Source organism: Cavia porcellus, unplaced genomic scaffold, assembly GCF_034190915.1.
Source record: "Cavia porcellus strain 051 isolate PalLab524CR breed Dunkin Hartley unplaced genomic scaffold, mCavPor4.1 scaffold_7, whole genome shotgun sequence".
Classification (NCBI taxonomy): Eukaryota; Metazoa; Chordata; class Mammalia; order Rodentia; family Caviidae; genus Cavia; species Cavia porcellus.
Window position 1 is genome coordinate 93,043,993 of NW_026947490.1, and position 121,896 is coordinate 93,165,888.

At 38.5% G+C, this 121,896-nt stretch overlaps 1 protein-coding gene and 1 pseudogene across 7 annotated transcripts; both read right to left on the reverse strand.

Moving 5' to 3' along the window:
- Window positions 1-10,811: 10,811 nt before the first annotated feature.
- Window positions 10,812-20,229, reverse strand: LOC100725898 (heterogeneous nuclear ribonucleoprotein A3-like; annotated as a pseudogene).
- Window positions 20,230-31,195: 10,966 nt separating this feature from the next.
- Hace1 (HECT domain and ankyrin repeat containing E3 ubiquitin protein ligase 1) lies at window positions 31,196-121,276 on the reverse strand. 7 transcript variants are annotated; one of them, XM_063253936.1, is made up of 24 exons: window positions 120,937-121,276; window positions 115,354-115,408; window positions 114,129-114,218; window positions 113,111-113,215; window positions 109,107-109,182; window positions 102,683-102,814; window positions 89,564-89,646; window positions 82,240-82,336; window positions 81,971-82,072; window positions 80,710-80,816; window positions 69,463-69,709; window positions 63,235-63,569; window positions 62,720-62,788; window positions 62,412-62,499; window positions 56,569-56,680; window positions 56,383-56,480; window positions 56,129-56,216; window positions 53,822-53,971; window positions 53,126-53,322; window positions 46,008-46,139; window positions 40,669-40,767; window positions 40,319-40,389; window positions 32,653-32,766; window positions 31,196-32,112 (listed from the first exon to the last, which is right to left on the reverse strand). In XM_063253936.1, the coding sequence occupies exons 1-24, from the start codon at window positions 121,010-121,012 to the stop codon at window positions 32,010-32,012; spliced, it is 2,826 nt and encodes a 941-aa protein (XP_063110006.1). In that variant the 5' UTR covers window positions 121,013-121,276; the 3' UTR covers window positions 31,196-32,009. The 7 variants fall into 7 exon arrangements, with proteins under 7 accessions (XP_063110006.1, XP_063110008.1, XP_063110009.1 ...); XM_063253938.1 differs by having other exon boundaries at window positions 69,559-69,709; window positions 120,937-121,275; XM_063253939.1 differs by lacking the exon at window positions 102,683-102,814.
- Window positions 121,277-121,896: the final 620 nt, after the last annotated feature.

Here is a 121,896-nt window from a genome sequence, read left to right on the forward strand (position 1 = left end):
GAATTTGACTCACAGCCTGCCACCAGACGCAGCTGTACAACTGAAATGCATCAACTCACTTGTCACTCTGGAACCCAATGCGACATGCAGCTTGTCACTTGTAACTCATTTCCAGGGTCTTTATGTGAGTCTGAACAAGTGATTTAGTTTGGTCTCTGCGAAGTCAAACCTCTCTGCTAATGTCAGTCGGTATTTGCAGCTGCTCACCAGAACGTGAATCAGCACCTTAGCTACATATCAGGTCAGGCATTAGATTCTCATAAATAAGGCAGGCAAAACCTAGATCCTTGGCATGCACCGTTCCCCGTAGGATTTGTGCTTCTCTGAGAATTTAATGCCACCAGTGATCTGACAAGAGGTAGATGGAGCTCAGACAACAGCGCAGTCACTCAGAGTGGGTGTAAACACAAATGAAGCGCTGCCTGCTTTCCTGATGATCATTGTTGTAGTCAGGGGTTGTACACAGAGAACAATTCAGATCAGGACATGGAATTTTTATAATGGTCACCGGGAGTTAACACAGGAGAATGTAGGAAATCTATCCACAACACCAATGACATAGATTATTTAGTCAAGAGTCTAAACCCCACGGCAATGTCCCACATGAGTCCAGATAAAAACCCAGAGCTCAGGACAACGCCTCCATGAGTCCAACTGGAGGTCCAGAGCCCACAAGGACTCACGCCAGTCTCTTTTACAGATTTGTGCCGGGAAGACTCAAGGGTCAGCGTGAAAGCCAGAAAGTCCATGCCAGCAGGATGAAGGAGCTGTGCTAGTGGGAAGAGGGTTCTACACTGGAGCTGAGAAGTCACACTCACAACAAAGAGCGGGGCTTTCCTGAAAGGAACCACAGCTGTCCTCAGCAACACGGAGGCCCCAAGCTCCTCCGATGACAAGCACAGTCGGGTACATGCCAGGAAGCAGCATGACGAGTTCATCCTGGAGACCAGGCAGCACATGTCTTCCCCTCTGGAGCCAGGAAGCCATGCTCAATGTGAAGACCAAAGCTTCTCCAGGAGAAAACCAACAGCTCAGACAGCAACTTGTAGGAGAACTAACAATGCCTCCATAACGCCTCAATCCCTCTCCACACCTCATTTCTTCTCCACCTATTTATCCTGGCAACCCTCCTCAGGTGGAGGATCTTCTCTCAATGCCATTCTGATGTAATCCAGCTGGGGTTAAGTTGACCACCAATTTTCAAACCATAACAATCATTTACTACTCTATGGCCTCATTCCTAACAAGTCATAGACTACTGCCAGTCTGTGGCCGTCAAGCTGAGGACCCCTGGCCAGGAAGCATGTGAAAAAAATGCTAAACTTCATTATCTGTTAGATAAATGCAAATAAAAACTCTAATCAGATTCTACCACACACTCAATTATAGTATCAGTGACGATACAGAGCTACTGGAACTCTCATGTGTAACTGATGAAAATGTAAAATGACAGAGTCACTTTGGAAAACCTCACGGCAATTTATTACAGACTTGAAACAGACATTTACTCTGTGCTTTAGCAAGTCTACTTCCAGGAACCTGCTGAAGAGAAATTAAAACATCTGTGCACACAAAGGCCTGTATTCAACCCAAAAGCCCATCACAAGTAAGTGGCAAAGAAATGTTACAGTCATATAATAGAATATAATCCAGCCATAAAAAGATATGGGCAGCATAAAGAATCTTCTAAGCAGAGCACAAAAGATGACATACTACAAGACTTTCTAGAACAGGAAGAATTATTGGAACAGAAATCTAATCAGTCATTGTCAGAGTTTTAGGGTAAAAAGATTCTTTTAACTGCAAAAGGAGATTTTGTTGTGTAGTGAAAATGTTCTATATCTTGATGGGTCACACGACAGGGGACTTTTGTTAAAAAAAAAAACCTCAAACTATAAAAAGGTAAAGTCTTTTTATATAGCTGTATTTCAAGAACAAAAGAGAGAAATAGAAAAATCTTCTCAGTTCACAAAAAAAGGCTGGAAGCTCAAGAAATAAACACCTAATTATTAAATAGTAGCTCGTTTTAAGAAATGGAATAGTTACCTTCTTGCCTGGCTTTCAAGGATGCAAAGTGTCTACTGCACCTTTGCTTTGGTTGTAAAACACTGTCTAAAGCACACTTACCCTCAGATTTACGAGTTCCAAAATATCACATTACATTCAACAGTTCATGGAATATGTTAATGTAATAAAAAGATTACTCAGGAAGATTATGCTAGAGACAAAATATTTATTTATTAGTATTTATATCTCTTACTATATACAACTGATTGTTGTATATACTATACTAGTATACTTGTATATAGTATATACAACTGATTGTTGTATATACTATATACAACAATCAGGTTACTGATATTTTAAAAGGCAACCTAGTTGTCATGGTTTATGTCTATGTCCCCCAGGCCTCATGAGTTTGCATTGTTCATTTGTGATGGTTCATTGTCTAGTGCTTGGATTGATGGTGTCAGTGTTCCACCCACATAGGGGTGGAGCCAGGATGTGATGTAATGGCAGGAAGAAGGTGTGTCTTGCTCTTTGCTGGTTTGAGCTTGCTGTTTGCAGCTGCCATGAATGGCGGTCCAGCCATGCCCGCCTGTCTTAGAGCCAACTGAGTGTGGACTGAAACCTCCAAAAAATTGTAAGAAATAAACCTTTCCTTTCCCAACTTGGGCATCAGGTATTTTGTCTCAGCGACAATCATAAAGTAACTAAGACACTAGTATAGCAATTTATTGAGGACTCTAAAGCAAGCTCTTTGCATTCAAAGTCCAGCTCTGCCCTTAATGTGTGACTTTAATTGATTTAACCTCTCTGGGCCTCAATGTCTCATCTATATAATAGGTACTAAGATCAATAAATCAGTATGATATCAATGTTTTTGGATCATTGAACACAGCTGTTTGCAGTCTCCCTGTTTGAATGTCCACCTTGTATTCTTTGATACTGTGATTTGAGCAACTATTTTCAAGATGATAATATGTAATCTACTAACAAGTGATTTCTTACTGTTATGTTTTTTTTTGTAGTTCTGTATTACGTGTACCCTTACACCGCTTTGTTTTTTGTGTTTTTCTCTTTTTCCTCTTAAATAAAAAATAAATAAATAAATAAATCAGTATGGATATTCCTCAAAAAATCAAAACCAGAGGTTTCATTAGAATCAGCCACTCCCCTTCTGAGTATCTTTCCAAAAGAGTTAAAGACATCACAATGATGTGTGCATGCTCACGTTTCCAGAAGTACGATTCATAACAGCTACGTCTTGGAAGCACCATATGTGTCCATCAACAGATGAATGGATAAAGAAAATATGGTACTTACACACAGTGGAGGAGTACTCTGCTAAGAAGGATAGACTCAGCTTACTTACGGGAAAATAGGTGCATCTTGAGTACATAATGTGAAGCAAAGCAAAACCACATTGTTCCTCTTTTATGAAAAGCCCAATATATAAATAAAACATAAAATAAAAGACAGACAATAGGAAAAAGTGAGAAAAATTATAATCCAGTATGCACAATGTACTTACAAGTATACTTTGATTTGGTATAATTGTCTTACATTTTTTTATGTTTGTGGGCCTGTTAGTCCGGCTGTAAATCTGTATTTGTCATAATTAACTTGATAAGGATTTATAAAACAAGTCAATAAACAAATCTGATGCTGGCAAAATTTTTTAAATATACATGTACCCATTTCCCATAGTGAATGCAATCATATGCTGCAAAAATGTACTAATAAAAATAAGTTTACAAGTTAATTTTAATAAAAAATACATTTAAGAAGGATGAAGAGGCTTACAATGTTCTTTTAAGATACTTTTAAAATGCTACTTTTCATAATAAAGCAAACTGTAAATTAAAATTAAACAAACAGAAAAACTTCAATCCTAAATGTATTTCCAGGTCACGGTGTGTTGAATTATGTGTGTGCACACGTAAACACACACACTCTAATGCTGGGCATCTGTGAATATGTTACATTACAAAGAGGAATTTTAAGTGGAGCTAGATTAAGGTGGCTAACAGTGAATTTGAGATGAGGAAATTATCCTGAATTATCTGGGCAAACCAAACATAATCACAAGATCACAGGAGACTCAGAATCAGGGTAGTGTGATGTGAGACTCAGATTGTCGTTTTTGGCTTTAGCGATGTAAGGGGGCCAGGAGCCAAGCCTCCAGAAGCTAGAAAAGGCAAAGAACAGATTCCCCTTCCAGGAAGGAAAATGCTCTGTTGACACCCTGGCGTTAGCCCAGGGACATGCATTTCTTATGTATGACCTCCGGAGCCGGTCACATCTGGGTTGTAAACTCCCTGGCCAGTTTGGTCTTAGGCAAGCTTTGCAGTTGCATTCCAACAGTGGGTGCCTTCAGTCTTAGGTGTCTTTAGCTGAGGCCTTGAGCAGAGGTTTCCTTCAGATGCCTCTGCTAAAGCCATTTTATGGATGATAAAAAAAAGAAAGTTTGAGTGCACTTTCATGCACTTTGCATTCCCAGTACTGATCCAATCCTAGCAGGTCCAGGATCCCTCGATAAAGAGACCACTGCCAAGCCTGCTGATCTCCCTGACCTCAATCTGCACATCCCAAGGGAAAAGCGGACTAGGGAAAGTCGGTGCCTTCTCCAGCCTTAGCCTCTCGCTGTGTCACTGCAGTGAGTGACTAAAGCCTTACCTTTTACTCGTGGCCGCTTCTTTTTTATTGCTGTTGTTTTGTCTAAAATGAGTAAATTTTAAATTTTGGTAGGTTTCCCCATTATGGTTCGACTATTATCTTCTTTTGAAGTCTTGCAAGGTCTCCAGTGTAGGTTTTATTGGTCTTGTTCTGTACTGTTTTGATCAATTCTATTATACCTGATGATATAGGCAATTCTTTTTAAAAATAGCAAGAGGCACAATGGTAACCACTTTTGATAACCTGGTATTCTATTTTTGCATCATGTACTATGTCCATCCTTCTGTTCTGATTCTGTTTTGTTTAGTCACGTTTGGTTTTATTCTCTTCAAAAAAAAGTAATAAGAACTGTGGGAGTAATAAAACCCAAAAAGTGTAATTGTTATTGTAAAAAAAAGAGGAAAGGAAGGTGGTCTAAGGGATATAACCGCAGGTATGTTTGAGTGTGTGGGATGGAAAACCATATTACGGAGCTTTAGTTGGATCATTGAACGGAACTGTCTGCAATCTCACTGTATGAAGGTCCACTTTATATGCTTTAATTTTGTAATTTGGACAACTGTTTCTAAGATGACAATATGTAACCTATTAGCTAGTGATTTCTTACTGTATATTTTTTTCTTGAAATTCTGTATTACTTGTACCCTTTTACTGCTTTGTTTTTTTATTTCCTTTGTTTTTTCTCTTTAAATAAAAAAATTTTGGTAGGTTTCTTTTCTTTTTTTTATTGGTACATTTTGGATATGCCACTCTAGATATAATGATAGCATTTGTCATAAGGAGTTTGTGCTCTACATGATGTATCTTGATTCTTCTTTTTTTCCATTCACCTTTTCTCCTCCAACTCCATATTTACGAAAGCTTTGTTCCCATTTTCTTTCTTGTATTCACTCTTTTTCTTTCTTTTTTCCTTGTTCTGGTTGTGGCTTCTTGTTTTAATCAGATATTCCAACACCAGGGAGCTCTGAGCTTCCGGTATGTAAACGCTGGAGTTGAAATCCGTACAGGCTAGCGCCTGCAGCTGTATTCAGAGACATGATAGTCTACTGCCCTCTTTTGTGTTAGATTATTGTAGTCCCACTGACAGTGACAGTTTAGACACCAAAGAAGTTGACCAATTTAAACACACGTTGGATGAATAAAATCAGTGAGAGCCTGTGATGACATGAATGTATTAGATGAGAAAAAAGTAAGAGAAAGCAATGTCTTCTCAATTTGGGGGTACAGCAACTAGATGGTGCCCCTTCGCCGTGACTTTCAGGGATGATTAGAAGGGTGATAGATGACAAATGATGCTGGGGAAACAGAGTTCGATTTTGGACACATTTAAGATTTGAGACTCCTAATACAATAAATGCCAAGTGAAGGTGTCAAGTAGGCCATTGTACACGGAATTTAGGAATTTCATTGAGGACACCTATCTATCTTTTTACCATTACTAGATACTAGGAAAAAAATCCTACATAAAGAGTTTTACTGGAGAGAAGAGATTTAACACAATTGATCACTACAGAATACTCTACAGATATTATTTAAGCAGTGACTCCTAATAAGCTTCTTTCAAAAAGAAATCAGATATTTCTATTATTCTGAGAAAAATGGAGAGTCATCCTCATTATGGTTGCTATCATGGAACATAACAGTCTCCAAGTTGTAAGAATCAGAATTCTCAAGGAACAACCAGAACTCAGAACTAAGGAAGCTAATAAATTACTCATTTAAAAAGTTGGAAAACTTAGTAGCTGACATACAGTAGGCTTATTTTGCCATAAGTTTATCATTTTTATTCTTCCAGTTATTTGTATAATCAAGCTGATCAATTTATTTATCTGCAAGTCTGGAGATCAACTTGAAAATTCAGCTGGACTGAAATTCAGCGTTGCCCTAGACGATGAGTTTACATTAAAGCCTTCTTCTCCAGCACCAGTCCATTTCAGTAGCTGGTTTTTACACTTTAATCATATGCCATCCTGCATACTTTTAAACCCTGTTTCAAAGATGCTTTTCATCTATAATACTGTACGTCATGGTTTATGTCAGTGGCCTCCAAGCCTCATGCAATTATGTGTTTGTGATTGGTTCATTGTCTAGTGCCCAGATTGGTGTCCTGAGTGCTACACCCACCTAGGAACGCAGCCAGGATATGATGTAATGGTGGGAAGAAGGTGTCTCTCTCTCTTGCTAGCTTGCACCTTGCTGTTTGCAGCTGCCATGAACTGCAGCTCCGCCATGACACCCTGCCTTGGAGCCAATTGAGTGTGGACTGAAACCTCCAAGAACTGTAAGAAATAAACCTTTCCTTCCCTAACTTTGGGCATCAAGTATTTTGTCTCAGTGATGAGTAAAAAGTAACTGAGACACTGTGTTTCCTTGGAGCATAGATTGAGTCACAATCCCTAAAATAGTGTTGAGTAGTGTTGTACTCCACTCAGAAAACAAGGTCCCATGATGAAAAACGGGGCAAGACCCCAAGATGACAAACAGGGCAAGACATCTTTTTAAAAGAAGCGCTTTTATTTTAGCTGGCCCAGCGACACAGTGCAGATGGAATTTGCAAAGCTGTGCAACAGAGTTAGAGTTTTGACTGATTTTTATAGTTCATTTATGATTAGCTCATTGATCATTAAGTACATAGTGACGAGAAACAGAAATAAGGTGGGCCTTTGTTCGAGGCAAGAGGCATTTCACAGTGGGTGGTTAGCCAATTCATAGCCCTTGGTCTGCCAATTCCAGGAACATTTGTCTCTCATAAAGGGAACAATGGTTGATACAGCATCATTTGTCTCTTACAAGGGGAACAAAAGTTGACATAGCACACAGGTCACTAAGGTGTGGGGGGTGATGCATTACACAACAGCAGAACAACGCGGTCAGTTAATTTATAACTATGTGGTTGGTGCTTGGTTATTAGGGTAACGAGCTCAGTACAGAATGACAATATTGCTAATAACTATCTTTTTAAATAACTATTTTTGTTAATTATCTTTTAATCAATTATTTTAATTTTTCAGCATCTTAGTATATCAAGTACATAGGAGGTATCAAATGGAATTTGCTAAACTGATTTAAAAAGTAGCCATTTACTGTGTCTACCTGGGAACACTTTCCCATTTCAGTCAACTGGGTCAGAACCTCTCACACAAGTATATATATATGAGCTGCCACTGGGTTCTCCATTGATAGTTATGTGATTTTGTTACATGTGATGTACAACATATTCGGAAGCACCAAGTATGCTTGAAATTGAACATTTTTATAAAGATAATAAAAGTTAATGACTATTCATGATCTATCATCTGACAATGCATCTGTTCTTTCCCATTTGAGATGACAAAATGCCTACTCTAGGTCATGGCACAGTGAGAAAAAAATATATAGTCCTATTAATCACCCTTAACTATCAGCTTTTTAAGTTAGAGTTTCTCAACATGTTTGTCATACATCACCGTTAATCGGCTGCAGCTGTTTTTGTAAAAATCCTTTTATCACGCAGTTATGTTACAAAGAGACAGCAAGGAGACATAGAAACGCGATGGACTGAGCATTAGCAATTTTAGGTTTCGAATTCCAGTTTGGTTGACAAGTAGCCCTACAGTCTGAACAAGTCACTACCCACTATGGTCCCCAATTTTCTCAGCTATAAATCAAAGGGGCTAACTAAAAATTAAAGTTTTGCTAGTTTGCACTAGACCAGTAGGAAGGTAGACATGATTTAGAACCTAAGCAAGTTACAAAAGATGCTAACAGAAATCTGCCTCCCTATATGAAAATAGCTTAAACCAAAGCATAATATTGAGATTTATGTCATTGTTATTAATCTTAGAAGGGAATTTTTGGGGCTGGGGATTTAGCTCAGTGGCATAAGCACGTGCCTTGCTAGCAGGCGGTCCTGAGTTCGATCCCCGGTATCGATAAAAAATGAAAAAAACAAAAAAAAAGGGATTTTTTATTGCCTAACAGCTGTGAAAATACAGACATACAGAAGCACGTTTCACATAAAGAATAACTTGACTATTCAACAAATTAATATGCTTCCAATTGTGCTCAAAATAACCGAAATTAATATTGGCTGAAATCCCATTGATAAAGTCTACTGCATACATATACTCCACAACTGACAAAAGGCTTCACTCCAAAAGCTTGTAGGTTCAATTTTTGGAAAGTAAATGGCAGGTAAGTTCCTAATGTAACCCACAAAAGCCTAAGTGATCCTTGATCAGTGAACTATACAAGAGCGAAGCTCACGTTCTGCGCTCTGTGAGTAAGGCTTATGTCATATAGATGAGATTCCTCACTTGGGAAGAAGACTGGAGCTTATTATAACAGCTTACTTTCTTCACTCTCTTTCTGGCCCAAGTACATCCTAGTAATGCTCCAGCCCTACCTGCACTGCTGTGGCAATCCTGCTCTGTCCTGTGTACCGAAAGGCTCTACACCCCAGAAACCCTTTATAAGCCTCTACAGTCCATGACCAAGGAGCAACTGAGCATTTTTAACAAAGAATTCAGATAGCACACCACTCCTAGACTCTAAGCAGATTTTAAAGAGACTATGTGTTTTTACAAAAGCAAAAATATCAGAAATCTGAATGTTAATTTTAGAGACACGGTCAAGTCAATTAATGATGTATCCATAAAACAGAGTGCTATGCTGCCTTCCATGACATTATGCTACAAAAATTATTATAAGTAAGTTTTGCTAGCATGAGAGATATTTAAAATAAAATACTAAGAAAATAAAGATAATAAAATCCTTTGTTCTTTATGAACTCAGTGATGCAAAAAATACATGAAAGGTTCTGGAGTGTAGCCCAGTAACAGAACTACAATTTTGCAGTACCCAATACTGAAAAAGAAAAAGAAAAGAAAAAGGGAAAGTGCTCATTAAAATAAATATTCAAGCTGGGTGTGGTGGTGTATACCTCGGAGGCAGGAAAATCACTACAAGTTCAAGGCTATCCTGGGCTACAGAGTGAGTTCAAGGCTTGAGCTGCAGAATGAAACCCTGCCTCAAAAAAATTAATTTAAAAAATAAATAAATATTTAATTGATATAATTTTAGATGACTAAAAACAGTGCTAATTATCAGGCAATGGAGCTTTATGGGCAAAGAGGCACTTCTTTTATTAATGCTTACAAAAGATTTTAATTAGGAAACTTATTTTAAATCAGCCACATTAATTTAATTAAGTAAACTTTTGCAGTTATGTTATATGACCATGAAAGTACTACTTATCTCTACTATTATGATATTTTAGAGATTCCATAAAACCATCTACTGACAGCTCTTTTCTGGATTAAAGACACTAGATGGTGGTGTGTATTTTCTATAAGACAGATGGCTGTCACTGGAACAAAATACCCAACACCCACAACTCAAAGGAGAAGAGGTTTATTCTGACGCATTATTAGCCTCCTGTAGACAGCCACTGAGATCATCCCTGCTTTTTCCCCTAGCACAGTGGTCATTCTGCAAATGTGACACTGTCTAATTTCCTCCCAAAGAACTTGTACCAATGTAGACTGCAGGGGGAAATTTCTGATCAGCATAGGTTCTGCAAAGCAAACTAAGCTTTCAATGGCTAGGAGGGTAGTATCAATCAGTGAAGCTGGCTAGGGCAAAAAAATGGCAAACTCAAACTCGAGAGAACAATCATTTGAAGCAGCAGATTCCAGACAGTTCCAGGGCACCAATACTTACTGCTTTATAGGGACATCCGTTCAATGTTGTCAGATGACTTATCCATCAAAAGATGCCAAAATCCTGGGTATCTGTATGAATTCTCTATATTTTGTTTTTGAAAAGGTAAAAATTCCTTAGTTTTTATTCCAGGTACCACTACCACAATCTACAGGGTCATATACCTGATGTAACGAAAAGAAAGAAAGAGGCAAAGCTACGGCAGATGACAGACCTCAGGGACGTGCATCTAACTGACACACTGCGCTAATGCACAGCTGCACTTCTGCAAACTGTGGCTGTGACCGTCCTGAGCCAGAAGGGCTTCCTGTTTAAGCTGCAGTATTTTTCTGAGTGTGGATTCCTTCTGTGGCCGATTTTTGCAGTTCCTCGAATGCATTTGGGACGACTGTTTCCAGGTAACCTGTAGCTATCCTGACAACTGCAGCCCGTCAGCTACCATATCCACCACTTCCACCACTAGATCCATAACCACCACCATAGGGACTGCCAGACCTCTGCCACCGAAACTGCCCCCTTCATGGGTACATAATTTGACTGCCGTTGTCCACTGTAATTTCCAAAATCATTACAGTTCCCACTATCACCAGAGTTACCACCACCAAAATTCCCTCCTTTGTTGTAACCATATCCCGCCCCCCACCACCACCACATCTACCACCTTGGTCTCCATATCCTGGTCCACCACCACCATGTCCTCCTCCACTACTGTAACCAGGTCCACCACTATAATTTCCACCATGATCTCCAAATCCATTATTTCCACCATCACCTCCTCCATAACCACCTCTACTGCGACCGCCACCAGCCCAGCTTCCTCTTCCACCAAAGTTTCCCACCAAAATTCCTGTCACCACTTCCAAAGTTTCCTCCACCACCCATAAAGTTGCCAGACCCACCTCTACGACCTCTCTGTGATCCAGCAGACTGCATCTCTGGTTCAGAAAGGGCCTTTTCCCCTTCACAATCATGTCCATTAGTGGTGTGGTATTTCTGAACAATTTTATCAACTGTATCGTGATCATTGAAAGTCACAAAAGAAACTCCTCTATTTCCCACTCTGCCTGTTGTTATGGTTTGAGAACTGGTGGGCAACTTAACGCCAGCTGGATTATATCAGCATGAATTGAGTGAAGATGCTCCACCTGAGGAAAGTTGCCAGGATAAATAGATGGAGAAGAAGGGAGGTGTTGAGAGGGATTGAGACGTTATGGAGGCATTGTGGGTTCTCCTATGAGTTGCTGTCTGAGCTGTTGGTTCTCCTGGAGAAGCTCTGGTCCTCACATCAAGCATTGCTTCCTGGCTCCGGAGGGGAAGACATGTGCTGCCTGGTCTCCAGGATGAACTTGTCATGCTGCTTCCTGGCAGGTTGTCTGCTTGTCCTGACTGCTTGTCATTGGAGGAGCTCGGTGCCTCCATGTCGCTGAGGATGGCTGTGGTGCCTTTCAGGATAGCCCTGGTCTTTGTTGTGAGTGTGACTTCTCGGCTCCAGAGAAGCTCAGCTTCATTTATGTTGAGATTAAATAAACCCTCATCCCACCAGCACAGCTCCTTCATCCTGCTGGCATGGACTTTCTGGCTTCCACCGCTGACCCTTAGGCCTTCCCAGCATGGATCCGCAAAAGAGACTGGCGTGAGTCCTTCTTAGGGGTTCTGGACCTTCAGTTGAACTCGTGGAGGCATTGTCCTGAGCTCTGGGTTTTTATCTGGACTCATGTGGGACATTGCCGTGGGGTTTAGGCTCTTGACTAAATAATCTATGTTTTTGGTGTTGCGGATAGATTTCCTGCATTTTCCTGTGTTGACTCACAGTGACCATTATAAAAATATTATAAACTCCATGTCCTGATCTGAATTATTCTCTGTGTACAACCCCTGACTACAACACCTGTCTTCTATAACTTCTATGGTTTCAATCTTGCCATTCTGTTCAGAGTAGTTTCCCAAATTATATTATTCTGTATCTTATTTAATAGCAACAACAAAAATTTTCTTCAGTGTTAGATGGACCCAGGCTTTACTGAATCCTCTCTGGGGACAGCTCCCGTTGGTCCCAGTCCAGCCCCTCAACTCTGTGTGGTCGAGCACACAATCCTGCACCTCTTCAGAGCCCCTGGAGCGTTTTGTTTGGGGATCTCTCGTTACCACACAATCTGTGAGTGCGCCCCCCCTCTCAGAATGTTCTCTTAAACTATCACCTGTAGTTTCAAAGCTCAGCCCACCAGTGAACAGCTTCCTCAGCTGCTCTGGATCCTCCGGGTCATGGCCCTGGGTCAGACCAGGCTTTCCTCTTCCTACTTGAGTTCAGTGTCTCCTCTAGATTCTTTAATGCTAATAACTCCTTCGAAATTTTAGACTTAGCATGACAGCACACACACAGGTGTGTCTCTTGGGTCTTCATTCTGTGACTTATGCTTTAAATTCTGTTTTCTTTTCCCCCCGCTAACAGTCGTAAGCAGGGCTGTGATCAGCCAGCTGTCGCACAGTTGCAGTTTCCTTCTACATTTTGGCTTGGATTAGCTTATCTCAATGCTGGATCGATTTTATAAAGTACCTGGTCATTATTTCCTCGTACATCTTGATAATTAACTCTTGCCCAGATATTTTAATTAGATTCCTATAATATGCTCCCTTATCTTGTATTTTAATCCCTTTAGTGTCCTGTGTTTTCTTCCTTGTACGCAACTACTGTTTTAAGAGTTGAATCACCTTCCTATTACCTATTACTCAAAGAGGCAGAAAATATTTCTATCCATTTTTCTGTGCATTCAACATATCCATCTACTTGTAGAAAAAACCATGAGAATGTAATAAATTTGAAAAAACTTGCTAGCTCCAGTTTAAACAATTTTTTGTTTTGTTTTTGTCTTTTTGAGACAGGGTCTCACTATGCAGTTCAGGCTGACCTTGAGCTCACTTTGTAGCCCAGACTGGTCTTGAACTTGCAACAATCCTCCTGCCTCAGCCTCCCAAGTGCTGGGATTACAGGCCTGTGCCACTGCCCAGCTAGTACTTTTTAATATATGTAAAAATCTTTTCATATTAACTAACTCTTACTGGTTTAAAAAATATGAAAGACTAAATTCTAAAGTTCTCAATCTATATTTTAAAGTATTCAAGTCTGTAGTTAACATATTATGGGATATTGAATATTTTATTATGGCTTCCATTAAAATGCTTGTAAAAGGATCATTCTAACAGAGGTAAAGTATTATAGGATTATCAACAGATGCCTGTAATCATTACAACTATGAGTAAGAGAACATTAAAAAAAACTGGCTACCTATTTGAAAACGCTGAATCTGTTGATTTAAATTTGTCCCAAAGAAGCCTCTGTACTGGAATCCTAAGTAACAAACTACAGCCCCCTTAGGAGTGTACTCTGTGACAAACGCGAAGCCTCAGCAAACATGGCAGATGAGCGTCTGTCATCTGCAGGTAATCATATGTTTAAGCATTTCAACAAAGGCTGGTGCTTAGCTGTAACCAGTCAGGTTGTCTCAGTGTCGCATTTCTGGTTTCCATCCACAAATGTTTCCTAACTGTGTGGCAGACTGGACCTCTCTAACTGTGCTGGTGCTGAGGGTACCCAACTGTGGAATTACAAATAAAAGCCTACAAAGATCTATAAAGTTAATCTGTTGCAGTCTTGAATTTTAACAGTTCTGGCCATTAACAGGTCCCCACCAGCATGCTGGTAACTTCCAAGGCTCTTTGCAGACTCAGGAAAGGAGCCAGTGACCCCTTTTGAGATCTCAATTTTCTCAGAACTCCAGGGTTATGAGAAAGTTCATAACCAAACGGTTATGAACTTGGGCTGGCTTCTGCTCTTTTCTCACTGAGACCCCTGAATTGCCTGGCTTTTGAATCCAACTTTAGTTTGTGCTTGGAGAGAATGAATGACCTTGAGGTCTGCATCAAGGGTTAGTCTGTGTGGTGGAAAAGCATGTGGACTTCGGGGATTCCAAAGTGGTGGACAAATACTGTAAACCCAGCACTTGGAGAGGCTAAGGGAGGAGAATCAAAAGTTTGAACTCACTATGGGCAACCACTTAGCAAAACCCTGACTTATGCGCTGGGTTCTATCCCCAATAACACACACACACACACACACACACACTCTCTCTCTTAATTTTTTTAATGAGCAGGCCATGGTTTGAAGGTGTCTCCTCCCAGAAATTCATGTGTTAGAAACTTAATCTCTAAATTCATATGCCAATACTATCTAGAGGTGGAACCATTTCGATATTACAATTAGATGAGGTCATAAGTATGTGGCCCCATGAGGGCACTCATGGCTTTATGAGAATTACAGAAACCAAGCATAATTCTGTTTTGCTGCACGTACTCTCCACAAGGTTGTGAGGCAAGGAGTCCTCACCAGATGCCTAACACATCCTAGAGCCATGCTCTTGGATATCACAGCCTGCAGAAGCAAACAAACCTAATTTTCTTCTTGATAAATTATCCAGTCTCAGGTATTTTATTATAGCAATGGAAAATGGACTAAGAGAAAGGGATTCCAAATTTATCCTGATACAAAGGAAAGAAACCCCCAACCCCACTATATGTCCAAAATGCTGAGCTCATGTCTTATTTTTCTCTCACTGCTGGGACAAACTATTCAACACCCAAAATCAAGGAAGGAAAGGCTTTTTAGCTCACAGTTTGTGGAAGTTTCAGTGCATAATCAGCTGACTCCAAAGCAAGATGACAGCAAAAGAAGCAGGAGCAAAAAGATGGGAGCAAGCAGGCCTCTTAGTCCACTTTATAGTGTGTGCAGGCTACCGGCCCCCTTCACCCAGGGCTGGTATAGTGCTCACAGCATCGCTCTGCCCTCCTTTTGCATAGGTTAAGGAGGTTTACGAAGTGATGATGCCGCCCCATGCTGAGTCTTTTAGTTCAAACTTAGACTTCTTACACTGACAGACACAATGAATCAACCATTCCAACATCCTAGAGAGTAAATGGCTGCACTCAAATACAAAACTGCTTAGTTAAGATCCTAAACTTCTCAAACTGACACAAGGTATCAACCATACCAGTTTGTGTTTTCAAAAATCAAGGAATGGATTCTAGGAAAAATGGAGGCTAAGAGCAGGAAGAATTTATTGAGAGAAAGAAAGCTTCTGTCTAAGAGGGTCAGAAGGCTGTCTGGAAAGTGGTTTGCCCGCCAGCCCCGCTTTTCAAGTGTCTTACTGAGGAAAGCCACAAGGTGAGGCAGGTTTAAGGTGGGACAAAACTAACCAACCAATAAGATCACTAGTCAGGTAGTTAATACTGAGCCAATGGAAAAATCACAAGATGGGTGTGGGATTTTCTGGGAAGGTAAGGAGGTTTTGGCCCTCCACCCAAGGTGATTGATAACTATATAGAGTATTAATCATTGCTGTTCATTCCCAGGGTAAGTATGTGGTTGTAGTTGGTCTTTTTTTTTTTCTTGAAGCCTGCTCTAAAGTGAATGTGCGTCTGGCCACAATTGTCTTCTGTGCTGAGGGTCCAGCCCTAACTACCTGTAATATTTATAACTAATTTAGCTGTTTACAATAATATCAGCACTCTGAAGGCTGAGGCAGGAGGACCATTGTGAGTTCAAGGTCAGTCTGAGCTGCATAATGAGTTCAAGGCCAGCTTGAATTGTCCAACAAAGCCCTCTCAAAAGAAAGAAACTGAAATTTCTTATTTTAGCCGAGGGCACTCTCATGCTCAGCCTGTGACAATCCTACCCAGGGACACCTACTGATATCCAGAAACTTAAAAATGTTATACCTTTATTCCCCCTTTTACAAGACTTTATAAAGGGCAACTGGAACGATTAATAGGTTATAAAAATTAAATCTGATTAACTTATTAGTTATTAAGACAAAAGAAAGACAAGATGCTTTTGGTCCTCTGGTCAACTAGATTTGCCTCTTTTTATAAGAGGGAAAGAAAGAAAATGCTTTCATTGCCCTATTTAATGAACTCTGCCCTGAACTCAGTAATCTAGCTAGAAACCAGAAGCTGAGTTGCAGAAACCAGCTATGGAAGTATTCACATTCCAAAATGCAATGGCTGGTCAACTATTTTGAATTACTTTGTAAAGAACATCTAAAAGGAAATCTCACTCTTTGGGAAAGTGTCTTCCTCTTCGTATCAGGAAGACAGGGTGGATTAAGTCATTAGAAACTCTTACAAGGGAAAAGCTATCGGCTTAAACTTACGTAACAAGCCTTACTTACCTTTAAGACACAATGTGTTGTGGCTGTGTCTAGATGTCCTCCCAAAGCCTCATGTGCTCACAGGTGGGGCTTTCCAGAGGTGGCTGGATCCAGGGTGTGTGATGCTGGGGTTGTGTGATTGACACTAAGTTCATCCAGCAATTGTTTTGGCGTAGTTCTCGGTTTGATAAGGGGAAGGGCCACTCTGGGTCTGGGTAGTGCTGCCCACAGGGCAGGGAGCCTGAAGAGATCTAAAGGAACACAAAGCACCACTGCTGTTTCTACCTCTTGCGATTCTGCTGCCTTCTACCCATCATAAACCGCTTCCCTTCTGCAGGGCCCCCTGCCACGCCACCCTGCCTTGAAGCCCCAACTATGGACTGAAACCTTAACTAACTGTAAGCCAAAATAAACTTTTCTGTCTTAAACTAGGTGTTGAGCATTCTGCCTCAGCAGCATAAAAAAGAAACCAAGGTACAGAGGTACCTCAGTTCACAAACACTTCTGACCGTGAACAATTCAGTTCATAAACAGAAGCATTAGGCAAAATTTTGCTTTTTCATTCACAGACTCTTCATTGCCTAGGGTAATGGAACAAGACGTTAAAAGATGGTCTAAAAGTGGTGACAAACTATTTGGAAACTGATAAATGAAAACCCTTAATACAAGCTGTAAGATCTCCTTCTAATATATATAACACTATTATCTTGGTTCACGAAGTTTTTTTTTGTTTTTTTTTTTTTTGTTTTTTTTTGTTTTTTTTTTGGCCAACAATTTGATTCACAAACAGAAGCATTTGGCAAAATTTTGCTTTTGTTTGGAAACTCTGCATTAGAACATAACCATGGCCATCTTTTTTCAAACACAATTGTGTTCAATTTTTCAAGTGAATTCAGTTCAGGAATCAAGGTACCATTGTATATCAAATATATATGTGACACTTTTCTCTTGGATACTGTCAAATTTTACAGAGCTCTATTAAACTGGCTTTTAAAAAACCAGTGTTTATGTTAAGTATGGTAGTCTCTCCCTCTCATGTGGGAGATACAGTCCAAGACCCTCAGTAGATGCCTAAATCCCTATATATTTCTGAATACAAGCACCGCAATATTGCAACACTGCATCTGATACTAGAAACGCCAAATGACTACAGGATGGTTACATACACCATATGGATACACTGGACAAAGGATGATTACTTCCAGGAAAGACAGCAGAATGGCACAAAATTTTATCATAGTACTCCAAACAGTACATAATTTAAAACTCATTAATTGTATATTTCTAGAATTTTCCATTTAACATTTTTGTACCAGGGTTGACCAGAGGATAACTCAAACTGTAGAAAACAAAACCATCCATAAGGAGGATTACTGTATTCTCTCCAAAAAATGGAAATCCAAGTACTTTTTAGGTTTGTGTGACTTCAGTGAAGCTTTGGTAAGATTAGCTTAATATTGTTGGCTTAATGGAAATAGCCATGTCTTCTAAGTTATGAGAAAGAAAAAAAAAAGATATACTTAGTAATAGAGTTATTGCTTGTGATGAACTGTGTCACAGTAAGAGACCACCATACAGACAGAAGACAAAGAAACCCTTGGCTTCTTAATCTATTACTTGAGACAGGAGATTAGGGCAGAGCAAAAACTGTCTGGGGCAGTAGGTGTGAGTTGATTACAAAATCCCGGACACATGCACAGAATTGTTCCCCAAACCCTGCATTGGACTTCTCACAAGAACCTCAAGCAAATTTATAACAGAATGGCCTAGACCTTGGGTCAGCCGAGGAAGTGAGTAATAACAAAAAATGACACTTGTGGTGGGTTGATAACATAGTCAACTTTTAATGCCAGCCGAACTGAATTAGTGGGTGATGGGTACCGATGGTCCACCTGAAGACTTGCCAAGATAAAAAAAAGAGAACTGGACAGGAAAAGTAGTGTTGCTATTTGGAGCTGGTGGTTCTTTTGGGGGTGTAGGTTCTCCTGGAGGAACCTTCCCTGATAAGAATTCGGCAGTTATCATTGGAGGAGCTTGGGGCCTTGTCTCTGAGAATGGCTGTGGTTCACTTTGGAGGAGCTCTGGCCCTCACTCTGAACATTTCTTCCTGGCTCCCGAGAGGAAGATGTGTGCTGCTCAATCTCCAGAAGCTTGTCACACTGGCTTCCTGATATGAACTCGGCTGTTCTTATGGTTGGAGGGGCTCCGGGCCTTGTCACTGAGGATGGCTGTGGTACTTCTTAGGGGAGCCATGGTCTTTATTTTGAGTGTTGCTTCTTGGCTCCAGCGCAGAACCTTCAACCTACTGGCACAGATTCTGCTCACCTTTGGGCCTTCCCATGCAGATCCATGCAACAGACTTGCATGAGTCACTGCTGTGGGCTCTGTACCTCCAGTGGACTCATGGCAGCCCTGTCATGGGCTTGAGGTCTTCAGCTGGACTCAAGCAGGAAATCCAGGCCCTCAGCAGAATTCCTGCACTTTCTTTGTATTTGACTCTTGGAGTGACTATCGTAAACAACACTACATACAAATCATGTGTTCCATATGGAATTGTTTTCCTTGAAAACCCCGAGTACAGCACTATACTTTTTAAAAACTAATGTAGCACAGTTGTAACTCTACAGTTTACAATCTATAGCGGAGGAGTTTCATATACATATTACAGATTTTTTTTGTCCTCTTCCCTGTCAATTCCCCTTCCTCCTCTGGTTCCCCATCACCTTTTACATGCTTGTTATTATTTTCCTTAGCACATTTATAGCATGTAATGTTTATACTGATTGCAGTTATTAGGGTCCTGTGCCTGGCACACCTTTATGCCTCTCATTTCTGCTTGGCCACACCCCTCTCCTTGTTCCCTTGGACACTGCCCTGTTGGACAGGATCCGTCCTCTTGCTTCTATCCACCCATTTCTTTTGCTTTGTTTGCACTTTTCCTCATTCAAATGACAGACCATACAGCACTGAAGCTGTTATGCCTGATTTATTTCATTCAACATCATATTTCCCAAGTGTACCCATTTGCCTATAAACGCCTCCAATTTGTCATTCTTTATGGCTGAGCAGTATGCCATTATATAGACAGATTTTGTTTATCTAATCATGTTGATGAGTGTACAGGCCACTTCCAGGATCTAGCTATGAATTGAGCTGCATAAACTTTACTGTGCAACTACCGCTGTAATGTGACTCAGCCATTGCATCGAGGCTCAGCTTCATGCTATGGGCTGTACTTCTTTCCTACTTTTCTGTGGCCCGAACTCTCTCTACAGAGCCTATTCTCTTCTTACCTTCTATAAAACCGCTGTAATCTTGGCCAATTCCTTGTTCAGGACAGAAAGAACCTAGAAACTGCCTCCAGAAAAGACTTGAACACCCCCAAACGCAGTAACAGAAGAGCAGGTAAGGTTCTTGGGGCACGTTTGGCTTTTCTTTAACATGCCACACAGCTTCTTCTGTTTTCTCTCTCCTCCCTAGGCCGGGGGACGGACGGTACTTACCTTAAGGCCCCAGGCACCAGGAACGTTTCCCACACCGTGAGGGTGTGACACAACACAAGGCCTGGGGTCTCCTCTAGACCTAGGACGCCTACAGGCCCCTGAGGTTTAGCTCCCTTTTCCTCTCTTTCACATTTTTGGTCATGCATTGTGGGTACAATCAGGAAAGGACAGTCAAGAGAGCTGTTAAAAATAGATTGCTATGAATTCTGTACAATTTTTGAGGATTATTAATAACATAAATGTAGCTGTGCTCATTGTTGGACAATGCTTCCCAGATAATTTGTCATATCAGAGAAGCATAGTTTATTATTTCTATTTTACAGAGTGAGACACACATCCTTTGTGGCTTTCCAGGATCCAAACTAGAAAATCCCAGTATTAATCTAAGGGGGGGAAGGGGGTCTTATTTAGAATTTGCTTTGGGGAAGTTTGTAAAGAATATTAAAGGTTTTAAATGTTTGACCAAAACATAATCACAAATCATTGTGAGCAATAGTAATTCAAATGATAAAGTCTTCAAAGGTAAACACAGACATTACATTAAAACAAAAGACTTAGCTTTTTAACTGACAAGACTGTATTACGTAAAGGCTTATCCAAGACACACAGAGTTCAGGGAATCATCCTGATGAAACAAGTATTGATGTTTCCCAGGCCAGTTTTCTAGAAGATACAGAAAATCTTTCCCTATTTTCTGTAAAGAGCAGATCAGTATTCCAAGAAAACTTTGTTTTTAATACAGGACTAAAGTTCAATTTTAGCCCTGTGCTGTTGATAAATAATGCGCAATTTTTAGAAAAACTTCACTAACTTTAGCCAGTGTGGTCACACATACAGTCTGTTGCACAAATTCATGTTTCACCAATGTTTTACGACCTTTTAAAACTCCTTTCAGTTTCTTGTTTTATACTTTTTCCTCTTTGTCATTTTGGAACCGTCAGTCACTCTACATTAAGTCAAAAGTTACTCTTCCCCTCATAACAAAAGCACATCTTTCATTTCAGCTACACTTACCAAAAAGGGGTCATACTTTATCACATGTGGGATTGTTTTTACTCCCATGTTAATTAGAATTCTACTCCTGGAAATCATAACTTGTAATGAAAAACCTCAGGAGTGACTTTTAACTTGCCCAACACCAGTTTTATTAATAGGACTTCATAATTTCCAGAAATGCGGAGGTTTTCTCCATGTAGAAACTCTCTTTTTATCCCGGCCTTTTTGGTGACAGATGTTAAACTCCTTTGATCCCCCAGAAGTTCAAATATGCTAACCCTGTACCTTTTTCACTAAGTCCTAGTTTTTTTGTGAACAGAATACCTTCATTAACAAATATACTGAATCAGCCCAAAAAAAATGTATACACCCTTCAGCAAAAGAGAAATAATATTATATTTTTTCAACAGTTGGGGTTACCCTTGAATGGTAGACCTCACAGGATGTAATATATTGCAGAAAGTCTACTACACTGCCAGCCCTTAGGGAAGAAACTGAAAACATATACAGTCATCTCAGTGACCGAGATTACCCAGCAGCAGTTCCCCACACAAATAATCACCTGGAAGGCAATGGCCACCATTTTGGGCACGTCTTGTAATTGTAGAGGCCAAAAGTAAACTGAGGTAATCTCATGACTTCTCAGTAAGTTTACTATTGAAGTATTTATAAAAGTTTTTTTTTTCCTGAAGTGTACGTACTTTTTTTGGTGGACTCTGCATTTTTGTTTTTCAATTAACAGGAAAGCCAAAAGCAAAAATCAACTGAGGTTCAGCAGTTAATGTTGTTATATTTTATTTTATTTGGAAGTGACCTATTTGGTAAATATAATTCGATTTAACAGCCATTGGGATTTGCAGGATTTGCTCCCACAGAGGAAATAAGGACCTGCATTTGCCCCACAGAGTGGGTTCTTGACTCACCCTCACAGAGAAGTAATTTCAGGCCACACAACTGAGAGTGTACCCAGATTTAGGAGGCAGAGGTAGAAAGTTGGGGGAAATAAGGGAGAGGTTTCAGTGTGAGGAGCTGAAAGGGCAGAACTCTGATGACAGGTCCCGCTGATCCACTTTCCAAAGGGTGAAATAGCCCTTATGGACTGCGATCAGCCAGCGTGCAGTTGGTTATCTCAGTCAGGGTTTGGCAGGATCGTTCTGGGCAATTTGGTTTTCCTGAGGTGATTATTTCTGCTCGCGGGCAATTTCAGTATTGGGGAGGCGCCACTAGAATCCAAGATTATCACAGGTTTAGGCTTTCACTAATAGTGGTGTCTTACTTTTTACTCGTTGCTGAGATGAAATACCTGATGCCCAAGTTGGGAAAGGTTTATTTCTTACAGTTTTGGGAGGTTCCAGTCCAGACTCAGTTGGCTCCAAGGCAGGCAGGCATGGCTGGACCGCCGTTCATGGTGGCCGCAAACAGCAAACAGGAACCAGCAAAGAGCAAGACACACCTTCTTCCTGCCATTACATCACATCCTGGCTCCACCCCTTTGTGGGTGGAGCACTGACACCACCAATCCAAGCACTAGACAATGAACCATCACAAATGCACAATGCGAACTCATGAGGCCTGGGGGACACAGACATAAACCATGACAAGTGGATTCTCTCTAAATCCTTTACACCGGTGTTCAGTCTTGAAAGAGGAGTAAGACTGGTAATATAAACTTAGTACTCATTGATTTCTTATGCCAGCTTTTTGATCCTGCCTTAAGGTGATGGAGACTGATACAAAATGCAGGTCAAGCTTTCCAGTTATCTGTTGGGATCTCTAGGTTCAAGCAAAGACCAGTTTTTTGGCAAAAGTCACTTGTAAGTATTATACCTCACTGCTTCAGAAAAAAAAAATGCAAATCATGTTTTCAGCGAACGTTACTGGGTTATGCTGGTGCTGGAGTACCCTAGAGATGAGATTCTAGGTTCTTTCTGCTTTGAGCAAAGAATTGGCCAAGACAAATACAAATGGTAGCATTTTATTGAAGGTAAAAAACAGGCTGTCCAATGCCAAAGTAAGAGCAGGAAAAGAAGCATACCCTACAGTGTGAAGTTGAGTCTCTATGCAAGAGGGACACACTGACAAAAGCTCAATGTGCACTGCCCTTTGGCATCCCCACCCTGTAGGCTGATGTTACTGAAAACCTGTTCATGAGGACCCATTCACTGCATGTGTCCCAGGACTTTGTAATTATCATGTCACGCGTACTATCTTAGGTTTGCCCCACCCTGGTGTGTGTCATTCACTCTGAGGAACAATTCTGTAACCCTTTATGGGGTCCCCTGAGGGACGGGGGTTCTGCCTTCTGTGGCTTCTTCTGTTTGGAGGGGCTGCAGACTCGGCCTCCTGGGAAGTATGTATTCTCTAACTGCCTTTGGGTAACGCGGCTCATTGGCTGGGTTGCAGAAAACCTGTCAGAAGGCAACAAGAATGATTAACTTGTCTGATTAGGTCTTGACCACAAGAAGATCAGTGTTATTGAGCTTTCTGTTTAATGGGAGAAAGAAACTTACTTTACTATCTATAACCCAGTATGAGGAACAGGTCAGACGTCCACACTTGTGGAGGACAAAGTGCAGGAAAGGAGATTAGGTAGATTATTGAGAGAATGAGAGCCACGCGCTGAGCAAGGTCAGCCACATCGTGTGTCTAGTTAAAACAGGAGCCTCAATGTCGCGCCCATTAAGCTGTGCAGTAGTTATTAATGATTGCGCTTTTGCGTATTCAGAGCAATCCTGCAGTCTTGCTTTTGAAAATGAGCCTCAGGTCTTGCGTGGTTTTCAGAAATGGCTTTATAATTAGTCTTGTGAAAATTCTAAGTGACCACTTTCCATGTAGGCTTTTTATAGCTCACTACATCCAGCGGGAACGGCTCTTCCCTAGGAGGAATGAAGTCTAGGGTCTGGAGGGACTCTGAGGCTGCCCCTTCTTTTTCCTCCCTATCAGTCTTTTGATTTCCCAAAGAGACTTTAGACATGTCTCTGTGGGAAGACAGACTTACTACCTCTAAGAGTTGTAGAGTGTCCTGCTTGTGTTTTATAGATGATTGCTTATTAGAAAGCTTTCTTACGAGATTGCTGCCTGGGTATATAGCACCAGAAAGGCGTATTTGGAGTTTGTGTAGATATATACCTTTTTTTCTTTTCCCCGTATCAATGCCCAAGTAGAGCTGTGAGCACCGGTTTTTAAGCAGAGGCCCCAGTAGGAAGTTGGCTTCAATAACCTGTTGTACTGCATAACCTGCCTTGTGTTGTCCTGGAACAAAGCTACTAACATCAGCGAACCACACTGAGATTTAATTTTTCCTTAAGTTGGAAGCTTATGTATGATATTTTATGGTTCTAAATGTTGTACTTAACTTCCCTTTGATTTTGCTATTACAGAAAGCTGAATTCAAAAAGTACCTAATGCCAGATGTGGTGGCACACAACTGTAATCCCAGCACTCAGAAGGCTGAGGCAGGAGGATGATGTTAGCCTGGGCTGCAGAGTGAGCTCAAGGCCAGGCTGAGCTACAATCAAGACCCTGACTCAAAAAATAAGTAAATAAATAAGTGACCGATGTAATTTCCTGAAACAAACATTGACAAACTAAAGACATTTCTCAAGAGAACAGAGCACATGATGTGCTTACAGAGGCAGCTAACAACTGCTTTACTGGCAGCTCACAAGCAGTGAATCACAGCAAGCCTGGTTTTACCAAGGATTTCCAACTGTCACATTTTTCTAGTAAGTTTGAAGGTTATTATAAACTGTGCTGACAGGCTAATGACACAACTGGATACCTTCAGATCAAACAGTTCTACAGTAAACTATGTACTAGACCACCACCACAATCTGAAGCTAGTCTATGACCAACTGGACTTCAATCGTGTTAAACTCTCTCACCTGCCTTAAATTTAATTTGTGTGATTTTGATCTGTGCAGTTTATAGGAGCTCTCACTTCAAGCTTTTGGGATCATTCTGCTGACAGTTACCACAATAGTATCTTCTCAAGTCTTCAATGTTTGCATGTAGTCATTCATTGAGCTTTAAAGTTTCACTTCAACTATATTAACAGGAACCTAAAGAATTAAACAAGTGATGTGATATTGTAACTTGTGAATTTCATACTAAGACCAAGTAAGTCCATTTACAATGATGACAAAGAATGGTGTAAATACCCAAGCTTTTACAATCTCTCAAATTGAGAGGCTGACCAAAAGGGAAAAAGTGTTGAATCAAACTAAATTTGGCCTTAGTAGGCGTCTGTAGCCAGACTCTTCGGTTAAAAAAAAAAAAAAAAAAAAAACTGCACCCCCGTAGGTCTTGAGGCTGCCTGCACCAACTTCCCGGCTTCCTGCCCATTCGGTGGACTCTGGGATTTGGGCCTGCCTGTGCCCTCAATTCTAGAAACTGGGCGGCCTGAGGTGAGTGTCTCTGCACTATCCCAAACCCAGGAGTATGAGATCATTGCTCCCACCAGCCAAGAAACTTCACAGGTGCCTGCCACACTCAACCTGCCCTGCAGCGCTTGGGCCTGCCTGCCCCACCCCCAGTGACCTTCTCTCAATCCGGGGAACTGGGCGGCCAGAGTCCCAGGAGCTGAGGGCATAAAAGAGGATTTTCAACAGGCCCTGAAGAAACTTTGGAATAACACTTGAAACACAGAAATATAGGAAAATGACAAAAACGAAAGACCAAAATACAATCTTAAAACTCCAGCCCATCCCAAGAAACCTTAGGAGCTATGTACATAGAAGAAAATATATACTATACACCTGAAATACCACAAATAATAGCAACTGAAATAAAGAAGCAACTATAGGAAATTTTAAAGGAATTCAAACTAGAAATAATCCTGATATCAGGATCACATAGAACTCCAAATAGCCATAATCAAAATAAAACTACACCCAGACATATAATAATCACCATCCCAGAAATCCAACATAGGAAATAGAATATTAAAAGCTGTCAGAGAGAAAAAGATAGATCACTTATAAAGGAAAACCTATCAGAATCACAGCAGACTTCTCAGCACAAACAATAAAGTCAAGAAGAGCATGGAGTGAAGTATTTCAGATCCTAAAGGAAAATGATTTCCAACCTAGACTGATATACCCTGAAAAACTGTCCTTCAAAATCAATGGAGAAATAAGATACTGCCATGACAAAGAACAGCTAATGAACTTCATGATCACCAAGCCAACCCTGTAAAGAATACTGAAACACAGTTTAGACATACTTAGGAAAAAATCACTAAGCAAAGCAGACAAACAGAACAGAAAGATAAAGATGCAACAGCAGAAAGATAACATGTCAACAATAAACCAATATATAACAGTTATAACCATTAATGTAAATGGTCTCAATGCACCAATTAAAAGAAACAGACTGGCAGAATGGATCAAGAAATAACATCCAACCATATGCTGTCTACAAGAAACCCATCTAACCCAAAAGGATACTCACAGACTAAACGTCAAAGGATGGAAAACAATACTTCATGCAACAGGAACCCAAAAAAAACAGGGGTAGCTATTCTGTTTGCAGACAATGTGAACTTCAAACCAAGAATGATCAGAAGAGATAAAGAAGGTCATTACATACTGGTTAGGGGAAAACTTCAAGAGGAAGAGATGATAATCTTAAATATATATGCACCAAATTCCAGAGCACCCAGTTATATAAAACAAGTATTAACAGAAATGAAAAACCAAATTAGCAGTAACACAATTATAACAGGAGACCTTAACACACCACTGACATCAAGGGACAGATCAACCAGACAGAAAATCAGCAAAGAAATAACAGAACTGAAACACACCTGTGAACAAATGGACTTGATAGACATATACAGAGTGTTCCATCCAACAACATCAGAATACATATTTATCTCAGCAGAGTTGAAATTATCCCATGCATGCTATCAGATCATAGCACCATGAAATTAGAAATTAATGATAAGATATACAGCAAAAAATTCCACAAAAACATAGAAACTGAATAGCACACTCGTGAGTAATCAGTGGGTCACAGAGGAAATTAAAGAATACCTACAAGCAAACAAAAATACAAATACAACTTACCGGAATCTGTGGGATGCAATGAAGGCTGTCCTCAGAGGAAAATTTATTGTACTGAGTTCCCACATCAGGAAAACAGAACAAACACAAATAAATAACCTGATGCTACACCTCAAACATCTAGTAAAAGAAGAGCAAGTCAAGCCCAAAGCCAAAAGGGAGGAAATTATAAGTCAGAGCAGAAATTAATGCAATAGAGACTAAGAAAACAATCCAAAGAATTAAAGAATCAAAAATTTAGTTCTTTGAAAGAATAAATAAAATTGACAAGCCCCTAGCCAACCTTATTTTAAAAAGGGAAAAGCTCAAGTTCATGCAGTAAGAAATGAAATAGGTGAAATCACTACAGACTCTGTAGAAATACAGAAGATCATCAACACCTATTTCCAAAACCTCTACTCTCAAAGGTTGATAACACAGAAGAAATAGACAGATTCCTAGAAATACATGAAGTATCAAAGCTAGGTCAAGAAGAGGCAAAACTGCTGAATAACTCAATTTCTATTGATGAAACTGAAAATGTAATTAAGTCCCTACCTACAAAAAAGAGCCCAGGCCCAGATGGATTCACTGCAGAATTCTACAAGAAATACAAAGAAGACTTAATGCTGACACTCCTCAAACTCTTCAATGAAATTGAAAGGGAAGCAAGTGTTCTTAAGTCATTCCTGGAAGCAAGTATCACTCTAGTACCAAAACCTGAGAAAGACCCAACTAAAAAAGAGAACTACAGGCCAATCTCCCTAATGAACACAGATGCAAAAATCCTCAAAAAACCATTGGCAAATAGGATGCAGCAAATCTTCAAGAATATTATACACCATGACCAAGTGGGATTCACACTAAAAGGCCAAAAACTGAAGGCCTTTACTTTAAAATCAGGCACAAGACAAGGATGTCTCTTATCACTGCTCCTATTTAATATAATACTAGAAATACTACCCAGAGCAATTAGACAAGAGAGAGAAATAAAAAGGGTAAAGATAGGAAAAGAACAAGTTAAATTATCACTGTTTACAGATGACATGATACTCTACATAGAAGACCCCCTAAATTCCATTGAAAGATTCTTAGATATAATAAATAAATTCAGCAGTGTAGCTAGATACAAAAATCAATGCTCAAAAATCAATAGTATTCTTAAACACTAATAACAAAATCACAGACAGAGAAATAAGAAAAGCCACACCGCTCACACTAACAACTAAAAAAATGAAATATTTAGGAATTATACTCACGAAAGAAGTAAAAGATCTACATAGGGAAAATTATAATACACTGAAAAAAGAAATTGAAGAGGATCTCAGAAAATGAAAAGATATCCCTTGTTCATGGATAGGAAGAACAAATATTGTGAAAATGGCCATTCTCCCAAAACTGTTGTACAAATTCGAAGCAATCCCAATAAAAATACCATCAACATACCTCATGGATCTCGAGAAATCACTCCTAAAATTCATCTGAAGAGAGAGAAGAGACCTAGAATAGCAAAGACAGTTCTAAGCAGCAAAGGCAAGGCAGGAGGCATCACAATCCCTGACCTGAAGTTATACTACAAAGCAACTGTAGCAAAATTAACATGGTACTGGAACCTAAACAGAGTCAAAGATCAATGGAATAGATTAGAAGATACAACCACAACTACAAACATACTCAACCACCTTATCTTTGATAAAGCGGTCAAACCGGTTTACTGGAAGAGCGACAGTCTCTTTAATAAATGGTGCTGGAAAAACAGGCTCTCCATATGCCGAAAACTAAAACTAGACCCATGCCTATCACCAGGTACTAAATTAAAATCTAAATGGATCAAAGATATGAATATTAAAACAGAAACACTAAATCTACTGGAAGACAAATTGGGTAGAAACCTTGAAGACATAGGGGTAGGTAGAGAATTCATGAACAGGAATCAAACCGCATGGGAAATACTTCCCAGAATCAATAACTGGGATCACCTCTTATTAAAAAGTTTCTGCATGTCAAAAGAAATCTCCAGCATAGTGAAAAGAAAACCCACAAACTGGGAAAAAAATCTTAGTGAACTGTCTCTCAGACAAAGAACTTCTGTCTAAAACATAAAAAATTTTAAAAAGTCAGACTCCCAAAATTCAAAGATCCAATTCAAAAAATGGGCATCTGCGATGAATACACAATTCTCAGATGAAGAAATACAAATGACAAATAAATACATGAAAAAATGTTCATCATCATTAGTCATTAGAGAAATGTAAATTAAAACCACACTAAGATTCCATCTCACTCCAGAAACAATGACCAGGATCAAGAAAACCACCAACAACAAATGCTAGAGATGCTGTGGGGGAAAAGAAACTCTCCGGCACTGTTGGTGGGAGTGTAAACTGGTACAGCCTTTGTGGAGGTCTGTCTGGAGATTTCTCAAAAAGTTGGGATTGGAAATCCCATTTATTCCAGCTATTCCACTTCTAGGCATATTCCCAGAAGAACTGAAAACATCATACCACAGTGATATATGTGCACTTATGTTTATAGCAGCACAATTTGTAATTAGCCAGATCTTGGAAACAACCTAAATATCCATCAACTGAGGGATGGATACAAAAGATGTGGTATTTTTATACAATGGAGTACTACTCAGCTATAAAGAAGGATCACATTGAGATATTTATAAATAAATGGACACAGCTTGAGACCATACTTATAAGCAAAATAAATCAAACTCACATGTATAAATACCAAATAGTTTCCCCAGTGTGAGAAATGATAAGAATACATAAAAGTATGTGGTAATATGATTCCCCATTACATTGCTTTGAAGCCTTATAATGTTTTCATTCATTAGTTGGAATGGTGTTATTCTGGGTTGTTTAATTTTAATTGTCTGTAATGATATAAACAGCTATTTTGAAGAAAACAAGACACTATAATAGCTAGTGATGATTTAATATCATCACATTTTGAAGTCCCACCAAGCTTTCGTTCTTCTGTCTCCATCGGTTTTATCATGTTGTATCTTACTGGATTTTATTAGACGTGATAGTATAAACAAAAATTTTTATAGACAAGGAGATAATATAGTAACCATTGTTCGTTTTCTGTTAGTTCGTTCTGAATACCCCGTAACAGTTTCATTCTCTTGGATGATTTTACACTGTCTTGTTATGTTTGATGCTATCGTATATGAAGGTATACTCAAATATTTCAAGGAAAGAGACACTATGGTTAAAACAAACAAAAAACCCTGCAATCTAACTTAGGAATACACTCCCACAACCACCAGTTAGGTCTCAGGCAATACAACAGGTAAATTTTACTGACCCACAAACTGTCAAATGTTTAAATCATGTACCAAGGAAATGCCAAGGGCTACTCAACAGTTATTTCTGTACCTCATCTCCATGTTCTGCCCATAAATGATCTCAACCACACTTCACAGTTGAGTTTTCTAGTCCTGTCGTGGCTCTGAGCACTGGCTAATTTGAGAACTATAAATAAAACGCAATTAATATCTGCAAAATGACATTTGTTGTACTTTTGTTTTTCACAAGATAATGATATCTTCTACAATTAAAAAACCCCAAATTTAAAACATTAACTTCAGTTACTACAAATAAAGAAATCTGAATCTTAATTTTAGAACCATAATTTAAGGAATTCTATAATCTGTTGACATGTTTTTAATCTTTAAAAAAAAAAGCAACAGAATAGGACCCAAAATAATCAAGAAAAAAAATCTTGTATCATTTTGGGTCCTATTATTTTCAAAGTACATCTCTCGACTAAATATCCCTGTCACTGGGTAAACACACTGGTTGCTCACATGAGAAAATATGCACAAATCATTCAGTAGATAATAATGGCACTGGATTCTACAGTTTCCACAGGCCAGGTCCTAAACATCTCAAATGCTCCTGTTAGCATGTCTCCATGTGTGTGTGACTATCTCTGGTACATTCATGCTCTAATTCTCGTGTTGTAATTGCCTAGGGTATCTTTCCAAAACAAAAGCAAACAAAAAAATTTATTAGACCATCCAAAGATTTAAAAACCCAATGCTCTGTATTAGGCATTATCACTTGTACATAACATTTAATCACAAAAAGCAATTTTAAGAAGTAAAACATTACATAAATTGTAATCTGTAAATCAGATTGCTTCCTCAAATGTTACCAGGACACACAGATGACTGTAATAAAAATATGGTAAAGTATACCTTTAAATTGAAATAAAGCGTAAGAAAAACCGTAATACATACATATAGAAACTGACCACTGACAGATGCCAATCCATGTAAGGTTTAATATATAAATTACATGTCATTGTATCAGCAGTTTCTTAGTCACATCGGTCTAAATTTTACATTATACATTAAAGTACTAAAAACCTAGAAAATCATTGCAATATACATACAATATGGGAAAATACATATCTGTGGCTTTATACACAATCTAAATTAATTCATTCTTTACAATTGTTTTCCAAATATAAACCGCACTTCACATGCAGCAGAACATACCAGCTGGGGATGTCCACATACACAGCAAAATAAAGAGGAAAATACATTTTAACAAGGCAGCTACCTCAGAGGTGGAACGTAGAGTAAGACTTTGGCCCTAACACAACCTTGGATGGAACATGAAAAGGACACTTCATACTATTTTCACCTTGCAGTTTTTAAAAACGTCTGCAGTCGTTTTCTATTTTCTAGTCGTATCACAGAGCATAAAAGGGAAAGAGAGAAACACAGGAAAGCTGGTCCTTTATGCATGTAAACGTCAGCTCTGCCTGTGGGTTGCACGGAGGCTACTTTTCGGTCGCCGTCTCCTAAATTGCTTCTGCCCCTCTGAACTGTGAGTCCGCAGTCGGAGGAGTCTTCCACTGCATCACGCCATCGTGTAACCGTAGCTGCCACAATGTAGTGCCACAAGGAGCCTGTCCTTTAGTATTTCTTTACTTGGGTACTCAGGCAACTTGAGCATGTTGATGCTTCAAAAAATATATACATACCACCATTAAACAGAAAATCTACGGCGTTTCTGATTGTTTTATCTAGCAATAACTAGTAGTGAAAACAATACTCATAGTTAACATAAAACTGTTCTCTCAAATTTGCATTCAAATTGGAAAACCCTGAAGTAGTATTTAAAAAGGAAAAAAAGCCTGCACTGCAGTTTCTCTCAGCATGCAAATGTAGTGGAAGAAAATAAGTTGCTTTCAGCATAAAGTAAGTAACAGGGCAGTTTAGTCTGAAGTGATTGTGTAACTCAGCGATATTTATGACAATATAACTTTAGTGATTCTTAAACCATATTCAACTGAATTTTAGGTAGTTGAGGTTTTCCCCAAGAATTTTCCCTATCAAAAAAGGGGGAACAAAAATTACATAACTACCCATCAATCTACATTCCAGAACTTTGAATACAGAATACAGTTGAGATTTTCCTTTCAATATAGCAACGAAGTAGTCTAACCTTTAAACATTTAAAATTAGCCCAAACAATTCAAGATACATTTAAATAAACTTACCACGTGCTTGAAGTTGGCAGCAGATTTGGGGTGTATGGCACAGCAGCAATCGTGAAGTTTTGCAATCCACTGCCACCCATGATATTAGCAAAACCACCATGTGGGACCCTGGAACTAAGAGTCTGTTTCTTAATTTACAATCATGAAAGGTAAACCATTGACAGATAAATTGTAAGCTCTAAATTAGGATTGGAATATATGCAACTTGAACAATGACAAGACAATGTTTTGGATTCTGCAAAACTCTTCACACATTTCCTGACCGGTTAGCAAGCCTCCTTGGAAGCACGCCCTCACACACACACACACACACACACACGCACACACACACACACACACACACACACACACACTGCTGTGACGCTTTCAACTGGCTCAGCACCCTCTACTTATAGTAGCACGATGCATTTACAATTATTCCCTACTACCAAACTAAACTAGTAAGCCTGCCTACTAAACTGGAACTCATTTGATGGCCCAAATATGTCATGCTTATCTCTATCCTTAAGGGTTACAAAATGCCAGGTATCTACAGACATTATTTGTTGAACAAATGAATGATTAATTCAAGCAACAAATGCTCTTAGATATTATGTTCCAAATGATTTCTCTCTTTGTCTGTTTTGGTTTATCCTTCACAGTGGGGAAACTAAGAATTCTTTAGATTTCTCTTTCCAGATACTCAGAATACCAAACACACTTTCTAAATGTCACGTAGTATAACAGATCACAAGACTAAAACACCTAACGCAACACTAGAAATTTTCACCTGGGATATAGGGCTGTAGATGATGTAATTATGACTTTATAAGCTCTATATATTTGAAAGTAAATTAGTATTTCAAAGTGGTCTGCTAAGTATCAAGATGAAGCAAACAGATCCTGGAAAAAGCTGGTGCTTTTAAAATGGGGCTGTGGGCTATGGATGTAACTCAGGGAGTAACTCAGTAGTATGGATGTAGCAAGTGCAAGGCCCTGAGCTCAGTCCTAGGACTGCAAAGACCAACAAGGAGTAAGATGAGATTCTGTGATGCTTCTGGATACACAGGAATGACAACACAGGAACACTTAGCATCCAGGTATTAAATGCATAAAAAAGTGTAACTAGAAGTTAAATGTTTTCTAGCATATGATACATAGTACAATGCATAATTCAATCCACTTTTTAAAAATCTGTTAAACCTCAAATAGCCAAAACATTATCTTCTAAAAGAATAATAGAGAAAACACACACATTCTGATTTTATTTTTTTAATTCACACAGTTCATTAAGTATCGTATTTGATTCTTTTTTAATTAGTACACGCTGTGGTACACATGGTTGCCCTCATCATGGAGAGCTGCTCCACGTGCACAATGCGTCTTATTTCCCTTTTTGTCCCTTTCTACCCTGCTTCTCCCTCCCTCTTTGTCCCCCCTTCCTTTCTGCAAAAGTTCCATGCCCCTGTTTTGAAACTTGCTGCAGAAATGTAGTAATCAAAAGAGTACGGTACTGGAATAAAGACATGTCCACAAAGGAACAAAAGACAGACCAGAAATGATCTTCTGCAACACAGTTAAATTACAGTCAAGAAGAATGCCAAGAACGCTTCATGAGGCAAGAGCAACCTATTCAACAAAGTAGCTGGGACACTGGAGATGGAGGGCCGGAGATGGAGGGCCGGAGATGGAGGGGCCGGTGGCTGGGCCCCTGCTTTCTGCTACATACACAAATTAGCTTGAATTAGATCAAATACCTAAACAAAAGAATGAAAATGATAAAAATCTTACAAAAAATACAGCACAGCTTAGGACACTGGATTGGCAATGATTTCTTGGACGTAACACCTGAAGTACAGCAACAGAGAAATCTAGAGAAGCTGCTCTTTATCAAAATGAACAACTTGTCCATCACAGGACCTGATGAATAGAATGAAAAAACAATCCATGGAATAGAAGAAAATATTTGCAAGGCATTCAGCTGATAAGGGGTTGATATCCGACATGTACAAAGACCTCCAAGAACAATAAAGCAGCCTAACTGAAAATGGGTACAGGACTAAAAGAGACCTTTCTCAAAAGACATACAATGGCCAATGGGCACATGAAAAGATGCTCAGCATCACTCATCTGACAACAAATAAACAAGTCAAATCACAATAAAATGCCACTTCACATCATTAAGGTGATTATTAGAATTAAACAAAAACCTCCAGAAAACAAGTAGCACTGGCCCAATGTAGAAACTTGGTAGTGGGGAAGGGAAAGGGTGCAGCCTCTGTGGAAAATAGTGTGGTGGCTCTCATCAAGTAAAACAGAATTACCACGATTCTTTAGGGTCTACACTGAAAAGAACAGAAGGCAGACATGTGAACAGTTGCTCATGTTTCCAAGAGCATTATTCACACCAGCCAAATGGCAGCAGCAGCCCAGGGATCACGGGCAGATGAATGGTTAGGAAACATGTGGTACATAAAGGAATACTGCTCAGCCTTAAAGAGGAAGAACTCTGACACACGCTACAACATGAATGGTCTTGAAGATAACACACTAAATGAAATAATCAAAGGGCAAATACTGTATGACTCCACTTAGATGAGATTAGATTCCTAGAGAGATCAAATTCATAGAGACATTAAAAAATGGTGAACAACAGAGCCTGGGGAGGGAAACCAGGGGGTTAGTGCCTAATAGTTACAAAGTTTTGGTTAGAAACATGAAAAAACTTGGGAGACAGATACAGTAATAGTTGTAAACAATGTAACTATGCTTACTGCCACAAAAATACACACTTAAAAATGGCTTTTTCAAAAGTAATTAGCCCAGGGCACAAGCACCTGCCTGGCAAGCCCAAAGTCACGAGTTTGATCCCCAGAACCCCCCCCCCAAAAAGTAACTTTTATGCTATGCATTTTTTTACTACACTCATATAAAAACTCCAAAACATGAAACAGGATTTTCTATTTGAAATTACTGATACATATATTCACAAGAGGAAAAAGTCTGCCAATCTAATTTAAAAGAATCCCTAAAAACAGTAGTTTCTTTGTTTTCTGTTTGTTTGAAGATGGGAAGTACTGATTGCTAGTAAATGCTTTACTGATAAACATTTCCTAGGTTACCTGGATAATCTCAGTAAACATTAAAAGAATCCTTGCCAGGTGTGGTAGCACACGCCTGTGATCCTAGCACTTGAGAAGCTGAGGCAGGGTTGGCCAGCTACGGCTACATAGTGAGGAGCTGGAGGGCAAGCTAAACTACATAGTAAAATCCTGTCTCAAAAAAGACAGACACACACACACACACACACACACACACACACACACACACACACACAGCTGGGGATTTAGCTCAGCTGCATAAGCACCTGCCTGGCAAGCAGGAGGTCGAGAGTTCAATTCCTGGTACCCAAAGAAAACAAAACAAAAACAAACAAGCATACACACACCAATTCTTGAATCTTTCTAACACAGCATGGATGCATGAGTATTTCCTACTTGGGCCAAGAGAATACCTGAAGAGAACCTAGATATGGATGTTTTTAAACCAAAATAAAATTCACTGTTAGTCTCTGTAAAATTAATCTTTGTCTTAAAAATTCATAAGGTTACCAAAAATGAAAAAGAACAGAAGTAAGCTGTTCTGATTTTTTTTTCTTTAGTACTAGGAATTGAATCCATGAGCTCATGCAAGCAAAGCTGGGTACTGTTTAGGGGAAAATGTCAAGGAAAAAATTCCGTATCTGTTCGGTACGGACAAGTATTTTTCCAAAGTATTTTTGATCTGTGCTGGTTTGAATCCATGACTGCAAAACTCAGGATTACTAAGGAACAACTATACTAATTTATACACAGATAAATCATAAAATTTGATTTCCACTATCCTTAGGAGCAGTAAAACAAAATGGTAAGACACTGAAGACCTAAACAAAATGTTACCCTCAAAAATACTTAAAGATTATTTTTAGTATTAACTCGTTTCACAATTGGAATACATTTGACTTTTCAGTTAAGTCTGTACTAAATACAGAAAATTCTTTACCAATGCTAACAACTGGGGTAATAAGGAAAAGGAAGTAAGGATTTGATGAACTGAAGTTTGAGCTCAAGTACAGGACTCGTAAGCAGATCTCTCTGACTGGGGCTGAAGCTTAGCTCTGGTGGTGTTTCCTTGTGGCTTACTTGGCTTCTACTATTTAGCCACGTTTCCCACTTTATGCTAACGGATGTGCCTTACTTCATACCCAGTTAAATAATAAAAGAGTGAAGCTCTTCTCAGCATTGCTACTTAGACACAAAGAGCACTGTATAGTCTGCTATCAAAGACGGTTTGCTCTATCAAAGTAGCAATTTAAGATATTTTAGTGCTAAAGAACCTGAGTAATTATTTTCTGTATCTGTATGACGTATATCAACCAAATCACAGGGAAAATACAACAATTCACTTAATAGTTCTGAGTCATAAACCTTTTAGAAAAGTAACAAACAAGCCCTATCTCAAAATCCAGATGGCTTAAGAATTGGAATGCAAAAACAGTAACTACAAAATGTCAAAGAAAAAATGTAGATGAATACGTGCATGTGTAACCTTAAGTTTTTAAAAACTACTAAAGGGTAACTGTTATGGGTTGTTTAGAGATGCCCCGTAAAGGCTCCTGTGGTCCCAAGGGGGCTTTTCAGAGCTCCCTGGATCTAGAATGTGTGATGCTGGGATCAAGGGTGCGTGACTACTAAATTAGCCCACTGACTGCTCTGGCACAGTTCTGGGTAGGATGACGGGTACCCGCCTTTGCGTGAGTGCTACCCACCAAGGGCAGGTACCCTAGATAAAATGCAAGGGACAGAAGGAGGGCTGCAGTTGTCACTTGCTGCTTGCTGCCTTTGCCTCCCATGAACTGCTTCTCCTCCGTGACGCCTGTGTCCTGTAGCCAGCCCATGATAAACAGAAACCTTTACAGACTGTGTGCTAAATAAACCCTTTGAGCTCTGGGTCCCAGGTATTTTGTCTCAACAATGAGAAATGTAACTGAGACAAAAACCAACTTGGTCATGTAATTCAACTATGGTACTCATTAAAAGTACACCGGGGCATAAGCTCCTGCCTTGCAAGCAGGCAGTCGTGAGTTCGATCCCTGGTACCGATAAAAAGGAAAAAGACAAAAAAAAAAAAAAAGTACACTGAAATCTGTATGTTTAAGAAATTAAATGATAAGATATTACATATCTACACTTCATGTCACTAATACATAAAAATATTTAAACTGAATTTTTAAAAAAATAAAAATGAACATACCTCATATTGACTTCAAATAGGGTAGTAAGTCCTTCCGTTCCCTGTTAATCTCAATATTAGTGCCTTCCGGACCATATGTATAAAAGTCATGGAAATTACCATACTTTTGTGTGTATGTGTGATGCCGAAGACTGACCCCAGGCCCTTGTGTATTCTACCAAGTACTCTGCCCTGAAACTAGATCCCCAACCCAATACTGTATATCCTTATGTCCACAAAACAAGCGCACCAAGAATTTATCTTATATAAGTAGTGAGACTGTATCTCAAGGATAAAAGCATCAGAATCTCTTACTTGTACAGCATCATTCATGAACAGAAGTTTTATCAATAAAAATAAGACCATAAATGGAAGTATATGTGGCCATTTAAAAAATTTTATCAGTCTATATATGGAACTTTTTTCTTTTTTGTTGGTCTTTTTGAGACAGGTTCTCACTATGCAGTTCAGGCTGGCCTCAAACTTGCAATGATCCTCCTGCTTCAGCCTCTCGAGTATGTAACAATTTCTAATGATATATTCCTAAATTTAGAAAGTTAAGGTGGGCATGATCCTATAATCCTAACTATTCAAGAGGCCGAGGAAGGAGGACTCAAAGTTCACAGTGTTGGCAACCTAATGAGAACCTGTCTCAGAATAAAACTGTAATGTGGAGGGGTGCTGGAGGTGTAACTCAGCGCTTGTGTACATGTGTGGAGCCCTGAGTTCAATCCTTAGTACCACAAAAAAATAAGAAGCTATAAAATACAAACAACGGTTTAAAAAAAGCAAAAGATTACATATATGGAAATAGTTCTAGAAGAATAACCAAAATATTAATATTTGATTATCTGTAGGGATTGAGATTAGAGGCAGTAATTTTTCTAAACTGAATTGATTCATCTTCCCATATAGAAAATATTGTTCCACTCTTTTTATTAAATTACCCAAGTTTGTGAGTAGTTTTTGGTACCCAGGAGGAAGGAACAGACAGTTTAATCTCGTGTCTGTAACTTGTGGACAGTCATGTTTTACTTATTAAATTAAATACAGTGTGATTTCAACAATTTTTCTGCTTAGCTGGCCACAAGACTAAGAAAATAAACCAAGATATCCAGATTTCACATGAGCCTGCTCTTCCGTGGCTGGGACACAATACCCAACACTCAGCACGAAGGAGAGGTTCACTGTGGGTTACAGTTCTGGGAAGTCAGCCCACGGCAGCCGGTTCTAAGGCACAGCACTACGGCAAAAGCGCGTGGCACCAGAGGAGCACGCATGATAGGATGCCGGTCCGCACACAGTGCACGAGGCCAGGCAGGCCCTCGCGGCCCACTCACATAGTAACCAAGCGTTCTGCTCATCTGCCCAAGGAAGGTGATGCTGCCTGATCAGTGCTCACAAATTACTGGGGTTTTCATTTTTAATGCTTATATTCTACTTCTAAAATGAGAAAATCAGGGTCTTTAAAAGATTATATATGTATTTTACATAGATACACAGTTTCTTTAAATACACAGAAAAAACAATAAAATACATTAAATTATTGTAGCTGTTCTGGCAAAGGAATATATAATCTGCCATGTACATTTGGAATGGAAAGACTGGATCGTTCTTTCGTGTGTGGCATGGAGGGAATTAAGGACAGAACTCACGGCCTTCACACTGAGCCACACCCCACCCACTCCTTATTCTGAGACAGGGTCTCACCAAGACAATAAACTACCCAGGTTGTACTTAAACTCGTGATCCTCCTGTCTCAGCCTCACAGTGACAGGTTTAGAGGTATGCACCACCACGAACCACATGTCATAAAGGGAAGAGATGAAATTCCAAGTTTCAGACAAATGAAAATCAGGTTTTTAATCTTTAGAAATATAAAAGAGGCTTAAATCGCCTAGTTTTCTATTGCCTATTATATTTAATTGGCCTTAAGAGTAGACTTTTCAAAGAAATGTATCACAAGTATTTTTTAAGCAACAAATTTAATACTTTAAACTTGGTAAAAACTGGAGAACAACACACTCTGTATGCATAGAGAATGTCTGGGCTACACACGAGAGAAGAGGTGGGGAGACACAGAAGGGCAAACTGAATCCCTGTACTGTCACACCAAGCCAGTAATGTATCAACACTAAAATCTGACGCATTTATCTCCTACAGAACGCAAGTTACCAAATTATACAGTGTACTGCCTGGACCTGGTTTAACATGGTAAACATTTATTGAGTAATGCTATAAATGTTTAACTTCAATATTTAAATAAATCTTTAATACCTAAAATAGTAAAAACAGTAGTAAAATAGCAACAGTTCAGTAATGCCTTTATTCTAGTTAGTTTCGATTAGACTTTCTAAGCCATTGAAAATAATATATGTTACATTCTTTCTGTGCTTACCATAAAAACACTTCTTACCTGCCAGTAACAAATTGCAGGAGAAGAACTCTCTCTTCCTGAGTGATGTCTTCCACAACTTCCCAGAACCACTAAGCATAACAACAAAAGCTTAGCTCATATTTCAGAGCAAACATAAACTTTGTAATACCAAAGAACTAAGCAATATTCATAAAGCATATTTTATTCTATGAAACTCAGTTATCAAAAATGATTTCACACAAAGCTTTCATATGCAATATTTCCCCAAGACATATTTAGAGGAAAGCTTTACTTTGTTAATTAATGTAAGTTTTCATCTAATAGTGCTTAGAAACTTACAAAATTAAATGGCAAACCTAACCTTGTTCTAAGCTCTAGAGAGATTTTACCTGAATAACAGGATCTTCTCTTTCATAGCCACTTGTGTATTCTGTGTTTTTTATCCAATCGCTCACATCAATTTCTGGCATGCCAGAAAGCAGCAGCTCCTTTGTGAGAAAAGAAAAGTATCTCATTAATCTTCTTTGGGGAAAAAAATTATTACATAGGAAGTTTGGCTTAATTATAAAGTAACCCCATATAAACCTGATTTCTTTTTGTGACAGTCTTCACAGCCGTCCATAGTAAGAACTACCTAGGAAAGAATCCTTGACACTGATTACTTCAAACATTGTGAGGTACTGATGTTTCCATAGTGATTCAATTCAATTAAAACATGAGACTGCAGTTTGTATAGTTATACACAACAGTCTACATATGCAACAACTGTATGAACATCATCTTTAGTTTACTTATTTTTATGTTTCTTTGCAAACATTAAATTCTACCAGAGGACTATATTCTCAATATTAAAGTGACAGCAAAGACTTCAGTAAATGCTAAAATAATGTGCATCAAACATTCTTATCTTTAGGAAAAAGGAAGTAACATAAAATTATTGTTTTTTAAAACACCATTTATGGCACATGCCTATAATCCCAGCACTTGGGAAGCTGAGGCAGGAGGACTGCCATGAGTTGGAGGCCAGCCTGGACTACATAGTGAGTTCTAGGCCAGGCTGAACTATATACCGAGACTCTGTCTCAAGAATAGTAGCCTTCTAGGAGTTAATTCAGACCTTGAAAGTCAGTTTTCCCTAAAGTGATAGTACAATTGTTTTTTGTTGTTGTTGTTTTGTTCTCCCTTTGAGGGCTGCTGACAATGAACCCCAAGGCCTCGTGCACAGGTCCTCTAAATGATTCTCAACAGGCTCTTTCCAGAGAATCATCAAACACATCACAAAACTCACAAAACGTCAACCATATAAACAAAAAGGCAAATGAAGAGTGACAAAGTATTTATGATTGGGTGTTCTAAGGGAAAAGAACATGAAAATATTTGGTTCCCGTCTCTGAATCAGCCCATGTTCCTAGTTGGGATTGGTAAAACGAGGCAATCAATGCCTGTGTGCACTGAACTTCCACAGCAAGCTAGAACAGCACGCTCGGTTGCAAAAGGGACCGAAAGGTAACGAGGCTCAAACTCACACCTCCCCCAGCAGCTACTGTCACCATGCTCACGACTGGTACACAGTGTGCTCTGAACAAAATTAACACAAGGTCATGGTGGGATTTCTTGGAGCTTTGAGATTTATTAATTAGATCTGGAAGGTTCTCTCTTTTCCAAGTTATCTATGTGAAAATGAATTTTCTTTGTACACTTAACCAAACAACACAGCACAACTGATTCTATGCAGAAGCAGATATTAGAACCCAGCTGTCTTGTAATAAGACAGTAACATTTTAAATTTGCAAAACTGCCAAACAATACCACTCTTCTATTTGATTTTGCTCTTGAAAATAGCAGCGTTTATTTTCAAAATGTTATACATGTTAATATACAATGAACAGTTTTTTTGTTCTAACTTCAAATAAAGTAAAAATCCATAAATATAATCTACAGAAACAAAAACCCCTCTGTCGTGTTGGGAGAGGTCGTCAGGCGGTAAGCTTTAGAAGTGTTAGCACAGATGGGTTTTAGTTCTCCTCGCAGCAGCCCTAGAAAGTACCTGTATGCACCGGATGGAGATATTCTTGTCAATCTCCCTCAAATACCTCCCCTGCCTCTCCACAGGACTGACGGCCCCCTTGCGGCTCCCTTCCAGCTGAGCTGGGATCCAGGCAGAGTCAGAGGGGAGCGTCTCTGCGCCCTGACTTGCTCAACACCACATCTCTGCAGTGGTCTCACCGCTATACCACGGCGACCACCAGGGACCCTCCCTGGCAGCTCAAGCTCTCGGGAGAATTAATAATTCTTCCAACTGTATCTTCAGTCCTAGTCACGAGAAAGGCTTTCCATTGCTGCAGGCTCTGGACATCCTACCAGAATTTCTTTATTCTTTACAACTCCCTCCATGATTGGCCCTTTATTAAAGTTCCGTAATTTAACAACTTGAGGAAATACCACGCCCTGGTAGGACCCTGATACAGATCTACCAAAAGGTGTAGGGATGAATGTTATATGTTTCTTGCAATTCATCAGATTTTAGGCTGAAGATAAGTGTTTAATAATATTAATTATGCCTTTATTATAAGTAATTATGAATAACAATGACAGATTATATTCTCAAAAAATCTGAAAAACCTAGTTAATACCATATTTATTTATTATGCTTTTCTGGGAAGAGAAAGAAAAATCTTTATTATCTTATTTAACAACTGGGCAATATTATTAAATTGACAAAGAACACAAAAGTAGAATGAGAATTTCACAAAAGTACATGTAATTAAAATACTTTAATCCCAATCAGTAATTTACTTATTTTGAAAATATTTAACAAAACTACTGAACTTTTAAGATATAACAAGATAACTGTTAGTCGGGTATAATGTGTAACCTACACTACCAGCATGTGAGTCATACAATGCTCATGGTCACCATCTCACTTAACCTTCACAGGACTCGGCATTGTTATGTTCTGGTGCCATATGGATACATTCCTGAGCCGTACATTAGGAGACAGGCCCATACATGTTTGCTAAATTCCTCAACAGTAATGGTATTACAATGTATTGAAGACAATACTGCCATGACTTTGCTAAACTGACAATTACCTCTTGACTTGGGACTGCCTTTCATCCACAATGGAGGAACACCTCTAGCTCAGGACCCTGAACTAATAGGTATATTCTCCCCACTAAAACTCTAAAATTACACCTGAATCCCTTAATGGAAATGTTTGCAAAAACTTGTAGAAAGTATTCTCTCAGTGTAGCACAACTTTTTCCTATGAAAAGACACAAAGACTCTGTAGCCACTTCTTACTCCTGTCACCAACAATCAGTCTGGCAATACTAATGCAGAGCCTGGCCCTGGGGTCAGACACCACGGGTCCACGCTCTGTCACAACAGTTCCAAAACTTCTCACCTGAGGCTCGTGGTGAAGGGTTTAATGTTGAAATAGTATTTATACAATGCCTAGCAAACATCGAGCGCTTAGAAACTGTCAGCATTGTTATCAGTGCATACATCACGGCCGTGACTTGTCCCAAATATTACCATCAAATCAGATCAATTTAAAACCAGAGTCCAAGACAAACTAAGAAACCTAACTTCTAATACAAAATGCACAATTAAATAGTTATCAAGAGACAGAACTGAATGTAAAGGCTAAAGAATAAAAGCTTTTAGAAAAAAACCCAGGAAATTACCTTCATTACCTTGGAGTAAGAAACTTTTTTAAACAGGACACAGAGAGCTCCATCATTAAAAACAAACAAACAAACTTATATATCCTGTTGAAAAGTTTTTTATTCACTGAGACAGCAGAGTAAAATATATATTCACAGTAAGAATATCTAAAAACACTATAAATCAGTAACAACAAAACCAGAAAACAGAAAGATAAGCAAATTACTTAAAACACAAGTTTCAAAAACAGAGCACACAAGCAGCCAATACACATAAAAGGTGTTTGATTTCATTAGCCATCAGGGAAAGACAATTGAGTATCATAAGAAAAACCAGAAAGTGGTACTCAGAATAGTGAAAATGAAAACGGGGTAAGCATTAAATGCTAAGGGTGTAGAAAGCGTAGGTCCCTCACACGTGGTGGTGGGAGCGGAAAGGGACACAGAACTTTACAATGCTACTCACAGCGCCTTACGTACTAAGCAACTCTGCTCCGGGTACAGGTAGGCTGGATAAGTATATGTGAAACAGCGTGCACACACACCACCATGGCTGCAGCAGCACTGCCCGGAGCAGCCTGGAGCTGAGAGCCCACCGCATGTCCAGGACACACCGGAAACCGACACAGTGCGGCACTACACAGCAGCGAGGATGAACAAGGACAACTGCATCCACTGACATGAATGGGTCCCCCACACACAAGGTAGGCTTTTTCCACTGTAAACACATTTCAAAAACAGGTAAAGCCTGACCTATGACTTAGGAGGCAGGAGAATGATTACACTCGAGGGGGCAGTGACTGAAAGGGACACTAGGAGGACCCCTTGGGTCTGTTTATCTGGCGGCTGTTTCACAGGTACATTCAGTTTGTTGAAACTCACTGGCTACACACTTACTATGTTCATCTTTTTCTTATGTACCAATAAAAAGCTTTATTAATTTATTGGTATTATCTTTGTTATAGCTATCTGGGTTATACCTTACATATGGGTCCAGAAAATTACAGAATTCTGTCTTAAAGTTCACAATGCAAGTTTCACCCAAGCATAGTACTGGAAAAGTTAAATTTTAAAGTAATAGCTCACAACTACTTCATCTTTAAGTGCTAAAAATAATAAATCTTATAGTTACTGAAGAATAAATCAATCTAGGGCAAATAAAGCCATTAATATTAAACTAAAATCAAAACACTCAAACCTAAAATTTAGTAAAACTTAGTCATGACAGATTTCAAAATTACCAACATTTATTTTTTATACAAACATACACCAAGATAAACTGAAACACTGGAATTGGAATACGCGTAAACTTGGAAGGCATATGTCAGCCCCTATTCACATGGTCAAATGGAAAGGGTGGACTCTGTATAAAGTCTAAAGTAGAAAATTACAAAATTATACATACAGTAAAACAATAAGCCAGAAAAGATTAGACAAACACTAGAAAAAGTCTTCTTTCTGGAAGTGTAAGCAGTTAATATCAGCATTCTTTACGTGGTCAGATAAAAAAAATTCAGAAATAATGCAAAACACTGTCTTCAACATCTTCAAAAACACATCCCGTACTTGTCCACCACAGCCCAACCCCGTCTCACGTAAGTAACTGTTACTCTGGTGACTGAGCCTGGGAGGTAGCCGGGCCTGGCAGCGCACACCTGTCACCTAAGGCCTGCCGGAACCAACCGCAGATCCTGTCTCAAAACAACAACCACCACAAGGGCAACCGCACATCTTAGTTTTTAAAACCCCTGACCCTGAACCCTAACCCTGAACAGTTTCCCCAGGCATCACCCAGGCAGCCCATCTGTTGACATACTAGCCAGAGCACCAGCTGATCATCGTACTGAATTAATTTGGGAAAACCGTCATTTTTGTATCTCCTGTTACATTATCTTATAAAATTAAAGAAAAAACTGCAACTTTTGGCCATTCTGTATGTAAATAATTGGACTGGTACACGCTAAGCCACACTGCTTCATTATACCTTACCCAACTCACTACCACACTCTAAAATTATTTTCGTGTCTTTGAGTAACAACAAAAATCACGTTTCTCCTTACCAACTCGTATTCATCAAAAAGCTGTATGAGCGAAGGAGGGATGAACATGTGAAAGCCTTGTAAGAAAGCGTTGATCTGCGGCTGGATGGCTCTGGTCATTCGAAGTTCAGTAACAAGCTGGACATATTCCGCCTACAAAAAAGAAGTCTTTGTGATAATTTCTTTTTTAATTTCACGTATTAAGATGGTGGCAACAACAAGCGTTTCTCAGTTAAGAGGTAACGGCTCAGAATTAAGTATTTTGGCACCTACAGTAACCCAGCACTCCCTGAGTCACTCGAGCCCAAGCGTTCCACTGGGAATGCTTCACAGGCCCCGCGTGGGTGGCTATCACGCATCTGCTGTAAAAACGCTCGGTCAGATTCCGTCTCAGCGCTCTGGGGTAAGCTACATCACTTCTCAGCTACACCAGGGAAACACCCGGTGCCTGGCCCGCTTCCCCTGGTGCTTCACACCTCTATCGGAGCGGATTTTAACATTACAAATACATAACTCAGAGCACCCGGTTCAGCCGAAAACCCTACAGTAACTCTCCGTAACACTGACATTCCATCCAGACGCTTTTTCTAGTCTTTAACTTTCTAAGTAACACAGCCTCTGCTCACTTGCTGGTCCTACTTCCCGACTCCTCTTTCCTAGCTGAGAACTCACTTCTGACTTCCTTGGCCTCCGACTACCTCACAAGCTCTGCTCGGTCGGTGTCTTTACGCTTCTGGTCAGGCAGTCTGAAACGTCTCATTAGAATACAACCTCTGTGCAAGCAGCAGATTTGCTTCTTTACCAGTAAGTAACCTCAGTGCCTAAAGAGTAGGTGCTAGTTTTGCAAGTGTTCAGCAAATATAGGGTAAAATGAGCATAGACATTCATCAAAATCACTTAATATGCTCTGAAGTTAATAAAATGGCTCACTGCAGCACAGCCAATTCAACTGAGTTAAGGAAAATTATTTTCAGACATTTTATTTCAAAATACATTATCACACAAAACAATATCATTTAAAAGCTAATGTAATAAAAAATGTACGCTGGAACAATTATTGTATATACATACATATATGTATGTATAAATTCTATCAGATATAATTATATATATTTTTTTGTTCGTTTGTTTGTTTTTGTTTTGTTTTGTTTTGTTACTCAGGATCGAACTCAGGACCTCACACTTGCCAGGGAGGCACTTAGGCCGCTAAGCTAACAAGGCTAAGCTAATAAGGCCCCAGCCAATTTATATATTTTTTAAAAATTACTTCTAAGTAAAACTTTGTGAGCTAAAAACAATATACTATACTGTATACATAATGTATACAGTTTTCCCCAGCCAGGATGAATCCTCACAGATAGGAGAGGTACCTTTCAGTCTGTGTCTTGTATTTTTTGGTACTAATCTGATGCTCTAATTAAATGAATTTTTTTTAAAGGCACAGAGCCAGCAAGTCAAATACAACAGCTGGCTATGAATGCTCTATACTTCTCAGAGCTGCAGAGGAGCCAGAGTAGATTCCTCATAGCCATCCCAAATCCTACGGCGGGCCCTTATACAACATGGCACAAGAAAAGCTGCCGCCTCTGCCTTTCAGTCTATCCCCAAACCCAAACCCCAGCTTGCATCACTCAAAGGTTTTTCTCCACTACACAGGAATTAATCATTTATTTCCAGTGACATTCATATTCAGAGGAGACAGAAATGTGTACTCACCATTCAAACAGCAGCACATGCTAACTTTCCAGAGTCCAACCCCCACAAAGTAACACACAGCAGTGATTTTTTTTTTTTTTTTTGTCTTTTTCTTTTTTATCGGTACCGGGGATGGAACTCATGACCACACACTTGCAAGGTAGGTGCTTATGCCGCTGAGCTAAATCCCCAGCCCCTCACACAGCAGTGATTTCAACACTGTAATATTTTTTAATTTATGTTTATTGTAACTAAAACCATACTGGACACATGAAAGTATTCTGTCTCACTCATTCATGAACTACACACGTATGTTTAAAGTGAAATATAAGACCTTATCTTCCCTGAACAAGAGTGACTTTTTCCTAATCATTGTTTGAGACATTAAAAATTCTGAATAATGAAAAAGTAAGATTTATGAATTGTTCAACATCACCTATTTTAATTGCAATCTATATTGGAAAAGCACATCTTTTATCAATGCCTACTGTTTTCTCATACATTACATTTGTTGAAATTATAAATGTTAATTTTCCTCACACTTTTTCTTTATGACATTAATTTCATATTTAAGTAATACAGACACACTGTAGTTTTGGGGTATCAACCTGTGAAAATCAGCTCATTCACAGTCAATGTTCATATTGTTATTTGAGTGTTAGTGAATCCTGGATAAATTATTTTTCAGTAAAATAATAATATGAGCCATCACAAACTCTTCTGAGTTGTTCAGTAAAGCAAGAATTTTCCAGATAGTTTGAAGATAATTGTGTTTAATAGAGAATCTAAAAATGTTTCTAAAATATCTCCATCTCTTCAAAAGTACACCTTCAAATAAATAACACAAAGTAACATTTTTGACAATACAATTATTACTATTATAAATCCCTATTCAATAATTACTCATGTTGTACAGAAATATATTGGCTACCTTTCCATTACTTATGAAGACATCCAAGTGACTTTATAGCCTTACATAATTATATTAAGTATCATATATGCTTTAAGAAAACAATGCAGACATACTGGTGATAATCAGTCCACAAAACATCAGCATGAAGGAGCTGAACAATAAAATATTAAACATAAATCAAATTTAAAATCTTGCTCTGCTCTGAAGTATTAGAATCAGTAAGTTCTCACTACAAAAAATGATACAGAATCAGCTTCACAGCTACAGAACTAGCTTGACTTGCAATGTAGTAAGTTACAGTATCGTTCTGTAAAATACATTATATTAAAAAAAGACTTGCTATATTTAAGGTTAAAATATTAAAATCTAAAAAGAACTGATAAAGTTGAGGAAAGGGACCTTTTATTCCCAACAGACAAAACTTTCTAGAAAAGTCACAACTGTTTCTACGTGAGTTTAGCTATCAATATTTTGAGGCTTAACATGTAAGATGCAATAGAATAAATTGTATTAAACAGTATCTTCATGCATAAATGTCAGATGTTAATAAAAAAAACTATTTCCACACTGAATAAAGAGAAAAAAGCGTATCAGAGGCTGTACATGAGAAAAATCATAAAGAACAGATTATATACATGAAACATACAAAAGCTACTGTTATAATCAATAGAAATTGATACGTAGTAAGACAAATGGAGAGGAAGGCGACTGAATTACCAGCCATCTGAGGTCAACATAGCCCTTCCTCTCCATAGTCCCAGACAATCACCAGCTGTGTGGCTTCCATACCCTCCCTCTGAGCTTGAGAGGTTTGTGGTAAATGGATGCACCCTGAGACCATACTCTTAAATATGAAATCCATCAGACACGTGTGTAAAAACACTGCATTTTTTCTCTGGTGTGAGAAACTAAAAGGACAAAATGTGTAACAGGTATTGTGAAACAGGGAGAAAATCTTCAAATGGGAAATGAACAAGGGGGTGGGGGGAGAGTAAAAATGAAAGTGACAAAAGAAAAAAATGGAAACGGCTTTGGAAAACAGAGCGGGAAGGGAAAAAAGGAAGATTCAAATTACACAATGTACAGGCGTGAAATCTCCGTGATGAATGGGATCATTATGGATCCCTAAAATGTACCAATACGATCTGACTGGAGGAAACGATCTGCGTCCTCACAGCTCCAAAGCTGTCCTGGGTCTCTGTCTTCAGGCCACTGCCTTACCGGCTCATCACACGCACTTCCCGGACACCATCATCACGGATACTGCCTTGTTCCTACCTACTCAGCGTGTCTCAAGCACGGCTTTTTAAAAAGGAAACTAAGATAAACCTGACCGTGTTGCTCTCCTCTTGCACGTACGCGATTATCCCCAGACCTTCACCCCCTGGCTGGGGATGAGTCCCAGGACGCGGCCCTTGTGTGCGCCCCACTGGCTGTCCTCACGCACTCACTCCCTCTGCAGCCTGCGCCCTGCTCCCAGCTCCAGCTCCGTCGCCCTGAGGCTTCCTTGTTCCCTGAAATGCAGCCGCACTCCCACTTGCCTCGCTATCTGGGGGAATCTTACGATTCATGCTACAATAGTGATGCTTGCACACAAAACCCGTGCAGCCTACATTCAACCCTAAGAACTAGAATGAAGGTCCGAGACGGACACACGGCACTGTGTGACCCAGCAATCTGTGGCTCTAGGAATTTGGCCTTCAGGCAGGAACAGTGAAATCAGAAGACATCTTAAAACTTTAAATACTAAATTTCTTCGCTTCTAAAAATTTAGTCATTTTCAAAAATGACATCATGAGGAATCCTCTCATTTTTAAAGCAAGTCATTAACAAATACAAAATTTTTTAAAAATTAAATTTAAAAGAACATTATATTTCAAATATGATTTTCTCTGCCTGTATTATTTGCACTTACTAATTCACTGCTTTTAAAATGAGAGGCTGTACTATTTCATTTATCCCGCTCAGTAACTAACAAAGGTGACTAGGGATAAATGACTCCCATGTGGATGGAAATCAGCTGCCTCAAGTCCTCTCTCCCTAACAAGTCTGTCAACTCAACTAAGTTCAATGCGCTTAAAACCAAAAGGTTGAGCTCTAGACCCTACAGCTTTATGTCTAAAAAAGTAAGTGATGTGCTAGTCCTAAAACCACGTAAAATTCATGGCAAAGTGTGTAAGGAGAAAAAATAATAATGAAATTTCTAAAAAAAAGTTTAAAATTTTTAAATTATAAACTTTTGTAAACTGAATACAATTTTAAGCAAAGAGACTTCTTAGAGATGCGATGTATTTCTAAAGTTTTTTAAAAGTTTTAAATGAGTTAACTTTCTTATTAAATGAACACTAAATATTTTAGTACATGTGCTGCCGAAGTGCGCACAAATGATCATTAAATATGAAAGCAACAATGTGAAGACAGTGACACTCGGCTCTGACTGTAAAGTTAGAATTACAGAGCTCAACCAACTGGGAGAAATGTTTTCATCAAATATGAAAGTTGAGAAGAATTAATACATTAATGACTGATCCCTACAATAATCCTAAACATTAAAGTTGGCTGAAAATCAATCAATGAATTATATAAAAATATATTCCACATTGACTCTTCAATATGACCATGATATTCTAGCCTACGACAGGCTCGCAATGAAAGGCGTAACTTCAACGGGAGCTTATTCTTTTCTCTCTTTCGCTCTTTTGTTTGTTTGTTTGTTTGTTTTGTTTTTTTGCACTGGGGATTGAACTCAGGCCTTGCACTTACCAGGCAGGCACTGTGCTGCCCAGCTACCTACCTGGGCCGACTAAGGATATTCCTGTTTCTAATTATTTATTAACTTCATTCTCTCCAGAAGATTTCAATAGAAAACACAAATGCAAAAGGACTAATAAAGTATTTTTGAAAATCTAAACAAAAAATCATGTTATATGGGGTAGGTGTTGCTAGGATATACAATATAAACATATAAAACCATATATCTCAGACTTGTTACAGGATCGCTCCGCCTTGTCATATTAAAATACCTAAAAGGAGTGACAGTTCGCCTCACAATATAGAGTATTTTCACATAAAGATCATGTTTATGGTTCTCTTGAAAAGCAGTTGCTTGCTTACTATTCTATGACTTCATTAGTCATAACTCAGGGTATGATCTCTTACAAAAGAAAATAATAACATAGTGCAAGACTAACGATCTAACAAAGACTTTCAATTTACTCACTGCCACCCCCAAAAATACTGTAAAGTTAATTTAAGCCTTTTACTATTTGCATCTTCCACAGCTTACATTAAAAATCAGTTAATTGCTTGTGATTAGTCTCACATTCCGCATGAAGAACGTGAGACGTTTTATTTAGAGCACCTGACTTCAGCGACATCTTTGCCTTTAACACTTCAGACATCTGTGTCCTTATGTACAAGAGCAGGCTGAAACAATTTCTAGGAAAGCTCTTGATTTTATTTCTAATAACTTCATTTTTTGTATATATATATAGTAATGTATGTTTTAAAAGGTAAAAATATTTTAATAGGTTTCCAATTCCCATTATATGTGAAACCTATAAAACAACCTATTTTTACAGAATGCAATCTAAAAATAACTTTTACAATTTTCCTTTTTATAAATTGTTACTAACATGTTTTTTAATCCCAATTTTACAGAATACAAAATTGAGGCTCGGTGATCTGTTAAGAGGTTACCAAGCTTTGGATAGTGGTGTAGCTCAGTGGTAGAGTACTTCGCCAGCAGACATAAGGCCCTGGGCTTAATTCCCAGCACTGAAAGCACACACACACACACACACACACACACACACTTTACACACATGTACACGTGTGACCAAGTCTTTCAGTCCTTTAAAATAATCCCTACTTTACTAAACCTAAGTCTACAAGATATTTTATAACACTATTTCCTAATTAGTTGATTCTGAAGCTGCCTTGAAATCACAGATGACTAAAGAAAGGAAAAATAATGATAATTGAATTCCAAACCAACCAATGTTGTGAATCTAAAGGTCCTTCAGAATATACCAAAATAAACTGTATAAAGACACAGTAAGAAAATTTAAAATATATATAAGTACCAAGATTTTATAGTAACATACATAGAGGAGATAAAGTAAAAAAACAAAAAATCTGACTAATACAATAGAATCCAAAGGCATGAGCACCAAGTTTAAACACTGGCATTTCCTCTTTTCTCTATTAGCACACTATTATGGCACTTCAAAAATGACGCAAATATTATCTGACATAAATATTAAGCTTTATTTTGAATCAAAATTTTCAAATGCAGATGACTGACTTATAAATCAGTTAAATATCAAGACAGTTTTAGAAACCATCTCAACAGAGCCAGTACGATATTGAAATGGCCTTTTCTAATTTAAAATTTGACATTTGTCAATTTCCCTAATTAAATATTTTAATCTGTTGTGAAACTACCACAGTAAAAGTTTATCTAACAAGTGACAAAATAATTTGCCAACTATCAGGGAGCCAAACTAAAAACAATGGCTCGGGTACTCACTTTGTTACTTTGTGTCACAAGAATACTTCCGCCTCCAGGTTTCAAAGGAACCTCTTCCATGGCTCCAAACACATCAGTCTCGACAGAAAAGGTCAGCTCCAGACCCAGATCACTAATATCATTATCTAAAATCCACTGCAAATTTTTGGCATACTCTGGATCAATGGATGCAACATCCTGATAATTTACAGGAATACCTAAAAAAAATGCAAAAATACAGCAGTTACAGTCTAAATGTGCCTGCTTTTCCTTATCTGTTTAATGGTAAAATACTGCCCTCTACAGAAATTCTGGAAAACTGCAAAATATATTCCACTCCACAGCACGTTTTAAATGGACACTAAATTTGGAAGTTCGTTAAATTGAGCCTGTTTCTTCCACAACTTTACAATGTAATCTTCCTTTGAAACAGCTGTTAAGGAAGCTACTATAAACTTCAAAAATTCCAATTATCTTAAATATATTCATATTAAGATGTATTATTTGTTTAAACATACACACTAAATGGAAAACAGAACTTTCAGACAAAAGATTTACAGTTATTTTCTTCCTTTTTGTTTCCCAACTAACTTACACACACAGTCTCCATTAAAAATTATTTCATACAAAATGCCACCACTTATCTGTTTAGTTTTCCCTTAAAAGCTGTAAGGAAGCCAATGAAAATAGATGTCACTGGAAATAAAAGAACCATACCGAGAATGTGCTTGTAGAATGATCGTGTGAAATAAATATTGACCAGCTGCCTATGGTTCAAAGCTAATCCCAAGATTTGTCCAGCAAACCGGAAATAGTTCAAGTGATCAGGATTTACATAGGAGTTGCTATTAGGCTGGAAAGTTGTTCCTATTAAATAAGTACAAAAAAGTTTATTCTCAAGAATCTACATTAAAAAGATGGATAATTTCAGTGTACATAAAATAGATTCTCATGCAATTTTAGCAAAGCTAAGGGCCTATTAAATACAAGCTTCCACAGTAACATTCTTTATGGAATACACAGCGAGGCAGCAGAACTGGGAAAGACAGAAGATAACCAACAACTCACGCATCCTCATTAGAGCAAGTTCAGTGTTTAGACAGAAAATTTTACGACACTTTTGACTAAAAATAGTTGGAAGAACACCAGAGAAACCCTGGAAAAATATGTGATAAATATCATTTACAAACACACACACCTACTTTCCTAAGCATGTCAACTGACTACCAGGCTATAACGTGAGGCAGACACTGTCTCATTCATCTATACACACCCACTGCAGTAGGTGTTCATTAGCTTTTGTTTCCTAAGGAATAGAACACTCTAAGAAGAACTAACAATTTCAAATGTACAACTGGTTTTAGGTAATGGACCTCATCACTGAACCTGATACCTACTAACAGTGATAAGAAAACCACCCCACCTAGGTCCACAAATCAACCAATTCTTCCACATGGCAAATAATTAGATGGTAAAAATTACGACAGAGCTTAAAGTAAAAATGGCAAAGGTTACTGACAGTTAATGATTACTGTTAAAATCTAAAGCCATGAAGTATAACTCTACTTCTAAGAAGTATCCAGAATAGGCAGTATTTTTATATGATCAGTAATGTGAGGGTCGAGGAAGGCTGAACGAGAGCTAGTCACTACTTAACAGTTTCTTCTTGAGCCGATGAGAAAGTTCTCAAATTAGTGGTGATGGCTGCACAGTATATTCCACGTACTGCACTTAATGCCACCAAATTAAACACTTCCAAAGTTACAATACTTTACCAAAATCTAGTGTAATAGAAAAACAACGCTAACACCTCAGATTCAACTTCTTCCTATCTTTTCTGTGATGATCAGCAACTCTGATTACAAATTTACTCATTTATTAAAAAAATATATAATGTGCTTATGCTATATACTGACGCTACAGGAAAAAATAACTGATAAATCTAATGAAATAGTTTCAAGGGAAAATGAAAAGATACGGTATTCACTTCTTATAAAAGAATGTAAAAGCAAAACATTGAGGAAAAGGGGCTGGGAAGCTACCTCAGTGGTCCAGTACTTGCTAGGCAAGCATGAGCCACAGGCTCAAGTCCCAGTATCATTTTTTTAAAAAAGCTACTGAGGAAGCATCTCTAAGGAAAGAAAACACTTTCGGGAAAAGCAGGCAACTGTGCAAACATCTGCAAACAAATATCACCATCATTTCAAATATAAGTATTAGTTTAGAAATTTCTCAAATAAACCTCACAAAGATGAGGCAGCTACTATCTGCATATCATCTACTATACCAACACTGTAAGTCACAAGTACCATTGTCCACAAAAAGAACTGTCCAGCTATATTATGTGTTTAGTAGCTTTTTAGTTGCCAGGTGATGAGCTCTTAAAAGGATTAAAAATAAAGTTAGTATGAATGAATAAATTATGAGTTAAGATTTACTATCATAATTTCTAAATGTTAATTTTCTTTCTTTTTTTTTTTTCATTGGTACTGGGGATCAAACTCACAACCATATGCTTGCAAGGCACACGCTTATGCCCTGAGCTAAATCCCCAGCCCCCAAAATGTTAATTTTCAAAATTAGTAAATTTTAAGAAACTCAAATGGGGTTGCCAAATTTTTTTACGTCTATTTACTAGCCACACTCTTTTATAAAAAGAAAATATTTATTCAACAACAATAACAACAACAACAAAAGAAGACTAAAGGACAATGCTTAAAGTGAATAAATTTAAAAGGACTGATGAGAACTCCGTCATGGCCGGTATCAGACCAGAAGACAAGCATTTGAAAACCAGCTGCTTACAGGAAAGAATGTTACACTGAGTTAAATTCTAGTAATAATTCTACCACCTCCGTCAGGTGTGTCAACGTAGACAAACCCTCTGAATGTCAGTTTCCACTTCTGTGACATGGGAATATCCCACCTGGCTCACACAGCTACTGTGGGAACCAAAGATAACGTGTACTGAAGTAGTCTGAAAACCATGACAAGCCACAGAGGAGTTCTAATCACTCAACTTACCATCAGCTGACTGGGTAAACAGTGCATAATCAGGATTAATTATCTCATTTGACAGAATATCAAACCACTCACGCACAACACCTTGACCCTAAATTCAAGAAAATAAAATTTATCATCAACACAAATGTACTGGAGAGTTTTTCTAAACAGTAATAAAATTAAAATCATACTAAATTTCTTCTCTAATCAAATATTAAACATCAAATGTTTCTGTTTATACACCGTGATTTCTACGTCACTTATTTTGGACCCACCATGCCTTCTTCTCCGTGAAACCGTACAGCAATCCCTTGCTTTAGCTTTGCACAATTTGCTTTTGACACAACTTCACAGCTACTCCTAAAAATAGAATCTAAATATGTAGTATTGGTTAATTTTACATATTAAACTTTACAGTAATTTTCACACCTTACACACGTATAGCTTCTTTGTGAACGCACCTCTGTGAACCAGCAGAATGTCACTTTCACTCACTGGCCTGTGCACCATGTCTGAATCTGGCTGTCCGGAATGCAGATGTTCATAGAACCATTCGCAACGATCTTTGAATGGCTATCCCCAAAAAACAACAGTAAAATACGTTAGCAGTGTCTCAGTTCCCTAATTACCGAGATTTATTAGCATGCTTAGTACTAGTAAATTTCTACAAATAATCATTCTTAGACTTCATTTACAGTAAGTATTTAATAATGCTGTAACATTTCAACAACTGCTCACAAAACTACTCAGAGCATACCTGAAATACTTTACCTAAATAGTGCATTTTTTAATTCCTACATTTTTAACAATAAGAATTGATGTCACATCTAAGAAGTTAATACGAATGTAACTGAACATATTTACTTTCAATTTATTTTAAATCCAAAAAAGCTTACAAGAATGAATTGTCACACCTAGAAAAACGATGGCCCATGTTTCATTTAACTTTTCATGAAAGTAATCCTTTACAACTAGCTTTAATCTTTTTATTTTTTATAATATAAGGCAGCAATAGAAAAAAAAAATGTTATCCTTCAGTCTTCCATTCTTCTACCCTAAAAGCTAAGGACTGAGATCTCTTGAAGAGCAAAGAAAGTTTAAGCTTTTTTTCATTTGTGAGGTAAAGCAAGCTGCAAGTTATCTGCAATTCCTGTAATTACTCCGAAAGTGTAACTGAGTACCTTGTATGTGCCAATACTATTAATAACAGAAGAGTATAATTCTCAATTTGTATAAAATCAAGTTCTTAACAGTGAAATACAAACTACAGATACACCATGAATTTAGAAACTGCAGATTCAGCAGCACAAAGGTTTCTTGGTTTGAACTAGGACTAAACAGTTCTGTAGGCCTTGCACGCAGGGAGAAAAAAGGCAGAGCAGGTTAAGGGAGACACACAGAAAGGCCCAGAAGGATAAGCCAACTCCTCGAAGATGTAGCAGCTATCGGTGCCTGTTAACAGCCTACCAAGCAAAGATCCTTGAAGCTCACAACCCAGGCTCAATGTGGTACGACCCCAACCTATCCTACTCCTCACTTAAACGAAAGGCCTGCGACAGTCACTGTAGTCTTAGACACCTTCCCATCTGCTAGCCCCCACTTCTGCTACAATGTTGATCCCCCCTTCACTCCCTTCACAATATTCCATGCTTTCCAAGATTTTAAGTCACTTAAAATCTACCTCCTTTTTAAAATACCCATTTACTGCAAGCTCTTCATCCCTTAAACTCCCAGAGACATACTGTAATTACTGATTATTAGCTTATAAAAAGAAATGATTTCTATTTCAAAACAACTACCATAAGTGAGGTGCTATTTATATTTCCTCTTCACACTCTTGAAGAGATAAACATCACACCATCCAACACCACTAAGAATTCTCCTTTCAGGCAATTTCTAAGACAGCAATAAATTTGTTCATTTTAGTGAAATTAACTATTAGTGTTTTTTAAAAAGGCTTACTTTTTAAATCTTAATAAAAATACTAATTTAGATAACTAATGACACATTACTTTTAAAATATCTGATTTTTCAGTAAGAAAAGGACTTAGATAATCCTTTTTTTAAAGTTGAATGTGTAACTTTATCTGCACGTGCAAGTCTTCCACATTTTAACAAAACACTGCCACTGATGTTATTATATGCATTAGTCTGCATATAAACATTTATTTTTAGTAAACAGGTTGGAATATAATGAACTCAAAATTTTAATGCTGTTATTGCTAACATTTTGGTAGCACAGTAAGTAAAACATTGCACTGAAGCACTGCACTTAGTCGTGAGCTCTGAGTAAGATAAACATTACACAAAATCCTAATTTTACCACTAGGTCTGGGATCTTAAGAAAATTACTAATCTTTTCAAAACTTCCTAGATTTTTCACCTGTAAAACAGAAAATATCTACTTCAAGGATTGTGAGAATTAAATGAAATAATGCAAGTATAACATAATACTCATAATTATAATCATAAATTAGCTCACACTCAGGCAGCACCTATCGGCCAGGTTCTACTTTAAGCCCTTTACATGCACTACACATCCAAGTTTCACAAGAGAAGCAAGTAACAGGACTGTAATCCCAATCTGACAGAAGAGAAATATGTAGCTCCAAGGAGTCAAGTAACTTGAGAGAATACTCAACGTCAACAACATTCAGTAACACTCATTTAATTCTATTCTAATACCATTCATAACAATATTAAAGTTACTGTCAATCACTATTTAAAATGACAGTAGATCCTTGCCACTGTAGATCTCAACCTGTCTTTATTCCATAAAATGTGAACTGAGAAAAATGAATGGCAATTTTTGAACTAATTCACGTGGAACACTAAAAGGTACAACCTGCTACCTTCAAAAGCTAGTAAGATATCTGTAAATATCAATAAATGGATTCACGCACACACACATACACACAAGCACATGCACACATAAAAACACCTGCACAGCCAAAGGGTGCATTTTTGTATATAAACTTTCTGAGTACCTGAGTTTCCATATATAATTCACAAAACAGGACTGATTATAGTGGCTCCTCTTTAATAGCATTTGTACAGCAATACAAAATGTCTCTCCCTTTAACTACTGGCCACCTGAAAACCACCAACAGAAGAAGAAGTCAATCCTTTGGTAGTGGAAGTTGCTCTTTAACTTTTTTTGGATGGAACAGTCACTAAGTTACAAAAAAATTCCAAGTACAGTAGAGTAAAAGCACCTTTACTTTCCTTGATGTGAGAGCAGGTTGCCAATACCCTGCCACGTCCTCCGTACACTTCGATGAACGTTCCCTACAAAGCACTTCTACTGCGTAACCAGATAACAACTATTAACATTAGGACACTGATGCATCCAATGCTTAGACCGAATTTCAACTTGTAATTGTTTTCCAGTGATCTTTCACAGTACAATGCTTCATGAACTGCCTTTAACTGCCCCGTCTCTGCTTCCTGAACTCCAGTGCAGCTCTTCACCCTTCTCTTCATCTGCACAATCTTAATGCTCCTGAGCACACAGGCCAGCTAACTGTCTGCACACTCTCAGTGGAGTTGGCTTTGCTTCCTCACGCTCACCTCGGAGCGTGAGCTCTAGAAAACATCACAGAAGGAAGGCCAGGCTCGTCTCTTCCAGCTGGCACACGAGTGTGTCTACTGTGCCACACTTCTCCACAGCGCAGCACCTCCTTCTCTGTGTAGTTGGAAAGTATTCTGTGAGGACATATTTTGAGACTATAAAAATCCCACACCTCACAAAACTTTCCGTATTTATTCACTAATTTTTCAGAAAAGACGTACGGGTTTTCTGTTCATTTGCTTGTTTTCTGAGACAGGCTCCCTCGCTGTGTAGTTCAGGCTGTCTTGAACTCACTATACAGTCCAGGCTGACCTCACACCCCCAGAGACCCTCCTGCCACAGCCTGCCACAGCCTGGGATGACAGGAGTGGCCCCCACACTGGGCGCTCTTATTTATCTATTATGTTGCTATCATTACTTTGATGTTACACTGTTCTCAATCTGACCAGTGGAAATGCACTTGAGCTGACTTCTGAGTCACAGTGACATAATTCCACCATATTTTGAATGGTTCTTTACTTTCCTGAACGACCAAATGTTTCAGGCTCATCTTGGGCCTTTTCATAACCCAGCTCTGCAATTTGCCATTTTTCTCTAATAAGCCCTCATTCATCCACAATGACACATGAAGACCAAGAACTGATGCCAGGTTTGTTTAACCTGTCATTAAAGAGTGCAAGCTCTAAGTTCACACACGTATCTCCAATTCAAACTCAGCAGCACAGACTCTGTGCTAGTTCTGCCCTTTTATAACTACTTGCTCCAAAAATAAGGAATCAGTTACTCTTCTCATCAGTCTCCAGCCTCGCTCCTCTCTCCTGAGCACAGCCATCTCCTTTGCAGGGAAGCCTCTCCACTGCAGGTAACTCCAACAGCGACCACTCCCCTCCGCATGGGCCGCTTCCAACTTACACGGCCCATGTTAAGCCTGCTTCTACCCAGACACCTCCTCACCATCTCCGAGCTCCAAACCCCACAACAGCCCGACTATCCATGTGGGGAGTCTCTTCACCCTGGTGCATCAACAAAACTCCCTTTCTGGGTGAATACGGGGAGATGTATAATACAAATATTTTCCGACTAAATTGTTTGGGAAATAAAAAGTGAAAAGAACAGGTTATGGAAAAAGAGTAAATAAACTACCTCTGTTTGAAAAACTAAAAGCTGTTTTCACCTATTTTTTCATTTGCCCTAGAAAAGAAGCAGGTACTACAGTATAGGTTAACAAAATGAACCCAGGAAGCTAAAATGTAGCTCAGAAGCAGAATGCTTGGCTATTATGCATAAGGCCCTAAATTCAATCCCAGCACTAGGAGAACAAACAGAAAAGAAGAAAGTGAACTTAAAACGGTTAAAGGTATGGCTCAGACACAGCAAATAAATAAGGAAGGCCTGGGGTGTGGCTCAACAGAAGAGCACCTGACCAACATGTACAAGATCGTGAGTCTGGTTCCCAGCACCAAAAAAGAAAAACTTATGAACCAAACAGAATATTAATTCCTGGTTCTCCTACTTAATGACTAAATGAGTTAGTTACATAACCCCTTCAGCTTCAATAAAAGAAGCTGACTGTTCTAAAAATCATTCATTTAAAGCAAATATATGGTACTAAGTCTAAAATTAGCATTCAAACAATATAAGCTATCATCTTCTCCTTTACACTACTTTATTAAAGATATCAAAAGATCTCCATTTACATGTGCATATTATAAAAGATTTTTTAACTTTTAAAAGTCTGTGTAACTAGAGACATTAAAAACTACTTATGTTATTTATCATTTTATGACTGCTTAATCAAACCACAGCTTCCAATCTGTATTATCTTCTAAAACACTGGCAGGATGGCGTAACTGTCCTGAAGCAGTTGTCACTGCCTCCGACAGCCTGGCAAACCAAGGCAGACACTCCCGTCTGCCAGCCTGCACTTCTGGCAGGACGCTCGTCCTTCCCTTTACTTCTTCTGCAACGTTCCACGTTTTCCAAGCTTTTGAAAGCCACCTAAAAATCTATTTCATTTTTGAAATTTCCCTTTACTTCAAGCTCTTTATTACTTGAATTCCTAAAGAAACAAGTAATTATTTGCTTTCTAGCTTAAAGGAAAATATTTCTATCTCCAAAAAACGACATTTATTGAGCGTATGTGTCAGTTACTCTCTAAACACTTCACTGTCACAACAATCCTATGAAGCTGCTGTGATCATTCCTATTTTATACACAAGGACTCAAGGCTCAAGGATCTTTTTAAAATGTGCCCAAAATCACGTAGCTAATAAGCAGCAACACAAGCCTTTCCCCAGCACACTTCACTGGACTTGAGCTCCATGCAATGAATAGGTACAACCTGGCAGAGTCAAGCAACTTCAGAAAATCCCTATTTTAAATCACTATTTCCACCAAAAGGTTCCCCAAATCCCGTTATATACTGGTCTTATGCTTTACAAATTTCCCAAATATATTTTGGAATAAAATCATTTTCTCAAAGACCATTTACCTGGCATGTCATCAACTCCTTTCAGACAACAGAGCAATGCATTGCTGTCTTTTCCGCACAGGTCTCCGCACACAGTAGGCACTCAACACACATTTCTTGAAGGGAAACTTTACTGCTTAGAGTAACATGTCATTCTATCCCTCTTACTTACAAAAGTTTCAAGTATAATAATCAGTAAACGTTCCACTTTTAAAAATTAATTTCATTAAACACACTAAAATCAAGAGGAAGAAAGTCTCTACCTGTGCTTTTATGATATGCATAAATCTTGACATCAACTCAGGACATTCAAGGAGAAAGTGAAAGTGGTCAAATATGATTTTGGGATTTCTAAAAGAAAAACAGACTTTGTGTAAGTGGGCAGGACAGATGAGTACCAGTGAGCAAAACGCAGATGCAGATACAGAGACACAGATGTAAAGACAAAACGCGTTAATCCTCTCTACTTCCCTTCCAATGGTTACTGAGCAGTTTTTAATTGTAACAGATGACACTGTATGTAAAGCAGGAAAGGTAGCTACGGCAGTCTCTGACTCCCAGAAAACCTTACCTGTTAACAAAGCATTTTAAAACTTCATCGTGTTTGCAGACAAATTCAATGAAACGAGGTGAGGTCATTCTGTAAAGAGTAAACACTGTCAGAACACACAGACACAAAGTGGGGACACGATTCAGCAAGTGTGATCACATGTACTGAACTTCAGGCCTTCTAGACCTTTTGAAAGAACTTGGGTTTAGATCTTCTTTATAATTTAGAAAACTGGGGCGCATCTTGTCAATTTGTGAAACAAAATAAAATATACAACTTCTCCTTAATAGATTATGTAAACACGTGACACGAGATGCTATACAAGGTGGCATTCACCATTTACACAGAAACAAATTACATCGCACCTGTTAAAAATGTAAACATTTTGTACCAGATCTAGAGTCAGACAATGAGTACGGTAAAATAAGATTGGAACAGAGCCTAAAATCAATAAACAGTATTTGTTGCTACTGAAATTACAAAAATACGGCTTTTCTTCATCTATCAGGAAAAGAAGCGAGCCGCAGCCTTCCTACCCTGGAGGCATCTGACAGGAGCAGCACATGTAAAAGGCCTGGATGACAGCGCTGAGCCGGTTGGCCGTCATGGAGATAACATCCTGACAGTCTGCGCCAGCCTCCTGCTTCCCCGCGAGAGCGTCCGGTCCAGATTCCCCTGTGCCCGTCGAGAGACGCTCACAGCTCCCAGCTCCTGGAGGCTCAAAGGCTGGGATGGAAGTGGCGTCCTGATCTTGGCCTTGTTGTTTCAGTAAAATAGAAGTGATATCCGTGGAGTCCTCCTTGTTTTTCATCAATTCTGTAGCTATTAAAACGAGCCATTCATCTAATGAGTGCCAAAGCAACTCCAGAGGCTAAGAAGAAAAAAATACGCTTTTTAATCACTATTAAACTACGAGATAAAAACACACAAAAATCAACTCCATATACCTAAATAGTATACAAGAAAAAATGTGCTCCAGACACTTCTATCTTCCCAAGTTAATGACAATAAAGATTGAAGGTAAGTAGAAACACAGACAAATGTCACATACGTGGAAAATTTCATCATAGCTAATATTTAAGTTGGTTTTTTTGTTTTGTTTTTGTCTTTTTCCTTTTTTATCGGTACTGGGGATCGAACTCACGACCGCTTGCTTGCAAGGCAGGTGCTTATGCCGCTGACCTAAATCCCCAGCCCCCCTAACATTTAATTTGTATGTACAAGGTATACCGGAAAAATACGGTGAACGTTTATGTATTCCTTAGCATAAAAAGGAAAGCTAAAATCTAACAAAACTTAAGCAGTCTTATTTCAATTTTCAAATACCTACTTTTAAAAATCATTTTTTAAATTGAAAAGAGATGTTTTATCTAGTTAAAATTTTTTGACATAATGAAGTAAATGTTGGGAATTATAATATGTACTCCTAGAATTTTGATGATTTATGAGAAAAATAAAATATAGCATATGTATACACGCGTAACATAGGGCCACACACACGTGCCACAATCCAAAATTAACAATAATATTTAAAGCAATGCATATAATTACCAAACTTCTATAAATACTGACTAGCAGATTTTTTGTGGTGGAGACTGAACCCAGGGTCACTTACACGAGCTAAGCACACACTCTACCACTCAACTACACCCCCAGCCTCCAGCAAATTCTTAATTCTGAGTAAAGATTAACAACTAAAAAAAAAAAGTATTGCTTCTTACTCCTATTTTAAACACTCTTACTGAGAATAATGAAATTTCTCAGGGGCTGGGGATTTAGCTCAGCGGCATAAGCACCTGCCTTGCAAGCAGGCGGTCATGAGTTCGATCCCCAGTACCAGAAAAAAGAAAAAAAGAAAAAAAGAAATTTCTCCTGTGATTTAGTTAATGTTAATGAGCAAATCACGCCATCACAACTGCAGCAACACAGGCCAATCTACTGCTTCTATTGAGAAACATTAACTGAACGTGCCACAGATAAGGAAAAACTCTGTATGTCAGCAAACTACTTAGCTTTACATCAGAAGATAAACTTCCAAAATGGAAAGAACAGGTAATAACATTAAACTATTTGAAACAGAAAGAAAGAGGAATAACTGGCCTCTAAATGACAAATGGTAAAACCCAGAAAATCAACACATCATATAGAAATGAAGTCTAGGCCAAGGCAGGCTGCAGGGATCACGCAGATGAGCAATGAGCTTAAACCTGGTACAATCCTATTTTCAAACACTGACGAGGCAAAACTTAAAGGTGAATCCTGAATAATCCAAAAATAATATCAAAGAAAAAATGAAACTATATGATAATGACAGTGACAGAAACACTAAAAAGCTAGAGTTTTTAATATAGGAATATTGCAAAGAATTAGAAGAAAATGAAGGGAGAGAAAAGTAAACTATTTTGGGTTTTACTTTCTCTTTCAATGTCTGTGACTGTCTAGACGTCTGTCTCTGTGTTCCTCTCTTTTACCATTTACCATATCTATGATGCCTTCAATATTTATAAATAATAAAACAGGACATCTGACACCACACCTATCAATTATTACTGAAAAAAATAAGCCCATCACCATGGTAACAGTCTCCTTGGCACAATAAAATATTACTTCACCTCATAGTACTCAGTGATCTTCACAAGAATTATTATTTCTGTACAATGCAACAAGGACATGACAATCATACAGGACTTATAAACATTTTAAATTATATTTCAAAGCTACAATATATCATCCCAAAGTTACTGGACAATGTTTAACACGCCAAGATGTGCCGAAGTGAGGTGGACTCTGACAGGCAGGCAGGACCTACACTGACTAACCGTCTGTCTAGTGCACTGAAGCCCTCTCAGGCTCTTCGCAACTTGACAGTGTCAAATATCACAATGCAAGTGACAGCATCACAAGCTAAATTTCTCCGTCTTCCTTGGCTTCCAAATTCCAATCCCATGAAATCATTAATAGTTGCCAACTTGCTTTGCACAGAAAGAAAGCGCATCATACATTGTCTGCCCGTGCTCACTCTGCTGAGATAATGAACCCTTCAAACATTCCGAAGTTTGTGAAAACTCAAAATCCCTTTTAACACCGGAAGAACGACTGTGTTACGATGAACTTAAAGGGCTTCTAAAATCAGTAAAGTACGATGCTGAACAACTTTACTCACTGAATAAGTACAGCCTTAAACTCACTCATTCTTAATGAAAAGCCCACTGGTTAATCCTCACAGTAAAATGAACAGTTAACACTGTTCACGAAGTGACCGAAGTGAAAAGTAGGAACAGCAGCTTCCTTAGGGAAAAGTCTGGTGAAAGTTAAATGGTGTTTCCAGCCTCACGCTGCAGCAACGCGGCGAACAGGAAAGACTTTTGTAATCTCAATTACCCAAAACGAACCGGAAGTCGTACACGCACTGACGGCAGTGCAGTCCCTACTTTTATCCTCAAGATCATCCTTTCTATAGCTGAATAACATTCACTGTATAAAAACACCACACCTTCTTCATCCTCTCTGCGGCTGATGGGCATCTTGGTTGTTTCCAAGATTTAGCTATTACAAATTGTGCTGCTATACACATGGGTGCACATACATCACCGTGACATCATCTCTTCAGTTTTTCTGGGAAAACACCCAGGAGAGGAATAGCTGGATTGAAAGGAACTTCCCATCTTAATTTTCCGAGGAATCTCCACACTGATGTCCACAGTGGCCGCACCAGTCTGCGCTCTCACCGACACTGGAGCAGTGTTCCTTTCTCCCCACAGCCTCGCCAGCATTTGTTATCGATTGATTTCTTGATGGCAGCCATTCTTTCCAGAATGAGATGACTCTCAGTGCTGTTTTAATTTGCATTTCTCGAATGATTAGTGATGGTGAACACTTCTTCATGAATTTATTTGCCATTTGTATATCTTCATCTGAGAACTGTATGTTCATCTCAGACACCACCTTTGGAGAGAGTCTTTGGATTTGGGGGGCTTGATGTTCTTCAGTTCTTTGTATGTTCTGGATGTAAGTCCTTTTTCTGAGGGGTTGCTGGCTATAATTCTTTCCCATTCTGTGGGTTTTCATTTCACTTTGTTGGTGATTTCTTTTGAAGTGCAAAAACTTTTTAATAAGATGAGATCCCAGTTGTTGATTCTCTGAAGTACTTCCTGTGTTTTGTGTTTTGTTCATGAATTCTTTGCCTACCCCTAAGTCTGCAAGATCTCTATCTACCTTGTCTTCCAACAGATTTCATGCTTCTGTTTTAATATTTAGATCTTTGATCCATTTTGACTTTACTGCATGGGATAGACATGGGTCTACTTTCAGTCTTTGGCATGTGGAAAGCCAGTTTTTCCAACACTATTTATTGAAGAGGCTATCCTTCTTCCAGTGAACATGTTCAGCCCCTTTGTCAAATATAAAATAGCTGAGTGTCTTTGTATTTGTCTTTGCATCTTCTAATCTGTTCCACTGATCCTCAGGTCTATTTCTTTGCCAGTACCAAGTAGCTTTGTAGTATAATTTCAGCTAAGGAATTGAGATGCCTCCTACCTTGCCTTTGTTGCCCAGAACTGCCTTTGCTATTCTAGGTTTCTTCTGTTTCCAAATGAATTTTAGGAGTGTTTTCTCTAGACCCGCAAAGTCTGTTAATAATGTTTTAACTGGGATTGCACTAAATCTGTATAACAGTTTTGGCAGTATGGCCATTTTCACAATGCTGGTTCTTTCTAACCAAGAACAAGCAATATCCTTCCATTTGCTAATATCCTTTTCAATCTCCTTTTTTAGCGTAGCATGATTTTCAGCATATAGGTCTTTTACATTCTTGGCTAGGTTACAGGAATTAATGTTTTTGAAAATTAGCTGCATTTTGGATTACAAACATTTTACAAAAAGAAGTTCAGGGGCCAGGGATTTACCTCAGAGGCCTAAGCCTGCCTGGCAAGCGCAAGGTCCGAGCTCTATCTCTGGCACCAATTAATAAATAAATAAATTTTTAAAAAGTAAGTTCATAATTAAAAAGAACAGCAGTGAGTGGCAAGAGCACTTGTCAATGATGCTGAAAACACCTCAAAAATGAAGACTCTGATAACAGAAATGGGAAGAATTTCATATATACCATATATGTACAAATTTTGGATTTCATTTTTAAAAAGAAATGTAACAATAGCCTTTTCTACCCTGTTATGTCTATTCTGACTGCCTGACTAGAAAACTAACATTTAAATCAAGCATTAAATGCTCTTTAAAAGACTAATTAGGACAGCATTTCTCATAACATTATCAAGTAGGTGTAAGATTTAAATTCTAGTAACAACGAAAAAGACAATGTTAAATATAATCTAAGTCCAAGCTGGGTAACTGTGACTATGCCCAGCCCTGACCTTATTTTCTGTTTATCATCACAGATGAGTAAAAAGGAGGGTGAAAAGTAAAATCACAAGGAGGCTCATCCTAGCAAGAGTGAGCACTAAAAACAATTCTGTGAGTCCTAAGTGAGCAGTGCGACTCCTAGGAGCACATTAACAATTCAGACTGAAACATGACAAGGCCAGAAAACTGCAAATTCCAACTAGTATTGGAGGAAGTGGTGCGTGAAAAGTCAGTTTAAATCAAAAGAAGACGCATGATTTCCTTCTTCCAGAAGGTGGCACGAGAGAGGAAAAACATACACACACAGACCTAGTATTTAACTAAAAACTTGCTTTCCTACTCCGAGTTTTTCATAGAAAACAAACAAACAGATACACAAACACTTTTGCATACCTCTCTAAAAGACAATCGTTACTTAATAATCAAACTACCAGTCAAAATGATTACAAACCACTTAAAAGTATTTGTCAAAATTGTCTAAGTATCGTGCTCAGGCCCTGGGCTTGCTCCCCAGCACCACAAACAAACAAACAATAGCTAAGAAAAGAATGGCTTAAAACAGATTATTAAAGTAGCAACAAAATTTACAGATAGTAACACTCGCAATCCTAATCAGATTTTAAGTAAACAGCATATGAAAACACTGACACTATTTTCTGGATGGATAATCTTGTATTTATACTCAAACTTCTCAAGCAAAATTAACTTAAAAAACTAACGTGAAAGAGATTGGGATATAACTCGATGTAGATACCTGACTAGCAGGTGAAAGACCCCTCCCTGGGTTTGATCCCCAGCACCAAAGAGTAAAAAGATAAAAATCAAAACAAAACCAAAAAGTACATAAGAAAATTACTAAATTACACATTTTAATAAAATCTGAGTTTTTAAAAACTAAAAGGCCATGAAAAATTTATTTATTCACTTTTTCACTTCATAAAACTATACCATGCATAGCAACACTGCCCTGGATTTTATCTGAGTCCTTCTTTAAGGATTCCATCCATATGAGCTTCCATAAAAGAGGTCACAGAAATAATCTAAAATATCTTAAGAAATATCTCAATGACTCTTCCTTAAGTGATCCCAAGAATTAACTATTACCACGCCAAGTGAATGAAATAATCTTACTTACACAAACACACATGCAAAAAAAATTTACTAAAAACTTAGTACCTTCTTTCCCTCCCAGAAATTTTTAAATGGTAGCTATCATATTAAAAATACATAATTCAATAAAATTATACAATAAATAGCTCTACTCTTAAAATACCAAAGAATAAAAACTTGCTGTGTAAGAAAAATGTAGAGAGCTCACCAATTAAACCTTCCAGATTTTTAGACAGAGTTGAAAGAAGAAAAATGGACCTAACTTAAAATATGATACAGATACGAACCAAATTTACCTCCTGTTCCTGAGGTTTCTGATTAATGAATGCATGCTTTGTCAAATTCATCTCTTTTACGTCTATCTTCCTAACAATATCATATACTTTTCTGACCTTGAACACCTGGCTTCTTGGAGTTTTATTTCCATTGTAGCCCATATCAATGCCATTACTGGGGGAGGAAGGACCAATGCGAAACACGTGACAAAATATCCTTATAATCCTTAAAAGGCTCTTCATCTGTGCATCGTAATTGCTGGACAGGCTGAAAATGCAAATTAAAATATAAATAGATTAAATAGAATAAAACAAATTATATCATCAAATACTCATTTTTAAATATTTTAATTCCACTGTTTCACTATAACTGGAATAAAATCCCTTTCCTATCATGATATGAGATAGAACTGATTAACAGAAAGATACAAAGTATACATAACTTGAATTGTATACAGATGGATTAATATTAAGTGCCTAGATTATAACCAGGGATCAAAGCATAAAATAAAAATTCCCCCTTAGATCAGGTGTTATATTTCACTTCCAAAACAATCTCCAACTTTCACTTCCAAAACAATATTTACAAATTAAACTATTTACAACTCTGAAGACACTTCAAAGAGAAACAATGGCATAAATACTATGATTCTAGGCCAATCAATAACTCAAGAATTTCAACTATGAGGACAAAACAGTCTACCATTATCCTGTATTCATTTTTCACCTCAGAGGAGTAACTAATTTTTCATATATAGAACATTCACAAATTAAATAATCTTAAAAGTTACTATGTATATCAGAGTTAGTCTTCTATGAAAATGGGTTCTCTTCTGACTCTATAAACATAAAAAATCTACCCTATCATTAAAAAGATGACAAATTCAACTAACGCTGTCATACTGACTATACTACAAAGTTTCTCTGATGGATCAGAAAGCCTTCATGCCTTTGGCCATGCCTTGGAACTGGCCACTACTATGGGTGGCTATCATTAATCTTCCACAGAGAAACCCCAATAGTTCAGCTAAATATGTATCGAATGTAATGATATATCTATAAACAATTTTTATAATCAATTTTCTTAATTATTCAAGAAGTGATTTTATTTTGAAATCGTTAACATCACAATTGCTGCACAAAGCCAAGAAGAGCTGCATACACCTTCGGGTGGAACAGCATGACCGGGTATAAAAATCTAATTACCAAAACCTTACTCTCTCATATACGTTAACTGCCGCATTGTGAAATTTTTAGATATACTGAAAACAGTTTTTAAAAGTTAAGATTTATAATGTGTGGCTAGCAAACATCTATATCCACGTCTTCCAGTTTGAGAAATACAACCAGGAACCAATGTTATCTTACTTTAAGAATTACTAAATTGTTTCATGTAAGTCAATAAAAACTAGCTGATGCTAACTTTACTGACTTAATGGCACCACTGTTGGTAACATAAGCACTGCTGTTCCACCACTCCTGTGTCACCGGGACGCTAGAGCACATTAGCAAAGGTTTTCCTTTCAGAATTGATTTTTGCATATTTGTCTTTACAAACTATTTCTAATTTTTATATCATAAGAGTCTGAAAAAATAGAAATGTAGTTTAGTTTAACTATTTTACTGTTTCTACTGTGGAAAAGTTAACTACAAAGACTAAAAATTCCACGAAAAGATGTGAATTTGATTTTCATCTGCAAAATCAGTTTATGCAAATATTTATTTCACATATCTGACCTAAGGAATATTTCATCAGTTATCTTTTCAGGTAAGAAGAATTTTCTTAAACAATGGAATGTAAGCACCACCATCAATTACTAACTTAACCTAATAATTTTATATTTATACAGACAAAACTTGCAAGCTGAATCAATGTCTTAAAAATATCCTTTATTGCCATTTCAACCAGCGCAATACTTCTTCATATTAAAAAAAGAAAGATTATAAAATCTAGGTTTCGTGCAGGGCCCAGAAAGAGAGAAGCCAGCCACCCCGCGGTGAGTGGGCAGGAGCCTCGCTGGGGAGGGAGGAGCACTGGTAAGCGGCGCAGCCCTTGCAGGGTTCAAGAAGAGAAAAGCGCTCTAAGCCTCCAGGAGCCGACCACTGCCCAGGCTGAAAATCAGGAAGCCTTCCCTCCTCCCCAGTAATCTAGCTGGCTCGCAGGCCGGCCTGAGTTGACAGCAACTGAGGGACACAAACAACTAACGGCCTGTAGTGTTCGACTGCCTTTGCAGGCCTACGGCAGGTGGTCTAAGCATCCATTAGGAGGATGACAGCACGCAGCACGACAAACATGGGGGATTCCTTCTGTCTTGTTTTTGATATCCAAAATTATTGTTTAGTTTTGTTGCGATTTTTTTATTTAATGTTGTTTTGTTTTATTTGATTTTACTATGTCTGATGGTACGGAAAACTACTGTGAAGCTAACAAGAGATGTTATGGTAGGCATTGTAGATTTCCTACTGGACTGTTTTGAAGTCCTAGATCACTTTCACTGTTTTGTTTTGATTGACTTTATTGTTTTGTCAGGTTTTATTCTCTTTAAAATAAAAATTAAAAAATAAATAAATCTAAGTTTCATTAAACACTTCTCTGATTGATCATAACCACTTCTTCCAAAGCTACCATACCTCAATGTAAAAAAAACTTTAAAATTAGTGTTCTAACTAAAAGACAATTCTAGTGAGTCTCCCAACCAGAAAGTTCATTAGACACAAGAGGACAGCAGTAAATCAATGTACAGATTTCAAAAGAGAGGTTCACTAAAGAAGGGAATGTCCCTATAATTTCACAGAAGCCATGCGGTTCATCCGGACTATGACCTCTCCTGGAGAATGACACAACTATAGCAGCTAACATTCTAAGCGGAAAGGCTCTCCACACAGCCCCAAAAGTAACGTATGAGGAGCCTTAACTGATCTTGACAAATTTCAGTTAACACAGGACTTACTTTGACTTGGTCTTAAACACCCAGTAGAAGCTAATAATAATATAAAAACAAAACAAAATAAGAAGTCCAGGATATATATAAAAAGGAGCTCCAAACACAGCACCAATCCCTATTGACAGCCTCCAGCTAAACCTGTAACGTCCTAGTCCACAGCCATAAAAGGCCATGACTCCCGGTTCCATCAGCTCCCCAAACACGCGGCCTTCAGCCTCTGATAGTATATTCTTATTAGGCTATTTTAAAACACTTTCAAATATCTCTCAAGCAGAGACATGGCTTCTTGTATAGTTATACCAATACAGAATAAAAATTCCAATATAAACATTTTAGCTACTATGCTTTGTCACCTTTGTAGTGTGAACTAACTATATTGTTTGTCTACTTCAGACTTTATATGTCAATTTTGTCTGGAGCCAGTTACTACAAAAGGTCTTCAGGTACAGAAAATTCAAGGTTTGAGAATGGGCCATTGTCACAGAAACAGTGTCTTCAGGGTATCCTTTGACCACTGTTATAATTAAAATAGACTGCATTGAATTCCTTACTGACAAAATAGGAGTCTACTGCTCTTAAACTCCATTTGTTGAACCTAGGTACACATCTCAAAAACAGAGGTCAGTATTAAAAAGCTAATCCCACATGCAGCCTAATTTCATCTGATTTCTATCACTTTTTTGGAGTCACTAATCATCAATATTCAACTTCTAGTTTTTGAGCCCTGTTTTTTTAACATGGTTATGAAATAAAGTTTCAAAGTCAATGAATTGCTAATATTTTTATCCTCTTTTCCAGAATAAGGATGACAGTTCACCTAACAAACCCATTTTTCTTTGTCTCCTCTAGTAGAGTGAGACTTGATCCCAGGCTAGGCTGGTTCAGCATTCACCAGCCAAAACAGTCACAAGCCACAGACCTTCCACTCTTCCGCATGCCTTAAGAACAGGAGATAATGGGGCTGGGGATTTAGCTCAACGGCATAAGCACCTGCGGTCGTGAGTTCAATCCCCGGTACCGATTAAAAAAAAAAAGAAGAATAGGAGATAAAGTAAAGTACAAAGACTCCTAGAAGGAAGACGAGGAAAACTGTCACATACTTTTAGGCAAATTGCAATTAAATTTTATATCTCTACTCCTTGAACTAGTTTCTCTTCCTTTTCTTCTAGGTGCATCAGACCCAAAATTCCTTAAAGATACTTTAATCCCAAAGATTAATTTAGCTGATAAAGTAAAGGGCAGGAATTGATTTTAAGATAAAGCAACAGATTGACCCCAAAGATTATTTTTAGGCAAAACCTCTTAACTTAGATCACCCATTTTAAAAAAAAATTAAGGCAGGGCATTGTGACACACACCTACAATCCCAGCACTAAGGAGGCTGAGCAGGAGCATCACCCCAAACTCAAGGCCAGCCTCGCTCCACACTGAGTTCAAAACCGTCTTGGGCTACATAGCAAGACCTAGTCTCAAAAAACAAATAAATAAAAAAATTTAGTCTAGGCTCCGGTGTCTCACCTATAAAACCAGCCCATTATCTTTCAGTGGGTAGGCCATCCTTTTGAGCGTGAAGATTCACAAATTCCACAGATTTCCACTCTCCCAAAACACATAAATATCCCAAACTCCAAACTCTAATACACCTCTGTTCTGAGGACCCACAGTCTTATTTTCTTTGAGCATACACTTTAAATTCTGCCTAAAAAAATCTCTCTCTTGTACAAAATAAAATTAGCTTTATAACTCAAACTTATACTTACCTTTGGCTTGGTTGTGAGTGCGATTCCCAGTACAAAAAAAAAAAAAAAATGCAAGAATATACTATCATGTAGTGTCTTTCTTCCTTTAATATGTAAGCCATAATTTTTGTTCATGTACATTAATAAATCTTTACTCTCTATCACAAATATATGCAAAGGAAAATAACACTCTCATTTCAATCCAAACAAATGTATATACTGGAGCATAAGTAACTATTTGCTATTTGTCGCGGTTTGGATGTTGAATATCCTCCAGAGGCTTATCTGCCAGAGGCCTGGTCTCTGGCCTGTGGTGCTAACGGGAGGAGGCGCAGCCTAGCTGGGGGTGACCCAAACGGCTGCGGGGTCTCTCCCACCCTCTTGTGGGCTCAGTACTCCCCCTTTCTATCTGTATTTCTCTCTCTCTCTAACTCTGTTTCTGTTCCTCTTCTTCTGTCTGTCTATCTCTGTCTCTCTGTCTCCCTCCCCTCTCTTCTCCTTGCAGGTCCAAAAGTAATAAGGTCAGTTCACCGCAGACTAACACCTCTGAGCTGTGCCAAAATAAACGTTTCCAGACTCTCTGCATCAGCTATTTTGCCACAGCCACAAAAAGTTTACTGCAATATTATCTTTATCAAATATTCTTGAACTGCTTAAGACATGACTACCCAGTTTTTTTAAAACTGTGCCAGACAGTATCTCAATTACCACTAGTGAATATATATTTCAATTTCGTTTCTTTTTTTTTTTTTTTTTTTTTTTTTTTGTCTCTTTCGTTTTTTATCGGTACCAAGGATCGAACTCACGACCGCCTGCTTGCAAGGCAGGTGCTTATGCCGCTGAGCTAAATCCCCAGCCCCTACAATTTCTCATTTTCTTAATGAAAATATTAAAATAACTGGCCAAACATGGGTTGAAAAACATAAAATGATCCACACATAAACAAGAAAAACCTTATCTACAAAAATGCCATTAAAGGGGCTGGGGATTTAGCTCAGCGGCATAAGCGCCTGCCTTGCAAGCAGGCAGTCGTGAGTTTGATCCCTGGTACCGATAAAAAGGAAAAAGACAAAAAAAAAAAATTTTTTTAAAAATGCCATTAAACATATCATAATAATTTATATTTGAAAGAATTCTGAGAATCTACCTGTGAGAGTAGTAGAGTAAATTCTAACAATACTAATAACAAATACCACCAATCCCAACAAAGCCCAAAGTAAGAGTTTCTATAAAGCACTTGTAAGAGGTGGCACTGTCCCTGAACAAAATGCCAGGTACCAGTAACTCAACAGCTGAAGAGGCTGAGACAGGAGAATCACAAGTTCAGTCCCTGCCTACACAATTGCCTACACGACCGCCCCATTGCTGCCTCCCCGCCTCTCTCCTATGGGCATATGATACACCTGCCTACATTAACCATAATCCTCTCCTGCTTACGTCACATACCCGGATGATGATGACCTATCAGAAACCACCCCGTAGCCCCTTCCTGTCCCACCAGCCCACCCTTGGCCTATAAAGGATGCGATCACTTCCTGAATAAATGAGGCTTGATCGGATTCTCTCGACTTGCTTCAATCTCCCTTGGTCTCCCCCTGTTCTATTCATCCCCGTTCCCCCTCCAGGTACACCCCACGGATTGATCCGCGAGCCGGGTCAAGTGGCGCCCAGCATGGGGGCTCCTGGCATGGGGGAGTTAACAAGGGAGCCGTTCCAGAACGCCAGCTAGAATAAAAGCAAACTGAATCAAGGACCAAGGCTAGAAATGCGCGGACGACTGCCCAACGTGCTGCCCAAGTCATGGTGTGTGAATGGCAACCCCATCCCCTTTCCCGGACATGGGTCAAGCATTGAGCGAACATGAATTGTTCATGGGAGGCCTCAGCAAGACATTAAAGACAAGAGGGGTAAGGGTTAGAACAAAAGAATTGTTGCAGTATTTTCAGTTTATCAGTAAGGTTTGCCCTTGGTTCCCCCTAGAGGGCTCTATAGATACCTAGAGGTAGAAAAGAGTAAGAGATGCTCTAAAAGATTATTACAGGGTCTTTGGCCCTAAAAAGGTCCCAGTTACAGCCTTTGCATACTGGAATTTAATCTCGGAGCTACTTACACAGCGCTGCCGAGAGCCTCAAATTGATAAAACAATCACCCAAGGTGAAGTAGCCTTACACACTTCCACTTCGCCAACATCACTCCCTTCAGGAGACAAATCTAAACCTTCCTGCCTCTCCGGTGAGTCAAATGATTGTTAAAAAAGCCCCAAGATGGCAGCCCACCGCCATCCGAGCCCCTACCACCCGAGGCCCACCACAACTCTCTATCTAAAATGGCGCTTGCCTCACTTCCCCCACAACAGGGTGGGCCCCTCCCCAAAATGGCGTTTCCGGGGATGGAAACAAATGTACCTCCCCAAGATGGCGCCATACAGCCGCAAGACAGCGTGAGCGCCACGCCACTCCACTAGCTCCACAAGTCATTAGGACCTATACGCCACTCACAGTGGCAGCTTTAAAAGAATTAAAGACAGCAGTTGCCCAATATGGCCCTACAGCTGCTTTCACTCTTGCTGTTTTAAATTCTCTGGCTGACGGCTGGCTCATACCTACAGACTGACAAAGATTGGCCCGAGTGACTTTATCGGGTGGGGATAATCTTTTGTAAAAATCAGAATATACAAAAAATTGCAAAGAGACCGCTAGGTGCAATACACAAGCCGGCAATGGGTGGGACCTTAATATGTTAATAGTGAAAGATACCTATGCCAACAGAGAGGCCCAAAAGCAATTTAAGGGCAATATGAGTTCCTCAAGAGCATTAAGCAGGGGCTGGAGATTTAGCTGAGTGACATAAGTGAAGCACAAAGTTGTGAGTTCAGTCCCCAGGGCTGGAGATTTAACTCAGTGGCACAGTTGCCTGCCCAACAAATAAAAGGCTGTGAGTTCAATCCCTGGTACCACTGACATTGAAACTGCTTGTCAGCAAGGCCTTGTTATGGCTGCTGCCTTGCAAGGGTTTACAGTTAAACAGTTCTTATCTCAAAAACATAAACAAAACTGTTTTACCTGCAGAGAGACTGGTCATTTTACAAAAAGACTCCAGAGATTCCAATGTCAATTACTTTGACTCATTTAACTGATCGGAGTGATACTGGTCTAGTCTCTTAAGTTTAATTTCAACATATATAAGGATGGGGATAGCTGCTGAGAAAAAAAAAAAAATGAGAGAACTTTATGTTGAGAAAAAACTAAAAGAAATAGAAGACAGTCTATTCCCAAAGATCAATTACCATCCGTTAGCTCTCCCCAAATCACGGGGCGTAGATTTAGACCCACAAACTTATGATATCCTTTGAGCCACTCACCATGTACTTGACCTCACTAAACCTGCTTTAGTGCAAGACTGTTGGTTGTGCATGGCCTTAGGCACTCCTATGCCCTTAGCCATCCCCTCCAACTCAACAATTGACCCCTCTCATGATCCATATAATTTTACCTGTAGACCTTCCCAATCATTTCTAGTCCAGCCATTAATAACACCCAACATATCCATGACCTGCCTACAGGGCTCTGTCCAAAATGATTCTACCCCTATAGATATAGGCCATCTCCTATCCACCGCCTGTGTTCAATTTGTCAATCATACAGGCCCCCCGTGTCCCTCAACAGGACACATTTTTGTCTGCGGTAATAATAGGGCCTATACCTATATTCCAGCCAATTGGACAGGTACATACATAACTGCTTCCCTCCTGCCCAACACAGATATTGTCTCAGGTGACCAACCTATCCCGGTGCCAACACTTGATTACACTGCTGGCCACCAAAAACGAGCAATAACACTGATCCCGCTTTTGGTGGGAATGGACATCACTGGTGCTGTAGCCACGGGTACTGCTGGCCTCGCCGTTGCCTTAGATAAATATGATGACCTGACCAACCAGTTGTCTAAAGATGTTCAAGCCTTATCCTTTACGATAAAAACTCTCCAAAACCAATTTAGACTCACTGGCAGAGGTTGTCTTACAAAACAGATGAGGGCTAGACCTGCTCACGGCAGAGCAGGGGGGAATCTGTCTTGCCTTACAGGAAAAATGTTGCTTCTATGTCAATCAGTCTGGTGTTGTGCGAGGCAAGCTCCAAGAAATAGAAGAACGACTTCAACAGCGACGACAACAAATGGCCGCTAACCCCTTCTCCTTGATGTGGGGCGGGGAGGGGGGACTTTTCCCCTACCTAGTGCCCCTTTTGGGTCCCCTAGCTGCCCTGTTGCTTCTCCTCTCTGTGGGTCCTTCTATTTTTCAAGGATTATGACGCTCATTAATAACCGGATAGACGCGTTTATGGCAAAGCCCATTCAGGTACACTATCACCAGCTGGAGATGGCAGATCAATAAACCGACCAGGAAGGAATTCCCACGAGTGGCCCATATGATGATGTGGCCTAACTGCCCTGGGGCAATGGACAGGCAGCCAGAGACGGGCAACTAGGACATGCATGTTACTCCACGGGCGCCTAAGACAGGCACAGGACCAACTGTTGTCCTGCAAGCCCATGACCGGTAAGGCCTGGTTGGGTTCATGTAATGAGGTTCCTTGACCTAAAACAAGAGCTGTCCTCACAGGGCCTGCCATACTCCTGATTAAATAATATAGAAAGGGAGGAGATGTAGGGAGTGGCACGAACGCCCCATTGCTGCCTCCCTGCCTCCCTCTCCTATGGGCATATGATGTACCCGTCTACGTTACCCATAATCCTTTCCTGCTTACGTCACATACCCGGACGTGACGATGACCCATCAGAAACCACCCCGTAGCCTCTTCCTGTCCCACCAGCCCGCCCTTGGCCCATAAAGGATGTGATCACTTCCTGAATAAACGAGGCTTGATCAGATTCTCTTGACTTGCTTCAATCTCCCTTTGTCTCCCCACTGTTCTATTCATCCCCGTTCCCCCTCCAGGTACACCCCACGGATTGATTTGCGGGCCGGATCACACAATTTAATAAGACTGTCTCAAAAAATTTTACAAAGTGGGAGTTGTGGATGTAAGAGTTGACAAAGTACAGTTTAGCTGAGGAGCTCCAGGACTTGTTCTGGCTATGGATCTTTTTTCCCAGCCTATTTCTTCCCAATCTACTACTCCCCAAGACATTTTTATAAGCTAGATTGGAACACATAATCTGCTCTTTGTTAAAGGGAATTCATTCATTGTGGTTTTCCTATTTATTAGCTTACCAAATCATTTAACCCAAATTTTGATATGTAAAATGGAGATAATATCTAAATCATAGTTACTATGGTGTTTAAATGAAATAACATTTTTCAAATTTCCTTAGCTTAGTACCTAATAAAAGATAAAATAAACTTAAAATAAAACCATATATACTGATTGCTATAAAAAAGCAGCAAATGGGACAAAGACTGAAGCAATACAAGTTCTGAAATGCAGGAGGAAAACATTCAAATTACATTATGAGCTATTTAAAATAATCATCAATATAATCTCCACCATATTCCATTTAAATAATCATCCTTATCAGCTCTACTCTGTTCAAACACAATGCTTGGCACTTCATCTTATTTCACTCTCAAAACTCATTTAAGGTATTCATTACCAGTTCCCAACAAAATGGAATAAAATCCAGTAACAACCTGGCCACGCTGCAACTCCCACATAGGGAGAGCTCTTGTCTGCTTTATTCTCAATCATTTAACAGATGACCTGGTGAACAGCAAGCACTCAAAAATGTATGTTGACTATAGTGGTGAACAATAAAGAAAAACTGTAAAAGGGTAGTTGCTCAGGTCATATGTAAATAGTGTATCTGCATTTAAATATGCATCTGCCCGATTCCAAAGCCCATGCTTGTGGTTCCTATGTCTGTTATGGTTTGTGACTCGATGTACCCCAAGGCCTCATGGAGTCATAGGCGGGGCTTTTTCAGAGGTGGCTGGATCTAGAGTGTGTGACACTGGAACTGATTCACGGCACAGTGCTGGCTCCAGGGCACTAGGATTAGGAGTGTGGCCCCTCCCGCCCTAAGGAGCCTGGGTAAAATAAAAAAGAAGAACAAAGGGCACTGGTCAGGTTCCTGCTTGCTTGCTGCTTCTGTCTTCCACTTGCTATGAACTGGTCCTACTCTGCGATGCCCCCTGACCAGCCACACTGCCCCAGAGCCAGCTCACTAAGGACAGAAACCTCCACAAACTATGAACTAGATAAAGCTTTCCCCTTTAACTTTGCTGTTGGGTATTTTGTCTCAACAATGAGAAAAGTAACTAAGACAACATCTAAATCTTAAAAAGTCTTCATCAAACACAAGGATGACTGGTAATGACTAGAACGCAGTGCACTGTGGAAACCTGGGATTCGATGAGTCCTACAGATAAGGTGAAAAGTAGTTACAAAAAGAACAGTAGGAAATTTATCAAAATATATTGAGTATAATTGGTCCTTTTAAATGAAACAAACAATGGTAGTCGGCAAATTTTCATAGTATCTTATCACTGACAAAAAACATGCAGGAGAATAGTCAGGAAATGAAGCAGACAGACTCCACTGCCTACTGATTTCCAGAACACTTACCTCAGCAGTTTATGGCCATTAGTTGTGGCGACTTCAGCAAGACTGGTCAGAATCTTTAGATACTGGCTTTCACTCTGCTGAGACAAATGCTCCAGAACTTGCCGTAACTGTAGTTTTTATAAATTAAAAACTGATTACATAGTAATCCATTCAATTTTATTACAAAATTAAGTACCTATTACTATACTATCTTAAAGACAATTAGCTGAAATCAAGAACTTTACAATCATTTCGCCTTGCATAAATTTAAGAGTTAACAGACGATATAAAACTATGTTCAAAATTTCCTAGTGAAAAACAATTTTAAAATATAAAGTTGAAATCACCAAGTATATTTATATGCATGAAAATACAATTTCACAGGGCTGAGGGTTTAGCTCAGGGGCAAAAGTGCCTGCCTGGCAAGCGTGAGGTTGTGAGTTTGATCCCTGGCGCTCCCCCTTAGAAAATATAATTGCACATTTCTAAAGTTTTCAAGAGTTTTAGACTATAATTTCTAAGAGTAGATAAGTTATCAATATAGGGCCCAGGGCTAAGCTACCGCTCTGTGACAAAGTACTGCCTTGCCTACTCAAGAGCACTGGGTTTGAGCCTCAGAAACCGCAAAAGTAAAAGAAAGGAGAAAAAACACAGAGCCCCAAAACTAATGATTACTAATCTTAACATGACACTCTCAGATTCTTTTCCTCTATCCATGGGGAATAACTACATTAATAAGAGAACAAAGAATCAGAGACACAAAGAAAATTCAGAGAGGAAAATATAAGCACAAACTTTATCAATCTTTACATACAGTTGTCCCTCATTGTCCCTGTGAACGGATTCCAGAATCTTTATGGATACCAATATGAGCAGACACTCTAATCCCTTACATAAAATGGATAACAACTGGAATACTATAATCTACACACATTCTCCCATATACTTTAGGTCATCTATCGATTACTTATCCTAATGCAGTGTACATGCTATGTAAAGTTATCCTACTATATTGTTTAGGGAATAATGACAAGAAAGTGAGTATAGATGCCATTTTTTAATAAATATTTTTGAGATACGACTGGTTAAATCCACAGACACAGAACTCATGGAAAAAAGTATTAAGTATAATGCATACTTATCCAGCAACTGAGGTAAGCAAACGTAGGTTATTAAAATATTTGTAAAAATAAAATTACTAAGCGTATTTATAAAGTGTTATTATATGCTAAGCATAAGTAAAGCTTATTCATTTAACTGATAATTAGCGCAATTACATTACCATGTTTTCTCGGAGGTCTTCATTCTGTGTCATTTGAATAATAGTCTGGAAAAGCCTAGGGTGATACTGAATTAATACTTCACAAGTCTCTCCATATCCACCCTAAAAACAAGGCTTAAAATTATTCAGGTTTAAAACAAATTTCCTTTTAAACCTCATATTTTTCACAGGACAAAAGTCTTTCTACTCACATCTTACTCATAAAAAATAAATAATTTTACCATTCTGCTTCTATTATAAAGGACCTCAGAAGATACACTGAAACATACCTGCACACATAAATCCAAAGGAGTTACTCCATTTTTATCTGGCAAATATTTGGCTCCTCGTAAGAGAAGAATCTGTGCTGTATCTCTCTGACCATGACTGTACAGAAAGACAACAAAGTGAAAAAATATAGTATTTTAATTCAAAATTTCTCCTGTGAATGTGGCTAATACCAATGGAGGATTAATAATTTAATAAATTAAGACAGGAAGACATGAACTACATCTTCAGGAACCAAAAAAAAAAAAAGTTTCAAGCTGTCAAGTCATATTTTTACTCTATTGCTACGAAAGTGATCTATTAAATCTCAGAACTGAACTTGAGTTGCATTACTTGTAATAAGTCATATTTTGAGATAAGCAACTACTTCTCAAACTTCTGGTTAATTTTCTTCCTTCCATTCACTTCTGAATTCCTTTCTCAGTTCTAGCCTGATCTTTCTTCTAATACACATATCCAAATCTCAAGAATTCTTATTCTAAATGAGCCTCAACACTCAATATAAAGCATGACACTTTAATATGATATTTTAAAAAAATAAAGAGAATGGAAGGATGATGGATCAAATTAGGAACTGAAAGGAGAGACATTACTAGGGAAAAATATAATCTAGTTTTCAACCATCTAATTAACTCATTCGGTTAGGCTTCTGGGGCAGTTATTCAACCTAACCTAGAATAAACACCAACGAAACACAAATAGAATCTGAAGAGTGCTTCAGTGGACCCTTCATTAGATTTAGGAATGTGGGACAGAAAGTTTATCTCATGTACAAAGAAGAGGATGTGCAGAACTAAGGGAATAAAAAAGGAAGAAAGAATCTTTATAAAAGCAATAGAAAGACAAGAGGGAGGTGACACCTTGGAGAGAAGGAAAAGATCTTGAGGAATGTTAATTCCCTGGATTTAAGTAAGCTCAACATACAGAAGCCCTGTACGTAAAATATCATGTGGCATGTCCAAGGAAAAAAGAAAGGCTACAATTAGACAATCAGTAAGAAAAAAGAAAACGTTACTACGGATTTTATATAAATAAAAAGAACTTTAAGGGAATACCATAAACAACTATATGCTAAAGAATTAGATCAATCAAATGGGCAAATTCCTGGGAAAAATTCAAACTGATTCCAAAAACAATACAGAGCGCTGCCACCACGCACACATTAGCTGCCACTGGGGATGCTTCCCACCAGTCACCAGCTCAGGTCTGGGAGGCAGATGCCAGCCCTGCCCCACGAGCACACCAGCCGCCATCTGGGACGCTTCCTGCCACTGGGAGCCAGGGAAGCTGGGAAAAGCAGCAGCCAGCCCCACACCAGTGCACCCAGCGGCCACCACCAGATACATGTAGCCAGCATGGCCAGGAGAACTAACAGTCACGCTTCGCAGGAATCGAGGCCAGCGCGGGAAGTGCCTGGGAGTCCACTACCCGCTTGTCTAGAAGAAATGTCAAGACAAAGAAGCAAAAGGCAGTGTCTGGACTCCAACCAATGCAGAGCAAGTCCAGGAGATGGAGACACAGAAGAGACGGGGAGTCACACAGCTGACGTTTCTCAAGTGATGGCAACTGAGCTATCCATGAGGCTATGGAAAAAATTAGAACATGAATACTATCTCAGGTAAAAGAAGAAACAAAAAACATAATAAAAGAACTGCTAAGCACCTCTAAAGAAGGCATAGATAAGAAAACAGAGGAGCACAGGAAAATGAAGGAAACCTTGAAAGAACAGTGTAAGAAGGATTTAGAATGTGTGAAACAGGTCCAAGAGCTGTCCAGGAAATTAAACTCCACTGAAAAAGCTGGCAAAACTACTTGAAAGAAAATAAAGATAAGACTTTCAGACCTTGAAGACAGGTTTTCAGCTAGCGACTGCAAAAAGACAGATCTCTTAAAACCAACAAGGAACAAGGAAACAGCAATTCAATGGCTGCAAGACAATGCGTAGCAAAATAATTTAAGAATAATAGCTGTCAGCGAGAAAGCAGGACTCAACACAAATGACATGAAGAGTCTATTCACAGAAGTAATACCAGAAAACTTCCCAAGCATGGGAAAAGGACCTGACATACAGGTAGGTGAGGCAAATAGAACCCCGGCTAGCCACAACCAAAACAGATCTACACTCAGACACGTAATACTCAAGATCCCAGAAATTCAACACAAGAACAAAATAATAAAAGCTGTTAAAGAAAAGAAACAGATCATCTATAAGGGAAAACCCACCAGAATCATGACAGACTTCTCAACACAAACCATGGAGCTGAGAAGAGGTTGCCCTGAAGTATTTCAAGTCCTGAAAGAAAACAACTTCCAACCCAGAATGATGTACCCTGCAAAACAAGATACTTCCATGACAAAGAACAACTGAAGGAATTCATGACCACCAAACCAACCCTATAAAGAATACTGAAGGACATTTAGAGAGATAAAAGTAACCACGGTTGCCAGGGACTTAGCTCAGCAACCTAAGCGCCTGCCTGGCAAGCGCAAAAGTTGTAAGTTTGATCCCTGGTACAAAAAAAAATGGATCCAGGAATAGCAGCAGAGAGGGTTCAACAAGTGATGCAGTCAACTGAATGGAGGAGAAAAGTAGGCAGCCAACAGCAGGAAAATAGCATGGCAGAGATGGCCAGTGCATGTCGACCATAACCATTAATGTCGATGACCTCAATTCACCAACCAAAAGAAACACATGCAGAGTGGATCTGGAAACAGGATCCATCAATATGCTTTATACAAGAAACACATTTAACCTGAGAGGGGGGTTATAGTCTGAAAGCTGAAGGAGAGAACAATGCTCCATGTGACCAGGACCCAGAAAGAAGTGGGGGTAGCTTCTCCGTCAGCTGCAGACTGGATAAGAAAGTCGTGGCACTTTTATACAATGGAAAACTCTCAGCTATAAAGACAGGTAACCTTGAGGCTCTTGCAGGTAAACGGATACAACGTGAGATCATGCTCATGGGTGAAACGGTTCAGAGTCACATGAGTGAACACCGTGCTCTCTCCCTAGTACAAAAAACTAAAGGAATTAGTGGGATCCAAAATGCACAATAGACACTGTGAAAGTGAAAGGGGAGGAAAGGTCTCAAGGGAATGCCGTGGGCATTATTAATCTATTATCGTGTTTGGAAACCCTCTTGTTTTCATTGCTCTGATTAGTTTGGTTTCATTCTGTTATATCTGATTTGATTTGATTATATTTGGTGGCATGGGCAGCTATTTCAAAGATAACAAAATATATTATGGTAGCCATTAGTGATTTCCTATTCTCTTGTTTGAAAGCCCTGTGTTGCTTTTGTCGTTTTGTTTTGATTGATTTCATTCTATTTGGTTTTGTTTGATTTTATGTCTGATGGTATAGGCAGCTAATCTGGAGATACAAACAAAAGGCATTATGGTAGCCATTGCTCTGTTCCTATTATCTCACTTTGAAGTCCGGTATTGCTTTCACTGTTTTGTTTTGATTGGTTTTATTCTGTTCTGTTTTATTCAATTTTATTATGTCTGCTGGTGTGGACAGTTATTTTGAAGACAACAAGAGGCATTATGGTAGCCATTATTGATTTCCTTTTACCTTGTTCTGAAGTCCTGCATCATGTTCGTTATTTTGCTTTCACTGACTCTATTCTGTTGTATTTCACTTGGTTTTATTCTCTTCAAACTAAAAAATACTGTGGCAAGAATCATGGGATAACTGTGTTAAAAGCAGGAGGGATCACTCTGAGGGGATTACAGCAATATGTCTTTTTCTGTAATAACTTTTGTTTCGTTGTCTTTTTGAGGCAGTTTCACAATGCAGGCTGGTCTTGAACTCACTTTGTAGCCCTTGCTGACCTCAAACTTGCAGCAATCCACCTGCCTCAGCCTCCTGAGTGCTGGTATTACAGGCGTGTGCCACCACACTTGGTTTTTATAACCTTTTAAAGAATTTAACATTCATCATACTTTTTTATCACACCTACTGTATCATTCTTTTTATACTTTGTAATGATTACCTTTTTAATACAAATAACAATATTTTGGAATTGATCTAAGAACAGTATCTAATTTACACCAGTTAAAAAAAAGCAAAGAACCAAGAATCAGTGAAACAATCTGAAAAGTGATTAATTTTACTTCTGTACCATAAATACTCATTTAGCAACATGTGTCATTAACCTGGCAGTACTGGTCGAGATAATCTACAGTACAGTACAGCTAATAGCGATTACTTTGTAATCCTTTTTGCACTTAAACATGAAGACTAAGTTAAAAGGGAATAACCTATGCTTTATTTAGAAAGACAGTGATACTTTTACAAGTCAAAGATCTGTACTTTTATAAAGCTACTCAGTTCTACTTTAATGGAATCTCTGTTTTACAACTATCTAATATCCACTTGTCTAATCTTCCCATTAAAATGTGAACTTCTTGACAGCAGATGTGTTTCACAGCATGACAGGCTTGTAATGGGCAGCTAGCTTGTAATGTACTTAATATACTCAATAAACTGTATTACAAGCCTCAGCTTCACATGCTACTCTTTTGAAACAGCATTAAAGACTTGCACCATAGAAAAATGACAAGTAGAAGCTGGATGTGATGGCACGTATCGTAACACAATTCTCTGAACTACCTTGTCTAACAGCTCAAGAACCTCCATGTCAGTGGGGTCCTGCCTCTTCCAGAGGAACGACACACGCATAGAAGGGCCGAGAATCACCGGGACAGACAGGCCTACCGGTGTCCCCGCTCCATCTACTAGTGTTAGGGTTAGACCTCCTGATCCGATCATGTTTCTACACCACTGTCCGTGTTTAGCCTGCACAACAAAGTCTTCAACAAAACCAGAAGGACAGAGACAGGGAGCTTTCGGACAGCTGAACAGAGGCAGCCTGGAAGGATGTGAGTAAGAGCTCAGGCGTGTGCTGGGACTATGGCACATCCCAGGTCCACCAGAGGCTCCTGTGCTCCGTCCCCTTCCTGACCCCACCCCACCAGTACATTTATCTGGTTGCTCATTTGTATCTTTTAAAATATTCTTTATAACAGACTTCTAAATATTAACATAGTGTTTCCCTAAGGTCTATGAGCTTGGCTAGAAAATTAATCAAATCCAAAGCGGGGAGGAGTTTCCACAGGAACTTGAATTAGTAGAAATTCAAGTCAGAAATTCGAGAAGCCCAGAGCTGTGACTGTCATGGCAAACTGGGCCCTTATAATGCTTGACTGACTGTGTCAACTTGAGTTTAGAAGATTAAATCAGCTCAGCACCTGCACCCTCGGGACAGCCTGGAAGGTACAAAGGGGAATGAGGAAAGGCAGATCTGCCTCTGCTCTTCAGAGGAGCTACAGTCTTCCCTTCAACCTGGCTTTCCTCTCCTGCTTCTCGGACAGGCTCTTCACTTCTGTCCCAGACTCCTAAGCCCTCTAGCCCAGACTCTCTGGTTTCTGCCACGGATCCTTCAGCCTTCCCTCACAGACCTGCGCAGACACTGCAGTAAGCACCACACATTGCACTGAAACCTTCAGTAACCAGTGTGAGACACCCACTGCACTCTTCCTCGTCCAACTCTACGGGTGACCATCACAAGCCCACCTTGTAATTTCTTATACATTTGTATATCTGTTATGTCTTTTTCTCCAGTAAACCCTGACTGATACAGCCCTCAATCTGGGATCCAACCCTAGGAAACTCCCTGATGGCCACTGCAGAATAAATTGCTTGCTTGTTAATGGGGAGAAATCCCCACGTTTGGGATCACAGAAGTGATCTGTGTGGTAAGTATATAGAAAAAGACACTAAGTTTAAATTTGATTTTCCTCTGTATCCACAGATCAATTTCCAACCAATCAAAAGCTGCCCATTCATGACCAAATGCACAGCTACAGCCAATTAGGTGTTCTATTTACTTCTACATTCAGCCTACAAAGCTCACCACTAGGCTGGAGCTCTCTGAACCTCTTTGGGTTTCAGTACTATCCAGTTCACATATTGTTCTTCGTGCAAATGAATTGCTAAACTTAATTTATCTGAAGTTTTTAACTTTTTCTTTTTTAATTTGAAGTTTTTCCAGTTTTTCTAGCTGAGAATACCACAGCTCAAAAGTGAATGAGATTGTTTGAAATCTACAGTTAAAAGAATAGAATTTGAGCCAGGCATGGTGGTGCACACCTGTATTTCTAGCACTCGGGAGGCTGAGACAGGAGGAACATTGTGAGTTCAAGACCAGCCTGGGCTACAAAGTGAGCTCAAAGCCAGCCTGAATGGCATGGCAAGACCTTATCTCCAATGGACAAAGAAAAAAAAAGCACAGAATTTGAAACAATACCCAGGTATACCTGAGAGAGTACTATAATACAATTTAAATAAAAAACAAAGTCTGAGGATATAACTCAGTAGAGAGCTTCCCCAGCATGAATGAGGTCTTAGGTTTAATCCCTAGCTCAGAAAAAAAAAAGTGCATCATAAGTCAGAAAGCAAAATCACTGTAGTGTTTTGTGCACTGCTCCTAACCACAAATTACATACACCACATATATGTGGAGTGGATGGGCATAAGAGTGTACATGCGAACCTGAAGTGTGCACATAATTACTAGCTGCTCCTTAAGGACAGGGTTAGTTTTTGTGAGCTCATGTGTGCATGCTTCTGTGTGTGTGTGCACATGTATGTATGTGTGCGCACGTACGTGTGTGTGTGTGTGTGTGTGTGTGTGTGTGTTGTAATTTTGAAAGTGCTAGAGACTGAATCCATAGCTTTGCACTTCCCAGGCAAGCAGCCTATCACTGAGCTGTACCCCGCCCCTACTTATTATCACACAACTGAAGCTTGTAACAGTGGCGGAACACACTAAGCACTACCTAGATATTTGATTACATGAATGAAAAAGCAAACAAAATACACAATTTAAGAAAAAGACCCAACTGCAATATAAAAGTATCTTAACATATAACTTAATATCTAACAACACTGATTTAATAATATTTTTAGGAATCCTAAATACAGATAAAGCAAAGACACAGCTCTGATCCATGATATACTTCAACAGCTTCTCCCAAAGGAACTCAGCTATTGAATAAAATGAACTATAGGAAAATTATAATATAAATCAAAAGCTTATCCTATAACATCAAAACTCCAGCAATTAAATACAATGTGATTTTTCCTCACGTAATTAAGTAACAGAACCAGTCTGTTATTCTCCATCTTTAAAGAAAGCACAGTATTCATGGGAAAACAACAGCTTCAAAAAATACACAGAAATGTATGTTGGGGAATGTACATGTAGAGGGGAATGATAACACCCTTTAGTGGCTCTGTCTAAAATATAAAATACCCTACCTGCAAGCAAAGTACAGTGGGGTGGCTCCTGATACATTTGGCCTGTTGATATCGGCACCGCTGTCTAGCAAGCACTGCACAGTCTGAGGAGAAAAAACAAGGTAACATCAGAGAAGTCAAACAAAACACACAACTCTCAGAACTTTAATCCACAAAAAGAAAATCCTCCCCAGAAGCTGAAGCTTTAAAGAAAAAATGAATGTGAAACACGTGAATCATGATGGCTGAGCAGACTCAACAGAGGTAAGTTCCCTGAACCTGAGTCACGTATGTGGAACCCTCAGCGTGGTCTTCCTTACTTTTCTCAGTGTTGAAACAAAACACTTAATACCCACAAGTATAGGAGGAAGCTGGCCGTTAGCTCACAGTGTGCAGAAGTTTCAGTCCATAATCAGCTGGCTCCAATGCAAGATGGCATCTCAGAGGAGAACGCCTCATGGCGGGCAGAAGGCACAAAGCAACAAGCAGAGGACAGAAAAAGCAAGCAAGCTCCTTCCGCCCCTTTCACCTTATGCAGGCCACTCAAGCTCAGGAGCTCTCACACCCTCGACCGGCCCTAGAGCCCTGCGCCTACCACTGCACCACTGCACCGAACCAATGCCAGCGCCACACACTCCAGGTGCAGCCATCTCTGAAAAGGCCCACCTGTGACAGCACGAGGCTTTACGGGGACATTTAGACACAAGCCCAGGCAAATGGGATACGTATTTTTTAGCCTAGGAAAGTTGCTGAGCAGCGCCGTATCGCAGGTGGTCAGCTGTCACATGTGGCCACTGAGCACTTGAAACACAGCCAGTACAACTGAGAAGCTGAATGTTTAATTATAATTAATTTTAATTTTAATTCCAACAATGAACTGGACCTGCTTTAGAAATCTGAATTTATAAACAAACGTTCTACCTCTAAAAGCAAAAAAGTAGGCATCACGCTATAACTTTCTCAAAAGTTAAAAACACATAAAGGATAAGTATAAAATTACTACCATAGTTCTTTTCTTGTTTTTTTCTTCGTTTAAAGATTAAAGAAACTTCAAAACGAGGTAAGAAGAGGGTAACAATGGTTAATACATGTTATTATCTTTAGTTACTCAGAGTATAAGATATCAGCATTTAACTGTCCAAACAATATTAGCACAAACCTTTCTTTTCAATGAACTAAGTTAAATGCTGATATCTTGTTAGCTATCTTTCATATATACAGTGTATATATAAATACATGTATTTTTTGTTTTATTTTTGCCTTCCTTCTTTTCTCCATTCCGTCATCCCAGTTTCTCTTTCCTTTTGCACAGTTTCTTCCCATTTCACAGTATCTATTGTACATTTTGGGTCTTATTTACTTTCTCAGCTTCTCACATTAGTGAGATAATACGAAGTTTACGCATGCGCACCTGGTTTATTTCACTTATGAGTATGGTCTTGAGTTGCATCTGTTTACCTAGAGAAGTCTCACGTTTATCCTTCTTTACAGCTGACTAGTGTGCCACTGTATAAAAAGATCGCATCTTTTTGACCCATTCCACAGCTGATGGGCATCTGGGTTGTTTCCAAGATTCAGCTGTTAAAAATTGTGCTGCCACAAAAATGGGTACACATATATCACTGTGGTTAAGATGCTTTTAATTCTTCTGGGAAGATACCTAGAAGACGAATAGCTGGATCAAATGGAACCTCCAATCTTAGTTTTTGAGGACTCTCCACATGGATTTCCACAGTGGCTGCACAGTGTCTCAGTTACTTTTTTTAGTGTGGAGATAAAATACCTGACGCCCCAAATTAAAGCAGCAAAGGTTTATTTGGCTCACAGTTTGCAGAGGTTTCAGTCCATACTCAGCTGGCTCCAAGGCAGGGTAGGATGCCAAATAGGTCTCACAATCAGTGGAATGACACAGTAATCACATACTCTTAACCCCAGCATCAAACATTTCTAGATTCCGTCATCTCTGAAAAAGCCCACCTATGAATGCATGATGAAACCCAAACAAAATACTAAAAAGCTAAGAAGCCTTTTTCCTATAAAATAGTTCCCAATATTGGCTCAGTTTCTTTGACAGTCATTCATATGTGCTTGGTCCCTTGAGATCTACCTCTGCAATCATTTGACTCATACAAAACAGAAGTATGCTAACGTAAAATCTTTTTTTTTTTTTTTTTTTGTCTTTTTCCTTTTCATTGGTACCAGGGATCAAACTCACAACTGCCTGCTTCCAAGGCAGGCGCTTACGCCACTGAGCTACACCCCCAGCCCCGCTAACGTAAAATCTTAAAAATATACATTTGATGAGTAGGGCAAGTCCCATCTAGAAACCTTTCTAAAATTATTTTCTGAATCCTCATGTGAGTTTCTCCTGTAAAAGAAAATTAAAAATATGAGATAGTTTTTGGAATTACTGTTCAATTTTACTTCTGAGTTGAAAATGTGTTTGTCTTGCTGCTATTCCAAAACTTAGAACTATGTCAGTCACATCTGTACAAAGAACAAAAACAAATACAGCAACACAGTAAGTCAGTCGGTAAGTTTTCTAAAGACAGCAAGCAAATCGTAATTGACTCAGAGAAAGCTGCTCTAAAAGACTGCAAATGGGAGAAAACTTGTCCTCATTTGAGGACCCAATAAGCAATCAGATTCTCAATGCCGCGCATACACACACACACACACACAGGAACTGAAAATAACAGGCACCTTTGAAGGCAGGATGGTTATCTAGAGATAAGAGGAGGAGTAGATGAAAAGCCGTAAAGACACTGGCCCTCCACTCTTGTTTCTTTCCTCCCATCCCACACCAGTAGTCACTATCCCCCCACACTGTTTCAAAGACGGGATGTTTATTCTTGGACAGAGTGAGCAGGGAGCTTCTGCACTGACAGGCAAAAAGTACAGGTGAAAGCAAGACTGAGGAGCACGATGAAAGCACCGACCAAGTGAAAGCTATCATCTGGCTCCCAGAAACCCAGCAGGCAGGCCTCAAATCTCAAGTGGAGGAAATTAATCCGGTCTGAACCTGGGCATGAGAGAAAGAGTTCTAAAGAGTCCTCCAGGAAACAGTCCACTTCAAGACAACGAGTGTGCAGCAGTCATCTCAAAGCAGGACAGGTTTTCCCTGCAGGGGATATTCGGCAGTGCCAGAGGACACCTAAGAATTGGACAGCGGGGGAAGAGAGCGGGCCTATTGACAGGCCAGAGCGGCGGTCATACACCCTACAATACACAGGCGATCCTCTCAACCAAGAACTACCAGGTCGAATGCAACAGTAAGGCCAACACAGAAATCTCAGTGTACCCTGAAGCCAAGCAGTCAGTAAACTCAGCCCACAGATAGAGTGCTTCCAGTCAGTATCTGAGCACCTCAATTTTACACATGCGTCAACATACATTATTTACAACACAGATCTGTAACCTGAAGAACAAAATCTTAGACAGAAAGAAACCCAGAAAACTAAAACTTTAAATCGAATGAAAGAAAATAAAAATTTTGAAAGGGACTGATTCAAGCAAGCAGAAAAAAGGTATTACATCCACAGAACAAGAATATGAATCTTTTAATCAGATTTTATTGGTATATTTTAAATATACTTAATGATCACATCATCATACAGAACATGATATAACTTGATTCTACATTGACATAAGTTGACTCTAATCCTAAGAGAAAATGTTCAGACAATGAGTAGTTAAAAATACGACAGAATAAAATAATTCAACAGAAGTTAAGAAAGACAATACTTAGGAACTCCATAAAAAAGAAAATAAAATGAAAAGACAAGTAGTGGAAAAAATAAAAGATGAGAAAAATCAGTGGACCAACTCAAGGACATGCATTGAGAAACTGGGCATAAAGAAACTGAGGAGGGTGGAGACCATCCAGAAATCAAGAAAACACTAAAAGCTGAAAGACATCAATTACCAAATGTAAAGGCTTCACCAAGTCCTGAGTCTACCAAAAGAACTTCAACAAAGCAATGTCAAAGTGAAATTTCATGGTAGCAAGCACAGAAAGTTCCAGAAATAAACAGAAACAGACTGACATTAAACCTCTCAACAGAAAAACTAGAATCTGAAAGGTAAAAAACCAGTAAAACCGTATGATAAGTGATTCTGAATGTAGAATTATCTAGTTGGCCATGCTATTATTCAAATATACGTTTATAAACAGAAAACACGTTATGGCTTGTATCTGGACGTCCCTCCGAAGTCTCACAGGCTCACAGGGGGGACTTTAGAGGCTGACTGAACCAGGGGATCTGATCATCATCAGTGGATTAGTCCACCGGCAAGTTTATAGTTAAATTAACACTGGCAGGTTGAACCTGGTCCCAGGAGGCGTGCCACTGGAGACGTGGCCTGGAAGGGTGCACCCGCCTCTCACACCCCGGCATCTCTCTACTTTCCCGCTGCCAGGCCATGAGCCACTTCCCTTCTGGCAGGCCCTTTAGCCAGACTGCCCTGCCTCGGACCCAGCTGACTATAGACTGAAACCTCTACAAACTGTGAGTCCAAATAAATCTTTTCACCCTCAATTTGCACATGCTAGGCCACAAAGAAAGTAACTAAGACACATGACTGTGCAACATTTCCCCCAAAAAAGTATCTAAAAACGCACATTTTCTCCAGAAAATCACACCTGGCAGCAGAATGACAGCCTTCCTCTAAACAAGGAAATAAACCAGAAGAGAAGATGTAGAAACCAGTATATCAGAAATCAAATACAAGCAAAATGCTAAGAAATTTCCAGGTTTAAAGAAAATAAAAAGGCAAAATCGATAGATTAACAACTGCATCTTTGTAGGAAACAATACTACTTGCAAAATTATTGACTTCAAAAAAGAAAAAAAGAAACAAAACATTGTTTACTTTAGCAGTAAAGTATTTATCTAACCATATATACAACTAATACTACCTAACCGGAATTTGTAAATCCTAAGTCACCATAACTACAAATGATTAATATGTAAACATAAAAAATGTAAGTCATACAAGCTTATTATTTGGAAATATGTAACTTGAAAATCTTTTATGGTTACACTTTCATCAAGCAAAGTTGAAAATCTTTTATGGTTGATGAAAAAGAGCAGCTTGAGGAACTATCATTTTAATTTAAAATTTTTGATTAAAATAAAAAGGCTTAAGATATTCACATGCTGCTACTTGAATTTACTTCTAAAATGAATTCTAAAATCTAGGTGATAAAAACATTGTTATGGGGCTTGGGGTGTAGCTCAGCGGCAAAGTGTATATACAGCCTACATAAGCACAAGACCCACAGTTCAAGTCCCAGCACCAGAAGCAAAAAAAAAGGCAGTTATATAAAGCTATATGGTCACCTACACAATTCCTGTTAGACTCAGACAAGCAGCAAAGTATAAGATCAATAAGCATTTACTTCGCTATTTTGTAAGAGAAAGCCTACTTGGTCCTTTTATAATGGCTTTCACCTTTCTGATTTGTGTTGTGTCTGTGTGATCTCAAAGCCACTCCTGCACAGAAATAGAGACAATACACCTTCAGTCCCTCAAAATGCTCAGGAAAGGTGAAAGCAAATACACTGAAAACACATATTATTATCCATTTAAAACCTAAACATCTAGACGAGAAACTGTAATTAACAAAATGTATGATGCATTCATAAAAATCATAGTTAAGTGTACATAACGATGTAATAATCTAACTTCCACATGTATCTGGACACTGTGTTAATAAGCTTTTGTCACCTAATTTAATGTATCCCATGAGGAAGGTGATATTCTCTCCACTTCTAAGAGCACACAACTGAATTTCAAAGAGGTCAGGCAATTTGTATCCTAACACACAAACAGTGAAACAGAAACTAAAACTAAGGCTATGTTCATATTCAACACCCTACCTAACAAAAGTAGGAATTCTAATTTTTCTGAATTCATGTTAATAAATAGCATTACAGCTAACCTGACATATCATTGTAAACTACATTACATTTATGATAGCTGATCTACTAATTCCCTACCAAATAACTATTTGGCAGACAGGCCTTGACACCTGCTCTAACTAGTTTTTAAAACAAAGTCATTTTTTAAGTCTTTTACTTTTCAGCTTTTTCTTTTGAGACAGGGTCTCATTCATTATGTAGCCCAGGCTGGCCTCAAACACATAGAGGTCCTCCTGCCTCAGCCTCCCAAGTGGTGAGATTTTTAAGTGTGTGCCGCCACCTGGTTAAATCCTATTTTTTTAAGTGCTTTTTATTTTCTTTTTGCAGTACAACAGGCCCTCAATACTAGGGCCTCAAACATGCTTAAAAAAACACTCTACCACTCTTAGTTACTTTTCTTATTGCTGAGACAAAATAGCCAACACCCAAAGAGGCAAAAATTACTGAGAATTAAATAAACTATTGATTCAACTGCAAAACAGAAGTAGCATGAAAATAACAGATAACAGTTTGTTTTATCTCCAAACATTTCTCCGAGTGGCAGTAAGAAAAGCTATTTCAAGCACAGAAGGGCCCTGAGATAATCACCTCCAAACCTGGATACTGCACGGGGCAACAGGCAGGAACACAAGCCAGGGGAGACAGTGCCAGGCCGAACACCTCCTCACCTCACCCCTCCCTGAACTATCCGGGAGGCTCCTACTGAGCCCTGCAGGAGAGGCGCGCCCTCCTGAGTCCCTCACTGAATCTTAATTCAACACAGGCTGGCTTACAAAAATTGATTCTCAGTCCCACACAATCCAGAATGACAGTAATTAAGGGTAAACCGAAGGTCTAATCAGCACACCAACCATTTTCTTGCTGACATACGATTTGGGTATCTGTAAAGGACACATTATTTACAATGATGATCACAATTTCTAATTTTCAGTTTATGGCTTATTTGCTTGTAAACTTAAATGAAGTAGCTTATGATGGAACGTAAACACATAAAAGTTATACTACCAAAAATATCTGTGGCTGATGGCTTATTACTAATGTATTTTTCAAGTTAATATATATAATCTTAAGAACTACACTAAACTGAAATCACTGTATATTCCTATAATTTACATCAGCAAAATAACCTCTTGAGAAAAATTTAGAATTTCCAATTCCCTGCCTAGCCCCAACTACTACCACCAAAAAACAAAAAACTGTTCTCCCAGCCCCTGATCATGTCAGACAGTGGTCCCGCCTACTGTGGAATAAGGCACTGCTGGGAGAAATCTAGATAGAAAAGCACAGAACAGGGGTTTCATACACTTTCAACAGACTGCATAACCTTTAAAGTAATAAACAGCATGGTGGGTAGAAAACAGTACAAAGCTAATGCTTGGGTCAATCTTAAGTCATTTAATTGAAGGTGCTGACTAAGACCACCTGTGCCCAATACTCTGATCAATTACAAAGCAAGATATCTACTTTACCAATAACAGCTCTGGAAAATAACACTGATCAAAGTAAAAGGAACAGATACTCAATAATAAAGCTATAAGCAAAAGTCTAAGTGATGGGCATGATCATCTGCCTAAACACGATGAAACCATAAAAAAAGCATCCTCACTTTCACTTTGTAAATATGGTAATGCCGATATGCCTTACAGCAATGCACAAGTAACTTATACACTAAAACAACACTGTTACACAGAGCTTCTTTAAAAGCCTGTCCACCGGTATCTACTGAGACTTTGAGTCATTATATAACACATGGCAAAAACCACTATTGTGTTGGAAAAATAACAGCCATGAGGTCTTTCCATTATTTGCTCACACTTCCCAAAAGCGATTATAAGGAAATTCTAGCACCAGAGTTCTAGCACTAGAATACATAAATTATCCTGAATATAAAAATACACTCTGAAATATTAGTCTACCTACCTTTGTCTTCAAGGCTAAATCTGCTCAATGTTTTGTAAACACATCCAGCTAAACTTGCACAGCTGGTAATTCTCTGGATGAAAAACCTGGAAGCTGGCTAAGCACTCCAAGAGAGCTAGCTGACTACTAGTGGGCACTGTTCACGGCACATCTACACTCTCAGTCTATGAGGTCAAACTGCTTTTCCCTTGTTGGAGCAGAAATTAATCTGGGTAAGACAGCAAACAAACTGAGACTAAACTATATGCCAGTTCTCCTGCAATTTCTAAATGCAAGTTAGTCCAGAAAGTCAGTTATCAATTATTTGTGGCAATTCATCACATTTATAAACGTTAAATCAGTGTGGTGGCACATGCCTACAATCCCAGCTATTTGGAAGGTGTGAGGCAGGAAGATCACAAGTTTGAGGCCAGCCTGGACAACTTAATTAGATCCCATCCCAAACTTTTAAAAAAATCTTAGTGGCAGGTGGCACACTGCTGGCTTCACATATAAAGAGGCCCTCGGTTCAATGCCGAGTACAAATAAAAAGAAAAAACAACTTTAAAGTACTAAAACAAAGTAAAAATTTCCTCTAATATTAAATGCAATGCATGACAAAAAAAAATCTGACTTATATCTATGTAGAATAATTATTGTAGTACACTTTCTAAAAGTGAAATTTAAAATACCCTGAGCTCCTATAAAACAGTACATTAGTAAGAGTCCAAATACGACTGACTGTACTTTTACAGAATCAGACCATGCATACTAACAATGGCAGTAGTATTAGGAATACATGTTACTGCTCTTAAGCATCCTCCACGAATTCACAATGCTTTCCTCAACTGTATCAGAACACAGAAGGCCCACCACCTTATGAGACAGATTAGAGCAGAAGAAAACACTGCCAAAGACTATGCAATAACCCAGCTGAATGAGAAACCCTGAAATGAATTTTTCAATTCATCCAAAGACCAATCACAATTTTGGTATGATATAACCTAATTAATGTAGTATAGCTAGTCTAAGGGAAATTACATAGAAATAACTTAGGGAGTTATGATATTCTGTTTACCTGATCAGTTTTAAACTGATCACTTTTAAACTGAAACAGAATTAAACATCATCCTGTTGTAATGCTGCAAGGACAAAACACAGAAAATACTCTCCAGCTGCCCGAAGTCCTTTGTCTAACAAGACGATGTTACCTCTGACAAAGAAATGCATCTATGTGAAACCAAGGCTAAGATCATTCAATTTACTAAGTATGACAAAACAAAACTTTCTGCCAAATCTTCCACCTTTAAAAAAAATGCCATGTGAAATCGAAAAAGCAATTGTTGTCATCACGCAAGAATACACTATTCAATCAAAATTTCACAAAGCTCAGGGCCCTGAGCAAGCTACTCAAAACCTTCTCATGCACTCTGAAATGAGGTCAGAAGGCAAATTTCAGAGGACTTCTTTATTATCTTGGCTTGTTTAATATGAAAAGAAGGAACATGTTTTTGAAATATTTTAATGGAGTTTCTCCTCTCACTTTAAAGTTTTATAATGTATTTCAGAAGGTATATATAATAAATATGCAGGTTTTCATGCTTAAAAACTTTTTTTAAATGGTGAGACCTACATGCGCTAGTATATGTTGACATGAACATAAATTCAAGACTTTTTAATGAATTAGTACAAGAAATGGCTACATTAAGACAAGAAAAGGTCACTCTGACTTGCCATTAAATCACTAAGACACTTACAGCATTTTAGACTCAATGTTACACAAAGATACACAGACATTTTAAAAATCAGTAATTCCTACCCTACAAATTTTATTCAATAGACCAATAAGTCATACCCAACTCAAGATAAAAATACACTGTCCCACTGAGATTTGAAAATGTCCTAGAAACATGGGCAATATAGCACAACCATCAACAGACTTTTAGAAGTATAATTACGTCTAGAAATAAGGAGACAGACTAAATTTTCAAGTTTCCTTCTTATCCTAATTTTAAAAAAATTATAAGAAGCATATAATGCTTAAAAGACATTACTAAGCATTTCCTTTATCTGTATACGACCTTTGTAGACAGTAATAACTGACCAACTCCGATAGAAACAATTTCCCCAGCCAGTACAATCAACTAAGAATCAAAATCAACCTGGCTTTTTGCATCATTCGTTTCCTACTGTATCTGTGAAATCTCACCCTGTGAAACAGCATTTCAGTAAAGTCAGTTGTCCTATAAATCTTCTGAGCATGCAGTTGTTCAAAGGCATTTGATTATGAGGAATTCTCCATTACTCAGCCACACCTGCTTTAGGCTGTAAACCATACGGAGTATATTATACTCACACCAGCTAATCTTCAGTAACTTCAGAAGGCAATTCTAAATTTTTAATGTTGTCTGCATGCACGTGTGTTAAACTAAGGTTTTCTTAATAATTCTTATTTCTATATTAGAAAAAAACTGCTAAAATTAGGTTTTGTAGATTATTTGTAAACCAAATCCATTTTTTTCCCATAGAAGTATAAGATTTGCAGATCTCAGTGAATGAGAGTCTGCATTTTGTACAGCAGAGGGTTTATATTAAAGTAAGCGCTCTCTCTCCTGAACAGCTATGAGCAGGACTCCTTTTCTTAACGCCTTCAGCCATCCCGGTGGCCAGGACTCACTTTCTAATACACAGTAGTTGCTTAAAAGCTACTCAGTCACCAGACATGGTGGTGCACATGTGTAATCCTAGCACTCAGAAGGCTGAGGCAGAAGGATCGTCTCAAAGGTCAAAACCAGCCTAGGCTACAGTGAGTTCAAAGCCAGCCTGAACTAATAGCCGGAGTATCTCAAAAAAAAAAAAAAAAAAAAAGACTACTAGGTCACGGAGGCTGGGGACACCGTTGTTTGATAGAGGCCACGCACACCATGTGGAAAGCTCCTATTTAGATGAAGGGAAAGAGAAGGGAGGAGGAGGAGGAGGGGAGCCAAGACCCAGGAAGGTTACTGTTAAGGATTAAAAACTGGCGGTCAACTTAACACCGGCGGATTAATCAGCACAGTGCTGAGCGCAGATGCTCCACCTGAGGGAGGCTGCCAGCATAGAGGCGTGGGGAAGGAGAAGGGAGATGCGTTGAGGCGCTGCGGCATTGTGGGGTCTCCTACGTGTTGCTGTGTGAGCCGCTGGTTCTCCTGGAGAAGCTCTGGTCCTCACATCGAGCATGGCTTCCTGGCTCTGGAGAGGAAGACATATGTCGCTTGGTCTCCAGGATGAACTCGTCACGCTGCTTCCTGGCAGCGTGTACCCGAGTGTGCTTGTCGTCAGAGGAGCTCGGGGCCTCTGTGTCGCTGAGGATGGCTGAGGTGCTTTTCAGGACAGCCCTGCTCTTTGTTGTGTGACTTCTCGGCTCCAGCATAGACCCTCATCCCACCAGCACAGTTCCTTCACCCTGTTGGCACAGGTTCTAGCTTCTACCTCTGACCTTTGGGCCTTTGCAGCACGGATCCATAAGAGAGACGGGTGTAAGTCCTTCTTGTGGGCTCTGGACCTCCAGCTGGACTGGTGGGAGACATTGTCATGAGCTCTCAGTCTTCATCTGGACTCATGTGAGACATTGCTGTCAGATTCAGGTCCTTGGCTAAATATTCCATGTCTTTAGTACTGTGGACAGATTTCCTGCACTTTCTTGTGTTAACTCCTGGTGACCATCATAAAATAATATTACAAATTCCATGTCCTGATTCAAATTGTTCTCCGCACAACCCCTGACTACAACAGTTATGAAAGATTATGACTCTATAGATCATTTTTCCTCCTATAATACTTTTGTGAATTTAGTAAGACTCTATGAAAGAATTAATGATATGAGATACTCCTTGAAAACACCGGGTTAGTGCTGATTCCGTAGGGTCATGATGTGAAATCCAGCAATACTATTATTCTTCGTTGAGAGTAATTTTAGTTTGTTTTGTTTTGTTTAATTTCAACATACATGAAGCTATGGACAGCTATTTGAAAAGAATGAGAGACACTATGGCAGCCACTGTTGACTCCCTTATTGTCTGGTCTGAAGACCTAAAACGCCTTCATCATCCTGTTCTGATCAGTTCTATACTATTTTGTTTTGTATGAATTCATTGTATATGAAGATATGGACAACTATTTGGAAGGAAACAAGAGACAATGTCATAGACAGTGAAGATCTTTTGTTGCCTTGCTTTGAAATCTGTGTCTCTGACATTGTTATCTTATGATCTGTTTTGTTCTGTTTAATTTTACCCTCTTTAAAAAAAAACACTGGGTTAATTTTCAGATAATGAAAGATAAAGCATATAAATGAATATTAGTGCTATAAAGTTTCAGGAAAGACAAAAAAGTTCCTTTATTTCTCCTTTTCTCTAACCCTTTGATAGGTCAGTCTGCCTCCTTGTCTTAAAAAAGTCCAATATCCTGTGAACTGTAGTCATATGTAGGTATGTAAACATCTGGGATCCTATTTCCCAAACTACGGTTAAGAAAGAATTGTATAAAGAGATGGAAATCTAGATTCTACTGGTCTCGAGAAGATATGAGACTTAGACTTTATAAATGTATGGATGCATATAAATAAACTGTCCCTGTGCAGTTGTTGGAAGTGACTTGTTTTAGGGTGACTTTGTTATTTTTATGGTTAACAAGTAAATGGTACTCTACTATCAATAATGTTAAATGTGGTAGGAAAAACCTTAATGTAAACAGAAGAGGTAACTATACTACAGCAGAAATTCAACCTAAAATCTTAAATTCTCAATCTCTGTATAAGCTGGTAATGTGTTCTAATGAAAAGCTGCCTATACACAGGAATAACGTTAAAGCACTGCCAAACCATAGACACATGGAAGACAAGTACTTGGACCATCTACAAAAAAACCAAAAGACATGTTAATCAGCCTTGAACTGTGCAAACAGTGTCAGTGCTCACTTTCTTCACTAATTCCAATAAAGAAGCTTAATAATAAAAAGTAAAATATAGAAAATTTACTTGTTAAAATTAAGACTAGAATAAATGTAACTTTAAAATATACATGATTATATATTTAAATTTTTAGTATATTCATCTATTAAAAGTTGTGAATTACAAATAAAATCAAAATCAAAGTTATAAACATCTTGATAATTAAAAGCACCATTTTCAGTTCTCTCCATCTACGAAGAATCACAAGTTCATATGCTATACCAAGTAACATTGTGCTCTTTCTGTCCCCAAATATACACAGAAACACACTGTGCAAGAATTCAAAGCTTTTAAGCACAAATGCACAGGTCTTCATGGCTCAATTTACCGTCCGGTGGCCGTTCTGGCAGGCCACGTGCAGTGCCGTCTGTCCCATCGCGTCCTCCACATCAACGTCACTGACGTGCTGCACGAGGTCGTGGAGCAGCTCTGTCCGCCCATTCACAGCTAGCCAGTGAATCTGTGAAGTCATTTGGTTATTTAATGTTTGTGCCAGGATGTTTCATAAAAAAGCAGCGAACACTATTATTTCTCAACTAACCATGACATGCAAACAAATATACTTTAAGCACACATGGTTTTTCCCAATGAGGAAAAATATATGCATCACAATACAGATTATATTGCCACGTATTTATTACAAAATCAAGAACTCAACAGCTCAACACAGTAAGCATCCTAGGCTCAGGATTACCACATGCTCCACTTCTTAGATGACCCTGGACTCTAAGCTTAGCTTATCTCTAGAGAAGGTGATGTTTATTTTTCCTTTCCCAGAAACAAAAAGAAGTTAAAAGTAATAACACAATAGTGCCATATTCTTTACCTATCCTTTACTTCCTACATTTACAAACAACAAATGTGTCTTGCATAAATAATAAGATGTACAGGAAAAATATTATGCCTGTAAATCTACCAACGTTAGAACTTTAGACGAAGAGGCTATAGGTATAGCTCAGTGGTAAAGCATATGTTTAGCATATACAAAGCCCTGGGTTCAATTCTTAATGCCAACAAGAAAAATAAAACACAGAAGAAAAATATTGGACTATTCATTCCAAAGTTCGAATGCATGTATTTTTTCACTTTTTATTTTCATTAAAATCTTATTAAGACCTTCCTGTTTTAAAGTAGCTGGTTAAACACAACTGTTAGCCTCAACTTCAGAAAACTCCACTGAAATCACAATAAAAGAATATTTTCTTTAAAAAAAAAGAGAGAATAATGAGTTTTGGAAGCTGAAAAACAAATAATACTTTTTATCTTGTCAGATAATACTTGCTGATTTGTCAGAACAAAAAGAATCGGCAGTGACAAGCAAAGAAAGCTAAGCAGGTACGTGCTCCAGACCACAAAAGCACTGCAAAGACTCTGCCATCAATAATAAGCCCGCTATACCACTTGGAGTAAAGGCAAAATGTAACTAAAAACAAGTCATTTGAAAGTTTAGTAAGACTGAGACCCTCAGGTCCCTACCCCTTTCCAATTCTGCAAGGACAGTAAAGGTCCTCGCTAATCTGAGAACATGACTATAGATGAGATACACCAAGGACATTGAAGTAAAAGCACCAACTCCATTAGAAGGAGGAAGATTAAATGCTAGCTCACACCAAACCATTCTTACCTCTCCAGCGACCACAGAGCTCACAGTTTCCTGGTGGTGCAGATGGAAAAGCTCTCTAAGGAATCTAACTGGCCTGATCAGGAGTAACGGCCTCAAGTAAGTGACACTAGGAAGGGGTGGAGTGCAGAATGTCTCTGCAGATCTCCCTACACTGAAGACTCCAGAGAACACATTTCATTCACACTGCCAGTCCTTTCCAAGAGCTTTCCCTTGTTCCCCCAAACACTTGTTAGATTTATCTGATTTAAAAGACAAGCAAAATATTAATAATGGGAAAAAAGAAATCATGAAAAAACTATTTAACAGTTTCATAGAATACACTAATCACATCACAGAATACTGTTTTGTTTTGTTTAACGATAAAAAGAAAAGGAACCTTTGGAAAGTAGTATTGTGATGGTGACATGAATGTAGATGATTTAGACAATATCGAAGCAAACACAAATAAAAAATGGGAAAAGAGAAAAAGTAAGAAAACTGTTGGGTTATTCCAATATTCAAACAATAAGAGTACAAAATGGGAAAACAGAAGAGTGAAAAGCTTGAATCATACTTTGTGAAAATTTCTCCTGAGTGTCCATTTTATGAGTTTCTGGACTCATAATAGGGTCTCTGTATTATCCAGCCAAATAGATATAATAAGTTCAACTAAAACTCAGGAAATTATAGAATGCTAAACACAAAGTAGATTCTTTAAGTTTCTAGCCAGGAAACAGAGGATTCGTGTAAAGAATCAAGGTTAGGTGGTGGATATCTGTAAATCCAGGCAGTTGGAAGGCTGAGGCAGGCCAGCCTGGGTAACTCCTAAGCCTTTTCTCAAAATAAAAAGGGCTGGAGATGTAATCAACACTCGTTGGGTCCAATCCCCAGTCCCAGGGAAAGAAAAAAAAACCCTAAAAGGGGTACTGAGCTTCAAGACTGAAAGCTAGAAGACAACAAAGCAATGCTTTCAAGACACTAAAAGGGAAGGTGATACCCAATCTAGAATTTTATCATCAGCTAAATTATCAATTATATAAATTGATAAACTCAAAGACTCAGATCATTTTTGAGACATGTAACACGGCAACAAATTTACCTGCCATACACCCTTTCTCAAAAAAACTGTCAAAGATGTTTCCCAGCAAAGTTATAGAACTGTTATCAGGAAAACCAGATATGGGACTCACATAACAGAGCGCTCAAAGCAAGATAAAGACAAAAAGATCCTCCAAGATAACGATGATGAAACATTCTGAGCAACTGTGCAGCAGACTTAAAAACCTATCAGTTCAGCCTGGAGAGGACAGAAATCCCACTATATGTTCCTTTGAGACATAACCAAGAACTTAACAGGCACTAACAACATTTTAGGATAACAGTTATGAACAGTAATAAATACTTAGAAAATTTAAAAAATAAAAAAATAAACACTGAAGATGTAGCTCAGTGGTAGAGCACTTGCCCAGCATGCACAAGGCCCTGGGTTCCATTCCCAGCACTATAAAAAGAAAAATTCAAAGGTTTAATAAGCCAAGAAACATGGAAAAGACACTTAAGATTGCAAACTAAGAAATATCTCTATTTACAGAGTACATGATTATCTATGTTGAATATCCCAAGGAATATACATACATACACAGACACAAACACAAACACACACACACACACATACACACACACACACACACACTGAATTCAGAAAGATGGTGGAATATGACACACAAAAAACAAATGCATTTCTATACATTAACAATGAACATGCAGAAACCCAAACTAAAAGCACAATACATTTACAAAACAGACACAAAATCCCTAGTACTAAATGCTAACTAAAGAAATCAAAGACCTAAACAAAAACAGAGAGAAGTGTGTTTATGGATTGAAAGACCAAACACAGTAGAGATGTCAATTATCCCCAAATTGATCTACTGGTTTAATACAATTCCAGTCAGACTCTCAGAAAAGTTTTTCTAGAATAGACAAGTTTATTATAAAATGCACATAGACAAAGGAACCTGAATAAGTAGCTAACCCAATCCTCATACAAAAAAATATAGCAGGAGACATTATTGTCCTAATACTAAGCCTCAGTATGCATACAGCTACAATAATCAAGACAGTGTGGTTTTTGTAAACACAGATCAATGGAATGAACACAAAGCCCAGAAGACGGTGACACAGATAACGCCCAACTGATTTCTGAGAAAAATGTAAGATCAATGTAATGCAGAAAGACTGTCTTTCAAAAGACAGTGCTAATGTAACTGAACAGTTAGGAAAACAAAAACCCAACCTAAGCCTCAGATATTATAAAAATATCAACTCAAAAGAAATCAGATGTAAAAAATGTAATAGGGTTAGGAAAAAACATGAGAGTAAATCTAGAAGAAAATATGTCAAAATTATGTATTTAATGGGCACTATTCTATCAAAATGTAAAGAATTCTCCCAGTTTGTTTTTGTTTTTGTTGTTATTGTTGTTGCTGTTTTAATCCTAGCTCAGAAAAGGGACAAATAACATGAGCTGATACTTCACTTCATGAATGACATAAGCCTATGAAAAACTGTTCAACAGTACTGGCAATTAGGCAAATGGTAATTAAAGCAAAATGACATGTCACATAACCATTATAATGGTTAAAATAAAAGCTACACCACCAACAGTTGGCAAGGAAGATGGATCACTCGTGTACTACAGGTGGAAATACACTGTTTAATGGCACAACCACTCTGGCCAAGCATATTTTAAAACTAAACATGAACTGTTTATCATACAACCCACAACCACATCCTTAAACACTGAATCCCAAAGGAATGTTACCTTACATTCACACAAAATCTTGCACAGTGATGTTGATGTTTACAGCAGCTTTATTCTTAGTAGCCCGAAACTCAAAATGACTCACTGTCCTTCATCAGTTACTAGTGAAAAGAAACAACAGTACACCCACTCCATAGACTGTCACTCAGCAGTATAAAGGAACAAACTGACACATAACAAACTAGATATATCTCCAGGGAGCATGATGAGCTAAATAAACCAACACCAAAAAATCTCATAGAGCATAACTCCATTTATACAACAGACCTGAATGACACAATTTTAGAAACAGAAAACAGGGTTAGGTATGGAGTGTGAAGGAGAAAGGTATAATAAAGGGACAATCAAAAGATCTTTGTGATATTGGGAAGTTCAGAACACTGTAGTGGTAAACATATGAACATATGCAGGGAATAAAACTGTTCAGAAGTTCATATACACACATATAACGATCCTGAGAAAATTTCAGCAAGGTGAATTGATCAATATCCTGGCTGTGATATTATGTTCTAGTTTCACAAATATTACCAATAGGGAAAACAGACAAAAGGCACACGGGATTTCTGGGGATTATTTCTTAAGACTCTATTGAGACAGTTCTCTCAATTTTTTTTCAAAGATGACAATTATTTACCACAGATAAAATGGTAGGCAAAATTTTTTAAAAAGTAACTGTAGGAGAGTACTTAGCATAACCATGAATAGCTTTCCTTCAGTTAAAACAGTAAGAACACTGCAGTTTACCTAGCTACACTTATGAAGACCGCGCGGCCCAGGCACTTGCTTATACTCGATGAATGGGGGAGGAGCTGCAGAGAGCCTTTCAACTGTTAAATACCCAAAGTTAAAAGGTGGTGTTTGCACGCTTGAATTAAAAAATAGCTTACATCCATTAAAACAGCTGAGAGGAACTGCCTAGAGACAGACAGACTTCGAGGGGAAAGTCTGAGGAGGAACACTGAGAGACTATTTCCTACAGCGAGTCTTACAGAATGCTGCGACACTTTAAACACAGGCATTATTTTAAAAGATCTCCATCACCCTTAAGCTCAGGAATGAAGGGTGAAGTAAGAGCAGACGAAAACTTCTGCAACTCAACAGGTTAACAGTAAATATCTTGCCTAAACTGGGTAATGTCCTAAGGGAAGATTTTTATATCACTGCCAGGGGTTTTATATAATCCCGTGTCATCTACCACATCACTAGGCATTCTGTAAATTCAAAATACAATGTTTCCTTACAGATTATTTGTATTATATTGCTATTATATAACAAAGTATTAATTTTCATGTGAACTGTAGATTTCAAGAAATAATTATGATTAAGCTTATTCTATAACAAGCCACTCTGAAAAGTTCACATCTTAAACAAGTTTTCCTTATGCTCGTTCCCCAAAATCTTTAATTAAAAAGGCTCTGAGACCAAGCCTGGCAAGTAAATAATCAATGTTCCCCTTTACTCATAAATTAAGATTGAGAATCTATAAGTACTCCCAAAAGAAGGTTAAATTTAACTTCCAAATAACTGCTCCGGCCAAGCACCGAGGGACACCCCTGTACTGTCCCCCAGGCAAACTGCCAGCCTGAGGTCAGACGGAGGACTTTAGGGTGGGAATACAGCTCAAGTGCTTTCCTACCAGGGGCACAGGCCCGGGATTCAACCCCTATTACTACAAAAAAAGTGATGATGATAACTGCTCCATACTCACCTAATTCTATTTATTTCTAGTGAATAATGTTCAATAAATAATGATTTACTAAACACTTTCAGACTTCAACAATCCCATCAGCACCATTCCCTACCACCTCCCAAGACACTTATGTTGATCCAAAACATATTAACTTAAGTTTCGTTTAAAAAAAAAAAAAAAAAAAACTGACAGGGAAAATAAATAAAAGTACTAACTTGACACACAGCAAGTCTCAAAGAATATAGTCAAATTGTTAACAGTGACTGTCCCTGAGTGCAGCGAGTCAGAGAATGTTAAGTCCTTGCGTTACTGCTTGTCCTTTCTGCCTAGCTATAGGAACATGTCAGAAATAAACAGGTCACAACCCAAAGCAGCTCCCGTAATGCACTGATACACACTTCAGCAGAGCTGCTCCTAAGAGGCCCACTCAAAGTGACAGAAGATAGGGGAATAAAACTTCCAGGTAAATCAAAGAGAAGAGAGAAATACGGTGAACCAACTTTTCTGTCATTCTGCACCTTCTTAATTACAAAGTAACTCGCAGACAACTTGTACTACACTGTACATTATCATCACACTTAAGGTTTCTTTTTAAAACATGTGTTTAAAATCTGATAAAAATCAGGAGCACTTACTGCTGTAAGGCCTTCATTATTACAAATGTTGACATCAGCACCGTACTCTAGTAATTTACTCATGCATTTCTTCTGTCTGAAATGAAAAAGAGAACTAGTACTAAAGAACATAAAAATGACAGTCATTTACTACAATAAACATCAGCTGCTGATACAATGTCCCATCTGTGGGCCGGTCACGGGGCCCACACCTGTAACTCAGGAGGCCCGGCAGGACAGTCACTGCAAGTCTGAGGCCAGCCTGGGTTACACAGCAAATTCCAGGACAGACTGGGCTACACAGTGAGATCCTGTCTCAAAAATCAGAAATAAACAATAACAAAAATCTCTCTCTGCAATTTCAGACTGTACTTGCAAATTTAACTGTATGCTCTTAAAATACAAAGTTATTTCCATTGACACAAAAGTAACAGTAAAGAAATGGCACAATCGGGGTATCATGTCATCAGGACAAATGCATCAATCAAACTGCAGAGAAATTTTTAGTGTTGACAAAGTGAAGGGAAAAATAATGATAAATATAAGAAAATACAGATGTAATAGATAGGGAATCCATCCTACTTCCTTGATGGTAAGACACTTATGATACTTAGAAGAGTTATAAAAACATAATCACAGGGCTGAGGATTTAGCTCAGTGGCACAAGCACCTGCCTGGCAAGCACAAAGTCATGAGTTCAATTCCTGGTAACAACAACAACAACAACAAAAAAAAAATCACATAATCAGTAAAATGCATATCTATGAATCCCACTAGTCCACTCCATTTTTTAAATTATTTTTATTGTGGTATAATACACATAAAACTTTCCAACTTAAACATTTTTAAGGTTCATTCATGTTACTGCACATGTCAAAATTTCCTTTCCTTTTAAAGATGAACAGTAATGTTATACGTGGGTGCTACATTTTACTTACCCTTTTTTAGCTACTGCGAACAATGCTGTGTGGACACAAGTATTTAAGTATTTCTTCAGTTCTTTTGGGTATATATCCAGAAATGGACTTGGTGGATCACAGAACAATTCCATTTTTAATTTTTGAGGAACTGTCGTATTGTCCTCCACAGCATCTTCACTATTTTACATTCTGAGTGCACAAGGCTGCAATTTCTCCACATCTTGATCAGTATTTGTTCTGCTGCTGTTGTAACTGTTTTCAGCAGTCACTCTAATCGGTATGCATTAATATGTCACTGCAGCTTTGACTGTCCTTCCCTAATTTAGAGATGCTGAGCATCTTTCCCTGAGTGAACTGGTCATTTGTGTATCTCTGAAGAACTTTTGCCCATTTTTAGCTGCCTACTGTCTTAGTTACTTTTCTCATTGCTGACACAAAATATTCAACACCCAAAGTTAAGGGAGGAAAGGTTTATTTAGCTCGTAGTTTGTAGATGTTTTGGTCCATAATCAGCTGGCTCCCAGGCAGGACAGCATAGCAGAGGGGCATGCAGAAGAGAAACAGTTCACAGCGGGCAGAGGTAAAAGCAGAGGGCACCGACAACAGAAAGAATGCCAGCTGCCTTCCGCTCCTTTATGATTTAGCCCAGTTGGCTGAGGGCAGGTCCCAGACTAAGTAGTGGACTAATTCAATCCCAGCTCCCTTAATCCATGCAGCCTATAGTAACACTGCACCATGAGTCAATCCCAGCATCACACACTCTAGATCCAGCCACCTTTTAAAATCCCCACCTATGACTACCTGAGGCTTTGGGAGACATCAAGACACAAGTCATAACATCAACCCACTTAATTTTGTTAAGAGGTTTCTCTTAGCCTGATTCATTCCTAGTTATTACTCTTCAATATTCATTTTAAATTCCCCTTCATTAATGAATCCTGAGTAAATTGCTAAGAACTACATGGAAGTTCATATTGCAAAGATTGTCTTTATTGGTATTATTCAACTATGCCCTGTACTGAACTAGAAACTACATAAAGCACTGAATGAAACTGTTTATGACACAACTGACAATATACGGTATAACAATATACGGTATATAATATACATACTTGATATACCAGCAATATAATACAGTGTGCCATAGAGAGAGAACACAGTATATGCATATATGTTACTATTTACTCAGCAAGTTCATAAACTCCTTCATGCCATAGATTATACCACATTCCTTTATTCACCTCAATACTAAGCAGTCAGATATGCAATAGCTCTTAGTAAACCTTTATTCCTCATTCAATAACCAACTTGTTTAATGATCATTCAGTCTTACAATGGAAGTGCACCGTGCAGACTTAAGACCCTCTTTTCTTTCTGTACAATACTGTGCATCCTGTTTAGAGCCTCAGTGTCTTTTTGTACAGTACAGCGTGTTTATACAACACTGCCATTTTTGCTGACTATACTCTTCAGTACAACAGTTCGATGTTCTGCTATACATTACAGTACCGCATGTAAGAGTTACACAAATAAAAGCCCTCATGACACTGGAGTTTCCCTGACCATTGCTTTGCTCCTAATATGTTCCTTATGTACATACGATACACAATTCCTCATTCAGTGACCAATTCATTCAACAATCTAGTCACAGGACCAGAACCTGGTCATTAATGAGGAACGTCTGCATTCATTCATATGTCAATAACTAAAATTCCTACTGATTAAATAAATCTTTTAAGAGAAAAAATAACCTCTGGCTTTGATTTTTTTATCTGAACTGAAGTTACACATCACTTAAAATCGGTATAATAATTTTAAAATGGAAGAAAGTAAAAATTTGAAGAAACTGTGTAGTTCATTTACAAAGTTTCTTAATCTAACACAATGTTAGCAAAACCTCAAAACACAAATTCTCACTAATCATGAGCCAACAATCCAAACTGACCCTATTAAAATGGAACATTGTTTAAAATATGTGTTTGTGCCTGTAGACAGACAAGCCTGTGGCTGTACCTACTGGAGCTGGACCACTGACCTACTTCCACAGTACAGAGCTAGCTGAGGGCCAGGAAAACAGACCCGAGAAACAGTTTAGGGTTTAGGGTACCGTTGTTAACGAAATCAGCAACCAGGAAAGCTCCCTCTTCCGCACATGAATAGCAAAAGGTACAAGCAATATAGGAGAGAAACACACACATGTAAAAAGAAGTTAAACCACGGCAAAGAGTACTAATGGTGACAATGCTACAGCAGACCAAAAGAAACATACTATCCATCTATAGACCTCTGGGAAACAGGAAAAACAAGGACTACAGAAAGATACACTTCTCCTATCAATTCTACTTCAAGAGGGAAAATTTTGAACTCATAATGAAATTAATAGTAAAAAGCTACTTCTGAAAATATCAGGAGCTATATAAAGCAACAAGGATTTGAGTCATTTAGCAAACACTGACTGAGTTCCTCTACATACAAGGCACTCAGTCACTATACAATACAAACCAAAATATTCACATACTGAAAATTGAGGGTAATCTGTATAAAAGTAAAAGGGTATCCAAATTCAAGAATGGCTCATCAGCTCGTGCTTTTTCTTTCTGCTTCCTTTCTAAGCAAATCATATAATCTCTTATTTCTTCATCTCAGAAATGCAATCAATGGTCTTTTCAGTTCCCATTCTGGGAACAAGTTAACTATGTAACGCTGAGCCACAGAACAACTTCACGTCCAGATTTCCAGTGTTACCCTACCCACAGTGACTGCTGAGAGTGCCACAGGAGACAGCAGTAGGCAGCCTACAGGCAGACACGGAACCCAATGTCCTGCAAATATGTATTAATAAAAAAACTAAAATTAAAAAATCAAATATTTAAAAAGAAAATAGTTATTCTATAACTTTAATAATCCAAGATTCTCTTTAAAGAGGACAAAACAGGCCTTAAGAGGAAAAAAAAATTATAAGAAATAAAATACATCACTTTTATAATTTTTCCCAAGCAAATATTGGAGGAAAAAAAAGTCATCAAACCAAGATAGGGTACTTAAAATAAGGTTTTCTCATAAATGATTATACAACTTCGGCTATTTAAGAAACTGAATATTTACCCATTTCTAGCTGCCAAATGAAGGGGTGTACAGCCTGAAATATCTTGATAGTTAGGATTCGCTCCTTTCTTTAGCAGCAGAACCAAGCATTCCACTGATCCACAACTAAAACAATATTAAAAGACAGATCAGATACATTGAAGAGCAACACCTGGAACAGCTTAAAAACAACACACTGTTAAACTCATTATTTTTAACATGCTGATTTATCTGCAATTTTACTTAACTTCTGTCACAAAGACTAAATACCCTCTATTTTCAAGATGCACGATCTATTAAAAGTGGTAAGATATTTGAAAAGTTCAAATAAAGCAAAAAAGGGATTCATTTATGAAAGAAATAATATATTCTCAACTTTTTGGCACATTAATCATGAACAATTAATTTCAATACACCTACCCAAATCCAAAAAAAGACAAAAATATCAGTGAGTTAACTGACCAAAACCACAGTAGAAAATGAAACAGTGAATAAAAATCACACACCCATCGAGGAAGATAAAGAACATAAAGAAACTGGCACTACATGCAGTTAGTGTACATCCCATTTATCCCTTATATTGGTGGGATAGAGGAAGGTTTGGTGCATGCACCCTAGTTACATCTAGGAAAAACAATCGCCAAGCCTAATACAGCGTAAGCTAGGATACCAAGAATATGGGGCATGAGCTCAACCCCAGAGTTAACAATCATCTAGACAGAAATTACATAACATGCTATGCGCTAACCAGCATAAAGACATACTTGGCTGAGCCATGCCTGTAATTGTAGCATTCTGGGAGGCTGAGGGAGGAGGAATGTAAATTGGAGTCTAGCCAAGGCAACTCAGTGACGTAACAAGACCCTGTCTCAAAATTTTTAAAAAAAAAGGGTTCAATCCCCAGAATCTCAAAAAAAGGAACAAAGAGAAAAGAAACACATGGCTGCTTGTTCGCCCATCTCCAAGTAAGTACTGTGAGACAACACTGACTCAAGGCTTACAGTGCTTACTCTAAACACCAAAGTATCTTTAATCTTACTTTGCTGCAATGTGAAGCAAGCTTCTTTTCACGCGTCCAAATGCATAATTGACATCGAATTTTGAATTTGAAAGTAGTTCAGAAACAGACCTGTGCCCCCCAAAAAGATTTAAATAAGAGTCAATATGTAAAAAAAAATTTTTAAATCATAAATCAAGTTAACAGCTCCCTTATCAATCACAGAGCAAGGCATATTCTCTAAGTGCAACATGGTAGCAAGGTAATATCCAAAAACCAAAGGCCTTGACCAACAAACTGGTGCTAAAGGTTTCAACTCAGGCAGAGACAGTGCTACCTTATCTTTTCCAAGGTCACCTAACAGAGCAGGTCAGTCTCCATTCTCACTGGCTTCTTGAGAAACAAAGGAAGTTGACCTAGCTGCTTCTGCTGTCAAAATTTGAGCCTAGCTATATTAATTTTAGCCACATAAAAAAGCCAGACATTTTTAAGGAGATTCAAAGCAAAAAATAATTTCTATTTTAATTTGTTTCAAACTATTTTCCCTTTACCTTCTTATTATACCGAACTACCCAGTGATAATAGTTACCAGGGTAAAGACCTCTTAATAAAGACACTTAAATGTATTTCATAAATGCCTGTACAAAGAGGTATCCATGTTGCCCTACATGGTGGCACATGCCTATAATCCTAGCACTCTGGGAGGCTGAGGCAGGAGGATTGTGACTTCAAGCCCAACCCGGGCAACTTAACAACTAAGCAAGATTCTGTCTCAAAATAAAAGATAAAAAAGGCTTGGCTATAACTCAGTGTGAAAGCCCTGGGTTCAAATCCTGCTACAAAAAAAAAAAAAAGTCAAGCCTGTATAAATTTAAAAACAATCTAAGGAAAAGCACATGTAAGTGAACTAAATCACCCTTTAGCTCCACCCTTTTCCTCAGGGATCAGCAGTGACCTCTAAAAGAAACCACCAGTGCTTTTTATGTTATGAGCGACCAAACACTTGATTTTAATATATGATTATTCACTTACAAAATGTCTTAAAAAGAAAATGTCTTACAACAAAAATTTTACATCTTAGTGATGGATCTTGTCCTTTATTTCACAACCACCAAAAAATTCTGAATAGAAAAATTAAATAACTTGTTCCAGGACATCATCTATGGCCAAACCACTATGGAACCATGTGTGTGTGTGTGTGTGTGTGTGTGTGTGTGTCACACTTAGAATACTTTTCAAAATGCATAAATATTAAAAACACACTCACCTGTGTTGATCAGCCATAACCATTGGCATTAATGTATAAACAGCAGTTTCATTATCTGAGTTTAAAAAAAAACAGAAGAATTCATTTATTTCCACTTTTTCCAACAGGTGATATATAAGATTAGTTTTCTCAACTCTACATAAAACATGAGTTTAAAACAAGAGGGAAAAGGTAAGAACAATGCAGAATACCAAAGGCAGGGCAAGCTTCTGTTTATTCCTTTTACTCCATCACAAGTTTTCCTTTCTGAATACAAATAAAATTGAAGATTTAGTGTTTTCTACAGTTTTAGCAATGATACTTCTTGATTTCCAAAAAGAAAATTTTAGACATTATGTTTTATCACATGTTTACATGTAGTTTGGGGTATTTGAAGTATATGGATATTAAACATAAATATGCTAAAGTAATTTTAAAGCCTTGAAAATATATAGTATTTGTTTCTTGCCAATACAAGAAATTATTTTAACAGTTTTTATAAAACATTAAGAACCAATTTCACTCACTACACTATTAGAAGACTTGCATTCAAATTTTAATAGAAAAAATCACAAATACATGATCCAAAAGGTTAAAAATCAATGTGATGCTATGTTACACACATTTCACTTAGTGTCAACTTATTTTTAAATACCACTAACAGTCATTTGTCAAGTCATTTCTGAAGTTTGTTTTTTAATAAGTTCTTACAAAGAAGTTACCTTGACACTCATAATAAACACCTTTAAACACTTGCTAAGATTAACAGGTTGAAGTCTGAGATGAAACAAGATATTTCCTAGTACCAAAACAGTTTCTAAAAAATTGATAATTACAATGGAAAAATACTAAAATTACAGTAAAGAACCCAGGAGATACCACTTTAGTCAACTGATAAGGAACAATATCTCTAGAAATAATACACAGTAATATCATGTAACTTCTGATCAATGAACCATTAAAAAGGGCACACCACTTCTGTAGTGTTCTTGCCAAAAATCTCTTAACTTCAACCAAAAAATGAGAACACATCTTAAAAATCCACTCTAAACAAAATTCCATAAAATACATAATCGGTCCTCTTAAAAGTCTCAAGGTTATTAGACAAAAGGAAATACCAAAGAATAATCAGTTTGGAGGCACTAAAAAAACATAACAACTAAATGCAACACAACAGCCTCAATTGGGTCCTAAAGCAGAAAAAGGGCACGTGGGAAACTCATGAAATTGTAATAAAATCTGAGGTATGGTAATTGATGTATTCTACGACTATTTCTTAGTTTTGATAACTGTACTATGGTACAAGATGCTCAATGAAATCTCTGCACTATTTCTTATTTTTCTAAGTTTAAAATTAATGCAAAAATTTTAAGATACTGGTCCAGATTATAAGTATTTTTTTGTACTTTTTTTTTTCTTTTTTGGTACCGGGGATCAAACTCACAACCTCACACTTGCCAGGCAGGTGCTTATACCACTGAGCTAAATCCCAGGCCCCAGTATCAAGGAGATCAATCTACTAAATATAATGTGTTGACCTCAAATGCCAGTTCAAACAAACCGACTTTAGAGGATACTTTTTGAAACAATTTTTAAGAATGGGGGGCCTGAGATTTAGCTCAGCAGCATAAGCACCTGCTTTGCAAGCGCAAGGTCATGAGTTTAATCTCCCGTACCAAAAAAAAAAAAAAAAAAGAGGAAAACTAAGCATGGCCTGGGTGGCTAAGCACAATAAAAAACTGTTCAGTTTACTGATGCTAATAATTATACTATGATTATGTCTGAAAAAAACATTCATGTATTTAAAAATATAAACTGAGTTATGTATAGGAAAAATGGGAAATGGTTACGAGTATTCACATTTTCACTATTTTACTTGTGCTTTACATGCAAGTGAAAGTAATTTAATCATCATACTAATATGCAGATGCAACAATCTTTTCACAATAAAATAAATGCTATTATTTACTAAAATGTTTTAAAAACAATTATCTTAAAGATCTTATTTCTGAAGTGCTAATGACAGAAAGGTACTGTTTTAAACTCTCTATATATTCTGTTTTGATTCTCATAATTACTTATGAAGTTTCTGCCATTATCCTCATTTTACTGATGAAACACTGATATGCTGTGTAATGGTGGCTTTAGGTGGCTGACATAACACATCTTACACCCAGTGTAACTCACTGCAAACAAAACCAGAAGGTCATTACCCGAGCTATTCCTAATGTACACAATACACTCTAATTTGTTTTATCCTCTCATTTCTTTTTTTAAAATGTTAACTGCAACCCGGTAAAGTGTTCTCAGTAACCACCAATGAGTCACCATGTGAGGCTGAAAGCACCATACCAAGCCTCTACTGGTATCACAACATTCCTTCTCTCACATAATACACTTGCCAATTTAAAACTATTTAGACTCCCACCCCTGTGACAGCACACGCCTAAACTCTTCAGCACTCTGGGAAGCTGAGACAAAAGGATTACGAAGTCCAGCCTAGATGAAGCAGTTTAGTGACTCAGCTGGTCCCTGACTCAACATAAAAAATTAAAAGCTGGGGATTAAAAACTGAATCTCCAATCCACAATAATTTCAATTAAATCTCTCTGTAACAAGCAAAATCATAAGGCAATACACTTATTTGTGAATTTACACTTATAAAGCAAGATAGTAGATAATTTTTAGCGAGTATAAGGTTCACATTGGCTTCATTTAAAAAAACTTTTACAGCCAGGTCTGGTGGCACACACCTGTAATCCCAGCACTGAAGAGGCTGAGGCAAGAGGATCTGCGAGCTTGAGAAGGCACTCCGTAAAATTTAGATGTTGACCTTCTTTTTAAAATGACATCTAACCTTACAGAAATACAGATCATATGTACTCAAAGTAAGGATAAAGAAATAAAACAGAACCACATCTATAGTTCTAAAAGAAAACTAAGAAAAACTGTACTAAGAAAGGATAGGATAAAATCCGTTGTCAAATACTTCCTTCTCATGAAGATATCCTGAAAAGTAGATTTATAATTAAAATTTTCAGAGTGATAAGTTTAATCTCCTGCTTCATCAGATATGGCCATTTTTATTAATAGTTTTGAAATTTTACTACTAAAAGGAAAACCTGGAAGAGCTCCGATTCATTGTAATTTCTCCTCAAACATTAAATGGGAGCAGTTTTTTAAAAGCTGGTGATTACTGTGTATGCTAACATGCAGACAAATTCTATTTTAAAAGAAAAACCATATTCGCTGTAAATGTAGTAAACTCTTTTCTCCATATATGTGTACAATACACATAAACCTTTTAAACTCCACTGTGCATCCATGTTGCTCATCTAATTTCTCTGCCTGTCACCTTTTTCTGTCTCACAAGATTATTCCTCTGTCAGCCCTGCCTAGGACCACCCAACAGGCTTTACTGCATCACAATGGAAACTTGAAAGGTTTTACTCTAAGGAAACATAAACATATTCCCCAGGGTCCATGTCAGTAAATCAGAATCTTCAGATTCATGCAGTGCAACAAATAACTTGAGAATAAAGGGAGATTAAAACTTGCGTAATTTTTTTCTAATTGTAATTTGATAATAGAGGGCTGAATTATAACAAACAAAAATACCTGATTATTTCTTAAATTTAGAGCTTAGAATTTCTATTGTCTCAAAATATGAAGCATAACAATGTGGATTTTTAACATGTACTGTATATGATTTGCTTGAAAGAACCAAATTCAAAGACTTCGAAAAGGAAGCCAAGCGTGCTGGCCCAAGCCAGAGGAAGGAAGATCACATGAGGTCAAGGCAGCCTGGGCTACACAGTGAATTCAAGGCCAGCCGGACTACAGAGCAAAACTCTGTACCCAAACACACACACACACACACACACACACACACACACAAGAATTTTAAAAGATTCATCAGAACTTAGTGACAAATTCAAAATAAACAAATTCATTACAATCACAGGAAAAATGTACACAAGATACCATGTGAGTCTATCAATTCGAGAAAAGTTTTATTTTTAATTGTAATAATTTAGTTTCCAAACTGGTGGAACACCCCAAGAAGTTGAGAAACTGACACCTAGAGCCTTAAAATGTTGATATAATTATACACTATTATTCGAATTAACCCTGAAGAAACAAAGAGACAGTCTTAATAACAAAGCTGCTCTTCAAAAAATCAGTTTTAAAAAGCTGAAATTAGATTCAACATTTGTTACATGCATCCTATGAAATGTTGCAAAGTCATCAAGCACATTTAACGATATGAAAACATTCGAGTTTCCTAAGTCCAAAATAAAAAAAACTCTGATCCTATTTTTATAAAGCCAGAAAGACATAATAGAAAGAAGAAAGTGCTAAAGTTGCTTATTTTGTGAAAGTGACAGGTTTGTTATTCTACTTTGATTGTCCAACTTTTCCAGAATGAAAATATTTCTTTTAAAAGCAGAAAATATTATCAAAGCCTTGTAAATTACACTTATGTAAACTATATTAGAAAAGCTAGCCAGTACAAATTGCTCTGTCAATGAAACACACTGCTTCAAGACTGATATCAGTAATTTCACTTCGAAAAATGATAGCAAAAGGAGCAGATTCAAAGGAGTTAGAAAAAGATAAGACTATAAATCGTTACTAAAATTAGGATTATAACAAATCAATTACTTCACACTTGAAAAGTTTCAAATGCAAAATTATTTTTTAGAAAGTTGGCACATTACTTATTTGAATCCTAAGGAAAAATTTTTCAAGAAAGGTATTCCCCAATTTCCCACTCACATTTCTTCCACGACTCCCTCCAGAGGCCTCCTTCTGTAACCTGTGTAATGTCACCAACACTGATTCAAAGAAAGTTTTGAAAAAAGAAACAGCACAGCATGCTCAAAATGTAGAAAAACATCACCAGCCAAAACCTTCCTAACTCTTGTTTCACGTGGACGCTGAAAGTCAAAAGCCACAACACTGCCGGCTCCCACTGCCGCTAAAATGCCTGAAGTTCTGGGCTGCAAACTCTCATCTCCTCTGCTACAGGAGTTTTACCTTCTGAAGGAACCCTGACCCATGGAAGACCGCACTGCTGGGACCGTGCCTTACTATACACCTCTCTGCAGATGCACCCCAGTTCCCACCTAGCCCAGTTCGTGTACCTCTGACGAACAAATTAAAACATGCATTCCTATTAAAGAAATGTGTGTGCACACAGAGTGCTTGATGTGGATAACCCTGCTGTCAAAATACAGCGGTACCCTATACGAAAAGCAATTACTGAAGTCCAAGCCTGCATTCCGCAGGTTAAATACCATCTTTGAAGAATGTATCCCAGCGACTTTAAGTCAGCCCTCGAGTGAAGCTTTCTGAATCCCGGTCTCCGCCGTCTGGCTGGGACTTCTGCGATGGTGCAAGAAGACCTCAGTCCCGCTGCGCCCAAGCGCGGGTCCAGAACCCACCCAGCGCCCCCCGCAGGCGCCCACCTGCCAGATTCCGAGCGGCCAGCGGGGGACGCCCGGGGCTCCGGCCCGGCCGAAAAGTAAAAGTGGGCGTTAGCTCAGTTTGGGTTAGTTTTGCCTCTGGACCCTGACCCGGCCCGGCCCTGGTGCCGCTCACCCTCGGGCAACTCCACAGTGCGCGCGCGGCGGAGCGAGCGCGTGAGGCGGTTCAGCTGCTCCATCGCTCTCTCCATCCTCGGCGCGCCCCCCGCGATGCCCCGCGCACCGCGGCCTCCGCGCCCAGCGCCCTACATCCCGCCTCAGGCCCGGCACCGGGCGTGGGAGGGGGTTCGTCCCGGTGGGCACCCAAGGCTGCGACAGCTACTGCAGGCCGCGTCCTCTCAGCAGAGCGCTCGGCGGCTGCGGGACACGGCTCCGAGACACGGGCACCCACGGCCGACGCCTCCACTCGCGCCTTTCCTGCCGCGGCTACTGCTTCCCTCCTGGGCTCGCACAGCCTTCTGGGAACTGTAGTTCCAGCCTCGCGGAGCCGCGCGCCGGAGGCGGGGCCAGGCGCTGGGGCGGAGCCATACTGGGTGCGCCGAGGGCCTGCCAGGAAGCCACGCCCACACGGGAACGCCCTCCCTCCCACCCTCCGCGGCTGCGCAGGCGCAGTCCTTCAATTCTGTCTCTCCGCTTCCTGTACGGCGTGAAGCTGGTAGCGCAAATGTTCCTAAATCGATCACTGCCTTCCTAGTATTGATCGATTTGTGTAATACATAAAAGAACTGTTTAAATATCTATAAAGGTCAAATTTCAAAAGTAATAAAAATCAAACAAATACGAAGGCAAAACATGTTTGTTGCTTTACTGTAACTTAACAATGGCTTAAGTATTTGTTTACCTGCTCAGTGACTGACTTCCTGGGGATGACGCCACTCGATTTTGTGTTTTGCTCTGTCTGTATTCATCACAGCATCTGGCGCCAAGCTGAAAGTTTAAGGAGGACATGCAAGACGGCAGCTTCAAAGAAAATTCTGATTTGGTATAATGCAGCCTTGACGTGACAACAAGACCCAGGGGAAAGGGAAAGACTGAACTGCAAAAACTTAGCAACAAAATGTAGAAGAAATGAGTA

Bases quoted from the DNA above. Each gene is read 5' to 3' on its own strand.
- Hace1 (XM_063253936.1), bottom strand. From the start codon at position 121,012: ATGGAGAGAGCGATGGAGCAGCTGAACCGCCTCACGCGCTCGCTCCGC. The intron at 115,409-120,936 runs GTGAGCGGCACC...TTTTAAACTCAG, and splicing joins CACTGTGGAGTTGCCCGAGG to ATAATGAAACTGCTGTTTAT. The intron at 62,789-63,234 runs GTAGGAAGGCTG...TACTCTTTACAG, and splicing joins TCCTGTCAGATGCCTCCAGG to AATGACCTCACCTCGTTTCA.